The sequence below is a fragment of the Trichomycterus rosablanca genome, chromosome 12 (assembly GCF_030014385.1).
Source record: "Trichomycterus rosablanca isolate fTriRos1 chromosome 12, fTriRos1.hap1, whole genome shotgun sequence".
Taxonomy (NCBI): Eukaryota; Metazoa; Chordata; class Actinopteri; order Siluriformes; family Trichomycteridae; genus Trichomycterus; species Trichomycterus rosablanca.
This window is the reverse complement of record NC_085999.1, coordinates 19,348,843-19,493,021: the sequence shown is the minus strand read 5'-3', so window position 1 is coordinate 19,493,021 and position 144,179 is coordinate 19,348,843. Positions and strand designations below refer to the sequence as shown.

General features: G+C 40.2%; 3 protein-coding genes across 6 annotated transcripts; 2 read left to right on the top strand and 1 right to left on the bottom strand.

The window, feature by feature from the left end:
* The first annotated feature begins 885 nt into the window (after positions 1-885).
* Positions 886-17,168, top strand: gabpa (GA binding protein transcription factor subunit alpha). 2 transcript variants are annotated; one of them, XM_063006479.1, is made up of 10 exons: positions 886-992; positions 3,687-3,780; positions 3,891-4,035; positions 4,135-4,219; positions 5,028-5,255; positions 7,038-7,232; positions 7,413-7,466; positions 9,788-9,916; positions 13,813-14,005; positions 16,073-17,168. In XM_063006479.1, exons 2-10 carry the CDS (start codon positions 3,704-3,706, stop codon positions 16,335-16,337), a joined length of 1,371 nt encoding a protein of 456 aa, XP_062862549.1. In that variant the 5' UTR covers positions 886-992; positions 3,687-3,703; the 3' UTR covers positions 16,338-17,168. The 2 variants fall into 2 exon arrangements, with proteins under 2 accessions (XP_062862549.1, XP_062862550.1); XM_063006480.1 differs by lacking the exon at positions 886-992 and adding an exon at positions 1,307-1,372.
* A 6,051-nt stretch (positions 17,169-23,219) lies between these two features.
* appb (amyloid beta (A4) precursor protein b) lies at positions 23,220-82,868 on the bottom strand. Of its 2 annotated transcripts, XM_063006636.1 has the most exons (17): positions 82,753-82,868; positions 60,264-60,431; positions 54,362-54,491; positions 53,951-54,063; positions 52,542-52,729; positions 51,303-51,583; positions 45,879-46,049; positions 41,403-41,536; positions 41,243-41,317; positions 36,265-36,423; positions 36,018-36,146; positions 35,836-35,935; positions 33,451-33,651; positions 33,191-33,244; positions 31,531-31,622; positions 26,162-26,308; positions 23,220-24,748 (listed from the first exon to the last, which is right to left on the bottom strand). In XM_063006636.1, the coding sequence occupies exons 1-17, from the start codon at positions 82,810-82,812 to the stop codon at positions 24,647-24,649; spliced, it is 2,304 nt and encodes a 767-aa protein (XP_062862706.1). In that variant the 5' UTR covers positions 82,813-82,868; the 3' UTR covers positions 23,220-24,646. The 2 variants fall into 2 exon arrangements, with proteins under 2 accessions (XP_062862706.1, XP_062862707.1); XM_063006637.1 differs by lacking the exon at positions 45,879-46,049.
* Positions 82,869-96,321: 13,453 nt separating this feature from the next.
* si:dkey-192g7.3 (uncharacterized) lies at positions 96,322-111,631 on the top strand. 2 transcript variants are annotated; one of them, XM_063006422.1, is made up of 6 exons: positions 96,322-96,399; positions 100,424-100,464; positions 103,455-103,781; positions 103,878-103,916; positions 105,599-105,720; positions 111,506-111,631. In XM_063006422.1, exons 1-6 carry the CDS (start codon positions 96,386-96,388, stop codon positions 111,548-111,550), a joined length of 588 nt encoding a protein of 195 aa, XP_062862492.1. In that variant the 5' UTR covers positions 96,322-96,385; the 3' UTR covers positions 111,551-111,631. The 2 variants fall into 2 exon arrangements, with proteins under 2 accessions (XP_062862492.1, XP_062862493.1); XM_063006423.1 differs by lacking the exons at positions 105,599-105,720; positions 111,506-111,631 and adding an exon at positions 104,096-105,487.
* The last annotated feature ends 32,548 nt before the right edge of the window (positions 111,632-144,179 follow it).

Here is a 144,179-nt window from a genome sequence, read left to right as displayed (position 1 = left end):
TCACATGAAAATCATCCTCCCCTTAAAGCTTCTTTAAGCGGTCCAAAAAGGTGGAAATCAGATGGTGCTAAATCTGGACTATAAGCTCTCTCTCAGTCTCTCAGACACGACCAATTACTGCTCCTCCCGCCCTCACCGTTTCCAATGAAAATATAACAGTGCGAAAACTTTTTGAAGATCCCTCATAGCATTATAGTTACATTAGTGTTACTGTGGCATGCTTAGCCAATCTTGATAATGTAATCCAGTCCTTACTGTTACTCACTTGGTGCAACCCACATTTCTGTTCTTGGCTGATCATAGCTTGGTACCAGGGCACAGAAACTCTGTTCATACATCCCTAAACATGAATTCTAAATGGACTTTGATAAAGAATTAAGGTGCAATTTTGAAAACATCCAATAAAGTAAAAAGTGTGCCGACAATAGCCTGACAACACCAAACAAGTACAAATCAAATGAATTCATGTAACAGGAATGATTCATTAAAAACAAACAAAATCTGTTTTTGTTGTATTTGGTGGCAACAGGCCAGATGTGTTTTAAAAGCAAGAATATTTATTGTATTACATGTAACATGTATATTATAGTTAGTTATGTGTTGATGCTAGATTTAGTTTTCATTAACAATAATAACCATGGACTTTAAATTACAGCTTATCATTAGGCTCTCAATTGTCTCGTCCAAGAACCCTTGACCTACATGCAAAAAGTAGCGTCCAACAGTACATTTAAATAAAGCCTAAATGTTACAAATGTAAGCTTTGAATGGTTTGTTACATTGTAATTTTGAATTAAAAATATAAACCTTTAACAGTTGTTGGAACACTATACAGAGAGAACGGTGTAGGCCTCCTCCACTTCTCCGCCCCCAGTTCAGCTCTCAACCAAAACTAACATCAACACTGAGTCAAGTTAGCACACACTAAAGCTAGCTGCTTCCAACTCCAGCTAAGTCCTGATAAACTACGACACTTACCTTCTTACTTACAGGTAATATAAATCAACTATCTGCTTTATAAAGGCGCCCGGTTATGTCAAAGGTAACGTTTTAAATGTGTGATAATACGCTGTTTATTTAGACTTGAATTCGTTTTCCCGCTTTTTGACGAAATTTTACTAACGCTCATGCGAGCTAACTAGTTAGCATTCTGAGGAGGCTTGGCTGCGTTAAAAACGGCATATTAGAGTCCTTAATAGTACGCATAATCAACGACGGTATTAGCGGCAGTGTTCTGATTTGGCATACTATTTCATACGGCAGGATGCGATTTAGAACACAGCCATTCGTAATTAAAAAGAAACGAGCTAGCAAATAGCTACTTAGCCTGTTTGCGAAGACACAACGGGCCACGTAGGTTACTTCTTATGAGGTAAAACAAGTTCTATCAAGTTTATCACCTAGCATATTTAAGTGACCAAAATAACCTGGTAATAAGTGTGTTCTACTGTTTGTACAGGACTGAGACAGAAACAGTGTATTCTCGTTGTACGCTAGCTTAGTAACTTAAGGCATGTGTGTATTCGTAGCGTGTCCTTAAAGCTAACAAAGACCAGATCAGGTAACATAATGTAGTAGTTTTAAACCTAAAATGTAATTACCTGGCGTCCACACAGCAATCCCTTTCCCTATATAGCTGATAATCAACCCGACAGCAGTAGTGCTGGTGTGATCAGCCCGCTTTCGGAAGTCTTGACAGCGCTGTGCACTTTTCTCCAGGATTTCCGGCTGCTTTTACATTGCCCTTCTGCTGTTTTGTTTCCGTTTCTTCCATTTCCGTTCTAACTTTCCACTATCAAAAATGTACCGATTGTTTAAAAGTTTGCAAAGTTTTTCAAAGCTATTGCGTTCACATTTTCTAGCGTATATTTTGCAACTCAAAACCACTCCAATATGGCAACTATGTTTGCACCGAACTTTCTCGCGCTTCCTCGTGCATGTGTCTAATCTGGCTTTTCTGAGCGGGTTATAATGCAGACTAACGGCTCTCACTGCTGATCGTGTGTTTATATGTGCAGATCTGTGTGTGTTCTGCTTGGATTATGACATATACACTGGTAATGATGCTGCCAGGCCTAGTCTATAGCTAAGCCTCGGTGTTGCGTTACAGATGGACCGGCTGAGAGACGCGGTAGTGTGTTCTCTCTCTCCCCTCCCTCCATACGGTCATTCATGCCAGTGTATCCAAAACCACTGGCCACAATAATGGTGGAACAGAAAAGGGCCCTCCCTAAACACAGAAATTAAAACACTTTTAGCTGATTAATAATGATAAGTGTGTTTACAATACTTTTGGCCAAATTGGGCTTATACACTATATTGCCAAAAGTATTCACTCACCCATCCAAATAATTGAATTCAGGTGTTCCCATCACGTCCATGGCCACAGGTGTATAAAACCAAACTTCATGTGGCCATCAGATTAGCTCAAGAACAGTGCGTAGCTTCATGGAATGGGTTTTCGATTCATATTTATTTATTTACTTTTTACATTAAGTTTTACGTTGTAAGACATGTATATGTAATTATATTTAAATTATTATATTAAAATAAACTATAAAAACATTTTAAAATTTGTTACATTATTTTTAGTAGGGCTTGGTAATGTGACTTCACAGTGTAGTTGGTCACTAAACCAGTTTTAATGTCTCATTAAGAAAAAATACATGTTCTCTGTGATTTGTGTTTTAAAGTCTCTTTTAAAAGACCATTTTATCTGAGACTTTCACTTCTCTCTGGGTTTGATAGTGGCAGGGGGTATAATGGATATAAAAATGAACTAAAAATAAAATAAATCAGACATACAAACGTAACTGAACTTATAATTTATTTGTATTGCTATAGGGGTGGCACGGTGGCCCGGCGGGGAGCACTGTCGCCTCACAGCAAGAAGGTCCTGGGTTTGATCCCCAGGTGGGGCGGTCCGGGTCCTTTCTGTGTGGAGTTTGCATCCCCTTTAAACCCCCCCCCCCCCTTTAATTGGATAAACGGTTAAGAAAGTGCATGAGTGAGTGTATTACTATAGTATTAGAGCTGGGTGGTTTGTGATTTTATACATTCACAAATACTATTCAGTTATACTGTGATAAAACTCCCCTAAACCATAATAATTCATGCAAAACACTTTATATTACACAGAAATAAATCCAAGAAAATTACAAATAGAGCAAGGTGTGGTTAGCTTTCTGTTTATCCAATACAGTAATAAAATACATGAAACACATTTTTGTTGTCTGTAATTATCATTATTATTATTATTATTATTATTATCATTATTATTTGTTCTGGTTTTCCGATTTAGATTTTCTTACATGGTGTTTTAAAATTTTGTTCTTTTTGATGGATTTTATTGATATATGATTATAATCCTATAGTTTGCTATTGTTTTAGTATATATGTATTTCATTTTATTTATACGAATTACTATTCTACTTTAATTTTACTGAAATTTTACTGAAACCTTTAAAACATTATTTTTTAAGTTTTAGCTTAAATTTGTAATAATTTTTGTTCTATCAACAGATCAATAGTTTTGAAGTTATGCTATTTTAGACACTCAGCTTCTAATGTCTAAGACATCTTTAGTAATTAAAAATAATCATTTTTTTAGGACCACTGATAAACTAAATGTTCTAGTTAAGGTACTTCTAATTCCAACATTTTCTTTGCTGCTCTTTTGTCTTCAGGTGGCTTTACTAGTAGGATGTCAAAAAGTGAGACTGAGGAGATGATTGAGATTGAAATAGATGGACACGAGAAGCAGGAATGCTTAGAAGAAACGTGAGTTATCTTTTTAAAAACATATTTTACTCTGGAATGCAGCAGCTGATGATGCTATTCAGTATTCAGTTTTAGTACTGTATAACCTCAGTTGTGTATGGTCTCTGTAGAATTGAGGAACAGACCATCACAGCAGCTGAACTCATCACTCAGGACATTGATATTAATGAGCCGATTGGCAACTTGAAAAGGTTGTTGGAGCCCCGGCTGCAGATTTCTCTAGATGGATATGATATCTGTCTGCAGGACATACATGTAGGTTTTAAAATTTTTCCTAAAACTCTCATTCTTAATACAGTATGTGAGCATTTATGTGTATGTGAATTAAAATTATCCTTGATTTTTTGTTTGCAGTTACACACTGACCACAGTCTTTTTGACCAGGGTGTTAAAACAGATGGCACCGTTCAGCTCAGTATTCAGATTGTCACAAGACCAGGCATGTGCTTTTATCATTCATTCTACCACAAGTGTTAAAAAAAGAGAAATACATTTTTTAAATAATAATAATAATGTAACCTGCACTTTACCTACACACTGGACTGTTTTTATTATTATTTATCACTTGCACCTGCACTTGACACAAATGTCATACATATATATGTATAGTTATAGTTTTTCACCATTCTTATATAGTTATAGTTACAGTTGTATAGTTATCATTTACACATCTTTTATTATTATTACTGTTTACATATATTATTATAATATATACCTAACTAATCTTTATTATTATTACTGTTACTATTATAATATATACCTAACTAATCTTTATTATTATTACTGTTATTATTATAATACATACCCATTTTTATTCATATGCTTATTGTTATTATTGCTATTATGTATACAGTACTATGTAAATAGATATAATTCCATATATGTGAATAGCTATAGTTATAACTTTATATTCATATTAATTATGTTTACTGATATATGTTTACTGATATTCTCTTTTCTTTCTTTGTGCAATGCTACTATTTGCAGTTCTGGTAGATGCTAACTTCAATTCGTTGCCTGAGCAATGACAATAAAGTTGAATCTATCTATCTATCTATCTATCTATCTATCTATCTATCTATCTATCTATCTATCTATCTATCTATCTATCTATCTATCTATCTATCTATCTATCTATCTATCTATCTATCTATCTATCTATCTATCTATCTATCTATCTATCTATCTATCTATCTATCTATCTATCTATCTATCTATACTTACTGATTGTTTGTGGTTTGTTTTAGGTGAGGAGAAGTTAAACATACTGGAGATAGTGAAGCCAGTAGAGACGGTGGAGGTCGTGATAGATCCTGATGCTGCTGCAGGAGATGAAGCTCACCTTGTGGAGGATGGACAGATGATAGCGGTGGAGCGCGCTGCCATTGCAGATGAGACTTCTGAACAGGTGACTCGATGGGCAGCAGCACTGGAGGGTTACCGCAAAGAGCAAGTTCGACTCAGTATTCCCTATGGTAAGTGCGAGATCACCACAGTTACAGTTCCACAAAAACCTTACAAGAAAATGTGAAATGCAGATAAATACTAAAAGCAGCTGATATTGACATAGTTGGTTATTTCTTAGAACTGATGCTTGCAAAGCATTTATACAAAAAAACAAAAAAACAAGTGAAAGTAACTATCAACATTGTAAGAGCGATCTTCAAAAAGTTTCTGCACTTTTATACTTGCATTGGAAACAGTGAGGGCGGGAGGAGTAGTAATTGGTCGTGTCTTAGAGACTGAGAGAGAGCTTATAGTCCAGATTTAGCGCCATCTAATTTCCACTTTTTTGGACTGCTCAAAGAAGCTGTAAGGGAAAGAAGATTTTCATGTGATGATGATGTGAAAGCAGCGGTGCATCAGTGGCTGCACACTCAACCAAAAACATTTTTTGCTGATGGCATTAAAAGGTTGGTACGACGCTGGAAAAAATGCATCAGAAGTGACTATGTAGAAAAGTGATGTAATTTAAATTGTAGAATGTTCCAGAACAATATACAGTGCAATATACAGTGCATAACCATCCAATGATTTAGGGAATTTGAAAAATGTCAGCCATTCATCTGTGGCACTGGATCATTTTTTTTTTTGTTCAAAAAATGATTTTAAAGTTATTATCAGGCTTCCTAAGTGAAGGTGATGGAGGAGTGGTAAACTTACTCCTGTCTCAACCTCTCTGAAAGTAAGTACAATGGTACCTTGAACCTCAACGTCAATTGGTTCTAGAACTGGTGTTGAGTTTAAAAGGCATTAAGTTTCAAGGTTTTTTTTACCATAAGAATGTATGAGAAACCTATTAATGCGTTCCATGGTCCTCTGGACTTGCATATATTTTAGGTTTATGTTATACACTGAAAATAACACATATATAAAAACACAAATAAAAAGCTGATTCTTACAATTTCTCAGAACTCTGAGCTATAACACAAGTTTAAAAGTAAAACAGGAGGAAAATCCAGCTAAACACAGATACATGTGAATCTTTCAGAGTGAATCTGACGGTTATTCCACACAAATACAGATTCGTCTCATATGCATACTTTAATGACGTATTACTGCACCACTCAAGCCAAGTGCTGAACAAAGTGATTGTTTGAGTTTGAGGGGACAAATTACAGTGGTACCTTGTAATTCAAAATCTTTGAAACTCAATGCCTTTTGTCGAGTTTCAAAGATTTTACAAGGTACCACTATATTTATTAATTTTTTTGTATAAAAATAGGTTTGGATTTTTTTTTTTTGCTTTTTTTTTTTTTTTTTACTTTAATGCAGTTAAAAAAAAATACAGATTATGGATTACTGTTTTTATTTTGCATTTCACATTCTGTCCAAGCTTTTTGGAATTTAGCTTTGTGTTTTGGTTGTGTTAATTGCCATTTCTTTTAATTTAATACCTCTGGACTGTACGCTGTTTTCTGTCATGTTTAGTGTGTTTTTAACCAGAGATATTGTGTAAAACAAACAGCAGAATCTACAAACAAATTAGTTAATTAGTTTAATTCCTAGACAGGAAATAAACAAGCGGGGTATTGTTCTTTAGTTGGACAAAACATCTCTACTACTTTCCTGAGTGGTGGGTTTAACTGACCCTGTGATCTAAAGATGCCATGTGTTATCTGTTAACTTGTCTACTAGAAATATCAAATGGGTCTGGAAATGATTGAATTGGTAAATTATGGAGGTGTTTTCTATCTATAGGTTCAATTTTGTATGGGCAGTGTAATTGTGTAACTGTATTGCTGTGTAACTTGCAGACCCAGTACAGTGGACGGCAGATCAGGTGATCCACTGGGCTGTGTGGGTAATGAAGGAGTTTAACATAGAGGAGATTGAGGTGGGAGGCATCCACATCCCAGGCCGTCAACTGTGCTCCTTCGGACAAGAGGAGTTCCTACAAAGAGTACCTAACGGAGAGATTTTGTGGAGTCATCTGGAGCTGCTGCGCAAATGTAAGTCCCAAACAAAAAGCACTGTGTGCACGTCATAAATGTTTTATAAATACAATACTAAAATTTAAAAAGTAAATCATTTGCTTTCTTTGTTTTCTTTTAAATTTAATGTTAATGTGTACATGCCTTGTATATGTATTTTACATACTGTATATTCTCTTTGTGTTTTACATCATGCAGATGTTCTAGCGAGTCAGGAGCAGGGACAGGAGGCTACAGTAACAATAGACCAGCGTGAGTTTCTTTATTTAGAATTTGACAAATGCTTCACAGATCTTTACACTTAGTTTTGTACGCTTGACTGAAATGTTGATTACTTAAATCTGTTATTGTAATATACTGCTAGGATGAATTACTGTAATTTTACAGACTCAATGTATGACCTCAGTGTATATTTTTGGAATTACCCTTAGTGTTGCAGAGAAAAATAATAATAATTAAATAAACTTGTATGCAAACGCCCCCTTTTGGAGGCTTTATGTTACGTCTTGTAAACCACAGTGGGACCAGATTGTGCAGAGCCGAGAGAGTAAGATGCATTGGGTCACTTGATGCATTTGAAAAACCCTGGTTTAAGTCACATTGTTTGCTTACAGGTGTATAAAATCAAATATATGTAATCAGTTTTATGCTTCTAATCTTCCATGTCTTGAACTAAGACTTGCCTTTGAATTAAATTAATTAAAAGTTGGGAGCCGAAGATTTTTTGTCAGACATGAGTGATCTCACAAATGCTCTTTACATAACAGTACAATTTCCCAAGGAGACACAATGTAAGATTGTGTATGTTAATGCCCTTGCTTTGGGAATGGGATGTCCAAAAAGCTCAGTCAGGTGTCCACATAGTTTAGCAAAACAAATCTGGACTGGTGCTTTATAGTTATTTTTCAGAGCTGCAGGGGGTATCATTTTGGTTTAGCAACTGTAATAAAGTAAAGCAGCATAAAAGCCTTTATTTTTCTGGGAAAGCTTTCCAAAAGGTTTTAAAGTGTGTCTCTGGGAATTTGTACTAAGTATTAAGGTAAAACAGCATTTTTAGCATCGGGTGATTGGGCACTGATGTTAGATGAAAAGTGATCAGTGAGGTTAAGGTCAGGTCTTTGTGCAAGCCACCGAAGATTTGCCACAACAAACCCATCAAACTATGTCTTTACAGTAACTACAGCACAGTCATGCTAAAACATAAAATGGCTTTTCCCAAACTGTTAAAAACATGAATAGTTTTAGCACCACTCAAGATTTAAACTTTGGATCCCAGCAGTAGTGTGCTATCATAATTTAATGCTGTGCCACTCAAGCACCCTTTCATTTGTATATAGCTGGGGGAGGCTTGGTGGGTAGCACTGTCGCCTCACAGCAAGAAGCTCCTGGGTTCAATTACCAGGTGGAGCGCTCCAGGTCCTTTTCTGTGTGAAGTTTGCATGTTCTCCCCATGTCTGCATGGTTTTCCTCCGGCGCTCTGGTTTCCTCCCACAATCCAAAGACATACAAGTGAGGTTAATTGGAGATACAAAATTGTCCATTGTTGTGTTTGACATTAAACTTGTGAACTTATGAATCTTGTGTCATTAATATAACCAAAGTGTGTAAAACATTATGTTAAATCCTAATAAAATAAACAATATAAATAAAAATAAATGTATACACCGATGAGGCATAACATTATGACCACCTTCCTAATATTGTGTTGGTCCCTCTTTTACTGCCAAAACAGCCCTGCAACTGCGATGCACTGTGTATTCTGACACCTTTCTATAAGAACCAGCATTACATTTTTCAGCAGTTTGAGCTACAGTACTTCGCCCAGTACCACACGGGCCAGCCTTCGCTCCCCACGTGCATCAGTGAGCCTTGGCCGCCCATGACCCTGTCGCCTGTTTACCACTGTTCCTTCCTTGGACCACTTTTGATAGATACTGACCACTGCAGACCGGGAACACCCCACAAGAGCTGCAGTTTTGGAGATGCTCTGACCCAGTCGTCTAGCCATCACAATTTGGCCCTTGTCAAACTCACTCAAATTCTTACACTTGCCCCTTTTTCCTTTTTCTAACACATCAACTTTGAGGATAAAATGTTCACTTGCTCTCTAATATATCCCACCCACTATACCGTGCCGTGATGAAGAGATAATTAGTGTTATTCACTTTACCTGTCTGTGGTCATAATGTTATGCCTGGTTGGTGTATATAGTCTGTATTATAAAAGTGTTGATTGCATATCATTGTGGATTCACAAGTATTCAGCATACACATTAAATTCATGCTCATTCATTCATTTATGAATGCATGCATGGTCACTGTTACAGCCCTGTTAACAATGTTAATGTTTATTGTTGCCTCGGACTTATGACCTCAAGCTGAGACAGTGCCTTCGGATACTTTAAACCTGGAACCACATTGTAGGTTATAGCAACAGCAATCCAGTGTCTAGTGATTTGTAATATTCCAGCCAATTACATGTAATGTGTATGTTTAACAATTAGCTCAGAATAGCTTCCTCAGAATATGTTTATCTAACATCCACTTGGATTTAATTTTCATCCTGTTCTCCAGCTGTGCAGATTATTCCTGCTTCTGTTCAACAAGTCACACCTGCAACCATTAAGGTACAGAAGCATAACAAAGTGCCCAGAGCTCCACGCATCTCAGGAGAGGAACGCAGTTCCCCTGGCAACCGTACAGGTACACACACTCATGAGAACCTTTAATGATCAGCACCAGAACTATAATTTTACGTTACATAACTGTGTACAAAATGGGTTTAACAGATATAATCTATTATGGGAAAGTACAAACCGGATTCCAAAAAAGTTGGGACACTAAGCAAATTGTGAATAAAAACTGAATGCAATGATGAGGTGCCAACATCTAATATTTTATTCAGAATAGAACACAAATCACAGATCAAAAGTTTAAACTGAGAGAATGTATCATTTTAAGGGAAAAATATGTTGTTTCAAAATTTCATGGCATCAACAAATCCCAAAAAAGTTGGGACAAGGCCATTTTTACCACTGTGTGGCATCCCCCCTTCTTCTTACAACACTCAACAGACGTCTGGGGACAGAGGAGACCAGTTTCTCAAGTTTAGAAATAGGAATGCTCTCCCATTCATGTCTAATACAGGCCTCTAACTGTTCAATCGTCTTGGGCCTTCTTTGTCACACCTTCCTCTTTATGATGCGCCAAATGTTCTCTATAGGTGAAAGATCTGGACTGCAGGCTGGCCATTTCAGTACCCGGATCCTTCTCCTACGTAGCCATGATGTTGTGATTGCTGCAGAATGTGGTCTGGCATTATCTTGTTGAAAAATGCAGGGTCTTCCCTGAAAGAGATGACGTCTAGATGGGAGCATATGTTGTTCTAGAACCTGAACATAGTTCTCTGCATTAATGGTGCCTTTCCAGACATGCAAGCTGCCCATGCCACAAGCACTCATGCAACCCCATACCATCAGTGATGCAGGCTTCTGAACGGAGCGTTGATAACAACTTGGGTTATCCTTGTCCTCTCTGGTCCGGATGACATGGCGTCCCAGTGTTCCATAAAGAACTTCAAATCGTGACTCATCTGACCACAGAACAGTCTTCCATTTTGCCACACTCCATCTTAAATAACCCCTGGCCCAGTGCAAACGTCTGAGCTTGTGGAGCTTGCTTAGAAATGGCTTCCTCTTTGCACTGTAGAGTTTCAGCTGGCAACGGTGGATGGCACGGTGGATTGTGTTCACTGACAATGCTTTCTGGAAGTATTCCTGAGCCCATTCTGTTATTTCCTTGACAGTGGCATTCCTGTTTGAGGTGCAGTGACGTTTAAGGGCCCGGAGATCACGAGCATCCAGTAGAGTTTTACGGCCTTGACCCTTACGCACAGCGATTGTTCCAGATTCTCTGAATCTTTTGATGATGTTATGCACGGTTGATGATGATAACTTAAAAGTCTTTGCTATTTTACGCTGGGTAACACCATTCTGGTATTGCTGCACTATCTTTTTGCGCAACAATGGTGGAATTGGTGATCCTCTTACCATCTTGGCTTCTGAGAGACACTGACACTCTGAGAAGCTCTTTTTATACCCAATCATGTTGTCAATTGACCTAATTAGTGTTAATTGGTCTTCCAGCTGTTCGTTATATGCTCAATTTCCTTTTTCCAGCCACTTATTGCTACTTGTCCCAACTGTTTTGGGATTTGTTGACACTGTGAAATTTTGAATCAACATATTTTTCCTTTAAAATGTTACATTTACTCAGATTAAACTTTTGATCTGTCATCTATGTTCTATTACGAATTAAATATTGACATTTGCCATCTCCTCATCATTGCATTCAGTTTTTATTCACAATTTGTTTAGTGTCCCAACTTTTTTGGAATCCGCTTTGTATTATAAATATTAGAAGGTGAAAATAGATTTTTAATTAATAGAGGATTAGTTGGATTAACAGAAGCGTTTGGATGCATTTTTGAAAATCCTTCTCTGCTTGTCTCCTTGTAATAAAAACATGTTAGTAAATAGTAAACTAGTTATGTAATAATGTTACCAGTAGTGCTGTACTGTACAGCTGTATTAAAGAAGTAAATGTTTATACGTTTTAATACTTTAACAGTTCTTGGAATCTGGTGAAGAACTTTCTTCTAAAACTAAGATTAAACATTTTGGACTTTATTTCCTCAGTGTCCTTTCTGTGTGCAGTTTGCATGTTCTCCCTGTGTCTGCATGGGTTTTCTTCCGGGAGCTTGGTCGGCACGGTGGCTAAGTGGGTCGCCTCACAGCAAGAAGGTCCTGGGTTCGATCCCCAGGTGGGGCGGTCCGGGTCCTTTCTGTGTGGAGTTTGCATGTTCTCCCCGTGTCTGCGTGGGTTTCCCCCGGGTGCTCCTGTTTCCTCCCACAGTCCAAAGACATGCAAGTGAGGTGAATTGGAGATTCAAAATTGTCCATGACTGTGTTCGATATAATCTTGAGAAGTGATGAACCTTGTGTTACGAGTAACTACCGTGTGTCTGTCATGAATGTAACCAAAGAGTGTAAAACATGACGTTAAAATCCTAATAAACTAACAAACTTCCGGGAGCTTCGGTTTCCTCCCAAAGTCCAAAGGCATGCAGTCAGGTTAATTGTAGATACAAAATTGTCCATGACTGTGTTTGACATTAAAAGACTTGAACTGATGAATCTTGTGTAGCCAGTAACTAGCTGCCCAGTCATAAATGTAATCAAAGTGTGTAAAACATGACGTTAAAATCTTAATACAGTGGTACCCTGAAACTCAACGTCAATTGGTTCTGGGAGTGGCGTTGAGTTTAAAAGGCGTTGAGTTTTAAGGTATTTTTTTCCCATAAGGATGTATGGGAAACCTGTTAATGTGTTCCATGGTCCCGTGAAACTGCATATATTTTAGTCTCATGTAAAATAATGGGGTTGTTTTTGACACTTATACACTGAAAATAACACAAATATAATATAAAAAACACTCAAATACAATTAAAAACGTGAATGCTTAATGTTACTCATTGTACAAAAACGAGCCAGGACTTTCAGTAGTTGAGAGAACTTATGAGCAGTAATAGTTAAGAGAAGTTTAGTGTTTCTACGTCATAATTGTAATACATAAATTTACTAAGCTATTTTTAACAATAAGCATTTTAGACTCTCTCAAAATAAAACAGGAGAGAGCCGCTCAGGTGGTGCAGCGGTAAAGTACGCTAGCGCCAGAGTTGGGGTTTCGAATACATCGTATCGAATCTCAGCTCTGCCTTTCCGACTGGGCAGGGCGGCAGCATGAACAATGATTGGCTGTTGTTCAGGGTTAGAGGGTAAGACAGTCGGATCATAGGTCCTCATAACTGGTGCGACTGCGACCCCTGCTGGCTGACTGATGGTGCCTGCACAGGGCTGAGGAATAACGCTGATGGGGGTGTGGCCCTCCATACACAGTGCCCGTCAAGTGTATGAACTCGACTCGTGCCGGAGTTGATGTCAGTTGAGAGGCGTCCTCAGTCAGCGGTGAAGGGTCGAATCAGTATAGAGGACTCAATAAGGGTGGATTTGACAGTTATTCCACACAAATGCAGATTCATCTCATATTCGCACTTTGATGCCGTCTTACTGCAGTGCTCAAGCCAAGCGCTGAACAAAGCAACTGTTCATTGTTAATTTGAAATTAAATAAATACATTTTTTTTAAACAAAAGGTGAACACGTTGAGTTTAAGGGTACAAATTTCTCGACGAAGGGCGTTGGGTTTCAAAGATTGAGTTTAGGGGACGTTGAGTTACAGGGTACCACTGTAAATAAATAAATAAATATTTTCTCAGTGTTGCATGTTACTGTTTTCTTTTGCATATCACTATGGGTAATACACAGTAAAATCAGAGCAGATAAGCAGAGGAGAATTGTGTAGTAGTTTGCAATATTTTTAAAAATACATTATAAAAAGAAAGTTATTTATTAATGCATTATTAAACATTAATATTTGAATTGATTAAATGACACACATCATTGTTTTACTTCCATGAAAACCAGTAATCTCTCTGTATTTGTTTGTATAATGAATGCTGTATTTGTTGTCACCTCTCAGGTAATAATGGCCAAATCCAGCTGTGGCAGTTCCTGCTGGAGCTGCTGACTGATAAGGATGCACGGGACTGCATCTCGTGGGTCGGAGAGGAGGGCGAGTTCAAACTCAATCAGCCAGAGCTGGTGGCTCAGAAATGGGGTCAGAGGAAAAACAAGCCGACCATGAACTATGAGAAACTTAGCAGAGCCCTCAGGTTTGTTCAGACATTATTATTCTTAATCAGAATTGAAGAAAATAAAGGAGTAAACAAGTCTAGGCTATTCTAGTGAAACTAATTTGCATATATAATTGATGAGAAGGGTTGGCTGCCAAAAACATTAAACGAAACCTTTAATACAAACCTTTGTATTTATACATAATATATAAAGGAAAAGTAACACACTGATATCAGATTGATCAAACTTCAGCACATGATTTATTTGTTTTTTTTTTTAATTAAATGCAAGTAAAGGCAGAAAAATTATTTGTAAATTAGTATTTTATTAAATGTTAATGTTTAATGTTATTGATTTTTGTATATAGAAGATGTAGGATTCAAGAGGAAGCATTCTTTCCACAGGTGGTGCTATCATGCCGTGTAGCAAAAAACTTGCTGGGTGAACATTTTTGGAATTTTTCTAAATGCATGGCTGCAATGTATTCATGGTTTTGATTGTATATAGTCCATAACGTTTATTAAAGTATTCAGAAAATCACATTCATAGGCAAAATGGGCAAAAACAAATTGAATTCATGTGACCCTTCAATCCCCCAGTTGGCAATGCAATAAAACATTCTTTTGTAATGAATATAACCACATAGGCTTATGAATACATTGAAAAATCCTACAGCCACTCAGGTGGCGCAGCGGTAAAACGCGCTAGCACACATTTCGAATACATCTTTCGAATCTCAGCTCTGCCATCCGGCTGGGCTGGGCGGCTACATGAACAACGATTGGCCGAAAGCCGTGTCCAGGGCTCATCATAACTGATGCAGCTACGACCTCTGTTGTCTGCGCAGAGTCTAGGAACACTAGCATTGATCAGGGTGTGGCTCTCCGTACACAAAGCTGATCCGCATATGAACTTGCCTCGTGCAGGTGAAAAGATGCAGTCGATACTGCACACGTGCCGGAGGGGCGTGTGTCAGTTGCGACGCTCCTCAGTCAGCAGTGGAGGGTAGTATCGTGCGTAAGGAACTAATGTGAGGTCATTCGTTGCTAAACTGATGCTGAGGCATAATTGGGCTATGCAACAAGACATTAATTTAAAGCACCAATGGGAAGACCTTAACCAAATAGTTGAAATGGAACAGCCTAATTGGAGTGGCCTAATTAAAGTCCTAACCCTACGAGAGGTGCTGTAGCAGAACCTGAGACTAGCAGTTTATTATCAGAAACTTAGAAATGTACCTGATTTTAAGCAGTTTTGCACGATGAAATGGGCTAAAATGTTGCAGGGCAGTTGGTTAAGGTATCAGACTAGTAATCAAAAGGTCACTGGTTCAAGCCCCACCACTGCCAGGTTGACACTGTTAGGCCCTTGAGCAAGGTCCTTAACTTTCAATTGCTTAGACAGTATAAACTGGCATACTACTGGAGTCACTTTGGATAAAAGCTTCTGCTAAATGCCGGAAATGTAAAGTGTTCCCACTATCAATATGAAAATCTAATACAAGACTGATATTGAGAAGGCAAATACATTTTCACTAGTGTGAAATATGCAGCACAACTTTTCCCACATAATTTATTTCAGAATAGTCTTAATTTTAGGTGGCGCAGCACTAAAATACGCTAGCACACCAGAGCTGACATTTTGAACTCGTGTACATGGACAACGATTGGCTGTTGTTCATACAGGGTGGGAGCCGGATAGGGACCTCGTAACTGATGCAATTACGACCTCTGCTGGCTGATTGATGGTGCCTGCACAGAGTCGAGGAATAATGCCTTGATCAGGGTGTGGCGCTCCGTACACAAAGCTGATCTGCATATGAACTCGCCTCGGGCAGGTGAAAAGATGCAGTCGGCTACTGCACACGTCGGAGGGGGCATGTGTCAGTCTCGCTCTCCTCAATCAGGGCGGGGATCATCATTAGTAGAAAGGAAGCGTAATGCAATTGGGTTACCAGTTTTCAGTAACATGAGCTATTGGAAAATGAGCAGATACTTTCTCACAGTAATAGAGAATTTTGATTCTATCACCCATTCTGTTACTGATGTATCTATTACTGTCCTTATCAGTCCTCACTCTATCTGTCTCCTCTGTCTTTTCTTTAGGTACTACTATGACGGGGACATGATCAGCAAAGTGCAGGGCAAACGCTTCGTCTATAAGTTTGTGTGTGACTTGAGAACTCTGATTGGCTACAGCGCCGCCGAGCTTAACAACCTTGTGACCGAGTGCGAGCAAAAAAAAATGGCACGGGTGCAGCTGCACAGCATCAGCCAACCCGTCAACACGGTCGCTTTGGCAACGGCCGCAGGACAGCCGATCACCACCGTAACGCTGGCCGCTGCTGCCACGTTAGAGAAGGACAGCTGAGAGAGAGAAGCTTGGGAGACTTGAGGGAAATGACAGAACATGAGACTCTGAGCAGGACAAGTGCATTTCTGAGCAGGTGTATGTGTGTGTTTTAGGCGTGTGTACATATGGATGAGTGGTGAGGGACAATATAGGAAGTTTCTCAAATGTGAGTGTGTGTAAGAGAGTCAAATTACTAATGACCATATATTGAAGCCTTTTGAAGTGTATGTTACTCTGTCTGCAGGGTAGCATCGGCTGCATTTCCATTGTATATACTCTATGTTTTTGATAGCCATGAAGGCAGTGTATTTTGATATTTTCCATTTATAAAGGATCTTTTTCTTTTTTTTAATTTTGAGGTTCTGACTCCCTCGGGGTGAGGTACTTTTTATTGTCCACCAGGGGGAAATAAAGAGATCATTTTTGAATGAATGACTGATCACTCTTGTGTGGAAGAATGGACTGTATCACAGAGGGGCAGACAGCATTTGTCTGGTTAGATGTACTTGGTTAGAACCACAGGTTTTTTAAATTATATTTTATGCATTTTCTCCCAATTTAACGTAGTCAATTTGTCTTCCGCTGCTGGGGATTTTGCAGCTGAGGCAATGCCGAGTTTCCAACCGAGGAGTTCAGAATCTCGGTGCTGGTGTGCTAGTGGAATATCCCGCTGTGCCACCTGGGTGCCAGAACTAGAGCATGTTTGCCCAGAGTTTTGCAGTTACATTTAAAAAACAACGTGATTATCTGTGATTGTTTAACCAGCCCTCTTTTTTTATCTATCCCAATTCTATTCAGTGTATAAAATATATATGAGAATTACAATAAAATAAAATAACAATAAAATTACTTGTAGTAGGATGTAAAACTTAATGCAAAGTGAGACAGGGCTATGTGTGTTTGGGTGCACCACTCACAGTCCCTTAAATCAGTGGTTTTCAACCTGTGGGCCTCACTGAGCCTAGAGGGGGGTCCGGTTACATTTAATTAAGAAGAGATACACGTGATGGGATGGGAAAATCATTAGACTATTGGAGTATGGATTATTACTTGTGATGTTGTATAGATCTATTTTAAACTACCTATTGTATATGTTGGGTTTGAGAGTGAAAAACGTATTTGATTTGCTCACCACAAAAGGGCAAAGGTCAACAGAGGTGACACAATTCTGATTTAGTTGTTGATGCAGATCCTGCTGAAAAAGAGCCAGGTGAGGAAGCTCCTACCACCACTTCACCCAAAATAAACCCACTACATCAACAACCAAAATCAGAAAATACCAAGATACAGTGGTGTTCAAAAAAAATAGCAGTGATTTAAGTGAATAAAGCACAAAATCATTATAATAACTTTTATTTCCATAAATGCAAATGCACTGAAAATACTACACTTTTAATTCTAAATCAAAACATTAACAACATTTAGCCAGTTTGTGTTCATCCTTTACAGAAAGTTAAGAAAAATGAATATTAGGCTGTTCAAAAAAATAGCAGTGCCAGCATTTTTCTTTAAAAACTCAAAAAATTTATCTATAAACTGAAAATGTTTGAGGTTTCACTTTACTTTAAATTACTAAACTAATATTTAGTGGCATAACAATCTGGCACCTCTGAACAGGTATTCCAGTCCAGGATGATTAGACTACATTCCACAGTTCTTCTGCTATTTTGGGTTTTGCCTCAAAAAAACACGTTTCAGACGTCAGCCCACAAGTTCTCTATGGGATTGAAGTCAGGGGATTGTGCTGGCCACTCTATTACCTCAATCTTGTTTGTCTGTAACCAAGATGTTTTGGGTCATTGTCATGTTAAAACACCCATTTTAAGGGCATTTCTTCTTCGACATAGGGCAACATGATCTCCTCAAGTATTCTGATATATTTAAACTGATCCATGATCCCTCGTATGTGATAAATAGACATAACACCATGGTATGAAAAACATTTTTTGTACCACCATGCTTTACTGTCTTCACAGTGTACTTTGGCTCGAATTCAGTGCTCGAGGGTCATCTGACATACTGTCTATGGCCACTTGACCCAAAAAGAAAAATTTTGCTTTCACCAGTCCACAAAATGTTGAGCCATTTCTCTTTGGACCAGTCAATGTGATCTTTGGGAAATTTGAACCCATTCAGGACATGTCTTTTTCTTAACAACGGGACTTTGCAAGGAGTTCTTGCTGGTAAATCGGCTTCACTTAATCATCTTCTGTACTCACTGGTAACTTCAGATGTTCCTTGATCTTTCTGGAGGTGATCACTGGCTGAACCTTTGCCATTCTGGCTATTCTTTGATCCATTCAAACAGTAGTTCCACGCTTCCTTCTGCATCTTTCAGGTTTTGGTTGTCACTTTAAGGCATTTGAGATCATTTTAGCTGAGCAGCCTATCATTTACTGCACTTCCCTCTAAAATCAACTTTTTAATCAAAGTACGCTGTTCATCAGAACAATGTCTGGAACAACCCATTTTACCCAGTATTTCAGAAGGAAATGTGCTATGACCAACCTGTGCAACATTTGCCACCCTCCTACCTTAAATAAGGGCCAAAATTGACACCCGTTCTTCTGCGGAATGAATGACTTCACCAATTGAACTCCTCACTGCTATTATTTTGAACAACCACCTTTCAATCAATGCTTCGATTACTCAGAATGAGCGGCATGCATGTCCTAATTGTTGGGTTTGTTTTGTTTTCATTACTCTACTACACTTTCAAGTAAATGTTTTGCTATGTAGAAATAGCATTTCTACTAAAAACTTTGCTTTATCAAGTTAATGGTGTTGGACTGCTATTTTTTTGAACACCACTGTATAATATCTTGAATTAATTGAATTTTCCATGAGTGAAAACAATACCTTTTGTCATCCTTGCTAAAGGCATAAGAATATCATTATAACCCATGTCAAGGGGGGTCCACAAATTTTTTTTTACGTGGGGTGTAAGAAACAATGGTTGAGAACCGCTGCCTTAGATTATGGCAGGCTGTATGGCAGCGCTCTCTCTCTCTACATGAACACGGGATTCGGTAAACATTCAGACACCTTGACTTTTTTTACACACCTTGTGTTGTGGCTTTTTCAAGTATTTAATTACATGTTAATCTACACTTAATCACTCATAATATCCAAGTGAAAGTTTTTTAGAAATGAATTAAATATGAAAAACTTTATTACAATTACAGCTTTAGATCCTTTAGATCCTCTTGGATACATCTGTAAAAGCTTTGCACAACTGGATTTGTAAATTTTTATCCATTCATCATAGCAGATGTTCTCAAACACTATCAGATTGGATGACAAGTGTGTGAGAATTGCCATCTGCAGGTCTTCTCCACAGATGCTCAATGGGTTTTTACGTCTGGGCTTTGGCTAGGGTACTCGAGAACATTCAGACTTGTCCCTAAGCCATTCCAGTGTTGTTGTTTTTTTCTCTCTATTTCCCACTTTCTATTCCCACTTTTTCCCCCCAATTTTCTCCCCTAATCTAGTCGTGTCCAATTACCCTGATTGTGTCCTCTATACTGATTCGACCCTTCACCGCTGACTGAGGACGCCTCTCAACTGACTTACGCCCCCTCCGACACGTACAGTTAGTACAGACTGCATTTTTCACCTGCACGAGACGAGTTCATACACCGACGGGCACTGTGTACGGGGGGCCACACCCCCATCAGCATTATTTCTCAGCCCTGTGCAGGCGCCATCAGTCAGCCAGCAGTGGCCGCAGCTGCACCAGTTATGAGGACCTAAGATCCGACTTTTTATCCCTAACCCTATGAACAACAACCAATCAATGTTCATGCAGCCGCCCAGCCCAGTCTGAAGGCAGAGCTGAGATTTGATTTGATGTATTCGAAACCCCAACTCTGGTGTGCTAGCGTACTTCACCGCTGCGCCACCTGAGCGGCCCTCATTTCAGTGTTGTTTTGACTGTATGCTTTAGGTCCTGGTCATGTTGAAAGGTAGATCAGCCCCAGTCCAAATTTGTGCACTTTAAAGAAGGTATTCTTCAGGAATGTTCCTGTATATGGCTGCATTCATCCCTCCCTCAATTCTGAACAGTCTCCCTGCCACTAAGAATCACCCCCATATAATAATGCTTCTATTATCAAATCTCATCATGGGGATATTAGCTAGTGTGCAGTGCCTATTTTTCATCAGACCCTACTTGCTGTTCTGCTGTCCCAAAACATTGATTTTTGTCTCATCAGTGACTTCCTAGAGTCATTTGCAGGCTGTCACATGCCGATTACTTAGAAAATTCTGTGTTGCCGCTCTTCCTTAAAGACCTGAATAACAGAGTGCTGCACAAAATCTTTGAACCTCTTTTGGAATGACTGTTAAGGTATTTCTTACCTCCCTGACCAAGGCCTTTTTTGGCTAGATGGCCAACTATAGCAATGTTTAAGGTTCATTCACTCTGGTTCTGGAAACACTCAATCGTTGTTTTATATCCTTGCACTGATGTATGCTTTGCCACAGTTTGATCAGAGATCCACAGACCGTACCTTGGACTTTAAGTTTCAGGCCCTTATAGACACATCTCAAGGTTAATTAAGCAAACAGGATGCACCTGACCACAATGTTGTGTTCAGTTATCTTGTTTTGTTTCAGTGAGTCTGTGCACACTGTGGCCTCAGTCACATCAACAGTTTCACTGTCCCCTAAACTCGAAATCTTTAAAAACCCGACGCCCTTTGTCGAGAAATTTGTACCCTTAAACTCGACGTGTGTGCAGCTGCCACTTTGCTTAGTGCTTGGCTTGAGCGGTTCGGTAAAACGTCATCAAAGTGTGAATATGAGACGAATCTGCATTTGTTTGGAATAACCGCCAGATCGACTCTGAAAGCATCCACATGTATCTGTGTTTAGCTGGATTTTCCTCCCGTTTTACTTTTTAAACTTGTGTTATAGCTCGGGGTGCAAATGAAAGAATCTTATCGTTAAAAGAGCTTAATGTGGTTTAATGTACTAAAAAATGAGATAGGAACACAAAATCTCTCTTAATTATTACTGCTCATAAGTTCTCTTCACTAATGAAATTCCTTGCTCGTTGTTTTAGTACAATAAGTCACGTTATGCTTTGTGCACCGGCACACTTCATAGGAAATAACAGCACAGCCAGCACAAAAGCTATTTTGCCGCTTCTCATGTGAATGCGCCTACTGAACTGACAAAGGAATACGGTATTCCAAGATCAAGCATCTCCACGATTAGGAATAAGCAATAAAGTATTATTATCAATTTATTGTATTTTTAATATATTTTTAACTGTTTTTAATTGTATTTCAGTGTTTTTTATATTATATTTGTGATTTTTTTCTGTGTATAAGTGTCAAAAACAATTCCATTATTTTACATTAGCCTAAAATATATGCAGTTTCACGGGGCCATGGAACACATTAACAGGTTTCCCATACATCCTTATGAGAAAAAAAACTCAACGCCTTTTAAACTCGATGCCACTCCCAGAACCAATTAATGTCAAGTTTCAAGTTACCACTGTACTAGTCTATATGGCACCTAAAACTGTATGAACATTGCAAGTGTTTCTTAATCAGTGCAATTTAGTGTTAATATATGTGTGTTAATATTTATATATTTTTTGACATTTAAAAGATGCTTTCACCCAAAGTAACTTACAATTATCACTGAACACAATCTTAATGTAAATTCTGGAATCAATAGTCACCAACAGTTTTTAAATTAATGATAAGCCTAAATAATTGAAATTAATAATGTAATATGTCCCTGGCCTAATCTTTATATATTTATTTATTAATATTTTACAAACTTTGGTTACATTTCATGACAGAAATGGTAGTTACTCGTTACACAAGATTAATCAGTTCACATGTTTTAATGTCAAACACAGTCATGGACAATTTTGTATCTCCAATTCACATCACTTGCATGTCTTTCGACTGTGGGTGGAAACCGGAACTCCTGGAGGAAACCCACGCAGACACGGGGAGAACATGCAAACTCCACACAGAAAGGACCTGGACCGCTCCACCTGGGGATCGAACCTTTTTACACCAACCAACCATAACATTAAAACCACTTTCTTGTTTCTACACTCACTGTTCATTTTATCAGCTCCACTTACCATATAGAAGCACTTTGTAGTTCTACAATTACTGACTGTAGTCCATCTGTTTCTCTGCATGCTTTGTTAGCCCCCTTTCATGCTGTGCTTCAATGGTCAGGACTCTCCCAGGACCACCACAGAGCAGGTATTATCTGGGTGGTGGACTCTTCTCAGCACTGCAGTGACACTGACATGGTGGTGGTGTGTTAGTGTGTGTTGTGCTGGTATGCTCATGAAGTTTTTAAACACCTCACTGTCACTGCTGGACTGAGAAGAGTCCACCAACCAAAAATATATCCAGCCAACAGCGCCCTGTGGGCAGTGTCCTGTGACCACTGATGAAGGTCTAGAAGATGACCAACTCAAAACAGCAGCAATAGATGAGCGATCGTCTCTGACTTTACATCTACAAGGTGGACCAACTAGGTAGGACAGTGGACCCAGTATTTAAAAACTCCAGCAGCGCTGCTCTGTCTGAACCACTCACACCAGCACAACACACACTAACACACCACCACCATGTCATTGTCACTGCAGTCCTGAGAATGACCCACCACCTAAATAATACCTGCTCTGTGGGGGTCCTAACCATTGAGGAACAGCAGGAAAAGAGGGCTAACAAAGCATGTAGCGAAACAGATGGACTACAGTCATTATTTGTTGAACTACAAAGTGCTTCTATATGGTAAGTGGAGCTGATAAAATGGACAATGAGTGTGGTTTTAATTTTATAGCTGATCGGTGTATGTTTACCATATTGTGAACACAAAAACACTTCAAAATAAATTCAGACATGACCACAGAGCTGTATGTACATTCAAAACTTTATTTATGGGATACAGTGTAGAAAGCTTTTCCCCAGTCTAAGCCAATGATTTGGATAGATAGGTACGGGGAAAAATACATTAAAAGAAGAAAACATTGAAAGATGGAAAATCTTTACTTTCTTCACTGCCCCGTACTGACCACAGACACTCTTCTGAGTATCCTTGCATAACCACAACACCTGATTTAAGCTTTAGTCTTATGAAAGGAGAAAATGAGTGGTGTGTCCTTGCTTGGAAATTCCTAATGTGTGCGGTACATGTTTTGTTGCTTGTAGCATGAATGAATGAACTGTCTGGAAAGTTTACAGGACCGTAAATGTGACTCTGTTTAGAGTCTGAATAGAGAGTCTGTTGTATGTTTGTGCAGGTTAGAATTAGTTAGGGTGCCAGAGGTTTCTGGAACTTTCTAATGATCAAGTGCTTGTTTGGAAAGATACAGATAAGCAGGAATGTCAAAGTCGGATTTTAAAGCTATGAATCTTTGATATTTACTCTTGCTAACTCCTGAGGTGGAATAAAAACTGGAAAGATTCCTTAAAAACAAAACAAACAATGCATAGGATGATGACACATGGGCTAATATTATACTTCATTATCATATTACATACAGCTTGTCCAGCCCCATGCAGCCTTTTGTGTATGTGTGCGTGTTGTAGCATAGTTAAGAAAAGCACTGACTTCATTTAAAGTATGTCTGTGTAACAACAAAGCTTCGAACAGATTCAGAATCTGCTATTCCTTAAAATTACATGATCACAAGAAAACACTAAAATGTACAATCCCGCTAAAATTTCTACGTGAGAGAGGTCGCGCCCGGCGTGGGGATCCGAGACCGTCTCTGTCATAATCGGCATGCACTAAATAGATACAGCTATTTTATGCCTTATTTCAATACATTACACACATAATAAAAAACCAAACAATATTTATCTTCTTAATGTTATTTATATATGTATTTATATTTTTAAAATCTCATTTTAAATATTTTTCTGAAAAAAAAACTAGACTTGCAGGGTTCTGAGAAGAAGAGCGCAAATGATTATTCTTCTTTTGCCATCTTTGTGTTCGAGTCCTTAGGACTAGAGCCAGTAATGCTGCTGTCTGAACATCCAGAAACGACAAGGGAAAGGACACAGAGGAGTGACGGGGATGAGACATCAAGCGCAGGACAGAAAGAAGCACAACAAACAGATGAATGGGTGAGACAAGAGAACACAGACAGACAGCTAGATGAGATAAAACGATGTCACCTTTTTGTGCAAACAAACTGAGCATTGTTTGAAATGATTGGGTGATTACACTTCATCTCCATGGGTTCAGCACTAGTGTGGATGAAGATTAGTGTGAGTTCACTGTCCTGATGTATTGGAATGATGGAGGAAGGGGTGGGACGATAATGAAGCCTTTTAGTTCTGCATCTGCTCAAAGAACTTGTAGGTGGGGTTCTCGTAGCCGTTTTGCTGCATCTTGGTAAGATGGCGTTCCTCTGGAGTCACTGCAGCATCGACCTGAACACAAAAGCTCAGCGGTGAAATCAGAACTTAAGTCTGCTCACCCCTTTCACCTTCCCCACGTTTTATTACGTATTCTATTGAGTTCCTTTTTTGCCTCAAACATCTACACACAATCACCAATAATTACGAAGTAAAAACAGGGTTTAGAAAATATGCATTTTTATTTTACTGACAAAAATGGTTTATTTAGGGGTTACATATCTGTACACACCCTTAGCCTAATACTTGGTTGATGCACCTTTGGCAGCAATTACAGCTTCAAGGCGTCTTGGGAAAGAAGCGACCAGCTTGGCACACTTGTTTCTGGACATTTTTGCCCATTCCTCTTGGCATATCCTTGCAAGCTCCGTCAGGTTGGATGGGAAGCGTCGGTTCACAGCCATTTTCAGCTCCATCCACAGATGTTCGATTGGATTCAGGTCTGGACTCTGGCTGGGCCACTCAAGGACATTCACAGACTTTCTCTGAAGCCACTCCTTTGTTCTCATGGCTGTGTGCTTCAGGTCGTTGTCATGTTGGAAGGTGAACCTTCACCCCAGTCTGAGGTCCAGAGCGCTCTGGAGCAGGTTTTCTTAAAGGATCTCGGTGTACTTAGCTGCATTCATCTTTCCCTCAATCAGGCCTAGTCGCCCCGGTCCCGCTGCTGAAAAACATCCTCACATCATGATGCTGCCACCGCTATGCTTCACTGTAGGGATGGCACTAGCCAGGTGATGAGTGATTCCTAGTTTCCTCCAGATGTGACGCTTGGTTTCATCAGACCAGAGAATCTTGTTTCTCATGGTTTGAGAGTCCTCTAGGTGCCTTTTGGCAAACTCTAATGTCATGTGCCTTTTACTAGGGAGTGGCTTCCGTCTGGCCACTCTACCATAGGGGCGTAATTTGTGAAGTGCTGCCTGAATGGTTGATCTTCTGATAGGTTCTCTCATCTCCACAAGGATACACTGAAGCTCTGTCAGAGTGACCCTCAGGTTCCTGTTCACCTCCCTTCCCCAATCGCTCAGTTTGGCCAGACGGCCAGGTCTAGGAAGATTTTTGGTGGTTCCAAACTTTTTCCGTTTATGAATGATGGTGGCCAATGTGCTCTTTGAGACCTGTAAAGCTGCAGCAATTTTTCTGTACCCTTCTCCAGATCTATGCCTTGACACAATCCTGTTTTTACATTTAGAGAATTGTACATTTAGATTTTTCGTAAATTAGCACAAATGTCTAAAAACCTGCTTTCACTTTGTCATTATGGGCAAAGTGAACATAAATGAACTCAATCTATTATAGAATGAGTCTGTAATGTAATAAAACATGAAGAAGGTGAAAGGGGTGTGCAGACTTTCCGGCTTGACTGCATTTCAAATTTTATTGTTTTTTTAGGACATGCAAAGCTGGAATAAATATCTTTAATGCACATACCTCTACAACTCCATGGTGGATGGAAGAGTACTGCTTCTTCCTCAGCATTACAAGAGTGATGACAATTATGGTAGCTATGACGATCCCGCCCACCATCAGGCCGATGATGGCTCCCTTATTGGAACCGACGTCCTCAGCAAAGAACACCTGTATAGATATGATGCCCAAAAATTAACCACCAATACATTGGACTGTAATGTGTAGTTTTTAAGTTGAGCTGAGATCCCTGTTACACTAACATGGTAATTCACTAGGTAAAGGCTGAATGCAATTCCTGAATTCCCTTTTTTGAGGGGGGCTTTTACTGGGTTTGATGCACTGCCACCTTTAAAGCAACAAGAGGAAAGACCATAGGACAAAAAATGAAAATTTGTGGTCAAGCAAACCCAAAAAAGTCCAATACAGCACAAATTACTCAGAATACAGTAGAAGGTGCAATTTTGACATCAGACTCATGTTATTAAATACACTATATTGCCAAAAGTATTCACTCATCCATCCAAATTATTGAATTTAGGTGTTCCAATGACTTCCATGGCTACAGGTGTATGAAACCAAGCACCTGGGCATGCAGACTGCTTCTACAAACATTTGTAAAAGTATGGGTCGCTCTCAGGAGCTCAGTGAATTCCAGCGTGGTACCGTGATAGGATGCCACCTGTGCAACAAGTCCAGTCGTGAAATTTCCTCACTACTAAATATTCCACAGTCGACTGTCAGTGGTATTATAACAAAGTGGAAGCGATTGGGAACGACAGCAACTCAGCCACCAAGTGGTAGCCACGTAAGATGACAGAGCGGGGTCAGCGGATGCTGAAGCGCATAGTGTGCAGAGGTCGCCAACTTTCTGCAGCGTTAATCGCTACAGACCTCAAGAACAGTGCGTAAAGAGATTCATGGAATGGGTTTCCATGGCCGAGCAGCTGCATCAAGGCCTTACATCACCTAGCGCAATGCAAAGCGGATGCAGTGGTGTAAAGCACGCCGCCACTGGACTCTAGATCAGTGGAGACGTGTTCTCTGGAGTGACGAATTACGCTTCTCCGTCTGGCAATCTGATGGACGAGTCTGAGTTTGGAGGTTGCCAGGAGAACGGTACTTGTCTGACTGTATTGTGTAAAGTGTAAAGTTTGGTGGAGGGGGGATTATGGTGTGGGGTTGTTTTTCAGGAGTTGGACTCGGCCCATAGTTCCAGTGAAAGGAACTCTTAATGCTTCAGCATATCAAGAGATTTTGGACAATTTCATGCTCCCAACTTTGTGGGAACAGTTTGGGGATGGCCCCTTCCTGTTCCAACATGACTGCGCACCAGTGCACAAAGCAAGCTCCATAAAGACATGGATGAGTGAGTTTGGTGTGGAAGAACTTGACTGGCCTGCACAGAGTCCTGATCTCAACCCGATAGAACACCTTTGGGATGAATTAGAGTGGAGACTGCGAGCCAGGCCTTCTCGTCCAACATCAGTGTCTGACCTCACAAATGCGCTTCTGGAAGAATAGTCAAAAATTCCCATAAACACACTCCTAAACCTTGTGGAAAGCCTTCCCGGAAGAGTTGGAGCTGTTACAGCTGCAAATGGTGGGCCGACATCATATTAAAACCCTATGGATTAAGAATGAGATGTCACTCAAGTTCATATGCGTGTGAAGGCAGACGAGAAAATACTTTTGGCAGTTTCTTTTTTGTAATGTTTCTTTAATTCCACTCAGTTACATGTTCTGTTTATCTTAAATGTATGTGTAACTGTCAGTTTCAAGGCAAATTTGTGCAAGTTATGAAAGGGAACATTGTTTCCACTGGCTACAAACTCTGGCAGTAAAAACGTAGGCACTTATTTAAAGAAAAATGCCTTTATGTACATGTTCACACTGTGTACTTCCTTTTTTATGCTGGCTAGCCAAAAAGCTGACAGCCTGACATGCACTGCCAGCTCATTCATTACGTCAGTGCGCTCTCTGTCACGGAACTGAAATTATGTTTGTTTGTTGAAGAGGTTGAATCAGAGAAATATGGCAGCTTTTAGTGAATGTTTTGTATATCGTCTATTTTTAAAGAATTTACATAGTCACCTTTCGATGCATTTTTCGCAGCGTCATACCAACATTTTAATGCCATCAGCAAAAAATGTTTTAGGTTGATTGTGCAGCCACTGATGCACCGCTGCTTTCCCATCATCATCACATGAAAATCTTCTTCCCCTTAAAGCTTCTTTAAGAGGTCCAAAAAAGGTGGAAATCTGATGGCGCTAAATCTGGACTATAAGCTTCCTCTCAGTCTCTCAGACACGACAAATTACTGCTCCTCCCTCCCTCACCGTTTCCAACCAAAATATAAAAGTGTGGAAACGTTTTAAAGATCCCTAGTATTAAAATACAATGCAAAAAAAAATAAAAAATAAAATAAAATAAAAAATTATATATATATATATATATATATATATATATATATACTGTATATATACATATATATATATATATATATATATATATATATATATATATATATATATATATATATTTACAGTGGGGGAAATAAGTATTTGATCCCCTGCTGATTTTGTAAGTTTACCCCCTTACAAAGACTTGAACAGTCTATAATTTTTATGGAAGGTTTATTTTAACAGAGAGAGACAGAATATCAACAAAAAATCCAGAAAAAAAACATTAAATAAAAGTTATAAATTAATTTGTATTTAATTAAGGGAAATAAGTATTTGATCCCCTACCAACCAGCAGGAATTCTGACCCCCACAGACCGGTTATGTGCCCATGAGGCACACAAATTAGTCCTGTCCCTGTATAAAAGACTCCTGTCACAGAATCAGTTTCTTCCGTTCAAATCTCTCGACCACCATGGGCAAGACCAAAGAGCTATCAAAGGACGTCAGGGACAATATTGTAGACCTGCACAAGGCTGGAATGGGCTACAAGACCATCAGCAAGAAGCTTGGTGAGAAAGAGACCACTGTTGGTGCAATAATTCGAAAATGGAAGAAATACAAGATCACAGTCAATCACCCTCGCTCTGGAGCTCCATGCAAGATCTCACCTCGTGGGGTAAGAATGATTCTGAGAAAGGTGAGGTCAGTCCAGAATTACACGGGAGGAGCTTGTCAATGATCTTAAGGGAGCTGGGAGCACAGTCACCAAGAAAACCATTAGTAATGGATTGAGATCCTGCAGTGCCCGCAAAGTCCCTTTGCTCAAGAAGGCTCATGTACAGGTCCGTCTGAAGTTTGCCAATGAACACCTGAATGATTCAGAGAAAGCTTGGGAGAATGTGATATGGTCAGATGAGACCAAAATTGAGCTCTTTGGCATCAACTCCACTCACCGTGTTTGGAGGCAGAGAAATGCCCGGTGGGGATGGTGTTCTTGGGGTCATATCCAGCATTTCTCTGCTCCCAGCTCCCTTGAGATCATTGACAAGCTCCTCCCGTGTAATTCTGGACTGACCTCACCTTTCTCAGAATCATTCTTACCCCACCAGGTGAGATCTTGCATGGAGCTCCAGAGCGAGGGTGATTGACCTGTGATCTTGTATTTCTTCCATTTTCGAATTATCGCACCAACAGTGGTCTCTTTCTCACCAAGCTTCTTGCTGATGGTCTTGTAGCCCATTCCAGCCTTGTGCAGGTCTACAATCTTGTCCCTGATGTCCTTTGATAGCTCTTTGGTCTTGCCCATGGTGGTCGAGAGATTTGAACGGAAGAAACTGATTCTGTGACAGGAGTCTATTATACAGGGACAGGACTAATTTGTGTGCCTCATGGGCACATAACCGGTCTGTGGGGGTCAGAATTCTTGCTGGTTGGTAGGGGATCAAATACTTATTTCCCTTAATTAAATACAAATTAATTTATAACTTTTATTTAATGTTTTTTTTCCTGGATTTTTTGTTGATATTCTGTCTCTCACTGTTAAAATAAACTGTTCAATAGACTGTTCAAGTCTTTGTAAGGGGGTAAACTTACAAAATCAGCAGGGGATCAAATACTTATTTCCCCCACTGTATATATATATATATATACAGTATATATATACAGTATATATATATATACAACAAGTATAGCTGTTACAGATTAACAAAATCAAATGTAATTTACATTGAAATTGCCAAAAAAAAAAAGAATAAATAAACAATGTACTCAAAACAAATTATAAACTAAAAGGTCACAAAAAAACCTAAGTTTCCATTTCCTTCAGAAATTGATGCATGTCTTTAACATCTTGGAAGTTAAAGCAAAATGGATCTAGAATCTCATCTCTGTTCTCCTCTTGCAGAGCCTCAGCTGCTTTATCTTTAGCCATACAATTAAAATGAAAGTTAAACTTATTAAAATGAAACTTTTATAAGTTTAAAATTAAAATGTAACTTCTTTTTCTTAAAGGCTTATACACCATCAGCCATAACATTAAAACCACTTCCTTGTTTCTACACTCATTGTCCATTTTATCAGCTCCACTTACCATATAGAAGCACTTTGTAGTTGTACTGTAGTCCATCTGTTTCTTTGCATGCTTTGTTAGCCCCATTTCATGCTGTTCTTCAATGGTCAGGACTTTCAGGATGAGTGAATAAGACACAGCAATGCTGATGGAGTTTTTAAACACCTCACTGTCCCTGCTGGACTGAGAATAGTCCACCAACCAAAAATATATCCAGCCAACAGCGCCCCGTGGGCAGCGTCCTGTGACCACTGATGAAGGGCTAGAAGATGACCAAGTCAAACAGCAGCAATAGATGAGCGATCATCTCTGACTTTACATCTACAAGGTGGACCAATAGAGTGTCTAAGAGAGTGGACAGAGAGTGGACACGGTATTTAAAAACTCCAGCAGCGCTGCTGTGTCTGATCCACTCATACCAGCACAACACACACTAACACACCACCACCATGTCAGTGTCACTGCAGTGCTGAGAATGATCCACCACCTAAATAATACCTGCTCTGTAGTGGTCCTGTGGGGGTCCTGACCATTGAAGAACAGGGTGAAATCAGGCTAAAACAGTATGTAGAGAAATAGATGGACTACAGTCAGTAATTGTAGAACTACAAAGTGCTTCTATATGGTAAGTGGAGCTGATAAAATGGACAGTGAGTGTAGAAACAAGGAGGTGGTTTTAATGTTATGGCTGCATGGAAAATACATTAAATGGGTGTGTTAAATGATGATACTGTTTAAAGATTCCTCTCGTGTTGCCGGAATGTTTTTGCCATTGTGGCAGAGAGTGTGTGTGCACGTGACGCCACTGAGGCTGAGAGTGCATCTGGCTTATGAGTGCATGTCACATGACCTGACGTCACAGAGGCTGAGAGTGCATCTGGCTTGTGAGTGCATTGTTTCTGTGTGCAGTGTCTTCATACCAGCCTCTGGTGATGTACTTCATATCCAGCACTATGCTGCTCTTCAGTGTCCATGCGTACCTCCGGCATCTCGTCTAGCTTCATACCAGATACTACACACAAAACACAGAAAAATCTAATAATTCTTGCCATATGAATAAAGCCCTATTTCACGGACCTCATTTATAAAAAATCACAGATTCAACAAATTCAAAATAAATTAAATTATAAACTAAATGGAAGTAGCCACTCAGGTGGAGCAGCGGTAAAACACACGCTGTTCACCAGAGCTGAGATCTCAAATACATTTTATCGAATCCCGGCTCTGCCTGCCGGCTGAGGCTGAGCGGCCACATGAACAACGATTGGCCTGTTGTTCAGATAGGGGCGGGATTAAGCCGGATGGGGGCTCTCTCTCAAACAAGTGCGATTACGACCTCTGCTGGCTGGTTGGTGGCACCTGCACGGAGATGGGAAAGGAGTGCGGTAGAGGGTGTGGCTCTCCGTACACGGCGCTGTACTGCACTGCGCTCGTCAAGTGTAGGTGGTAAGATGTTAGATTGCTGTGCACGTGTCGGAGGGGGCGTGGAACAGCCTCGTCCTCCCCAATCAGGAGCAGGGACCAGCATTAGTGAGAGGATTATTGACGGGCAGAAATTGGATGCGCTAAAAGTGGGAGAAAAAGGGGTAAAATAAAAAAACTTAAAAAAAAATAATAATAAATGGAAGCTATAATACACAGCACAGCCTACCATAATAGTTGAAAATACTCATCCATGTTTTGACATGCCCCTCTCTGCGTCCACAGAATTGGTTGGGAGTTTTCAGAACTCAGGTAACCAAGAAGTGTTTTTAGCTGCTTTAGACTTCAACATCTTGGACATTTTGACTAAGCTATTGCTAACTGAATTGCCGTAGGATTGCTAGTGTAACACATTTTCTGTGGTGTGGTGCTGACAATATTTGATGTATGTGTTTATGTATTAAGTGCAATTTGTCCCTTTGAGGATTCCATTATCAATGAAAAAGTGTGCTTCTCTACACATATGATCATCTCTGTGTAGTCTGTGCTGCGCCTTAAAAGAACAAGCCAGTAAAGTATTATGCTCCTGATAGTTTGTTTATGTACAGTTTATTTCCTACTTTATAAACTCAGCAAACTTTATAGATGCTCGGTTACACTAGGACCACCTCGTAGTGCAAATTAACCAGTAAATGCAAGGCACTTGAATGCTATGTGAATGAAAAACGTTAAATCGCTTTTGATAAATTTTGATCTTCACAGCAAATTGCGTCCGTAACGTGATTTTCATGGCCATGAATTAGGTAGGGCCTTACATATTTATTTATTTATTAGGATTTTAATGTCATGCTTTACACATTTTGGTTACATTCATGACAGAACAGGTAATTACTGGTTACACAAGATTCATCAGTTCAAGTCTTTAATGTTAAACACAGTCATGGACAATTTTGTATCTCCAATTCACCTCACTTGCACGTCTTTGGACTGTTGGAGGACAATTTTTCCCATTCAGTTTCAACCAAAAATAACAAATATTGCTGTAATAATGGCTGAGTAATGGCAGGACAAATGCAATGGGAAGTGAAGTGAGATATTTGTGTAGTGTCCAGTAAATCAGTAATGTGTATCCATGGCAGCAGTAAAACTGACACTCACCAGGGCGTGTGGGAAGTCCCCTGTCTGGAGCTGGACGTGCATCTACGGGTTCAACTAAAAAAAAGCAAAAATAAATATAAAAGCTGATTAATACAATTAGATTAGTGACGGCTGTAAATATTTGCAGGCACTTTTAAAATTTTGCTGCTGTGAACTGCTCTGCTGGCTTTAATTATGTATGTATGTAAGTGTTTAAGTCCTTGCTATGGAAATAAAACCGACGTCAACATTTCTGTCTGTGTGTGGGTGTGTGGGTGTACCGTGGTTGTCAGTGTTTGCCTGGTTGAAGCTCTCTGGGTGGATGAAGCCCAGGCCATCCTGCTCCAAGGGCAGGTCCACAGAGGGGGTGCTGTCAGGTAGATCAGGCATCAGAGCATCATTACCGTAACTCACTCTCATATCAGCCTGAAGGGAGGCGAGCTGCTGGGTAGCTTCACCCTGCACACACTGCATCAGCACCGCTAACAAGACACATGCACAGTAAAATTAATGTGTGATAACAGTGATAAAAATAGTTTGTGTTTACACCATCTCTCTTTTGCAAAAGACCAAATTTTTGCTTTTAAGGAAAAGAAAAAGTGACAAAAGCAAAACTAGCGCTTAGCATTTGTTTAGCAGTGAGTCATTGTAGAAGCAGCGATACTGTTAAGTGAAACTACAATGAACATACAATCTTTTTAACTTCATACAAGCTGCGTATTTATCACATTAATCCTGTTTGTATTATGTTTTTGTTATTTAATGTGTTATTTGTTAGGTTATTTTTCAGGTTTGGGAATGCTCAATGGTTATTTATTTTTACCAATGTAAATTTATAGTGGATGGTAAATTACGCTAGCCTACTGCTGAGAGTATTGGCCGAGGCCCCACAATGAATTAATATCCTGTCCAATGAGTGTTGCTGCTCATTGATTTAGGGAATACAGAACCCACCAACGGCACGGTGGCTCAGTGGGTAGCACTGTCGCCTCACAGCAAGAAGGTCCTGGGTTCGATCCCTGGGTCGAAAGCCGGGTCCTTTCTGTGTGGAGTTTGCATGTACTCCCCGTGTCTGCGTGGGTTTCCTCAGGGAGCTCCGGTTTTCTCCCACAGTCCAAAAACATGCAGTCAGGGCAACTGGAGACACTGAATTGCTATAGGTGAATGGGTGTGTGTGTGTGTATGTGTGTCTGCCCTGCGATGGACTGGCGCTCCGTCCAGGGTGTTACTGTGTGCCTTGCACCCATTGAAAAGCTGGGAATGGCTCCAGCACCCCCCGCGACCCTGATTGGATAAGCGGTTAAGAAATTGAGTGAGTAAAGACCCACCAAAACCCCAACCAGGATAAAGCACTGGTAAAACATAAGAATGAAAGAATGAAGGAATACATTAATAGTAATTGCTTATTCGCTTTTACTTCATTTTAGTCAATACATTTTTTTGTAGGAATGCTCTACTTTTAGGTAGCAAAACTACCTGCAGTAGTAATTTTATGTAATAGTAATAACAGAAGCTATTACTACTAGTAGCAATATTATTAGTAATATTAATAGTTGTAATAGAAACAGAGGTTATAGAAGTAGTAGCAGCAATAATAATATTATAACTATAACTATCCTTTCCACAGAAACACTCTCCACTGCAGGATAGTTTTTGATAAAAGTAGTAGTTTTCTTATCGTACAGTAAATTATTATTAGCAGTGGAACCGTTTATATTAGTAGTGTTGGCATTGTTATAAGCAACAGCAGTTGCAGAAACACAAGTAGTAGAATTGTAAGTAATAGAAGTATTGATATTAACAGTAGTAGCAGTAGTGGTGCCAGTATATTCATGACAGGATCAGTAATGACTGGTTACACAAGATTTATCCGTTCCAGCCTTTAATGTTAAACACAGTCATGGACAATTTTGTATCTCCAATTCATCTCACTTGCATATCTTTGGACTCTTTCTGTGGGTCGACAGTGCTACCCACTGAGCCACCATGCCGCCCCAAGCATACAAAGTGTTCCTCTTTCTCCTGTGCCCTGTCTTCTCCCTATCATTTCAACTAGTCTACAGTGAGTTTCCACCTATGCGCTAGGTTGTGGTTGCCAGTCGTGTATCCCCACTATAATGTATCCCACTAGAATACCATTGCCTCTGGTACCCTTATTTATCTTGCACCACTGTAAACCAGGGCTGTCCCTGGTTTTCATTTCTCCCCATTGTTCAAAATTGAGCTCTGCAAAATAAAAGCCAATTGTAGACAGACACCCTGAGTGTATGCGTAAAACATCTGGTCTTATTGTCCCAAACAGCACATCCTACAGTACAGAGATGCCCTTAATGCAGCTCACTTTACCTATTATTCTGCCATTACAAATAACAAAAAACTGTTAAAACAGGAACACATTGCAGGACAGTTTTTTTAATATAAAAGTAGTAGTTTCCTTATCGTATAGTAAATAATTAATTTGTATTAGTAGTGTTGGCATTGTTTTAGCAACTGCAGTTGCAGAATCACTAGTAATAGAATTGTAAGTAATAGAAGTATTGGTGCCAGTAACAGCATTTCTACAGTATCAGTTGTTATAGTAGCATTAGTAGTAGCAGTGTTTAATATTAGTAGTATAAGCAGTAGTTGTTAGTATAGTTGTGAACACTTGTGAACACAGCACTCACCCACTTGGTCCTGAATTTCATTGGCTACCTGTGGGACCTTGTAGAGGTAGGCTACACTCTCATTCAGGCGTTCCTCAATCACACGCAGGTGAGTCAGCACCTACAACACACAGATTAGCAAGTCACTTTCTACTGCAGTGCTCACAGCTCTGCTGTGTAAGTGCAGACAGAGATAAAGTTACCTGAGGGCGGATCTGGGCTGCTTTCTTGGGGTCAACCATGCGTACATGCTCGAAATGTTTAAGCGTATGCTGCCTGTCCTTCTGCTCAGCACGCACGTACTTCTTAAAGAGGTTAAACACCTGACGAGGCTGTATGAAAAAAAAACACAACGGTATGTTACCGTTGCTTTGATGTGTTGCTCAGAAGCTGTTCAGCATTGTGTGATTTTACTCTGTATGCATTTCTGTGTAGGAGCTGTGTGTATACCCGGGGTTCGTCAGCCTGTAGTGCGTTCAGGAAGCTGTCCAGTGCCATGCGACGGCGCTCATTAAGCAGCGCCTCCACACGAGCGATGTGAGTCTCCACCAGCTGTTGCCTCTCGTTGGCGGCCTCCTGTTCTAATGCCTCCACCTTCTCCTGAAAATGCTGCTCAATAACACATAAATACTCAGTCAGTCTCTCACAATGTTTTCACTAAGCTAATTGTGTTTTCTTTCTATCATTTACAGAACCTGAGGCTGATGAGGCTCAATTCTCCTCCCAATCTAGTCGTATCCAATTACCCGATTGCATTAAGCTTCCTCTATACTGATGTTGATCTCCACCCTGGTTGAAAACAGCTGAGACTAACACACACACCCTCCGACACGTGCAGTAGCCGACTGCATCTTTTCACATGCACGAGGCAAGTTAATATGTGGATCGGCTTTGTGTATGGAGAGACACACCCTGATCAACGCATTATCCCTTGACTCTGTGCAGGCGCCATCAATCAGCCAGCAGAGGTCATAATTGCATCAGTTATAAGGTCCCGTCCGGCTCCCACCCTGTATGAACAACAGCCAATTGTTGTTTATGTAAGCAGCCAACCCAGCCATATGGCAGAGCTGAGTTTTGAACCTACGAGTTTGAAATGTCAGCTCTGGTGTGCTAGTGTGTTTTACCGCTGTGCCACCTGAGCGCCAGATGACTTATATTTCTTATCATACATAATTTGATGGGTACCAGGATTTAAGAACTTAAAATTGTATGAAAAAGTATTTTGCCCTACACTATATGCCCAAAATGTGGGCACCTGACCATAAGCTTGTCCAATAAATGTGGCTGAAACTCTAAAACCATAACTAAATGTTAGGCGGTCTATTAAACCAGTGTAACATCCTCTATTGTTGCCATTCCCATTGCGTTGATCCATGTTTTCAACACCTTTAATGACCAATGTCTGTGATTTGTCCATTTGTTAATTGTCTCCACCCATTCCCATCACCTTCTAATAAATTTGTGTACATGTACCTCATGTTTGTCTTTTGTCCATGGCTGAGTATTGCTGTCTTCTCAAGCATATAAAGCATTTAATTCGTCTTACTGATTTAAGTGTCTTGTTCTTTGTTCCTGTGCCCTGTTTCTGTGTTCCAGTGGTTATTGCTCTTCTGGTTTTGACCTTAAGCCTGTTTACTGGACTTCCGATTATAAATATATCTACAATAACCCTGTCTGTTTACTGACAACCATTATGAACATGGTTTAAAATCTGGGCAATGCCCTAATAAACATGTCCTTTCTCTTCTGTCCACCAGACGTCACAACTAGCTTATCTCAAACTCAAATCCCAGCCCAATAAATGTCCCCTTCAGTTTTTTATCCAAAGCCACTTCCCTAAATGTGCTTTGCAGGCTATTTGTGTCATTTGTTTTTTCTCCACTTAGAGAGACAGGGGAGTCACATGGTCACAGAGATTTTCCTTACACCATTAGATATACACCGATCAGCCATAACATTAAAACCACCTCCTTGTTTCTACACTCACTGTCCATTTTATCAGCTCCACTTACCATATAGAAGCACTTTGTAGTTCTACAATTACTGACTGCAGTCCATCTGTTTCTCTACATATCTTTTTAACCTGCTTTCACCCTGTTTTTTAATGGTCAGGACCCCCACAGGACCACTACAGAGCAGGTATTATTTAGGTGGTGGATCATTCTCAGCACTGCAGTGACACTGACATGGTGGTGGTGTGTTAGCGTGTGTTGTGCTGGTATGAGTGGATCTGACACAGCAGCGCTGCTGGAGTTTTTAAATACCGTGTCCACTCACTGTCCACTCTATTAGACACTGATACCTAGTTGGTCCACCTTGTAGATGTAAAGTCAGAGACGATCGCTCATCTATTGCTGCTGTTTGAGTTGGTCATCTTCTAGACATTCATCAAATGTCACAGGATGCTGCCTACGGGACACTGTTGGCTGAATATTTTTGGTTGGTGGACTATTCTCAGTCCAGCAGTGACAGTGAGGTGTTTAAAAACTCCAGCAGCACTGCTGTGTCTTATCCACTCATACCAGCACAAAACACACTAACACACCACCACCATGTCAGTGTCACTGCAGTGCTGAGAATGATCCACCACCTAAATAATACCTGCTCTGTAGTGGTCCTGGGAGAGTCCTGACCGTTGAAGAACAGCATGAAAGGGGGCTAACAAAGCATGCAGAGAAACAGATGGACTACAGTCAGTAATTGTAGAACTACAAAGTGCTTCTATATGGTAAGTGGAGCTGATAAAATGGACAGTGAGTGTAGAAACAAGGAAGTGGTTTTAATGTTATGGCTGATCGGTGTAAGCATGTGCACCAATTTGCCAAATAAATATTGACTGATCATTTTAATACTCAATCTTTGGTTGCATTATTAAGATATTTGATTACATTATTCTTTAATTGGAATGTATAATGCTTGGCTCACACAACAGAAAAATTAGGCATATTTGAGGTTGATCTGTAACAAGTGTGTTAAAGTTATTATTTTGTGTATGGTAGACAGACGCCTTGAACGTTTGTGTAAGAAATCTGGTCTTACTATCCACTTAATTCTAAACAAACAGCACATCCTTAAGTACAGAGATGCACCTAATGCAGCTCACTCCACCTATTATTCTGCCATTATAAATAATAGCAACTCAAGGCCCAAAGCGCTTTTTATAACATTAAATAAACTCCCTCACAACCCTCATCAGCCACTCCAGGTACTTCTGATCAGTCTCAAGCCTTAATAAACCTCTTTCAGAATAATGTGTCTTAAATAGACGAATGATTCCCCACAGCCCCCCCCCCCCCCTTCTTTTGCCCAAGTACCTCACGACTACAAGTATCAAGATGACTAATCATCTGTTTTTTTAAATAATTAGTAAGTCTACTTCTACCTACTGTCAGCTTAACCTTGCCCCAACTAGTCTTCTAAAATCTCTCATTTCACATTATATATACCATTTAATAAACGCTTGTTTTTCTTCCAGCTCTGCCCCGACTGCCCTCAAAATAACTGCAGTCACACCTATTCTAAAGAAACCTGGCCTTGATGCAACATGTCCCGCCAATTACAGGCTAATTTCAAACCTTCCACTTTCTTTAGCCAAAGTAATGGAAAATGTAGTAGTTTTTCTCTTAAAAAATAATCCCTATGAGCCGTTTAAGTCAGGTTTCCGTTCTCAGCGTAACACTATTAAGAGTTGCAAATGATCTGCTTCCCACAAATAATGGCTCAATCAACATTCCTCCTCTGCTTGATCTCAGTGCAGCTTTTCAAATAGTAAATGATAAAATACTTCTCTCCTGTTTCTCCTTTGTATGGATTTTAGGTACAGCCTTTGCTTGGTTTTGCTAATATCTTGCATACAGACAGCAGTTTGTTAAATATGGTAAACATAAATCATTCAATGTCCCTCAAGGATCCATTCTTGGTCCTTTTCTTTTTATTATTTACTTGCTACTCCTAGGCCAAATCACCTGAAGCCATATATTTCAGTACTAAATATACATCCAACTTTACACCACCTGGTCCTGGTAGCCTGCGTACATTAACTAAAATCCTGGATGAGTAACAACTTTCTAAAATTAAACACTGACAAAACTGAACTTCAGTTAGTCGAGTCTAAGAGCATAATTAATACATAATTAATAACATATTGATGATGTTTTAAGAAAGCCTTCATCCTCTGCAAAAAACCTTGTAGTGCTGTTTAATTCTGCAGTCACCTATAAGTCTCACATTAACTCACTAACCAAATCTGCATTGTTTTATCTTCATAACACTACCAGATTACGGCCACTAATCACTACCAGTGATGCCAAAACATTGGTTTAATGGCTTTACATTCTCTCATATTATTTATTGTAATTCTCTTTATTCTGGTCTACCGGCTAAAACAATCAATACGCATCAGTACACTCAAAAATCTGCCCACATCATCCCTATTCTAAACTGCCTGCAAAGGCTTTTGGTAATGTAGCATATAAAATAAAATAAAAAGCCCTTTGTGGTCTGGCCCTGGCAAATCTTGGGGAGCTCCTGTATCTCTACATACATCGCTCACTTAGGTGCTCTGGTGGCAGGTTTCTCACTATTCCTCATACTAGACTCTCTTTAATAGAAGACGGATCTTCTAGTGCTACAGCCCCTAAGCTCTGGAACTCCTCGCCCTGATCTCCTCATGACTGTACATCTGGGTCCTTTTTTAAGTCTCTCTTGATTTTAAATCAGTACTTCTGTTCTTCTTCTGTCATATAGTTTTTTTTCCCTTCCTCTTCTAAAGCGGCCTTGACATTGTGAAATATGCTAAATAAATAAAAAATATTATTTTAAAGGTTTATTTAACAGTAATATATCTTTTCTTATTATATTTAAGCAATTACGGCTTAAGGATCTTGCTGAAACACGTGTGGTAGGTAATGATCCTCCAGGCCACCCAAGGAAAATGGGGGTCCTTGCTAAGTCTGGTTCCTCTCAAGGTTTCTTCCTGTATTTTAAGGGATTTTCCTTGCCAATGTCACCCTCAGCCTGCTTAACAGGGGTTTTTGGTCTGTTGGTCCTGGAGTCTGTAAAGTTGCTTTGAGACAATGTCTATTGTAAAAAGCGCTACACAAATAAAATTGACTTGACTTGAATGAAACCTCAACTTTCCAATCAGTAGTCCAGTATATTACCACAAACTCACAACTCCCTATCGGTGCATCATGACACACTGAGGTTGTTATGGTGTTATGGTGTTTTTATTATTATTATTATTATTATTATTAATAATAATAATATTAATATTATTACTATTATCATTATTTGTATGCAATAGATACTACAGATTGACATGTAGGCCTACATGGATGATATCTGTATTTGCTAGTCATATTGAAAATGACCAGATTTGAAGAAAACTGAAAAATGCAGCACAGTTAAAGTAATCAAAACTCACCTGAATGACAGCTTTTTTATCAGCACGGGGAAGACTCTTGACCTGTCGCTCTGCTTCCTCCCACTCCCTCATCACCTACAAGACAATTTCACTCAACAATAAAAACACCATTTTTCTATGACCATTATATCACCCCTTATGTTGTTCTATAACAGCTCACCTGAGACATCCTTTCCCTGTGTTTGGCCTCCAGACGCTCTTTAGCTTTTTGGAAGTGTGCATGCTCATTCATGTCACCCGGAGCCTCTAGGTAGCGACCCACAGCATCTGGGGGACTTGGAGCCATAGTGGGCACTGAGGAGGGGGTAAGTAATGGGGGAAAAAAGAACACAGCACAATATGTAATGAAACATATTCAAGATTTATAGATTTAAATTTAACACAATATACCACATTTGTTTTCAAACAGCCAATTAAAGAAAAACTCCAGCATTTTAACATCAGATCTTTAACACACCAGCAGAAAATTACCACAGACAAGAATCTGTAATAGTTCCAATACTCACTTACTTATAATTAGTCAATAAAACTTTTGACCTGTATTTATTAAAAACAGTACCAAGATAAATGGTTTGCTGTATTAACTTTACTGTGTTTTGTAAATATACACATTTTTTAAACTAATGTCTGTTTAGTTAGGACGAGTGCAATTTAAGACCAGGAATGTTAAAAATTTTGTAGAAAACCTCTTAAACAGGTGATGCAGTGGTGGGACAGTTTTGGCTCAGTGGTTAAGGTACTGGAACACTAATCACAAGGCTGTCGGTTCAAGTCCAAACACCAGCAAGTTGATCCTGTTAGGCACCTGAGCAAGTCAATTTGGATAAAAGTGTTTGCTAAATGCTGTAAATGTAATGATGTTTAGGTAGAAAAATGTCAATCCAGTATGTAATTAAATGTAAATAAAGGCTTGCCACATTTTATTTTAACAGCAGTTTCCAAATACAAGAACTACTAGAAAAGAGCCACTACATTTGACTCTTCAGGCACTACATAAAAAACTGGAAAGCCTCTGTGATAGATATCACCAAGACTCAGACATCCTGTAACAACTGTTTGTAAATAAATGCTGTTTCTGTCTGCATCCACAAATGTAAGTTGATGCTGCACTATGTGACAGTACAGAACAACAGAAATTATAACTGACCTCTGGTGGCAGGTTCCTCACTATTCCTCATACTAGACTCTCCTCAATGGGACACAGATCTTTTAGTGCTACAGCTCATAAGCTTTAGAACTCCTTGCCCCAATATCTGCTTACTACTTACTTATCCTAACCCTAACCTTCTTTTTAACTGTGTAGGCTTTACTTATGCTTTTGCAATTACTTAAACCAATTTTTAAATGGCACATTTTAAAAGTTTAATGTTATTTATCATAAAAAATAGTTCATAGGAATGTGTTAAAACAACAAATTTTAGTGACTGCATGGATGCTGGTACACTTACACTACAGCACCTAGAAGCATTTTAGTCATATAACAAGACTGCCTAGTTTTTTCAGTGCATTATAGAGCAGTGTGAAGGTGTTCTGTATGTTAAATTTACTTAGAGTTTATTTGCATTTGGATTCGTGTTTGGAAGACGCTTTTATCTAAACTGACACACAAATAAGACAGGGTAGGACAGTGGAAGCCTATAGGTTAGAGCTTTGGGCTATCAACTGAAAGGTTGAGAGTTCGAATCCCAGCTCTGCCATGCAGCCAATGTTGGGCCCTTAAGCAAGGCCCTTATCTCTCTCAGCTCCAGGAGCACCATACAATGGCTGACCCTGCGCTCCGACCCTTCCAAACAAGCTGGGATATGCAAAGAAAGAATGTTGTTGTACTGTACACCTGTATATGTGGCAAATAAAGGCATTCTACAATTCAAGCAACTAAGGCTTAGGGATCTAGGGTTAGGGATCTTAAAACCTCAACTTTCCAATCAGTAGTCCAGTATATTACCATAAACTTATGACTCCCCATCATTGCATAATGAGACATTCAAAATGCAAAAGTCTGAGCAGCTGGCTTTGGGCATATATTTTTGGGCAACTGCTTTGATAAATTTCTTAGTCACAAAACTTCATATTAAAAAACCCCCAATAAAGCTACATTTTAGAGAAATAGGACAGAGGATCTTGCAAAGGAATTATGAGACAATAAATCCAATCATATTATTGTACAATTTTATTGTATAATATTAGAAAGTTGAAAATAGCCCTGGTAAAGCTGATATCATGTTTGTCCTAATCTCAAACTACAGTTTGTACAGTAATTAAATTCACAGAAGAAACTTATTAGGATTATATAAACTGGGTTACTGTTTTCAGTACAGAATAAATATTAAAATTCATGTCTATGATAATTGTTAAAAAGCTGGAGTATGTTTGGCTACTTAATATCAACAAAAAAAGGTTGTCTAATGCCAGAGCTTTAAAAATCATTATTTTTCCTCAAACCACTAATGAAAACCACTCCCTTATACAGGGGTTGGACAATGAAACTGAAACACCTGGTTTTAGACCACAATAATTTATAATGGTGTAGGGCCTCCTTTTGCGGCCAATACAGCGTCAATTCGTCTTGGAAATGACATATACAAGTCCTGCACAGTGGTCAGAGGGAATTTAAGCCATTCTTCTTGCAGGATAGTGGCCAGGTCACTACGTGATGCTGGTGGAGGAAAACGTTTCCTGACTCGCTTCTCCAAAACACCCCAAAGTGTCTCAATAATATTTAGATCTGGTGACTGTGCAGGCCATGGGAGATGTTCAACTTCACTTTCATGTTCATCAAACCAATCTTTCACCAGTCTTGCTGTGTGTATTGGTGCATTGTCATCCTGATACACGGCACCGCCTTCAGGATACAATGTTTGAACCATTGGATGCACATGGTCCTCCAGAATGGTTCGGTAGTCCTTGGCAGTGACACGCCCATCTAGCACAAGTATTGGGCCAAGGGAATGCCATGATATGGCAGCCCAAACCATCACTGATCCACCCCCATGCTTCACTCTGGGCATGCAACAGTCTGGGTGGTACGCTTCTTTGGGGCTTCTCCACACCGTAACTCTCCCGGATATGGGGAAAACAGTAAAGGTGGACTCATCAGAGAACAATACATGTTTCACATTGTCCACAGCCCAAGATTTGCGCTCCTTGCACCATTGAAACCGACGTTTGGCATTGGCACGAGTGACCAAAGGTTTGGCTATAGCAGCCCGGCCGTGTATATTGACCCTGTGGAGCTCCCGACGGACAGTTCTGGTGGAAACAGGAGAGTTGAGGTGCACATTTAATTCTGCCGTGATTTGGGCAGCCGTGGTTTTATGTTTTTTGGATACAATCCAGGTTAGCACCCGAACATCCCTTTCAGGCAGCTTCCTCTTGCATCCACAGTTAATCCTGTTGGATGTGGTTTGTCCTTCTTGGTCATGGCCAATCGTTGTTCATGTGGCCGGCAGGCAGAGGCGAGATATGATACAATGTATTCGAGATCTCAGCTCTGGTGAACAGCGTGTGTTTTTACCGCTGTGCCACCTGAGCGGCAATTATAACCTTTAGTTTGAATTATTTTTGTTTATGTATGATTTGTGTAAGTCGAATTCATTTACATGATCCTCCTGCCACCCAAGGAGGATGGGGGAGTCTGGTTCCTTTCAAGGCTTCTACCTGTAATTTTAAGGGAGTTTTTTTCTTTGCCACTGTCACCCTTGGCTTGCTCAATAGGGGTTTTTGGTCTGTCGGTCCTGGATTCTGTAAAGTTGCTTTGGGACGATGTCTACTGTAAAAAGCGCTATACAAATACATTTGACTTGACTTGAAAAAAGCCTGAGAAAACTGGACAGTGATTTTTCCTGATTTTTTATGGCTTGTCATTGATGGTGTTGTGAAAAAATAATGCCTTTTTTAAAGCTCTGGCATTGCCATTTTAATTTCAAAATATCTATAAGCAGTTTTTAGAAGACAATAGAAGTAAAAAGACAGTGTAATGCATCAGATGCACTATTGTTAGTAAAATAAGCTAAACATATGCAGGATAGGTCAGTGTCAGTGCTTATCTGAGAGTACTGATGTGATGAGTCAGCATGTGTGTGGTTAGTGTAAGTGTGTAAGTGTTGGTGTGAATGCTGGTGTGAGAGAGTGAGCATCCCACAATGCCCAGTTTTGTGCTTAATCGTGCGGAAACCACAGAGGTGCGGGTCACAGCCACGGACTGGTTTGACCAGCTAGTCTTAGCCCTATCATAGAGGCAAACTATGCAAGGAAAACACATATACTGCTATACAGAGCACATTCAATTTTCAGCAGGTTAGAAGAAGAAGTACCCAGTTTTACTGTGAGAACAGAGACGCCATGTTAATGCTCAGAAAAATCCAATACTGCTATTATTAGTAATATAAATCAGTGTCAAAGGACATTCAGACAGCAAAAGGGCCACATACTGTTTCTATAGAGAGATTTAGATTCTAAAGTTCAAGACAGTGTCTTTAAAAGTGCACCTATCTGTAATTCATGCACACTAATTCAGCCGGCCATCTCAGCACAGTGCAGCAAAGAGACAGGGGAAAAAAATATAGCGCTAGTTGTTGGTAGAACACATTCTCCCTCCTGGACAGGACAGACAGTCCTGAAGACTGTGTGCACTTACGCACGCTGCTGCTGCACACAGCCAGGCAGTACTCCTCTGACTCAAAGTTATTGCGATTGCCCCCACAGCCCCCAAAGATGAAGGGGGCACAGCGACCAGTCTTGGCTACAAAGTACCACCGGGTCAGTCTGGCACGACAATGGCCTTTTCGTGGCGGAGCCCAGCACACAGCTGACAGGAAAAGACGCTTAGCATCACACACAATAAGTCAACACAATGATATGATAAAATGTAGATGTTTTGACAGGAATTAAAACTGTTTTGTGACTATCACATACTTAGTAGTTCAATCAATATAATATCATCATTCTTTAATTAACCTAATTAAAGAACTAATAGATTTTTTTATTAACTGAAGTGTAATGTAAAGTAAGCAACAACTGGCTCTTTAGCACAGACAGCAGTTGTTATTATTTTTATGCATTTTACCCCACTTTTTCTCCCAATTTAGCGTAGCGAATCTGCTCCTGGGGACCCCGGCGGCATCGAAGGAGGGTGTACTCTCTCAGACGTGTGTGCAGTCATTTCTTTTTCACCCATATTTTGGTGGATTTGCATGTGAGGTCGGCTTTGTGTACGGAGAGCCACGCCCCAATCTCTGCACTCATCCACTGTCTGTACAGGTGCCCAAGGTTCTTACACAGCACTGATAAACCCACCGCTTAGTCCGGACACCCTGGGATAACCAAACCCCTTAGAACTGGCGCCCTGGCGTTGATAACCCAACCCCTAAGTTCAATCGTTTGTATATATATACAGTGTATCACAAAAGTAAGTACACCCCTCACATTTCTGCAAATATTTCATTATATCTTTTCATGGGACAACACTATAGACATGAAACTTGGATATAACTTAGAGTAGTCAGTGTACAGCTTATATAGCAGTGTAGATTTACTGTCTTCTGAAAATAACTCAACACACAGCCATTAATGTCTAAATAGCTGGCAACATAAGTGAGTACACCCCACAGTGAACATGTCCAAATTGTGCCCAAATGTGTCGTTGTCCCTCCCTGGTGTCATGTGTCAAGGTCCCAGGTGTAAATGGGGAGCAGGGCTGTTAAATTTGGTGTTTTGGGTACAATTCTCTCATACTGGCCACTGGATATTCAACATGGCACCTCATGGCAAAGAACTCTCTGAGGATGTGAGAAATAGAATTGTTGCTCTCCACAAAGATGGCCTGGGCTATAAGAAGATTGCTAACACCCTGAAACTGAGCTACAGCATGGTGGCCAAGGTCATACAGCGGTTTTCCAGGACAGGTTCCACTCGGAACAGGCTTCGCCAGGGTCGACCAAAGAAGTTGAGTCCACGTGTTCGGTGTCATATCCAGAGGTTGGCTTTAAAAAATAGACACATGAGTGCTGCCAGCATTGCTGCAGAGGATGAAGACGTGGGAGGTCAGCCTGTCAGTGCTCAGACCATACGCCGCACACTGCATCAACTCGGTCTGCATGGTCGTCATCCCAGAAGGAAGCTGACGCACAAGAAAGCCCGCAAACAGTTTGCTGAAGACAAGCAGTCCAAGAACATGGATTACTGGAATGCCCTGTGGTCTGACGAGACCAAGAGAAACTTGTTTGGCTCAGATGGTGTCCAGCATGTGTGGCGGCGCCCTGGTGAGAAGTACCAAGACAACTGTATCTTGCCTACAGTCGAGCATGGTGGTGGTAGCATCATGGTCTTGGGCTGCATGAGTGTTGCTGGCACTGGGGAGCTGCAGTTCATTGAGGGAAACATGAATTCCAACATGTACTGTGACATTCTGAAACAGAGCATGATCCCCTCCCTTCGAAAACTGGGCCTCATGGCAGTTTTCCAACAGGATAACGACCCCAAACACAACCTCCAAGATGACAACTGCCTTGCTGAGGAAGCTGAAGGTAAAGGTGATGGACTAAACCCAATTGAGCACCTGTGGCGCATCCTCAAGTGGAAGGTGGAGGAGTTCAAGGTGTCTAACATCCACCAGCTCCGTGATGTCATCATGGAGGAGTGGAAGAGGATTCCAGTAGCAACCTGTGCAGCTCTGGTGAATTCCATGCCCAGGAGGGTTAAGGCAGTGCTGGATAATAATGGTGGTCACACAAAATATTGACACTTTGGGCACAATTTGGACATGTTCACTGTGGGGTGTACTCACTTATGTTGCAGCTATTTAGACATTAATGGCTGTGTGTTGAGTTATTTTCAGAAGACAGTAAATCTACACTGCTATACAAGCTGTACACTGACTACTCTAAGTTATATCCAAGTTTCATGTCTATAGTGTTGTCCCATGAAAAGATATAATGAAATATTTGCGGAAATGTGAGGGGTGTACTTACTTTTGTGATACACTGTATATATATATATATATATATATATATATATATATATATATATATATTATTATTATTTTATTTTATTTTTTTTAATGCATTTTCTCCCCAATTTCTCCCTTTTAGTGTGTCCAATTGCCCGACTGCGTAATGCTTCCTCTCCACCAATGCCGATCCCCACTCTGATTGAGGAGAACGAATCTAACCCATGCCCCCTCCGACACGTAGGCAGCAGCCGTATGCATTTTGTCACCTACACTTTGACGAGTGCAATGCGGATCAGCACTGTGTACGGAGAGACACACCCTGACAGCACTCTTTTCCCGTCTCTGTGCAATCAATCAGCCAGCAGAGGTCATAATTGCATTAGTTATGAGAGAGACCCTACCTGGCTTTTAATATCCCACCCCTATCTGAACAACAGGCCAATCGTTGTTCATGCGGCTTCTCAGCCCAGTCGGCAGGCAGAGCTGATACGATCAGATTTGATAAGATGTATTCGAGATCCCAGCTCTGGTGTTCAGCGTGTGTTTTACCGCTGCGCCACCTGAGCGGCCAGTTCGATCTTTTGCACCCAGCAGACTGGAAGCTAATTTTGTCTGCTACAGGCATTAGCCAATTGTGCCTGCTAAAGGGTGCCCAGCCGATCAGTAGCAGAGCCGAGATTCGAACCCGGGAGCTCAGAATCTCGGTGCTGGTGTGCTAGTGGATTATCACGCTGCGCCATCTGAGCGCCTTTACCATACATTTACTGTTTGGTATTTCAATATTTAAGAAGACAGTTACTTTTCTATGATCAATTATGCTTGGATCCCCGATGTAAAGAGTCTTATGCACAATTTTATGCTTTGTTCATTTCAGGGTTAACATATCCTTTACAGGGGACTCATTTTCTGTCTAATTTTCATGCATAATGACCCTTTTTGCTCAAAGAATAAAACATGTAGTACAAATGTTATAGCTCATTTAATATTATTGGATGTATTCTTCCAATATGGTTAATTTATCAAATAAATAGAAATTGTGTACAAAGAAGTACAGAACAATGTCTTATGTAAGGCTTCAAGTGTTTTTTTGTAATTTTTTATTTAATTCTTCCCTCTTTTTTTTGCCCCAATTTTCTCCCCTAATCTAGTCGTGTCCAATTACCCTGAATGCGTCCTCTATACTGATTCGACCCTTCACCACTGAGGACGCCTCTCAACTGACATACGCCCCCTCCGGTACGCACAGTCAGTACAGACTGCATTTTTCACCTGCACGAGTCGAGTATACACACCGACGGGCACTGTGTACGGAGGGCCACACCCCCATCAGCATTATTCCTCAGCCCTGTGCAGGCGCTATCACTCAGCCAGCAGGGGCCGCAGTTGCACCAGTTTTGAGTTTATGATTCGACTTTTTACCCCAACCCTATAAACAACAGCCAATCATTGTTCATGCAGCCGCCCAGCCCAGTCGGAAGGCAGAGTTGAGATTTGATATGATGTATTCGAAACCCCAACTCCGCTGCGCCACCTGAGCGGCAGGCTTCAAGTGTTAACTTATTTTATTTGGAAAATTAAGAAAACATAGAAATTGATTAATGGTGTCTAAGGTTTTACATAACACCCACTTTCTGTACCCACTCTCTTGTAGCCATGAATGGATAGATGATTATTTGCTCCCCTAACTAAAGAACCACTAGGTATTTAATTAGCAGCGTTTAGTGTTGTCTTACATTCTACAAAAATAACAAGGAAAAATAGTTAATTATAATCTGTTAACTGTCTCTTGACAGTCTATGTTGTCCTAGTTTTTTTACTCATTGGGATTCAGGTGGAAAGTGGAAGGTTGATTTTGGCACCACCAGTGTTTTAACAATCGCAGACACCAGCCAAGAAATGTTAACGAGAAATGAAAAACTCAAGACTGTTGTAGTAATCAGAGACCATAAATTAATGGTCTCATAATATTTAAATGACTCCTGATGTGAGCAACCAACAACACAACAGTAAAACACATCAGGCTGTTACTGTTTTGGTTTTTATAAACATGGTAATTTTGTGAGACTTGCTTTGAAATCTGAGATTGGACACTGGAAATGTCTTTGCAAAGGGACTTTTTAGAAAACCTGCCACTGTTTAAGGGCAGATGAGGTGAAACAAAAACAAAACAATGTCTCTATGTTTATATTTTGACAAAGCAGGACTACAATTATGGTGAGTCCAAAGGTTACTATGGTATTAAGGTATTTTAACTTTTTACATCCAGTATGAGATGTCATTGTTCTACACATATTCTGAAAAATCTCATTTTCCGTAGACAGGTAGCTAGTAGTTCTTACTCACAAGCAACTTGGATAATTAACAAATCATTAATGTCACCATAGTAGCCAAAATAAATTAATAGTATTATTTCAGAAACGAAAGGGATAATGACATATCTCAATAATGGGTGAGGGGGCCTTTTCTTTTAGGCTATGTCCAGAACATGGCCGCCATCTTGAAAGCCTCCATATTGGATCAAGTTTTTCCAATGGGAAGGTGGTCATGTAGCATATCAAAGAAGACCAGAATTTTCTCAGAAATCAAATTCTTGGGTTCATAACAATTGGATCCAGCGCCTTCAGCTCTGTGTTCAGCACCAGGGACAACACATTGAACACGTCAAATAGCTGTGCATCACAGAGAACGTTCCCGGTTGTTGTTGCAACTTTCTGTGTTGATAACTTTTGAATCACAATCGATTTCTAAGAAAATTCTGGTCCTCTTTGATATGCTACATGACCACCTTCCCATTGGAAAAACTTGCCCTTGATCCAATATGGAGGCTTTCAAGATGGCGGCCATGTTCCGGACATAGCCTAAAAGATAGGCCCCCTCACCCATTACTTGTTGGGGTATTCAGATATGTCATTTTCCCTTTCGTTTCTGAATTAACAGAGTGTCCTGTGACTTTTGACTCACACTGTATTATTATTTTTTTTAATAACACCTGTATTTGGACAAAACACTGTCTTCTCTGCCATTTTGATAGGCACATCAGTTTTACTATGCTGGTTTAGTGTAAGCGTATGTTCTTCCTTGTGTGCACATGTATGTGTGTGTGCATCCTACCTCTTACAACCTCTTCGATAGATTCAGTGGTTGTAGTAGTAGTGGTGGTCATTGCCACATTTGAAGACTGTTCACTGGTATCATGTTCAGTCATATCATCTTCATTCTCATCATCTTCTTCATCATCCTCCACACCATCACCATCCTCATCATTCTCCCAGGCCTCTTCATCTTCATCATTCCCGGTGTCCTCATCATCACCATCATCATCATCATCATCATCATCATCCACAGTGACAGCTTCCATACTCTGCTGTTCTGAGGGGTTTTGTTTAGGCATGCTGGGAGTGAAAAAAGAGAAGCATGTTCACACACTGGGTAAAACCTCTGAGGGGAACCCCCCTGCCAAATTTAGATTAAGAAAAATGCTCAAGTATTTGGTTTAGATGATATGTTTGTATGATGAAGTGGTATACACCAATCAGGCATAACATTAAAACCACCTCCTGGTTTCTACACACTTTGTAGTTCTACAATTACTGACTGTAGTCCATCTGTTTCTCTACATACTGTTTTAGCCTGCTTTCACCCTGTTCTTCAATGGTCAGGACCCCCACAGGACCACCACAGAGCAGGTATTATTTAGGTGTATTATTCTCAGCACTGCAGTGACACTGACATGGTGGTGGTGTGTTAGTGTGTGTTGTGCTGGTTTGAGTGGATCAGACACAGCAGCGCTGCTGGAGTTTTTAAATACCGTGTCCACTCTATTAGACACTCCTACCTAGTTGGTCCACTTTGTAGATGTAAAGTCAGAGACGATCGCTCATCTATTGCTGCTGTTTGAGTTGGTCTTTGGACCTTCATCAGTGATCACAGGACGCTGCCCACGGGGCGCTGTTGGCTGGATATTTTTGGTTGGTGGACTATTCTCAGTCCAGCAGTGACAGTGAGGTGTTTAAAAACTCCAGCAGCGCTGCTGTGTCTGATCCACTCATACCAGCACAACACACACCAACACACCACCACCATGTCAGTGTCACTGCAGTGCTGAGAATTATCCACCACCCAAATAATACCTACTCTGAAGTGGTCCTGTATGGGTCCTGACCATTGAAGAACAGGGTGAAAGCAGGCTAAAAAAGTATGTAGAGAAACAGATGGACTACAGTCAATAATTGTAGAACTACAAAGTGCTCCTATATGGTAAGTGGAGCTGATAAAATGGACAGTGAGTGTAGAAACAAGGAGGTGGTCATAATGTTATGCCTGATCGGTATATTATCCAAGCTCTCTGACCTGTCAGTGTACTCATTCTCAGCACCTCCCCACCACACATCTGAATTGGCCTCCTCCTGCTCCTCAGCGTCAGAGTCTCTCTGCTCTTCCAGTGGACAGCACACAAACTCTACACCACGGAAACGATCGATACCACAAGGCAACAGCATCCCGAAGTCATGCAGGTTCATGGACCGATCACCACAGGACTACAGAGGGAAAGAAAAAATCGAGATGTTACAAGAAAGGGAGGCAGTCGATATGTTACTGTAAGCAATACAAAGCAATATAAAGTAAAAGTCCTGTTTTATATGATGTTACCCCTACTTCATTTAGTAAAAAAGAATAAAGAAATGCACTTAGTTAATGATTTTGACTTAATCCTCTGCTTAATCATTTGATGTTTTCATAAAGCACTGGCTCTAGCACTAAGCTAAAATTATATATATTTACATTTAATATATATATTTTTTTATTTTTTTAAACACTGCTGTGATGAGAGACAGAGCTTTATTCCATCAAGCAGTCTGCACTTGGCTAGTGCTTAAATCATGGGTGTTTACCGAGGGTCACATCTGCATTATGGTGGCCCTCAAAGTGCCGATTAAGACGTATCCTGCTGTGACTGCAGTCTGCCTTTTAAGTCTTGGACAATTTGTTGTTTTTCTTGGAGGCTAAATTCTGTGTTATATTTATCTGTGTTATACTGTATATTTATGTATATCTACATTTATAATGTACTCCTTTACCACAGACATGGCCTCATAACACAAGAGACGTACCGTTTTTTCTTCTTGAAGCACAAACTTGTATTCACTTTCCCATCTTTAATTTAATTCCCTTCCTTCTGCTTCAATTTTCTCTTCTTGTACATTTTGGGATTATTTGTAAATATTTCTCAACATCACTTGTTGGAAAATTGTCTCAGAAACACTGCCATCTAGTGGCGGGATGCGGTCACTTTGCGGGTCACAAAATTGGCATGCATTGTGGGAGATGCAGTTTATGTATGATTTTACAGTGTATTTTAAGACAATCATACGTCTTTTAAGTTCTTGTGGGCCACATAAAATTATGTGGTGAGCCGGATTTGGTCTGCGGGCTTTGAGTTTGACACGTGGCTTAAAGCATTTGGCTATAACACATTTTATATCCATTATTTAGTTTTATTACCCAAACATATATTTTGATTTTAAAAACAAGAATAAATAGCCTTACTAATCAACATGTCAGTTGTGAATCAACTAGTTGACTGGTCTGAAAATCCTTAGTTCATAAATTAGTGTAATATGCAGTCTGTTGACAATGTAAAATGGAAGCAAAAGACACTAATGTTTATATTATTTGAATTCTAATGACAGGGTTTTTTATTGTTCTCATTTTTAGGTATATGTGTAATGTGAATGTTTAGTATGCATTTTTGTGTATACCTCTTTGGCCACAGTGTGCCAGTGAAGATGGCTCTCACACATATCCATTCGCTCCTGGTGAAGGAATTTACACTTATCGGGAACCAGGAGAGCATCGCTTACAAACTCACCAACTGGCAAACATAAATACATTGCAAAAATTATTTAAAGCTGTTACTCAGTGCAAACAGATTTCTCTGCTATCAGTGTGTGGAAAAAAGCAAATGTCATCATGAGAACATTCTGTCACAGGCAGTTTGGTTTTTCAGGCAGCTGACAGATGGTGTGCCTGGGCGATAAAAGCACTTAAGTCCATCGGCTGTAAGGGCATTGCTTCAATATCCCTGATACCCTGTTAAAACTTGAAGAGTACTGGGTTGCTTTAATGAGAACATCACGTTGATGAAACAGTAAATACACATGTGCACTCACCCAGGCAGCGGTAAGGAACAACGATGTGTGCATGGCTGCGGCATTGTCGTCTGCCCTTCTTGCACCAGTTCTGAATGCTGACCGGCTGGTTGGCCTCCACTACATTAGTGATCTGCAGATCAGGGTACACCTGTAGAAGTACAGAAAGTTCATTGGAAGTGAGGTAAAGAGTGAAAACTCACTCTGTTACACATAGCCATAAAATCAATGCCAGAAATTTATATATATATTAACTAGCAATGCAAATGATGCTGGTTTTTTTTAACTGACGAATATAAATGACTACTGGGGCACGGTTGTTGCAAAAAAGCAAACAGTGGAGCGACATTACTACCGGGCCGAAAATACTTCCGTTTAATTGATATACCAATGTTATACCAATAACACCGAAGCAAGCTGGAAGCGTAGATATATAAAGTCGTCCACTTTGTACAACTTGATCACACGTCTGTTGTAGAAATCAGTGGAGTCATACCTCAGTATAAAAGAGTATAACTCTGCACTTCATCAGTGGTGACTGGGAGACTGCAAACGTTTTATTTGTTAAAGGGAGAGTTAACGGTAATTGTATAATACTCTAATATAATTTACTACTAATAAACATTGTATATATTGCACTTGTTTCACACCTACTGATTCCATCATATATTGTGTCATTTTGTGGGGCCAAGCAAACCTTATAGTACTAGTTAGTCGTTTTTTTTACAAAAAAGAATATACAAATAAACAATATTACACACAGATCCACAAGTGCAGAGTTTAACATGCAGTTTAATTCCATAATGACCAAACTGGATTTTCTGTTTGTAATTTTAACCCGCAATATTAACCTGACGGTGGGTAAGTGTTTTTTTACTCTGTACTCTGTAGTAGTAGCTGTAAAATAAATGTAATCAAACGTCAGCTGTTGGTTTGTTAGGTATTCGTCTTCTTTCGGTTGCTCAAGCATTTAGGTGTTGCCACTGTGGATCTGGTCTGCACACCGGACTTGGCACAGTTCTTATGCCATATGCCCTTCCTGGCGCATCACTCTTCTTTTAATCCAGGCTTAAGAGTGGCACTGAGTGTCTTACAAGTGCACCTCGCAATGCATTCACTGTTTCAGCCATCCCTCTCATTAACCATTGATGTTCGTGCAGACGCTGACCGGCCGATATCACCAATTAGATTCGAACCCTGGATTTCTGTGGTAGTTTGTTAGCGTACTTTACCTTTGCACCACCTGACTGAAAAGCAATGACCAATCTGTAATCGATATGGATCAATTATGTTTGTACAGCTCTATTAACCATGCCCCAAATTCGGTAGAGCATTGCACAGCATTGTGGCACAGATACTGCACTGCTTGTACTGAAATGCAATAATTGTACTGCGTTTTGTTTTGGCACATTCACAGCACCACACAGTGAAATATGGTAGAGCTGCGAGTTGATTGCATTACAAGCTGATTTGTATTCTATTCTGACACAAATTCTTATGTTTTATGTTATGATTATGTTTCAGCTGGCAACAAGTTATTTAACCCTAACTGATGCAGTGAGTAGCTTCTCATTTGTTAAACAACCATGTCGAAAGACACATCCTGTGGTCATGGAAAAGATGTTAATCTGTTTCAGAAGGGTCAAATTATTGGCATGCATCAAGCAGAGAAAACATCTAAGGAGATTGCTGAAACTAAGGGAAGGGAACTCAAGGGATTGGGACTAAACAGCTGTGTAGCCTTAAGAAAACCGCTTGTCAGTGAGGCTAACCGGCAAAAATGGCTTCAATTTGCTAGGGAGCATAAAGAGTGGACTCTGGAGCAATGGAATAGGGCCATGTGGTCTGATGAGTCCAGATTCACCCTGTTCCAGAGTGATGGGGGCATCAGGGTAAGAAGAGAGGCAGCTGAAGTGATGCACCCATCATGCCTAGTGCCTACCATACAAGCCTGTGGGGGCCAGTGCTATGATCTGGGGTTGCTGCAGTTGGTCAGGTCTAGATTCAGCAACGTTATGTGCCCAAAGAATAAAGTCAGCTGACTACCTGAATATACTGAACGACCTGGTTATTCCATCAATGGATTTTTTCTTCCCTGATGGCACGGGCATATTCCAAGATGACAATGCCAGGATTCATCTGGCTCAAAATGTGAAAGAGTGGTTCAGGGAGCATGAGACATCATTTTCACACATGGATTGGCCACCACAGAGTCCAGACCTGAACCCCATTGAGAATCTTTGGGATGTGCTGGAGAGGACTTTGCGCAGTGGTCCAAATCTCCCATCATCAATACAAGATCTTGGGGAAAAATTAATGCAACTCTGGACAGAAATAAATGCGTGTCGTAATCAAAGCTAAAGGCGGTCCAACGAAATAATAGAGTGTGTGACCTTTTTTTTGGCCAGGCAGTGTACATGTATTGTTTTTCTGTTAAATCGTCAAACGACATTAAATCAATGCAACAGACCTTTTACTTTTTGCTTTACACATTTTCTGCATGTCAGTCTGATTTAAACACAGTGTCGTCTGCACCTCATTTAACTTTTTTCAGTGTAATGATTGCATTTCAACGAGACACGCATGTTTAAAGCACAGCAAGGTGGAATGCAATAAAGCTGTGCCTCAAACCTACAGTTTAAATGCAAATCGCTGTTTGTTATTTTCAGTAAAGAGGTCAAGCAAAATGAAAACAATGTAATAGAGGTTTTGCTTTCATTTTGGCACATATTCTGCATGTTACTATGGAAGAGCAATGATGTGTGTGTTGTAGGGATTGCATTTCAAATTGGCACTAATCCAGCTCAATACATTTTCCTAATTTAGTCACAATTTCCATAGTGAAAACAACCACTGCCTGTTTTCCAACTGCAGCTCAGTTCTCTGAAACAGTCCTCATTCAACACATGTCCTTACCAGTGACAGATCCCACAACTTTGCTTTTTTACCAACCTTACAGTAGAAGAAAGCTACAAAACTGCAAGGATTTACCAAAAAGTAAGGCTTTGACGCTTAATCAGAATGTTAAGGGATAATTTTTTTGGATTGTTGTGCTCCTCAAACCCTTTCTGAACCATTTTTGCTTTGTGGCAGGGCGCATTATCCTGCTGAAAGTGGCCACAGCCATCAGAGAATACCATTTCCATGAAAGGTTGTACATGGTCTGCAACAATGCTTAGGTAGGTGGTACGTGTCAAAGTAACATCCACATGGATGGAAGGACCCAAGGTTTCCCAGCAGAACATTGCCCAAAGCGTCACACCGCCTCCGCTGACTTGCCTTCTTCCCATAGTGCATCATGGTGCCATGTGTTCCCCAGGTAAGCGACACACACGCACCCGGCCATCCACGTGATAAAAAAAAAAAACGTGATTTATCAGACCAGGCCACCTTCTTCCATTGCTCCGTGGTCTAGTTCCGATGTTCATGTGCCCATTGTTGATGCTTTTGACGGTGGATAGGGGTCAGCATGGGCACCCTGACTGGTCTGCGTCTATGCAGCCCCATACACAACAAACTGTGATGCACTGTGTATTCTGACACCTTTCTATCAGAACCAGCATTAACTTCTTCAGCAATTTGAACTACAGTAGCTCATCTGCTGGATAGGACCACACGGGCCAGCCTTCGCTTCCCATGTGCATCAATGAGTCTTGGCCGCTCATGACCCTGTCACCGGATTACCACTTTTCCCAATTTGGACCACTTTTGATAGATACTGACCACTGCAGACCAGAAATACCCCACAAGAGCTGCAGTTTTGGTGATGCTCTGACCCAGTCGTCTAGCCATCACAATTTGGTCCTTGTCAAACTCGCTCAAATTCTTACACTTGCTCATTTTTCCTGCTTCTAACACATCAATTTTGAGGATAAAATGTTCACTTGCTGCCTAATATATCCCACCCACTAACAGGTGCCATGATGAAGAGATAATCAGTGTTATTCACTTCACCTGTCAGTGGTCATAATGTTATGCCTCGTCAGTGTAAACCTACATTTAGTTTCACTGCAAGTGAAAGAAAGTGGTTGGGCTATGTAGGGATTTTTGTTTGCAGCAGGACCAAGAACACTGGTGCTTTGCATGGATAACAAGGTATTTCTTTGTTTAATTATTACAGTGTTGTACTATGTATAAATTAGGGTTGGGCGGTATGACGATATTACCGTATACCGCGGTATTTAAAAATGGTGACGGTATTCAAAAATGGTGACGGTATTTTTTAAAATGTGAAGCACCAAATTTCTGCTTCAGGTTTACCTTGAAAACTGAGACTTTAGGACATGCGCGCATCCACAGAAAGGGAGGGGTGGGAGGGGTAGGTGGTTGGAGCTCGCTGATTGGCTGTGGGGTGCTCACTGGTGATAACACAGAGAGACGAGTGAAGAGCCACACTGGCTAGCGTTAGCTGTGAGCTAACAAGCAGAAACTGAATAACGGCTCGTCTTTTAATTTTTCAAAATCAACATTTTTTATCAGTTCAACCGGAAATTAACACAAGCGAGTGCATGCGTGGACATGTACTTATTTACTAAATATATCTTCAGTGTAAATCGAGCACAAGTGTTGAGAAAAAGGAGCAAACAGTAATAATAACGTTACGCCCAATCCGCTGTTCTGACTCTTGTCTGCCATAGATTTTCCTGCCTATGTAAGAACTATTTTTTCCTAAATAAAAGCGCTATATTAAGAAAAAAGAATGTCTCACCTGTCGTGTAATTTGAATTATAAAATATATAGTCTGGCCCTTTAACAATGTTAAGCGCACTATAGGGCGTAGGGAGCGAGTGTGTAGGGAGGAGTTCGGATTTGTACCGTTTCTGTGCTCGAGTTGTTTTGCACTGAGCTTGTGTGACATGTAAAGTAGCGTTCTCGTTAACCACTCAAATGTTTGGACTTTGAATTATTTTAACATTATTTTACATCACCGTCATTGCAACATGAACATTTACATTCATATTTTTTGTTACGGTATAGAATTTAATTCTGGATTACAGGCATAACTAATCGTACACGTTCATACACTTTTAAGAAATATCTGTAACTATAAACTAAGCAGTTAACTTTTGAAATATATTGAAGTGTGTAGCCTGCTATTATTCTGTTTTGTGTGGGCAGAGAGAGATTACAATGCCAAAATGTTATGTGTTAATGTTTGTGTTAAAGTGTAATTGATACACATGCATTTATACTTATGCGTATTTATTATAGATCAGACAAGATAAGCAATGTTTGACGTTCAGATTGTTAAATCTTTTTATAATAAAACATTGAAATATTGTAATTACACTCAAGTGTGTACACTGTAAAGTTTGTCCGCGACACCCCCCCCCCCACCCGCGGTAATACCGTATACCGCGGTATTTCCTGAAGACGGTATGACGGTATGAAAATCGGCAATATCTCCCAACCCTAGTATAAATGTCTTGTAAAATAACAGTAAATATTAAGAACGCTTGAAGTATTACGATAATTGAATATGAATGACTAAAAATGAATGACTTGTCCTATGAACTGCTCTAGTCAGGAGCAAATCCAATAAAGGTTTTAATAGGATAATATCTGACACATCTTCAGTTTTGAAGAATATTTAAATGCCAAAATACATATGTAATGATTCAGTGTAATGATGCATTTCGACAAGACACGCATGTTTGAAGCACAGCACGGTGGAAAGCAATAAATCTGTGATAAAGCTACAATAATTGAATATGAATGACTACAAATGAATAACTTGCACTATAAACAGCTCTAGTCAGAAGCAAATTCAATAAAGGTTTTAACAGAATAATATCTGACACATCTTCAGGTTTGAAGACTTTTTATAAGACACATTTTTAAGACACATCTTATATACACATCGTTTTAATTACTTACTCTTACATATGAACCCTTTCTGCCCCTATATCTCTTTCCCCCTTACCTCCTGACAGTACTGAAGAATTCCCTCCTTGGTGCCAATGCAGCTCTTGGTGCCAGTAGGATCGGACTCCCACTTGCCCGTCTGGACGTTGATGTGCATGTTGAGTTTGCCGCAGAACATGGCCACCTGAGGCTCAGCCAACAGTCCCATTGAGTCGTCTGATGGCACCTGCCACCAAAACAGAGACAAGAATGTGCTGTTAAATGTATTAAATACATAAATGCATAAATTTAACAAACTGTCAGTATTCTTGGGGCTTATGCTTGATGCCATTACAGTAGGTCATGTTTTAGTGTCATATTGTATATCTATTGTCATATAGATTATATTCTAGCGTCAGGTCACTTATAGGCACCACAAAAAACAGGGCAAGAAACCAAACCCATACAAGAGTCATTATCAGAGACAAGTTTTATGAGAAAAACAGTGACAATGTTTAAGGAGCCAAACGTTCATTTTTTTCCATTCCTGTCACAGGCTACATAACCTGTCACACTACATAAAACATAGTGTTTATTCATTTATTTATTTTTTAAACATTTTCTTTATGCATTTTTTCCCCTTTTTAGTGCGTCCAATTGCCCCATTGCATCATGCTTCCTCTCCACCAATGCCGATCTCTGCTCTGATTGAGGACCCTAAGAGCACTCTTTTCTCATCTCTGTGCAGGCGCCATCAATCAGCCAGCAGAGGTCGTAATTGCACCAGTGATGAGAGAGAGACCCTATCCGGCTTATTCCCGCCCATATGAACAACAGGCCAATCGTTGTTCATGTGGCCGCTTATCCTCAGCCGGCAGGCAGAACTGAGATTCGATACGATGTATTCGAGATCCCAGCTCTGGTTCCAGCGTGTGTTTTTACCGCTGTGCCACCTGAGCGACCTAAACATAGTGTTTATTAAATTTTAATCTTCATACTTATAGCCAAGTCATGTTAGTAACTGTCAAATACTGACAGTAAGAACCTTTAGTGAAAATGTTCACCCCTTAATTTAAAATGACTCCAGGGTGAACTATGTGTGACAGGTGTTTAAATCTTTAATATTGCATGATATTACTTATTTCTACTTCCAATGACATGATTTAATACTGTCCATGCTTCCATGCAATGTTCAAAAAATGTAAACCGTTATTAAAACTATCAAAGAGGTGCAGGAACCGACAACACAGAATTTCTATGGTATTCCTTCATTTTATTTATTGGGATTTTAATGTCATGTTTTACACACTTTAGTAGGGCAGTGATAGCTCAGTGGTTAAGGTACTGGACTAATATTCAGAAGGTTGCTGGTTCAAGCCCCACCACTGCTAAGTTGCCACTGTTGGGCCCCTGAGCAAGGCCCTTAACCCTCAACTGCTCAAAATCATGTTCATGTCATAATTGTAAGTCGCTCTGGATAAAAATGCAGAAAATGTAAATGTTAATGTAAAATGTTACATTCATGACAGAACAAGTAGTCACTCGTTACACAAGATTCATCAGTTCACAAGTTTGTCAAACGCAGTCATGGACAATTTTGTATCTCCAATTCACCTCACTTGCATGTCTTTGCATTGTGGGAGGAAACCGCAGCTCCCGGAGAAAACCCACACAGACACGGGGAGAACATGCAAACTCCACATAGAAAGGACCCGGGCCGCTCCACATGGGGATCGAGCCCAGAATCTTTTTGCTGTGAGGTGACAGTGCTACCCAGTGAGCCACCGTGCCGCCCAGTATATCAGTACTGCAACTTATATAAAAAATACCTTTTAACACATTCTAGCAATAAATAAATCGATATGTGTGCCATGGTAGGTAAGTGTTACCATTTCCTCTTAAACAATACCGCTACTGAATCCTAGATGCTACTTGGTGAAAAAAAATGTTGCAAAATTATGCAGCACAGTTCTGACTAGCGGTTGTAAGCTGCAGTTATAACAGGTATAGATTAATGTGTGTTGTTAATAAAGTATTTATGTAACAATACTGCCTCTATGCCCTATGCATATTTGCTTGCTGCTCCTGCACTGAAGAGTGATGCAACAGGTAGGCATTCAACAGAACTGTAACCAGTTAAACCATTACAAAATATATTGTGCAGATATATTGTGTCATCTTCTACAACTTGTTTTTGTTATAATTAGATCTTTCTTTATGTCACAGAACAACACTGAAATATCAGGGATTCTAATTTAATTCATGCCTTTGATATGATCTTTTTGGCATCCAAATAAATGTGTTTGGGTGATGCCCCATGGCCCATGATTAACTTGCACCCTGAGTGTATTCCTCCCTTATGTCCAGTCCGCTCCAGACTCACAACCCTGACTAGTATAAAACATACACTGATCAGCCATAACATTAAAATCACCTCCTTGTTTCTATACTTACTGTTCATTTTATCATCTCCACTTACCATATAGAAGCACTTTGTAGTTCTACAATTACTGACTGTAGTCCATCTGTTTCTCAACATATTATATATTTTTAACCTGCTTTCACCCTGTTCTTCAATGGTCAGGGGACAGGACCACTACAGAGTAGGTATTATTTGGGTGTTGGATCATTCTCAGCTTGGTATGAGTGGATCAGACACAGCAGTGCTGCTGGAGTTTTTAAATACTGTGTCCACTCACTGTCCACTCTATTAGACACTCCTACCTAGTTGGTCCACCTTGTTAGTTAGAGACGATCGCTCATCTATTGCTGCTGTTTGAGTTTGTCATCTTCTAGACCTTCATCAGTGGTCACAGGACGCTGCCTACAGGGCACTGTTGGCTGGATATATTTTTGGTTGGTGGACTATTCTCAGTCCAGCAGTGACAGTGAGGTGTTTAAAAACTCCATCAGCGCTGCTGTGTCTTATCCACTCATACTAGCACAACACACACTAACACACCACCACCATGTCAGTGTCACTGCAGTGCTGAGAATGATCCACCACCCAAATAATACCTGCTCTGTAGTGGACCTGGGAGAGTCCTGACCATTGAAGAACAGGGTGAAAGGGGGCTAACAAAGCATGCAGAGAAACAGATGGACTACAGTCCATAAAATGGACAGTGAGTGTAGAAACAAGGTGGTTTTAATGTTATGGCTGATCAGTGTATACTAAATCTAATGACTAAATAAATGTAATTTTGATTTAAACAGAAAGTATGAACGCTGGTGATGATAACCTGTTTAAAGCTACACTATATAGCCAAGAATATGACGACATGTGACTATAAGATTGTTGTACATATCATCTGTATTACCATTATATTAGGGTTCCTCTTTGTAGCTATGACAATCTTTGTTCTTCTGGAAAGGCTTTTAACAGGATTCACAAGTCACTGAAGTGAATTATTGCTCATTCAGACAAAACAGAATTTGTAAGGTCAGGCACTGATGCTGGGTGAGGATCAATGGTTTGAATTAATGCTCTAATTTATCCCAAATGTGTTTACCTGGGCCATTAGAGTGTGTTTGTGGACAAGGGCAAATTCATGCGTGTGTGCTGAAAGGACCTAACAGTTGCCAAGCAGCTGCCACAATAATAAAGGCATATCATCTATTTTATATAACTGATTTTATACATCTGTTAGCAATGTGTGTCTAACGCCTGAACTAAATAATTAGGATGGGTGTCCACAATGTTTTGGTCATATAGTGTGAGTGCCTGGTCAATAACTAGCTATATATTGATAACTACCTAATTTATTAACATACACCCATCAGGCATAACATATTGTGTTGGTCCCTCTTTTGCTGCTTCATACACAACAAACTGTGATGAACTGTGTATTCTGACACCTTTCTATCAGAACCAGTATTAACTTCTTCAGCAATTTGAGCTACAGTAGCTCGTCTGTTAGATTGAACCACATGGGCCAGCCTTCGCACCCCACGTGCATCAATGAGCCTTGGCCGCCCATGACCCTGTCACCGGTTTACCACTGTTCTTTCCTTGGACCACTTTTGATAGATACTGACCACTGCAGACCGGGGAACACCCCACAAGAGCTGCAGTTTTGGAGATGCTCTGACCTAGTTGTCTAGCCATCACAATTTGGCCCTTGTCTAACTCTCTCAAATTCTTACGCTTGCCCTTTTTTCTGCTTCTAACACATTAACTTTGAGGATAAATGTTCACTTGCTGCCTAATATATCCCACCCACTAACAGGTGCTGTAATGAAGAGATAATCAGTGTTATTCACTTCACCTGTCAGTGGTCATAATGTTATGCCTTGTCGGTGTATATAGTCCACTAGGTGGTATATTAGTCCACTAGGTAGTAACATTCCATGCTCTTACACTCTGTACTCTAAAAGTAGACTTTTCCCAAAACAAGTACAACTAAGATGTTTCATTATCTTATCAATGTCCTCCAAAAGAGAATTCCCATTATGTTAGCCAAAATATATACTAGCTGTTTTCACATTGTGTAAAAAGGTGTAAACTGCCAGAGAAAGTGTTCAGAATGGTGGCATTTATTCCATGTTCAAATATTTATAAGCCTTTAAATTAAAAAAAATTTTTGTTCCATGAACAAGAATTTATTAACAGGGTGTGTTTATTAACACTTATTAACACTGCTAAAATGCTAACAATCTATTTACATTGTTTATTGTAGTCATATTATGTACATTTTATATGACTTTTTTTTGTAAATTGTATCCAATTACCCGATGGCATTATGCTTCCTCTCTATCAATGCTGATCTACACCCTGGTTGAGGTAAACGAGACTGACACACTCCCCCTCTGACACGTGTGAAGTAGTCGACTGCATCTTTTCACCTGCACGAGGTGAGTTCATATGCAGATCAGCTTTGTGTATGGAGAGCCACACCCTGATCAATGCATTATCCCTCGTCTCTGTGCAGGCGGCATCAATCAGCCAGCAGAGGTTGTAATTGCATCAGTTATAAGGTCCCACCCTGTATGAACAACAGCCAATCGTTGTTCATGTACCTGCCCAGCCCAGCTGGATGGCAGAGCTGAATTTCAAACCAACGAGTTTGAAATGTCAGCTCTGGTGTGCTAGCATGTTCTACCGCTGTGCCACCTGTGCAGCTTATTATGTAGAATTTTGATCAACATTTCTATTACACCAGAATAAGCCTTGTATTTTTTCTCAAGGCTCCTTTAGACATTGAATATACCATTCCTGATGCATACAATACAGCATCACAAAATATTATTGGTTGCTGTTTGGGCAAGTTTTACAAGTGGACGATCAGTACAACAAATAATACTACTAACTTTAGGATTCAGGCGTATTCAACATTGTACTGGTCTCATATAATGTGCACATGAACAAAATAAGGCAATAGCATAGAACACCACAATACAGCAAAAAAGGCCACACAAGGTGGCGCAGCGAGATATTCCGCTTGCACACCAGCACCGAGTTTCTGAACTCCTCGGTTCGAAACTCGACGTTGCCACCGGTCGGCTGGGCTCCATCTAGCGAGCATAATTGGCAGTGCTAATTGGCCACCGTATCTGCAGGGTGGGGGCCGGACTATGTGTGGGTGGGTGGGTCTTCATACGCTGTGTAAGGACCCTGATTGGCGGAAAAGATGCCTGTACACAGTCGGAAGAGGGGTGTATAGCTACGTGCTCTCCTCGGATGCAATCTGGTATCTTTCAGCAGCGGAAGACAAAATTGAGTGTGCTAAATGGGGAGGAAAATGGGGAGAAAATGCATTTAAAAAAAGAAGGCCACACAAGCGGAAGGAAGATGCAACATGGAGCTAATTTTTACAACTTGGATTAAAATGATTAACAATACAACACAGTATAAAGCCATGCAAAAACCAGTAGATCATAGAGAGACAGAATAGATCAATAATATGAGGTAACAAAGTAAACGAGAGAGCAAGAGATAATGTGAGGGGAAAAAGAGAAAGAGAGGGAGGGAGAGCAATGTTTCTTTTTCTATTGTGTCTATGCCCTGCCCAGTGCCCCCAGCCTTATCTGTTATAACAAACCTTTTATAGTTGGTGCAAACATAGCCCACATACACCCACTGAAACAGATTTACAGGCTGAAGGATTCACGAGACCGTTGATTTGTTTTGAGTAACAAAAGAAAGAGCTTCTGTTTGTGCTCTGGGACAAGTCTCTGGCAGCATAAAAATACAAAAATAAAAGTCAATGCAAATTATAGACTATCATTACCAGTGAGCCACACAGTCTAGAGTTGAGCTTAGTTTAACTAGCACAGTTTCCTGCATGACAATAAAAACAAACTGCCTGCTGCATGGGGCATGGCACGTAAACAACCGTTTCAGTAAAAACAGTGGGAATACTGTAAAGCATTTACCACTTTGTAATGTTGCCATTCCTTTTCATCACACTTAAAAGACGTTTTGGCACCGAGGATACCAAGTGATTTAATGTTTCAGCTTTTCTTTTGTCCCATTCTTCCTGCAAACACATCTTAAGATGTGCAACAGTACAGGGTCATCGCTGTTGCATCTTTCGTTTCAAAATTCTCCACACATTTTCTGCATTTGGGACAGGTCAGTACTGCAGACAGGCCAGTCCAGTACCCGTACCCTCTTCTTCTGCAGCCATGCCTTTGTAATGTGTGCAGCATGTGGTTTTGCATTGACTTGTTGAAAAATGCATGGACGTCTCTGGAAAAGATGATGTCTTAAAGGCAGCATATGTTGCTCTAAGATCTCAATGTACTTTACTGCATTAATGCTGCCATCAAAGAAAGGTAAATGATCTTTGCCAAGGGCACTGACACAGCCCCATACCATGACAGACCCTGGCTTTTGGACTTGTTGCTGATAACAGTCTGGATGGTCCTTTTCATCTTTGGTCTGGAGCACACGGTGTTCATTTTTTCCAAAAAAGACCTGGAATGCTGATTCATCTGACCACAATACACATTTCCACTGTGTGATGGTCCATTCTAGATGCCTCCAAGCCCAGAGAAGTCGACGCCGCTTCTGGACATGGTTAACATAACCAACCTTCCTTTTTGCACAATAAAGTTGTAAGTGGCATTTGCGCATGTAACTCTGTATTGTAGTGCTTGACAAAGGTTTGGCAAAGTAATCCCTCACCCATGTGGTTATTTCAGCTATTGTTGAGTGGTGGTTCTTGATGCAGTGACGTCTGAGGGATCAAAGATCACGGGCGTTCAGCTTAAGCTTGCGCCCTTGGCCTTTACTCTCTGAAATTCCTCCCGATTCCTTGAATGGTTTAATGATATCATGCACTGTAGAGGGAGAAATATGCAAATCCCTTCCAATCTTTCTTTGAGGTACATTGTTTTTATTTGAAATCCTCTGATCATCTTTGCTCATCAAAGACTCAGCCTTTCCTGGACGCTGCTTTTGTACAAAACCATGATTACAATCACCTGTTGACATCACCTGTTTGGAATCACATCATTTTGTTTTTTTACCTCATTACTAGCCCTAAACTGCCCCTGTCCCAACTTTTTTTGGAATGTGCAGGCCTGAAATGCAGGAATGGATGTTTATGTCTGCAATCAAATAAAAGTCAAAGTAAATGTAAGGAACACTGCATTTTTATTTTATTTGCATTTGCATACTGCCCCAACTTTATCTGATTTGGGTTGTAAAATAAAACTGAACAGTAACTTTGCCTATATATATATTCCTCCACTGATATGAATAGCTTAACTTTCACTTAGGCACTATATAGTAAAATCATAAACATTGTTATTACAGACTGTTTAGAGCACATATGCTACATGTGACAGTGTAAAACTTAACATGGTAGCTGTACTACAGCCACTTACTCAACCATAAGTGACATTGATAACCTTTTCTAATTATAAACCAGAATAGCCAGCCATGCACATAACATCTAGGCATAGGGGGTCCAATGGGGATCCATTATGGTAAATAAATCAGGTACAGTTAGATGACAAAGTGAACAAAACAGATGGGCTACAGTCAGTAACTGCATTTCCACAAAGTTCTGTATAGTAGGTGTAGCTTATAAAATTATCAATAAATGCAGGTCAGGGATGTCAACATATAACTGGTTTACCGACAACTGACAAAGCTATAGTTTGATTAATGCTGTCAGTGAAAAATGTCGTTTCCAATAGCTGATGCTACACTCCAGTTGAGAGCAGGACTACAGTCTGCACAAAGACAAAGCACCAACTGGAAACACACCCAAACCACCCTCCAGTTTCAAATGCACCATTATTTTCTTGTTTTACCACCGCTTTTCCTGCTCGGTTTACCCAAAATCACTAGGCACATTGCAGTAACACACCCTGGACAGGACGCTGACCCCTATCCATCACTCACTCAGACACAGCCAATCATGTCTGAATGTAGACACTAGAACGACCAATAGCACTGCTAGAAATTTTAACTCTAGATCTCAGCAGCAGTGGGCTAGCATAATTTACCAACTGAAATAGTAAACAAGGAAACTATTATTATTAAAATTAGAAACAGAAGATGTTTTGGATAAGAATGATGTGTGACTGCATGCCAAACTCTGCACATGCAAATCTATATGTAACTTTATATATGTAATTTCTATATGTAACTTTTTTTTTACGAGATCTTGCATCATTTTCCAATTTAAAGGTAAAACTGTGTTTATCTTACAACCCCAAATCAGAAAAAGTTGGGACAGAATGGAAAATGCAAATGAAAAAAAAAAGCAGTGTTCCTTACATTTAGTTTGACTTTTATTGGATTGCAGACAGTATGAGCCTGAGATATTTCATGTTTTTTCTGCTCAACTTCATTTCATTTATTAATAAACATCCATTAATAAACAGCTGTTTATTACTTTAGCCATTATCACATCACTGATGAGATCCAGGATCAAATCTCAGTGGTGCTATTGCCCAGGCGTGTTTGGTTATACATGAGAGGTGGGGTGGCCAAGGCCCTGTGATGAACTGCTCCTGTGTCCAGAATTTTCCTGCCCTGCGTCGAATGTTTCAAGTTGGAAACTGCTGGCTGCGACCGTGACCTTGTGTAGACCTTGTGTAAAATCTACATTCTGAATGATGAACTGGTTCTGCTAACAGTGTTAATGCTTATCTTGTTCTACATTACTGCCACATTCAATATGTTTTTTTTTTATAGAGCATGACAACTTAATGATGTTGTATGCAGTTACTGGTTGCTCTTGACTAAACATGTTCAGTATTTGATTTAAAAAAAATTGGCCAATTTTGCATCCCCAGTACTAGATGGATGTAGCTTATAATGTGTTCAGTGAGTGTGTGTAACTGCAGGTAGGGCCTTCAGGTATGTAATAATCCATAAAGCCATTACCCAAAGTCAATCCTAATTACATTCATAACACAAGCCAAGGATACAGAATGGTGGGTGGTTTTAAATTGCTCTAACCTACACCACTTAAAAATGAACTAATCTATTTAGAGTTAGAGTGAGACTGCTTTTGATTGCACGTAGGTCTGCAGTGGCACCAGTGCTGCATTGCAAAGTGCCTTACGCTTAAAATAATAATAAAGACCAAGTAAAATAGTCCAAAACCAAATCTTAGGTTTCAGACTAACACTTAATAACATTTAATAACATTTTGGGTGGCTCAGAGGTCTATTACGCTATCCCACCACCGCTAAGATCCGGGTTTGAATATCAGTGGTGCTATCGACTGGCAGTGCGTCTACACAGACATGATTGGCTATGTCTGGTGGTGGTGTGTGTGGTGCGCGGTTGAAGCCTTGTGGTTAATTGCCATCCTGTCCTGGGTACCACACCCACTAAAACCCTGAGCAGAATTAAGGAGCAGTAGATGAAATATAAAAATGATCGTAATAAAACCTCTCAGGGCTCCGAGTTGCATCTAATTCTGTTGACAATCTGGTACTGACATCATAGTAACAAGTTAATTCGCTGCAAGCTTCTATTGTTAGGTTATATAAACTTTGCAGGTGTGTCAGTGCAAGTCTTTTATGTGTCTTTTGCATTAATGCAAACGTCTAGATTTGTCATTTAGCAAAGCAAACATTAATAGATTAAAATACAGAAATACACTCAAAACTACCCCAACTGTAATCTGCATTTACTACCAATTGTGTCTTGGTAATGACGCTCATTAAACCCGGGCATAAAGAACTGGATTGAGACAATATAAGGATAAGGATTTATTTGAAATGTCACACCAAAAGTCTCATCCATAACATCTAATTTGTCTGAGAAACATTAAAAACAAAACATATCAATATTTTATGCATATACATGCACCTAAGCAACTATTTTTTTATGTATTTTCTCCCATTTTCCTCCCAATTTCGTTATGCTTTCCCTCTACTGGTGCTGACCCCCACCCTGATTGAGGAGAGCGAACTGACACACGTTCCCCTCTGATACCTGATCAGCATTATTCCTCTATTCTATGCAGACGCCCTCAACCAGCCAGCAGAGGTCATAATTGCATCAGTTATGAGATCCCTATCCATCTTCCTAACCCTGTATGAACAACAGCCAAACGTTGTTCATGTAGCCGCCCAGCCCAGACGGATGGCTAAGCTGAGATTTATTCGAAATCCCAGCACTGGTGTGCTAGCGTATTTTACAACTGCGCCACCTGAGCGGCAACAGTGCAACCATGATTTTTCAGACAAGCACGTACCTTTATCTTTAAGAGAACCTAATAAAGAAAAATACATAACATGACAAAGGTTTATGGAATATGGACATTATTATCTTAAATATTTGCCGGAATTCTCTTGGAATGCCTTTGAAAACATGACTTTGGCACATTGTTCTAGTGTCTGTTGTAGTGTCTGATACATTTTATGGTATATTTTGTGACAATGCTGTAATAAAGAACTCAACCGTCAATTCATTATGTAGTGCAAAATTAGGTTGTAAAGAGTCAACTGAACATCTAGTGTGACATTTGATTGAACCACTTTTGGCAGCCTGTACAACCAACAGTCTTTTGGAAATTTTAGGCCAGCCCTTTTTACAATCTTTTTACTCACTCTGTAAGCAGGTTAGATGGGGAATGTAATGTGCAGAAATGTTGAGGTCTTGACACAGATGTTTGATAAGGTTAGGACAAAAACTCTGATTGGACCACTTCAGTCTCAGATCAGACAGATCAAGTTATTTATTACAGCATCATGATGGTTTTTAATGCAAAGCTTTTTTAGATCTCAAAGGTCATGTACATTCAACAGTGGTTTCCGACTTTGCCCTACACTAACAGAGATCTCTTCAGATTCCCTGAATCTTTTCACGATATTATGAACAGTAGAGACTTGTAAAATTAATTGCATTTTAAACTAACTGGCAATTTTTTCCTGACGTTTGGCACAAAGTGGTGAGCCACAACCCATCATTGCTTGTAAAGACTGCTTCTTTTGGTGGATTCTCCTTTTATACCCAATTATGATTCCCTCATCTGTAACCAATTCACCTGCTTATTGTGGAATGCTGTAATTTATTTATTCCATGAACTTTTCACTCTTATTTTGCAGGCATCAAATTCTATGTGTGTGAAAACATTGCACATCTTTTTCGTTCTACTTTTGTCAATTAAATAAAGGTTCAACAAAAAACTTTCTGCATCTTTGTTGGAGAATCTTCTAAGTGATGTCTTGCACATTCAACGCACAGTAAGGGCTTTTATATATGTAAAATATTGAATACTGTATCCAAGGGCATCTATAGACATTGCCCTTAATCACAGCCATTGACTTCTCCTACTCAAAATGCAATTTGATCTTAGAGTAGGCATTATAATGAGTGCCTTTACAGCTAAGCAGTGTTACTCAACTTCTTCATAAGTGTGATTGACGTTCCATATCTACTCAACGTAGATAGATAGATAGATAGATAGATAGATAGATAGATAGATAGATAGATAGATAGATAGATAGATAGATAGATAACTTTATGAATCCCATAGGGAAAGTCAGTTATTACAGCAGCTCCAGGTACATTAAAGCAAAAAGTATTAAAGTACAAAGAATTAAAGTACACAAGTAATGTTGTACACACTATGTAATTGTATGTAATACATAGAATAAAAAATTTAGTATGTCATATAAAAGTATCCTAGCATTAAATATTTTAGATGAGATATGTAATATGTGATATACTAAGCTGTAATAATGTTAAATAATAACAGATATGTAGTACAGTCTTTATAAACAGAGTGCTAGAACATGCTCCATGAGTCTGCCCTGATAGTAGTTTAGTGTTCGATGATGTCCCTAGCTAGTGAAGCGTTATACAGCGTGATCGCTGCTGGTATAAACAATCTCCTGTACCGTTCCTTGTTACAGCGGAGTTGGATGAGTCTGTTGCTGAAAGTGCTCCGCTGTCTGACTAACAGGTCAGGAAGGGGGTGTGATGGGTTGTCAAATACAACTTGTGGATGTTTAGTCCCTTTGAGATTGTCTTGTATAATTCTCTAAAATGTTTACTTCTCTGTGAATTCATCAATGATGGGCTTTTTACTTTGTTAAGAAATGGAGAACAGTTGATCCACACATTTTAAAACAGTTGTTGGTTAAACGTTGCATGAGATCAAAGGCCTTAAATCAACACCTAAAATATCCCTAAATGTCACAAATTGTAAAACAATTAAGGATTTATGCATGTTTAGTACCTGCAGTAAATACCTACTGAAGTAATGACAACTACAAACTTGTGTAAAAAGGTGTGTAGCCTAGGTTGGCTTTAGTAATTAAAAAATTTATCATCATTATCATGTTTTCCCAGCAACCAAATTATCAAAGGAATCTAGCCAACTAGCAAGGGAGGCAAGGGAGTGAAGACTGTAGTTAAGTGTAGGACCCCAATATAACATTGACTTAACACCTGATAAGCCTAAATCCAACATAAAACTAATAAATGTATTTTATTCATAGAATAAACTAGTTACTTTACATTTCTAGAGGCGGCACATCTCCGTCCACCCTGGTTCCTATGTCCTGAGCTAAAATACTTTTTAAGTACATTGTGTTTCATAGTCCATTGTATGGCTGGGCGGTATGACAGTACATTCGGTATACCATTTTTGATTCCTCATACCGTATGGATTTTTCAAATACCGCTGTACCGTAGCATAGTTAATACAACAGCTGTAGGCTTCAATAGGTAACAAATCATATAATATTGTTAGCTGCTAAAAGCGCTATTAAGCGCCGTGCAGATTAAGTACAGCTCGGTAACGTTAGCTGGTAGCATTAGAATAATAGTGTTAACAAATGAGAGAGGTTTCCTCAATATGGTGAAAAAATGAAACAAAAACAGATGGAGTATGAAGAGAGGGAGACCAAAGATGCACCAGAAGAACCTGCCAAAGAAAAGAGCTGTGTCGGCAGTTTCAAGCAGACTAAAACACTATATACTGCATGGTTTGTCAGCCACGGCTGCTGCAAAAAAGTATACGGTAGAGCGTCATTATGAACGTAGTAACAATTCACATATGCAAGGACACGATTCCTCTATAGACAGTCGAGAAAAAAGCGTTCAGAGCAATGACAAAAACACTGGATTCGGGGCAAAAATACTTCAGGTTGTCACGTGGGAAGAAAGGACGCAAATGCAGAAGTAAATAAAAATAATAATATTTTATTTAATTATAAGGACAACAGAAAGATAAACAGCAAACGAAAAACAGAACACAAAAAACCCGATCGGAAACTCCGACGGAGCTGCTGGCGCAACTAAATGAAAAATAAACAAAGTGAAACCAAAACAGAAGGAAGCGGGACGCGAACCCCGGTCAGCCGCGTGGCAGCCGGGAGCGTTACCACCGCACTGTAGTGGTGCTGGAAAACGGGAGCGCGAGAACCTCTAATACGCTTAGGAGCGAAGGGAGAGGAGGGGAACTCCGAGGAGCGCTAGACCCAACACCGCGACTAACAATCGCAGTGACCGGTCGGCGCGCCCTGGATCGCGGAGCTGACACACCAATCTGAAACCAGAAAGAAACAAATAAACAAAGTTAGGCAGTTCTAGACTGCGGATTCGAACCGGGGTCTTTAGCACGGCAACCGCTTGCTCAGCGGAGTCGCCACCCAGCGGTTGGAGAATCCAATGTTCAGAATAACTGAAGCCACTGATGCCAGGATACTCTCAGCGCTTTAACACAGCGCTGAGTGAAACCGCTAACGCTAACTGCTAGCGCAAAATGAACTGCAGTTCGAGGACTGCACCGCGTCGCACCACACTATATCTACGAGACCAACAGAACATACCAGTTACCTCAAACCTTGCGGTTTTACTTACCCGAATGGCATACGCCACCAGGGCTACCAGCTAAGGCTACGAACGTGTGGACGACTGCCACCACGGACCGGAAAACAAACAAAGGTGCGACACCCGCTGCTGTGTGGAGCTGGCTTAAGTAGTCAGCCCCACGGCTGCGGGTGATCAGCACTAATTAGGAGGCCTGGTATAAGAGGCCTTTGTTCTCTGAGCTCTGTAATGTCTGCTTCGCTGGGAACCCGGGGCACGTTCACCAGCTACCACAGACCTCGTTATAGAACCCCCTCCTCTAGGGACAGCTCCTGAGGTCCCAAGACCCGCAGCTCGGTTGCGCCGGAACTCGCGGATCAGTTCAGGGTCCAGGATCTGGCGAGCCGGTACCCATGAACGTTCCTCAGGGCCGTAACCTTCCCAATCCACCAAGTATTGGGTGCTACCCTGAACCTTCCTGCTGTCAAGCAACCGGCGGACGGTGAAGGCAGGGGCACCCTGGATGATACGAGGGGCGGGAGGTTGGGGAGGGGGTAAAACTCCCCCGCACATAAATGGTCGGAGATGGGAGACATGAAAGGTTGGATGCACTTTCATACGGGGAGGAAGCTCCAACCTATACGTCACCGGATTAATCCGCTTTACCACCTTGAACGGACCAATGTACTTGGGTGCCAACTTATGTGGGGCACCTCGAACGGGGAGATCCCTCGTTGACACAAGTACTCGTTGGCCTGGCCGGAAGGTAAGAGCCGGCTGCCGCCTGCGGTCAGCTTTGCGCTTCACAGAGCGCTGGGTGGCCACAAGTGCCTGCCTAGCTTTGCGCCAGGCGGCGCGGCAGCGGCGGACATGAAGCTGTACAGACGGGACCGCTACCTGCTGCTCCTGCTCAGGAAAGAGCGGCGGAGGGTACCCGAACTGAGCCTCAAACGGTGACATTCCAATCGCCGAATGATGCAGGGTGTTGTGAGCAAACTCTGCCCATATCAACTTATCCGACCACGTGGTCGGATTCCCTGCCGTCAGGCACCTGAGCATCTTGCTCAGATCCTGGATCAGCCTCTCCGACTGCCCATTCGACTCCGGGTGGTAGCCGGAGGATAAGCTGGCCGTGGCGCCAAGAAGTTGGCAAAAGGCCCGCCAGCACTGGCTTACAAACTGTGGACCCCGATCAGACACAATGTCTGATGGGACCCCATGTGCTCTCACCACATGATTCAGGATGATTTGCGCAGTACCCATGGCGGATGGTAGCTTGGGCAGTGGGATAAAAAGGCAAGATTTGGTAAACCGGTCGACAATTACCAATACCGCCGTGAACCCTCTGGATTTTGGCAAGCCTGTCACAAAGTCCAGAGAAATGTGGGACCACGGTCTAGCAGGTATTGGCAACGGATGAAGGAGGCCCCGCGGGCGCTCTCTGGGTGTCTTGTTCAGAGCACACACAGAGCAAGCACGGACAAAGTCACGTACCTGGTTCTCCATCCCCGGTCACCAAAATCTTCGGCGCAGCAAGACCAGGGACTTAGTCACACCTGGGTGCGCCGAAAATGGGGAAGCATGGGCCCATTCAAAAACCTGACGCCGTACGGATGAAGGTACGTACAGTCTGTCAGGAGGTCCCCCACCGGGGTCGGGTTCAGCCCGGTGGGCATCCCGAATGACCTTCGATATGCCCCATGTGACTGGGGCCGCTATCAGGGTCGAGGGGATCACGGGATCAGGTCCGGTCTCCGGCCTGGTCGGTTCCCACTGTCTAGACAGAGCGTCCGGTTTGACGTTTCTGGACCCCGGTCTATAAGACAGTGTAAAATTGAACCTTCCAAAAAATAAGGACCACCGGGCCTGACGGGAGTTCATCCTCTTGACTTGCTGGATGAATGACAGATTTTTGTGATCCGTCCAGACAAGAAAAGGATGATTGGCCCCCTCGAGCCAGTGTCGCCACTCCTCTAACGCCAACTTAATGGCCAAGAGTTCCCTGTCTCCAACCGGGTAGTTCCGCTCGGCTGGAGTCAGGCGGTGCGAGAAGAAGGCACATGGATGCAGCTTCTTCTCTGGCCCCACTCTTTGGGACAAAACTGCCCCAGCTCCGACCTCGGAGGCATCCACTTCGACAACGAAGGGTTCCTCTGGGTCGGGCAACTGTAAAACGGGAGCAGTTGTCAAGAGTGTTTTTAGCTCGTCAAAAGCTTGTTGGGCCTGCACCGTCCATCGGAACGGACCTTTTCCTGTAAGGTCCGTTAACGGAGAGGCGACTGAGCTAAAGTTCTTAATGAAACGCCGAAAAAAGTTTGCAAAGCCCAAAAACCTTTGCAGTTGGCGTAAAGAACTTGGAGTTGGCCACTTCTCCACAGCTGATACCTTAGCCGAGTCCATGCGCAGGGTGCCCTCGGCCACTACAAACCCCAGGAACGAAACCGTGGGGGAGTGAAAGACTGACTTCTCCAGTTTGACAAACAAATGGTTGTCAAGCAAAAGCTGGAGAACTCGTCGGACATGCCCTATATGCTCGTCGATGGACCGACTAAAGATAAGAATATCGTCTAAGTAAACATAGACGAATTTACCAAGAGTCTCCCGCAAGACCTCATTGATAAATCTCTGGAAGACTGCGGGGGCATTCATTAACCCAAATGGCATCACCCGGTATTCATAGTGGCCAGTGGGCGTAATGAACGCAGTCTTCCACTCATCCCCCTGCCTGATCCGGATCAAATTGTACGCGCTGCGAAGATCGAGCTTGGAAAAAACAGAAGCTCGCTGAAGGGCTTCGAAAGCCGTGGCCATCAGCGGCAGCGGGTACCGATCCTTGATCGTAACGGCGTTCAGACCGCGATAATCGATACAGGGGCGCAGGGTGCCGTCCTTTTTGTTCACAAAAAAGAACCCTGCCCCAGCTGGGGAGGAGGAAGGACGGATGAACCCCTGTTTAAGTGCCTCACGCACATACTCCTCCATAGCCACCTTCTCTGGACCGGAGAGCGAAAAAAGGCGCCCCCTAGGAGGAGTAGTGCCGGACAAAAGATTGATGGCGCAATCGAACGGTCTGTGGGGGGGCAAGTCCTGCGCCCGGGACTTGCTAAAAACTTCCCGTAAGTCATGGTACACAGGGGGAACAGCTGCCAAATCCGGCACCTCCATCTTCGGTTCCGTCGGAGCAGAACCCGTGCCACCTTGCAGCAAACACGAGTCGCGACACCGCGTTCCCCAGATGAAGATTGATCCGGTGGCCCAGTCGATCTGAGGGTTGTGTCTTTGCAGCCACGAATACCCCAAAACCACCTGGAGGTGAGGAACGTGAGTTACAAGAAAGGTAATCCGTTCCTCGTGGTTTTGCAGACGCAACGTGAGAGGTCTTGTCCGTTGGGTTATCGGGCTGCCCGCTACAGGTCGGCCATCCACCGCATGGACCGACACTGGTGATGCTAGCGGTTGGACCTCAATCCCCAGCCTGTGTACCAGATCGCTGTCAATGAAATTCTCCACCGCACCTGAATCGACACAAACCTGAAGGTTTGTGTTCCCGAGGCCCCAGGACAACCGGGCCTGCAAAAGCAGACCTTGGGCAGGGATGGTAGGTCGGCTCACTCCCGAGTCCCTGACTCGAGAGCGGCCTAGATGTTTTCCGGCCGCCGAGGTCGGGAGAACGAACCCGATGCCGAACGGGCATTGGCACGGGCTGAGCCCAACTGCATGGGTTCGGGATCCAGGGCCGGTGGAGGAGACTTAGGGGGCGCCAGCAAGCGGGTAAACGGGGGGCAGGTACCCCGCTCCCGGTTTCGCTGGCGAAGACGGGTATCGATGGCTGTGGCCAGCGTATAGGAGGCCTTAAGGGTCGTTGGACAGTCCCTGGTGGCCAGCTCATCCTTTATCTTCTCCGATAAGCCACGATGAAAGATGGCGGTGAGAGAGCCCTCATCCCACCCACACTCCGCCGCTAGTGTCCTAAATTCGATTACGTAATCTACGACTGGCCGATTACCTTGGGTTAGCTCAAGTAAGCGTGGGCCTGCCTCACGACCCCCCGAGGGGTGGAAGAAGGTCTCCTTTAAGGCCTCCTTAAAGGCGCTTTCGGATGAGCATTCCGGAGCGTTCTGCTCCCAGAGGGCGGTAGCCCATTCCAAGGCTCGGCCAGTCAATAGAGAAACGATATAGGCAACCCTCGACCGCTCTGTGGGGTAGCGGGAGGGCTGCAACTCGAAGGCTAGCGCGCACTGGAGGAGGAAGCCACGGCACCTCTTGGCCTCTCCCGAATATCTTTCAGGAGGAGGAATGGGGGTGTCGCGGCTTCCACATCCTCCCGAATGGGGTGGGGGGTGTGGGCCGGCTCCTAAAGCTGGAGACTGCTGGCTAAGCGCAGCTACCTGCTGCGCCAATTGGCTAATGGCCACCTCGTGCCTGCCTAACGCCACACCCTGGTGGCGTAATACGTCGATAGGGGGTGGCGTTTCTGCTGCGTCCATGGTTGGTCGCACCTTTCTGTCACGTGGGAAGAAAGGACGCAAATGCAGAAGTAAATAAAAATAATAATATTTTATTTAATTATAAGGACAACAGAAAGATAAACAGCAAACGAAAAACAGAACACAAAAAACCCGATCGGAAACTCCGACGGAGCTGCTGGCGCAACTAAATGAAAAATAAACAAAGTGAAACCAAAACAGAAGGAAGCGGGACGCGAACCCCGGTCAGCCGCGTGGCAGCCGGGAGCGTTACCACCGCACTGTAGTGGTGCTGGAAAACGGGAGCGCGAGAACCTCTAATACGCTTAGGAGCGAAGGGAGAGGAGGGGAACTCCGAGGAGCGCTAGACCCAACACCGCGACTAACAATCGCAGTGACCGGTCGGCGCGCCCTGGATCGCGGAGCTGACACACCAATCTGAAACCAGAAAGAAACAAATAAACAAAGTTAGGCAGTTCTAGACTGCGGATTCGAACCGGGGTCTTTAGCACGGCAACCGCTTGCTCAGCGGAGTCGCCACCCAGCGGTTGGAGAATCCAATGTTCAGAATAACTGAAGCCACTGATGCCAGGATACTCTCAGCGCTTTAACACAGCGCTGAGTGAAACCGCTAACGCTAACTGCTAGCGCAAAATGAACTGCAGTTCGAGGACTGCACCGCGTCGCACCACACTATATCTACGAGACCAACAGAACATACCAGTTACCTCAAACCTTGCGGTTTTACTTACCCGAATGGCATACGCCACCAGGGCTACCAGCTAAGGCTACGAACGTGTGGACGACTGCCACCACGGACCGGAAAACAAACAAAGGTGCGACACCCGCTGCTGTGTGGAGCTGGCTTAAGTAGTCAGCCCCACGGCTGCGGGTGATCAGCACTAATTAGGAGGCCTGGTATAAGAGGCCTTTGTTCTCTGAGCTCTGTAATGTCTGCTTCGCTGGGAACCCGGGGCACGTTCACCAGCTACCACAGACCTCGTTATACAGGTCAGTTGCTATTTCAACAATATACCAACAAATCTGATGCAAGCTGCAAACGGAGATATTTAAAGTTGTCCACTTTTTTACAACAGACCTGTGGTCAAGTTGTCCAGTGAAGTTTGCAAACTAAAAGTAATTGTACAACACCTAAATATTAAATAAACAATAAAAACTGTATTTATTGCAACTGTTTCACGTATACTGATTCCATCATACACCGATCAGCCATAACATTAAAACCACCTCCTTGTTTCTACACTCACTGTTTATTTCATCAGCTCCACTTACCATATAGAAGCACTTTGTAGTTCTACAATTACTGACTGTAGTCCATCTCTTACTCTGCATGCTTTGTTAGCCCCCTTTTATGCTGTTCTTCAATGGTCAGGACTCTTACAGGACCACTACAGAGCAGGTATTATTTGGGTGGTGGATCATTCTCAGCTCTGCAGTGACACTGACATGGTGGTGGTGTGTTAGTGTGTGTTGTGCTGGTATGAGTGAATAAGACACAGCAGCGCTGCTAGAGTTTTAAACACCTCACTGTGAGTGATCCACTCATACCAGCACAACACACACTAACACACCACCACCATGTCATTTTCACTGCAGTGCTGAGAATCATCCACTACCTAAATAATACCTGCTCTGTGGTGGTCCTGGGAGTCCTGACCATTGAAGAACAGGGTGAAAGCAGGTTAAAAAAGTATGCAAAGAAACAGATGGACTACAGTCAGTAATTGTAGAACTACAAAGTGCTTCTATATGGTAAGTGGAGCTGATGAAATGGGCAGTGTGTAGAAACAAGGAGGTGGTTTTAATGTTATGGCTGATCAGTGTATATTGTGTCATTTTATGTGGCCAAGCAAACCTTATAGTACTGTACTGAAAACCTTCATTATATGCATGGTAAAATTCAAACTGTTTATATTCTATGTACTTTAGGGTTGCCAATCGGCCTGTAAAATATGGAATCGTTCCTTATTTGAAAACTAAATGTTGCGCCCCGTTTGAACAAGCGCTCTGTTCCGTATTTGTATCAATGGGAGAGAAATGCTGCAGATTAGACTGAGACAGGGCGATATGTATAAAACAGAAGGAAATTGCTGCTACCGTGGGAATTAGAAAGAGTTTGGTTATTATTTTAAGTAGTTTTTACTTTTAGTCTTAGTAACGCCGTGTGTGAGCAGACATATAAGCATAACAACCTGCTTATTACTCCGCTTTTTGAGTAGCGCAGTTTTCCGCCCTAGGTTCGAATCCAGCTTAGGGTGAAACTTAAGTAACACAAGCAGGGCCGGCACTATGGGGGCGCTGGGGTGGGCAACATTTTCTCACTGCCCCCCAAAGCAACCCAGTCCAGAACCGGGGCTGCATGTCAATGTGAAGATGGATAATGTAAAAATGTTGTTACATGATGTTCTTTATGCATGTTGTTTTGCCTGAAATATGGTTCTGATTTATTATTATAAAGAATGAAAATAATAAATGTTAAACAGCCTAAATAAAACATTTTGATAATGCTCCTATGATGGTGTAAGTCCCGTTATATTTTTTATAGGTGCAACCCTAACCCCCTACCAACCGCTCTCGCTCAGGTAAACACCCGCCATCCCACCCCCCACCCTATGCCTTCAGCCAACCCAGGGTGTTCCTTATTTCCAGTTCTGAAAGTTGGCAACCCTAATGAACTTATGACAGTGGAATAAGCCACAGAAATGTAAAAAAAAAAAAAAAAAAAAAAAAACAGTAATAAAAACCGTCTGTTTAAAAAATAAACCGTCAAAAAGTTAAAAAAAATATATCGTGATACAAATTTTCAGTCATACCGCGCAGCCCTAGTCCATTGTAAGGTGATAAAGACAGTCTATTTCGCATTAAAAAACAAACACCGAATTGCATGTGTGCTCATCGTATTTTGCCCCAGAAGGCATCAATTAATCTCATATCAGTTAAAAAAACTCAAACGCTTTATTGTGTCTCAGTAAAACAGTGCTGTTCCAACTGAATGAGCTAAGCGATACGATGCTGCCCTGTCGGGTTGTGAAACGCCGCAGTTCTCCATCGCCATCTTGCTTCTGTCAAACAGCATCTCTTTCAACCAACACCATAATCAGCGCGATTACACTGCGGTTATTTACAACACAACTGAATAACACACACTGTAAATTATACAGCCTGTATTATGTAAAAGAACTAATGCATACACAGAATATGTTTTAATGCTGAATTGTTTGGTTATCTTTTATTCACAGCATTGATATCTGACTGGCGTAAAATCTTATCTTTTTTAATTGTTGTTTTGCGTTAGACTTCCACAGCTGTGTTTATTTACTTATACTAAATTAACCTGTGTTTAAATCATCCACCTGCAATGAACGTCACCCTGACTTCAGCATTATTCCATATAAATGCGTAAATGCTCCAAAGACTGCAATTCTCTAGCATGTCTACTGATATTGTCTTAAATGTGGCACGCAATACATAGATAACAGATATTAGTCTATTTGTAAATCACTAAACAAATGCCACATTAGTCAGATAATCTGATTCAGTCGTGTCATGATTGCTTTCTGACGTTTGGCACAAAGTGTCACCCAGGTACCCTTCACACACATTAACGTTACCACACATGCAGCTATGCATGAAACCAAGCAAACACACATCTATGCTTCATTCAATCCAATACACGCAGATATGAACTAGGACTTATTATACTTATTATGCACTAGTAACCAGGCTGTGGACTGTATGTGTTAGCTGTGAACATCTCACACCCGGGCCTACGTATCTTATCGTCTGTGCCGCTTTCCGTGCCAGCAGGGAGAATAGCTCTCCCATTACAATCCATGTTTTCTTACCTCGGCAGCGAGAGACAAAGTCGCCGCCATCACCAGCAGAAATACAGTCCTTTGGTGCATGTTGTTCTCCTCGTAACAGTAGTATAACCCGCTTTGATGAACGCACTGATCGGATTTTCTCTTTGTAACGTAGACGCGTAGGGAGAAGGTACCAGATGCAAAGCTGCGCCAGCCAGCGCCAAGTCACGTGACTCAACCTAGAATGACTGGATTGGGAGGAAGAGGGGGGGTCAGATAAAATGGGCGGTCAGCTTTAAAAATGTCTGGTGGACAGGTTTATCTCAGTTTTATCACAAACCACATAAGAAAGCAGTTCAAAGCTGCTATGTGCATAGTTTCTGAAGTACCTTGTCCTTAGTGTAAATATACAACCCCAAATCAGAAAAAGTTGGGACAGTATGGAAAATGCACATAATAAAAAAACACAGAGTTTCGTACATTTACTTTTAGTTTTATTTGATTGCAGACAGGATGAACCTGAGATATTTCATGTATTAATAAACGTCAATTCCTGCATTTCAGGTCTGCACCACATTCCAAAAAAAGTTGGGACAGTAAAGCATTTACCACTTTGTCATGTTGCCATTCCTTTTCACCACACTTAAAAGACGTTTTGGCACCGAGGATACCAAGTGATTTAGTGTTTCAGCTTTTATTTTGTCTCATTCTTCCAAAATTCTCCACACATTCTCTATTGGGGACAGGTCAGGACTGCAGGCAGGCCAGTCCAGTACCTGTACCATCTTCTTCCGCAGCCATGCCTTTGTAATGTGTGCAGCATGTGGTTTTACATCGTCTTGTTAAAAAATGCATGGACGTGCCTGGAAAAGATAACGTCTTGAAGGCAGCATATGTTGCTCTAAGATCTCAATGTACTTTACTGCATTGATGCTGTCATCACAGAAGTGTAAATGACCTTTGCCAAAGGCACTGACACAGTCCCATACCATGACAGACCCTGGCTTTTGGACTTGTTGCTGATAACACTCTGAATGGTCCTTTTTGTCTTTGGTCCGGAGCACACTGCGTCCATTTTTTTTCAAAAAAGACCTGGAATGCTGATTCATCTGACCGCAATACATGTTTCCACTGTGTGATGGTCCATCCTAGATGCCTCAGAGCCCAGAGAAGTCGACGCAGCTTCTGGACATGGTTAACATAAGGCTTCTTTTTTGCACAGTAAAGTTTTAAGTGGTATTTGTGCATGTAACTCTGTATTGTAGTGCTTGACAAAGGTTTGCCAAAGTAATCCCTCACCCATGTGGTTATATCAGCTATTGCTGAGTGGTGGTTTTGATGCAGTGCCGTCTGAGGGATCGAAGATCACGGGCGTTCAGCTTAAGCTTGCGCCCTTGGCCTTTACTCTCTGAAATTCCTCATGATACCTTGAATCGTTTAATGATATTATGCACTGTAGAGGGAGAAATATGCAAATCTTTTTCAATCTTTCTTTGAGGTACATTGTTTTTAAACATTTAATCATTTTCTCACACATTTGTTGACAAACTGGAGATCCTCTGATCATCTTTGCTTATCAAAGACTCGCTTGTACCAAACCATGATTACAATCACCTGTTGACATCACCTGTTTAAAATCGCATCATTATTTAGTTTTTTCACCTCATTACTAGCCATAAATTGCCCCCATCCCAACTTTTGTTTTTGGAATGTGTTGCAGGCCTTATGCAGGAATGGAGGTTTATTAACAAATGAAATGAAGTTGAGCAAGTAAATGTAAGGAACACTGCATTTTTATTTTATTTGCATTTTCCATACTGTCCAAACTTTTTCTGATTTGGGGTTGCACTTAAATGTCCTTAAACTGAAATAATGACTTGTATGTCTTTGCATTCTTCGTGTCTGGATGCTTTCTGGAACTGTTTCTACTCATATTTGTTTGACCAAAATAATTAAGTTTAGTTTTTTTCATAACTTCATAATCTTTTATAAGTGGGTTTGCTGAAATTATGCTGAAATACAATGCAGGTGAAACTACATATAGCAACTTGGATCATTAAATTGTTAGTGTAAAAAGATTCAAATAAAAAATTCTATATTTTAATAATATTTATTTATTTATTAGGATTTTAACTTCATGTTTTACACATGTTGGTTACATTCATGACAGATACGGTAGGTATTATTCATTAGTTCACAACCTTAATATCACAGTCTTGGACAATTTTGTATCTCCAGTTCACCTTGCTTGCAGGTCTTTGGACTGTGGGAGGAAACCGGAGCTCCTGGAGGAAACCCACGCAGACACAGGAAGAACATGCAAACTCCACACAGAAAGGACCCAGACCACTAAACCTGGGAATCGAACCCAGGACCTTCTTGCTGTGAGGCGACAGTGCTACCCAGTGACATCCCAATTAAATTTTCTTGCTTATTTACTAAGCAAAAAAAAGGTAACACATCTCTAGCACACTTCAAAGGAATAAGGCCTTGAATATTCTGGAGTGGCCTTCTTAGTCTTCAGATAAACAGTCTTTGGTAGAATTTGAATAAATCAATTGCAGCACAAAAGCCATCAAACAATAATGAGCTGGAAGCTTTTGCATGAGAATTATGTGTGGAAATTTTACAGTCTGAGGGGTCAGAAGCTTGTTAGCACTTACCGAAATTGCTTAATACAGGTTAATAAAGCAAAATTCTTCTTCTTGTACAGTGGGGCCAAAAAGTATTTAGTCAGCCACTGATTGTGCAGGTTCTCCTAATTAGAAAGATGAGAGAGGTTTGTAACTTTCATCATAGGTACACTTCAACTATGAGAGACAAAATGAGGGAAAAAAATCCAGGAAATCACATTGTAGGATTTTTAAAGAATTTATTTGTAAATTATGGTGGAAAATAAGTATTTGGTCAATAACAAACAAGCAAGATTTCTGGCTCTCACAGACCTGTAACTTCTTCTTTAAGAAGCTCTTCTGTCCTCCACTCGTTACCTGTATTAATGGCACCTGTTTGACAGCCTCAAACAGTCAGACTCCAAACTCAACCATGGCCAAGACCAAAGAGCTGTCGAAGGACACCAGGAAGAAAATTGTAGACCTGCACCAGGCTGGGAAGAGTGAATCTACAATAGGCAAGCAGGTTGGTGTGAATAAATCAACTGTGGGAGCAATTGTAAGAAAATGGAAGACATACAAGACCATTGATAATCTCCCTCAATCCCGTGGGGTGAAAATGATCATGAGAACGGTGAGCAAAAATCCCAGAACTACATGGAGGGACCTGATGAATGACCTGTAGAGAGCTGGGACCAAAGTACAAAGGCTACCATCAGTAACACACTACGCCGAGAGGGACTCAAATCCTGCAGTGCCAGGTGTGTCCCCCTGCTTAAGCCAGTACATGTCCAGGCCCGTCTGAAGTTTGCCAGAGAGCATATGGATGATCCAGAAGAGGATTGGGAGAATATCATGTGGTCAGATGAAACCAAAATGGAACTTTTTGGTAAAAACTCAACTCGTCGTGTTTGGAGGAAGAAGAATGCTGAGTTACACCATACCTACTGTGAAGCATGGGGGTGAAAACATCATGCTTTGGGGCTGTTTTTCTGCAAAGGGGACAGGACGACTGATCCGTGTTAAGGGAAGAATGAACGGGGCCATGTATTGTGAGATTTTAAGCCAAAACCTCCTTCCATCAGTGAGAGCATTGAAGATGGAACGTGGCTGGGTCTTCCAGCATGACAATAATCCCAAATACACTGCTCGGGCAACGAAGGAGTGGCTCCGTAAAAAGCATTTCAAGGTCCTGGAGTGGCCTAGCCAGTCTCCAGACCACAACCCCATAGAAAATTTGTGGAGTCCGTGTTGCCCAGCGACAGCCCCAAAACATCACTGCTGTAGAGGAGATCTGCATGGAGGAATGGGCCAAAATACCAGCTACAGTGTGTGCAAACCTTGTGAAGACTTACAGGAAACGTTTGACCTCTGTCATTGCCAACAAAGGTTATGTTACAAAGTATTGAGTTGAACTTTTGTTATTGACCAAATACTTATTTTCCACCATAATTTACAAATAAATTCTTAAAAAATCCTACAATGTGATTTCCTAGATTTTTTTTTTCTCATTTTGTCTCTCATAGTTGAAGTGTACCTATGATGAAAATTACAGACCTCTCTCATCTTTCTAAGTAGGAGCACTTGCACAATCAGTGGCTGACTAAATACTTTTTGACCCCACTGTATATTTTCATTAGTTTTATCACCATATTACTCTTGCAGGTGAGCAGGGTTGAATATTTCTGATTGCAACTATGACGTATATTTTTAACCAAGCACATTTTTGAAAACCCACAGCAACCACCAGTTTTTTAGTAAACATAGTACTTCCAATCTTTCAACAATAGAAAAAGAACAATGGTAATTTTTCAAAAGACTAGCCTAGATTTTAATTACAAGTGTATGTAAACACTTACATATAAACAACCTTCTGAGCATGTAAGGATTTAGAGACCACTCTGGCAAAATTATTTTCTCAGAAACAACTCACTTAAAGGTGTATCATACAGTATAACTTTTTATTAAAACTTAATCTTTTTAGGTTGGTTAAAACACTCCAAACCCAAATGTCTGAGTTGCCAATTTATGCATTTACTGCTTGTTTTAATGTAAACAGTACAGTATTTTGAGGAAACCCATGTGAAAACCAAAAGAACATGTACAACTCCTCAAGGACACTGAATGGAGGTAACAATCAGACTTATAGGACCTATGTTTACATTTATAGCATTTTTATTCAAAGCGACTTACAATTCTGACTGAATAAAATGCAAGAACATTAGGGTTAAGCGCCTTGCGCAGGTAACCAATAGTGTGGGTGTTTGAACCAGTGACCTTCAGATCACTAGTTTAGTACCTTAGCCATTTAGCTACCACAGTTCATGAGCTACCACTGCCCATGTTGCTGTGTGGCACACACTTTACCAGCTGTACCATAGTACTGCCCACTCTAAAACATTTTATTTACATTTAGGTATTTCATCTAGGCTTTGATCCAAAGCAACTTACAGTTACATTAGTGACAACAAACAATTCAAGCAATTAAGGAATAAGGGCCTTGCTTACAAGCCGAACAGTGGCAGCTTTTCAGTAAAAGGGTTTAAAATTAAAAGTTGCATCATATTAAATTAAATTTGCATACATAAAATCAAGGGGAAAAAAAGATGAGTAGAAAAAAACTTGGGAACTGACTGACTGAAGTCAGTATTTTATTAAAGTAGTTGAGCATCCCTGTATACCCAATTTAAGATGCTAAATGGGAAAAAAGAAACATGGGCAGGCTCATACATTACACAGTAAGGTGAAGCAACAACATATATTTTCTTTTTTTTTTTATAAACAATGCTCATGTATAGAAGCAAAATAAAGTTTATGTTTGTGGTTGCAGACATTTGATAGCCAACCAGTACAATACACTGGCTAAGAATGAGCATAATTAACTGCAGAATATAATCATAAACAACAGTGATCAGTGTATATGGACATTAAATATATTTCTTCATTGTCTGTTTTACCATTCATTGTCTGCTTTTTTATCTGATTTGTTTTGCAAAAAGCAGGAAACACCCCAGACAGGTCGCCAGTCCATCACAGGGCAGACACACACACACACACACTTAGGGCAATATTTGTAGCTTAATTGGCCTGACTGCACGTCTTTGGACTTGTGGGAGGAAACCGAAGCACCTGGAAGAAAATAATAATAATAATAAGTTATACTTATATAGCGCCTTTCACAAACCCAAGGTCGCTTTACATTCAGGATAACAAAACACACAGAAAATAAACAGAAAATAAACAAATCACACAAAATTGAACAGAAAATAAAACAATCACACAGAAGTAGCAGAAGATGAAGTGAGAAAAGAAAAGGTGAGTCCTCAGGAGAGTTTTAAATTCAGAGAGAGAGGAAGTGGAACGTAAAGAGGAAGGAAGAGAGTTCCAGAGTGAGTGGGCAGCAACACTAAAGGAACGACCACCCATGGTACTGAGCCTGTGCCTAGGAACAACCAGGAGACCAGCATCTGATGACCTTAAATTCCTAGATGGAGTGTGGAACCTGAGAAGAACACAGAGAGCACATGAAAACCAACAATAACACAGAGAGAACATGCAAACTCCACACAGAAAAGACCTTGTCCACCTGGCTAGGGAATCAAACTCGGGACCAACTTGTTATGAAGCAACAATGCTACCCCTGTGCCACCATGTTGCCAATTGATATGATTTATTGAGTTTAATAATTTCATTACAAAACATCCATAAAGTGACAGCAAGAAATAAAAAAAAATATTCAGTGAGGACTAAACCTAAGCAATCTTATAGTTTTGGGGTAAATATGGTCTTATTCTCCCCTTTTTCTCCCGACTTTTTAGCGCATCCAATTGCCCGATTGCGTCATGCTTCCTCTCCACTAATGCCTCCCGCTCGGATTTGAGGAGAATGAAGCTAACCCCTCCAACACATGGGCAGCAGCTGTACGCATTTTGTCACCTACACTAGGCGAGTGCATATATGCGAATCAGCCTTGTGTACGGTGAGACACACCCTAATCCGCACTCTTTCCCCGCCTCTGTGCAAGCGCCATCAGCCAGCAGTGGTCGTAGTGCATCAGTTACAAGGAGTCTCTATCCGGCTTAATACCCCACCCCTATATAAACAACAGGCCAGTTGTTGTTCATTTGGCTGCTCAGCCCAGCCGGATGGTGGAGCTGAGATTCGATACAATGTATACCACTGAGCCACCTGAGCAGCCTTGTATAATTAATTTTTGTAATTATTCATTATTATCATTTTGTTATCAGTGAGGTGCTTACATAACAAGCATTTATGCCTATTTTATTTACTGACTTCGTTACATCCAAGGGGTAGTAAGACTAGCCAGTATATCTTGTGTTTGTTTCTGAATGGGGAAAAGGAACCAGAGTACCCTGAGAAAACTCACATTGACATACCAAACTCTTTATAGACAGTGATTCGGAGACAACGTTTAATGCTACCAGGACTTACCAGGACTGTTATTATCTGTTAAACAAAATCAATACTGGTATGACAATAATAATCAGAATGTAATACCTATTAACATTGGTCAGCAAGGCCCCATGTATTTTTGCTCAGGACACCACATTCTGTATACTTCAGTCTTTTCCTTACCAGGGAACATTGTAATAATATGAGGTGATTACCTAGTATGAGACTGGTGCTTTTATTACATTTGACACGTTGTCAGCCAGAAAGTTCCCCCAAAAAACCCTAGAAAAGAAAGCTGCGTTAAAATGATCAGACTAGTAGCTCCATCGTGTGGCAAGTACTGTATGTACACTCGATGCAGAAATGCAAAACTACATTTTTTCAATTTTGTAAACAGTTTATTTTTCGATGAACAATGCAGTGTAAAACATTTTAACGACCCTGTTACTGCTGTTAGTAGGTAGAAGGATTATCTAGATATGGAGAAAACCCATACGGACAATGAGAGAACCCAACTGACCTTTGCTGCATTGTGGCACCCACGCTAACTTTTGTGCCACTATGCTATTATTATTATTATTATTAGGGAACTAAGCACCAAATACCCTGGAACCCTTTTGTTTTGTTAGTCTTTTTCTGCCCACTTAAATTTTGAACTAGCTATGAACTAGCCTTCTGTTACGAAATTTAAAAGGCACATGCCATAGTAGGTTTAAAGGCTATGGCATAGGTGCTTAAACACGCAAGCTATACCATGCAATTTGGCATAGTGCTACTGTGTCATATCCATCTACAGATTGTATGCTCATGACAACTCATCTGAAAAAAAAACATGATTGTACACTGATGCAGTTACACTCTGCCTACTGTATGTATCCCTGAGAGCTTGTTATTTGTCAATAACAGTCACTTTGTACCATTCTCCTTCCTGCTACTGCTTAAGGTTTAAAAAGAAAAATGTCATCTAGAACCCATTAATGGACCGTGCAGGTTAATAATTATTCCAAAAATGTGATGAAATCAACCCATCTGGGAGAAGCTTCTAATGTTTTTTGGTTAATAACTCAGCCATACTTAGTCTCAAATTCGAGATGCATGAACAAAAAAAAAAGCCCTCATTGAGCTACTAGTGCTTGGACCTCAGTAATCTTTTAGCTATATTTGTTATAATAATAATAACAATGATACTATTTATTTATTCTCCTGATCAGAGTAGTTTTCTGATGCAGTATATATAGATATAAAGACAAAAACACTACCATCAGACGAATGTCAATATGAAATGTACTGTAGTATTGCACATTCTAGCATTCATACTTCCTCACACTAATGTACCTTCTAGACATTGTTATTCTTATTATTAGTATTAATAATAAAATTCCTTCTGTCTATAGTTTGGCATGTCTCCCTACCTTGAGTCTAGGTCAGGGGTGCCCAATACGTCGATCGCAATCGACCAGTCGATTGCACAGTAAACGCTGGTAGATCGCGCCTCATTCATTCCAAACAGTCCAACGTGATTGACATGAAATGTGGCCACTGTTTTTTTAATTTGCGGTTTGTCACCATAGCTGTGCCTCAGCCCGCCTAAAGCACTGCTATTCTAGAAAGTCTTCATTCATCAGTAGCCAGTTTGTACCACTTTTCCTTTTGTAACCTACACTGGGGCGGCACAGTGGCTTATTGGGTAGCACTGTCACCTCACAGCAAGAAGGTCCTGGGTTCGATCCCCAGGCGGGGTGGTCCGGGTCTTTTCTGTGTGGAGTTTGCATGTTCTCCCCATGTCTGCGTGGGTTTCCTCCCGGAGCTCAGGTTTCCTCCCACAATCCAAAAACATGCACACAGGTTAATATTCAGATCTCATGTTACATACAGAAATTTCAACCCTCCGATCTGACATTCATATGAAGACATGGGCCTCTTGCAGGCTAAGGAAAAATATCCGAACATAAGAAAATGTGCCACATATTTGACAGCATTTTTGGATTAACCTACCTGTGTGAATCAGCCTTTTCCCACATGAAAATAAATAAGTCTTAATATCGGTCCACCCTTACCCTTATACCGATGAGCATCAGTATGAATGAATGTTGCATTCATTTAGTTTGCAGCGTCACACAGATGATTGTCAATGAAACGCTTGATTGGCTTTCTAAAAAGTTAGTGTTTTACTTCACAACCGGGAAAAGTTTGGAGGTTTTTAATTATAAGCACATTTACAAAATAACGGATTATATTCCTAATGGGACACGGTTATACATTTAATAGAATCTGGAACAACATAAGCTAAGGTAAGCTGTATTATGAATTTTTTGCTGTCTTTGAGATTTTGGCCGCTGTGCCGTAATTTGCAATGGAAACAAAACGTATCAGATTAAGCTTTTAACTGGTACCTGGGAAAGTAAAACGACAAAATAGTAGCTAATCCCTTGTTGTTTTTATCTGAACTTACATATTATTTGTATATTTCTACGCTACATTTCCAATATATGTTTTGTGTATATTATATTGACTCATATATACTGTATACAGTGTATCACAAAAGTGAGTACACCCCTCACATTTCTGCAAATATTTTATTATATCTTTTCATGGGACGACACTATAGACATGAAACTTGGATATAACTTAGAGTAGTCAGTGTACAACTTGTATAGCAGTGTAGATTTACTGTCTTCTGAAAATAACTCAACACACAGCCATTAATGTCTAAATGGCTGGCAACATAAGTGAGTACACCCCACAGTGAACATGTCCAAATTGTGCCTAAAGTGTCAATATTTTGTGTGACCACCATTATTATCACTGCCTTAACCCTCCTGGGCATGGAATTCACCAGAGCTGCACAGGTTGCTACTGGAATCCTCTTCCACTCCTCCATGATGACATCACGGAGCTGGTGGATGTTAGACACCTTAAACTCCTCCACCTTCCACTTGAGGATGCGCCACAGGTGCTCAATTCTGTTTAGTCCATCACCTTTACCTTCAGCTTCCTCAGCAAGGCAGTTGTCATCTTGGAGGTTGTGTTTGGGGTCATTATCCTGTTGGAAAACTGCAATGAGGCCCAGTTTTCGAAGGGAGGGGATCATGCTCTGTTTCAGAATGTCACAGTACATGTTGGAATTCATGTTTCCCTCAATGAACTGCAGCTCCCCAGTGCCAGCAACACTCATGCAGCCCAAGACCATGATGCTACCACCACCATGCTTGACTGTAGGCAAGATACAGTTGTCTTGGTACTTCTCACCAGGGTGCCGCCACACATGCTGGACACCATCTGAGCCAAACAAGTTTATCTTGGTCTCGTCAGACCACAGGGCATTCCAGTAATCCATGTTCTTGGACTGCTTGTCTTCAGCAAACTGTTTGCTGGCTTTCTTGTGCGTCAGCTTCCTTCTGGGATGACGACCATGCAGACCGAGTTGATGCAGTGTGCGGCGTATGGTCTGAGCACTGACAGGCTGACCTCCCACGTCTTCAACCTCTGTAGCAATGCTGGCAGCACTCATGTGTCTATTTTTTAAAGCCAACCTCTGGATATGACGCCGAACACGTGGACTCAACTTCTTTGGTCGACCCTGGCGAAGCCTGTTCCGAGTGGAACCTGTCCTGGAAAACCGCTGTATGACCTTGGCCACCATGCTGTAGCTCAGTTTCAGGGTGTTAGCAATCTTCTTATAGCCCAGGCCATCTTTGTGGAGAGCAACAATTCTATTTCTCACATCCTCAGAGAGTTCTTTGCCATGAGGTGCCATGTTGAATATCCAGTGGCCAGTATGAGAGAATTGTACCCAAAACACCAAATTTAACAGCCCTGCTCCCCATTTACACCTGGGACCTTGACACATGACACCAGGGAGGGACAACGACACATTTGGGCACAATTTGGACATGTTCACTGTGGGGTGTACTCACTTATGTTTCCAGCTATTTAGACATTAATGGCTGTGTGTTGAGTTATTTTCAGAAGACAGTAAATCTACACTGCTATACAAGCTGTACACTGACTACTCTAAGTTATATCCAAGTTTCATGTCTATAGTGTTGTCCCATGAAAAGATATAATGAAATATTTGCAGAAATGTGAGGGGTGTACTCACTTTCGTGATACACTGTATATACTGTATATATATATATATATATATTTTTTTTGTCTATATTATATTGACTTTTATACTTTCTTCTTTCCACAGGTCATCACCATACTTAAGAAGGACTATGCCCACATTCCTCTACTTTAATAATCGCACATGGACTTCAACAAATATGCTGCACATCACACGTGCCTTCCACATTCTTTCGTACGCACATTTGCACCTTTTTACTTGAAATATCTATTGCACAATTTTTTTATACTTGAAGTCCGGCAGTGTACTTTTTTATTCTATGTTTATATATAGTACAATTTTCTATTATTTAATTAGATGTTTATATGTTGACACCAAAATAAATTCCTTGTACACCTGGTACTTGTGTACTTGCGACTCGTGACTTGACTCGGACTTTACCCTAAAGACTTGTGACTTGACCCGGACTCTAGCCTAAAGACTCGTGACTCGACTCGGACTCTAGCCTAAAGACTTGTGACTTGACTTGGACTCTAGCCTAAAGACTCATGACTAACTCGGACTCTAGCCTAAAGACTCGTGACTCGACTCGGACTCTAGCCTAAAGACTTGTGACTTGACTCGGACTCTAGCCTAAAGATTTGTGATTTGACTTGGACTCTAGTCTAAAGACTTGTGACTTGACTCGGACTCTAGCCTAAAGACTCGTGACATGACTCGGACTCTAGCCTAAAGACTCGTGACTTGACTCGGACTCGTGTTTTGTGACTTGTAAACATCTCTTGGTCAGACTAATCAGTATTCCAGATCCAGTCCAAAAGCCAGGGTCTAGCCTAAAGACTTGTGACTTGACTCTGACTCTAGCCTAAAGACTTGTGACTTGACTCTGACTCTAGCCTGAAGACTCGTGACTCGACTCGGACTCTAGCCTAAAGACTTGTGACTTGACTCGGACTCTAGCCTAAAGACTCGTGACTTGACTCGGACTCTAGCCTAAAGACTCGTGACTTGACTCGGACTCTAGTCTAAAGACTCGTGACTTGACTTGGACTTTGGCCTAAAGACTTGTGTTTTGACTCTGACTCTAGCCTAAAGACTCGTGACTCGACTCGTGACTCTAGCCTAAAGACTCGTGACTCGACTCAGACTCTAGCCTAAAGACTCGTGACTTGACTCGGACTCTAGCCTAAAGACTCGTGACTCGACTCAGACTCTAGCCTAAAGACTCATGACTTGACTCGGACTCGTGTTTTGTGACTTGTAAACATCTCTGGGTCAGACTAATCAGTACTCCAGATCCAGTCCAAAAGCCAGGGTCTAGCCTAAAGACTTGTGACTTGACTCGGACTCTAGCCTAAAGACTCGTGACTTGGACTCTAGCCTAAAGACTCATGACTAACTCGGACTCTAGCCTAAAGACTCGTGACTCGACTTGGACTCTAGCCTAAAGACTCGTGACTCGACTCGGACTCTAGCCTAAAGACTTGTGACTTGACTCCGACTCTAGCCTAAAGATTCGTGACTCGACTCGGACTCTAGCCTAAAGATTTGTGACTTGGACTCTAGCCTAAAGACTCATGACTAACTCGGACTCTAGCCTAAAGACTCGTGACCTGACTCTGACTCTAGCCTAAAGACTCGTGACTTGACTCGGACTCTAGCCTAAAGACTCGTGACTCGACTCAGACTCTAGCCTAAAGACTCATGACTTGACTCGGACTCGTGTTTTGTGACTTGTAAACATCTCTGGGTCAGACTAATCAGTATTCCAGATGCAGTCCAAAAGCCAGGGTCTAGCCTAAAGACTTGTGACTTGACTCAGACTCTAGCCTAAAGACTTGTGACTCGACTCGGACTCTAACCTAAAGACTCGTGACTCGACTCGGACTCTAGCCTAAAGACTCGTGACTCGAATCGGACTCTAGCCTAAAGACTCGTGACTCGACTCTGACTCTAGCCTAAAGACTCGTGACTCGAATCGGACTCGAGCCTAAAGACTCGTGACTCGACTCGGACTCTAGCCTAAAGACTCATGACTCGACTCGGACTCTAGCCTAAAGACTCGTGACTCGAATCGGACTCTAGCCTAAAGACTCGTGACTCGACTCTGACTCTAGCCTAAAGACTCGTGACTCGAATCGGACTCTAGCCTAAAGACTCGTGACTCGACTCTGACTCTAGCCTAAAGACTCGTGACTCGAATCGGACTCGAGCCTAAAGACTCGTGACTCGACTCGGACTCTAGCCTAAAGACTCATGACTCGACTCGGACCAAGATAAAACGATTACAATAATACAATAATAAAAACAAATAAATATATGGGTTTGGCTATGACAATTATGACTCAAGGGGGTAAGTGGAATTAATGCTCGATCTTCATAACGTTTTGGAAGCGAAAAGAAATATTTTGATGGTGACTGGGTTGCCGTTTTTACCTCAGTAAGCGCAGATATTGAATAACACACACACACACACACAGAGAGGGAGAGGGAAAGCGTGGGTGAAAGCGCGTGAGTGAAAGCACATGAATACAAAGCCACAGTTCGTCGTCTACTTTCACTGCTGTGTTGAGCCGCTATCATGATGCCTTCAAGGTATTTAACTTTTCATATTCTCAATTTATACTAACGTGCTTATGTATTTACATTTCACCATGCTGTTATAACATGCGCGTTGAAGTGAAAGTGATTACGCGTTTCAGACGTTTCGAAATGAAAGAATCAGAACTGACTGAACCAAAAACAAACTCATGTATGTACTGATCGAAAAGGGATTATTTACAAGTGTTATCGAAACATTGTAATACAGCAAGCTTAATGTATCGGTCAGAAGAAAATAAGGAAGTGTACAAATTCCTCAATGGAGTCGTAGTGCGAGGTCTGAAGTAGGTCAGTGTTGCTGTTACCAGCTCATGTCCAGGGGTCTAGGGACTCGTCTTTCCTGTTGAACACATGCCACTTTTATGTATATATATATTATATTTCCTTGTTTCTACACTTACTGTCCATTTTATCAGCTCCACTTACCATATAGAAGCACTTTGTAGTTCTACAATTACTGACTGTAGTCCATCTGTTTCTCTACATACTTTTTTAACCTGCTCTCACCCTGTTCTTCAATAGTCAGGACCCCCACAGGACCACTACAGAGCAGGTATTATTTAAGTGGTGGATGATTCTCAGCACTGCAGTGACAATGACATGGTGGTGGTGTGTTAGTGTGTGTTGTGCTGGTATGAGTGGATCAGACACAGCAGCGCTGCTGAAGTTTTTAAATACCGTGTCCACTCACTGTCCACTCTATTAGACACTCCTACCTAGTTGGTCCACCTTGTAAATGTAAAGTCAGAGACGATTGCTCATCTATTGCTGCTCTTTGAGTTGGTCATCTTCTAGACCTTCATCAGTGGTCACAGGATGCTGCCTATGGGCCGCTGTTGGCTGGATATTTTTTTGGTTGGTGGACTTTTCTCAGTCCAGCAGTGACAGTGAGGTGTTTAAAAACTCTAGCAGCGCTGCTGTGTCTGATCCACTCATACTGAGAATGATCCACCACCCAAATAATACCTACTCTGTAGTGGTCCTGTGGGGGTTCTGACCATTGAAGAACAGGGTGAAAGGGGGCTAACAAAGCATGCAGAGAAACAGATGGACTACAGTCAGTAATTGTAGAACTACAAAGTGCTCCTATATCGTAAATGAAGCCGATAAAATGGACAATGTGTGTAGAAACAAGGAGGTGGTTTTAATGTTATGGCTGATTGGTATATATATATATATATATATATATATATATATATATATATATATATATATATATATAAATTGCAATTAAAGAACCAAATTAATCGTGATTAATCGACTGCAAAAGTAACTAAGCAAAATCTGAATAGTTATGCACATTTATATTGCAAGAAAATGTTTACCAATAAAAAAATACAGTTATGATAAAATTACTAAATCTAAATTATTTTTAGAAAGTCAGTAAATGTCTATATAGAGTTGTTAACAGTTACCCATCTTTCGGCCAGTTATTTAAAATGACAAGTCTGTTCACATTATCTGGCAAAAGTGAGGATCTTTTCCTGTTCGTAACTTTGCCACTGGAAACAGGCGCTCAGGGTACTACAATGAACCATTTCTTCAACAAGTATAACGTCATGTCGACCCACATGGTTAACTATGTTAAAGCGTCTACAGTATATTGCGATCCATTTAACACCAGTGTTTGTAATGTTTCCACGACGTGTACACTCCATGGGCTTTCCATCCAAATTCCTCTGAAATAAAGTTGTCTGAGCTCATCTTGCCTGTATGTATTCGTGTGCGCAGACGCCTGATGAGACAAAAGGTGTGCTTTGACCAAAGATGATATTAAAGTGTCAATTAATAACTGTAATTTTGTCTAGTGGTTATGTCTCACGCATTTTGAAAACAAAAATTATTATTTACAATACCCTATATTTCGCAGTATGTAGCAGCGGCAGCTAGTCATTTGAAACTCACGACCGCAAACTGGAAAAAGACCCGTGTTATTGCTATACAGTATAAACACAATGTAGCTATGTTAAAGCAGCGCAAATTACCACAGTGACGTTTGTTTAAAGTGGCACAAACAAAGCCCAATAAAAATTAAATTTTTTTAATCGCGATTAAAATTTTAACACGCTAATCGCATTAATTAATCCAATTAATGACAGCCCTAATATATATATAGTCAATAGTCTCAGGACACTCTTTTATTTCAGAAACGAAAGGGAAAATGACATATCTCAATACCCCAGCAAGTAATGGGTGAGGGGGCCTATCTTTTAGGCTATGTCCAGAACATGACCGCCATCTTGAAAGCCTCCATATTGGATCAAGGGCAAGTTTTTCCTATGGGAAGATGGTCATGTAGCATATCAAAGAGGACCAGAATTTTCTCAGAAATCAATTGCCGTCAAATAGCTGTGCATCACAGGGAACATTCCCGGTTGTTGTTGCAACTTTCTGTGTTGATAACTTTTGAACCACAAGAGATATTGCAAATCTGATTGCGGCAATCGATTTCTGAGAAAATTCTGGTCTTCTGGCATCTGTCCTCCTCTACACTTGCGCCTCTCAACCTTGTTTTCTCTTATACCCCCTTAAAAAATTTCTCGTACCCCCTTCACATGATATTATTCTTATGCTTTCAGCAAGGATGACATAAGGAATTGTGTTCTTGCTCATGGGAAATTTGTGAATCCATGATAAAGGTATATACAGTGGTACCTTGTAACTCAATGTACCCTAAACTCAAAATCTTTGAAACTCCCTTTGTCAAGAAATTTGTACCCTTAAACTCAACGTGTTCAGTTTGTTTTAAAAAAAAATATTTATTTAATTTTAAATATACAATAAACAGTCGCTTTGTTCAGTGCTCGACTTGAGCGGTGCAGTAATACATCATTAAAGTGAGACGAAACTGCATTTGTATGGAATAAACCTTAGATTCACTCCCATACATCCTTTGGGAAAAAATACCTTGAAACTTAGTGCCTTTTAAACTCAACGCCAGTCCCAGATGTTGAGTTTCAAGGTACCACAGTATCTTGGTATTTTGTGATTTTGGTTGATGTAGTGGGTTTACTTCTGGTGAGCTTGTCGTAGGAGATTCCCCACCTTGGTCCACTTCAGCAGGATCTGCATCAACAACTGTATTGGAATTTTTCATAGTCACCGTTCGTAATCCATTGAACTTTTGTGGTCGGCAAATTAAATATGTGTCCATTCTCAAAGACCTGATGTAGATTATAGGTAGTATAAAATAGATAGATGTGACATTACAAGATAGTTTTCCTATGCCAATAGTCTATTAATTTCCCTGTCCCATCAATTAGAATTCTTTTTATACTCTTTTTACTCTCAATTAAATGCAACAGGACCCCCATCTAGGCTCACTGGGGCCTCCTAGGGGCATTGCCCCCCGGTTGAGAACCACTGCTCTACACCAATAATCTGTACAAATGAATTGAAACAAAAAAAAAACCTACAAGTTATACTTGTTGAAGTACCTTTTGATTTTATGACAGCGTAAGTAGGAGTCTATCAGCATAGCACATCTTGACTTGGCAAAAGCGCTCCAATCATGTCAGATTGTGAGGGCATCTCTTGTGCAGAGCCCTCTTCAGGTCACCCCACAGATTTTTTACTGGATTCAGGGATGGGCTTTAGCTGGGTCATTCCAAAACTTTGATCTTTTTCTGGTGAAGCCATTCTTTTGTTGATGTGGAAGTAGGCTTTGGTTTGTTTTCCCCCTATTTCCAGCTGTAGAAAAACAGCCCCAAAGCATGATGCTGCCACCATCATGCTTCACTATAGGTATGGTGTACTTTTGGTGACACAGTGTAGTTTTTGTTTCAAACATACCCTTTGGAATTGTGGCCTTAAGTTCAACCTTGATTTTATTTTCCCTTTTCATTCAATCTAGCCAAATCTCGTTTATATCTTCCTCCATTCCCCTGCCCTGGCAGAGAAGGGCTGTACCTAGCACATGCTCCGAAATGTGTGTGGTGCCAACCGCTTTACCTGTAAACTTAATCTTTGCATCTTACCAAATGTAACACCAAAACTTACAGCTTCTTTTTTTTTACAGGCTTGTTATCACAGTGTTGGTGTTATCTTTGTCATTCATGGGTAAGTATGCTGTATAAAAAGCTTCAGACACAGCTAGTTTCACCCCACCCCAAACAACGATTTCTTTACATGTGTTTTGTGGACTCTAGTCTAGTCTTGTCTTAAGATTGAGCACATAATAGATAATTCAGACCCTCACCTCACTAATACATACAAGCATTTTTCTAACTATTGCCACACATTTGGAGGCAATATGATTTATTGCCAAAAAAACTCAGAACTCAATATTTAGGACAGGCTTCTACACGTTTCTAACTACAGTGGGGCCAAAAAGTATTTAGTCAGCCACTGATTGTGCAAGTTTTCCTACTTAGAAAGATGAGAGAGGTCTGTAATTTTCATCATAGGTACACTTCAACTATGAGAGACAAAATGAGAAAAAAAAATCCAGGAAATCACATTGTAGGATTTTTAAAGAATTTATTTGTAAATTATGGTGGAAAATAAGTATTTGGTCAATAACAAAAGTTCAACTCAATACTTTGTAACATAACCTTTGTTGGCAATGACAGAGGTCAAACGTTTCCTGTAAGTCTTCACCAGGTTTGCACACACTGTAGCTGGTATTTTGGCCCATTCCTCCATGCAGATCTCCTCTAGAGCAGCCTTTCTCAACCGGGGTGCCGTCAAAAATATTCTGATAGTGATGGGTCGTTCGCAAACGATCCGATTCTATTGAACAGCTCTTTAAAATGAACCGAGTCGCGCTTCTGGGAGCCGCTACATATATGTTTATTTCTGCGCAGTTCGGCTGTAATTCACCCAGTCCGCTTCCATCAGTACAGGGAATTAATCAGTCATAATAACAGCTGTTTATTGTCGAAATTCTAATCTGAAAACGGAGAGCGGAGAGCGAGCGAGCGAGCGAGACACACACACACACACACACACAGAGCGCGAGAGAGAGACACTCAAACTCAAAAGAAGCTTTATTGGCATGACAAATAAAGACATTCATACTTTCAAAGCAAGTTACAGAGAAATAATAAAAATAACAATAAGAAAGAACAAATATATACAAAACAGTTACATGTGCAAAAAATATATAATAGAATAAAATAGCGACCCTAATCAGTAGAAAGTGTTTATTATAGACAAATGTAGAAGTGAATTCTCACAAAATCACAAACATCATGTATAACTATTATTTCTAACACTATTATCTTCACTAATATCTTTAAATTGATGATAGTTAATTTGTGCTTTAATAACACATTCAGAAGAAATACATATATCTTTTATGTAGCAATATAATAATTACAGTCAAAATGTATAAATTAAATAATTACAACCCCAAATCAGAAGAAGTTGGGACAGTATGGAAAATGCAAATAAAATAAAAATGCAGAGTTTCTTGCATTTACTTTGACTTCTATTTGATTGCAGACATTTTGAACTCAAGATATTTCATGTTTTGTCTGCTCAACTTCATTTCATTTGTTAATATACCTCCATTCCTGCATTTCAGGCCTGCAACACATTCCAAAAAAAGTTGGGACGGGGCAATTTAGGGCTAGTAATGAAGTGAAAAAACTAAAGAATTATGTGATTTCAAACAGGTGATGTCAACAGGTGATTGTAATCATGGTTTGGTACAAAAGCAGCATCCATATTTCTCCTTAAGCTAAATGCCCGTAATCTTTGATCCCTCAGATGGCACTACATCAAGAACCGCCACTCAACAATAGCTGATATAACCACATGGGTGAGGGATTACTGTGGCAAATCTTTGTCAAGCACTTCAATACGAGTTACATGCACAAATACCACTTAAAACTTAACTGTGCAAAAAAGAAGCCTTATGTTAACATCCAGAAGCGACTTCTCCGGGCTTGGAGGCATCTAGGATGGACCATCACACAGTGGAAACGTGTATTGTGGTCAGATAAATCAGCATTCCAGGTCTTTTTTTTTTTTTTTAATGGACGCTGTGTGCTCCGGACCATCCAGACTGTTATCAGCAACAAGTGCAAAAGCCAGGGTCTGTCATGGTATGGGGCTGTGTCAGTGCCCTTGGCAAAGGTCATTTACACTTCTGTGATGGCAGCATTAATGCAGAAAAGTACATTAAGATCTTAGAGCAACATATGCTGCCTTCAAGACGTTATCTTTTCCAGGGACGTCCATGCATTTTTCAACAAGACAATGCAAAACCACATACTGCACACATTACAAAGGCATGGCTGCGGAAGAAGAGGGTATGGGTACTGGACTGGCCTGCCTGCAGTCCTGACCTGTCCCCAATAGAGAATGTGTGGAGAATTTTGAAATGAAAAAATGTGACAACGACAACGCCGTACTGTTGCACAACGTAAGACGTGTTTGCAGGAAGAATGGGACAAAATAAAACCTGAAACACTAAATCACTTGGTATCCTCGGTGCCAAAACGTCTTTTAAGTGTGATGAAAAGGAATGGCAACATTACAAAGTGGTAAATGCTTTACTGTCCCAACCTTTTTTTGGAATGTGTTACAGGCCTGTTGCAGGAATGGTTTGTTTAATAATAAATGAAATGAAGTTGAGTAGATAAAACATGAAATATTTCAGGTTCATCCTGTTTGCAATGAAATAAAAGTCAAAGTAAATGTAAGAAACTCTGTTTTTTTTATTATTTGCATTTTCCATACTATCCCAACTTTTTCTGATTTGGGGTTGTAAAAGGGGTGTACCAATACCTTTGTCCAGAAAGTGTATTCAGTGTATTCAGTCCTACTAAATACATTTACTATTACAAACAGTTGTAGAATATTAAAAAAACAGTATTAATGTAAAGAGCTAGACAGATTACACTAACAGACTACTTGTCAAATGATGACATTAGAAGGCTGAACAAAGAAGTAAACGTATCCTAACATCTTAATATATTAACATCTTTCTCAGGCTGTTAAGATATGTTGTTTTTTTAACAGTTAATGATTAAGTTCTTCTGAGCCGTATTTAAAATGCAGTTTGTATGTGTATTCAATCTAGCCATTTCTTACCTTTTCAGACATTTATGCTGCAGAAAACATCCAGAAAATAAATGTCACTGTTGGAGAAAATGTGCTCCTTCCATGCCCTTGCCCTAAAAACACTGATCAAGTGGTATGGCAAATTGATGACGATATTGTGAATATGTACAGTGAGAAGAATAATTCTGAAAAAGTTCACGAATTCTACATTAATAGAACCCAACTCTTCACCAAGTCTGAGAAAGAAAACTGCTCACTGCTTCTCCTTAATGCATCTTCGTTGGATATGAAGAATTTTACATGTAATTTGTTCAGTCCATTTCTTTCAACATCTACAGTTGAGCTGAACGTGGTTTCACATGAAAGTAAGTTTTTAAATTTGATTTAAATATCAATTTAATAAACACATTAATAAAGCAGTGGTAGATGCTAAAATTATAAACCATATATAATCTTTTTAGAACCGGATTCAGGCTCATTTATTGCTCCGTCTCCTACACGTGAGTATAATGTTTGTAATAATTGTCTTTTGTATATCCATTAATAAAACATACAGTGATACCTTGTAACTCAACATCCCCTAAAATTTTTGTCGAGAAAATTGTACCCCTAAACCCAACATTTTCTTTCAATGTGTTCAGTTTGTTTTTGTTTTTTTTCCCTTTTTCTCACACATTAGCGCATCCAATTTCTGCCCGTCAATCTTCCTCTCACTAATGCTGGTCCCTGCTCCTGATTGGGGAGGACGAGGCTGCTCCACGCCCCCTCCGACACATGCACAGCAATCGAACATCTTATCACCTACACTTGACTGGCGCAGTGCAGTACAGCGCTGTGTACGGAGAGCCACACCCTCTACCGCACTCCTTTCCCATCTCCATGCAGGCGCCACCAACCAGCCAGCAGAGGTCGTAATCACACTAGTCTGAGAGAGAGTACCCATCCGGCTTAATCCCACCCCTATCTGAACAACAGGCCAATCTTTGTTCATGTGGCCGCTCAGCCTCAGCCGGCAGGCAGAGCCGGGATTCGATACGATGTATTCGAGATCTCAGTTCTGGTGAACAGCGTGTGCTTTTACCGCTGCGCCACCTGAGCAGCCAGTTTGTTTTTAATAATTAATGTATTTAATTTCAAATGAACAATGAACAGTCACTTTGTTTAGTGCTCGGCTTGAGCGGTGCGGTAAAACGTCATCATTAGGGACGTACCCACGATGCGATATGATTCACGATACTGGGTTCACAATACGATTTGTCCCACAAATTTTTTTAAACAAAATTTAATTAAAGACAAATTATGAAAGTTTCTTTTAATTATTTCTCTTAAAAAAAAAAAAAAAAAAATACTGTATTTGTGCTTATCTTTTATTTATCTAAATAATAAATGCCCTTTTATTTCTGAGGTAGGTACAAACTATCCCAAATAATGCTTATTGTGTGAAAAAAACTGAAATGATTTTTTAAAACAAATCCCACATTATATAAATAAATGAAAAAATACAAATAAAGAAAGTATATTAACATAAATAAATTTGGCAGGAAAATCCCCTACCTGGTTAGTGCCGTCAACCAGGCGAGGTGAATAGCGCCAGTGCCCTCTGCTGTTTAAAGTGAATATTGATTCATCTTAAATGAATAACCGGTTCAAATCGTGGCACATGTGCACCGTCTTCTGGTGAACCGTTACATCCCTAGTCATCAAAGTGCACATATGAGACGACACTGCATTTGTATGGAATACCCATCAGATTCACTCTGAAAGCTCCACATGTATCTGTGTTTAGCTGTATTTTCCTCACTGTTTCACTTTTAAATTTTAAGAATCAGCTTTTTTATTTCAGTGTGTTTAGATTGTGTTTTTTTTTTTCAGTGTATAAGTGTCAAAAACAACCCCATTATTTTAAGCCTAAAATATAAGCATTTCCACGGGACCATGGAACACATTAACAGGTTTCCCATACATCCTTACTGGAAAAAATACCTTGAAACTCAACGCCTTTTAAACTCAACGCCACGCCATTATTTTTTAAAATATTTTAAGGTTTCTTAGTAAAAGTCATTGAATGTACACAGATAATAAACAATATTCCAAATATTTGTATTTGTAACTGGGGTCATATTTATTCATTTATCTTTACTATACTCTTTTCTTTAAACATGCCAATAATTCTTGTTTATAGCGGAGGTACCAAAACCATCGCAGAGGAGTGTTGCAGTTGGAGCTTCTTTATTACTGGTACTGGGAATCGTGATTGGAGTGACCATTGCTCTTTTTAGAAAACATTGCTGTCCACCACAAAGGGTAAACAATTATTTATTATAATATAGATAGCATTTTATGACTTTGAAGTGGCTTAGTGGGACATGCACTCACCCTGGAAAACTGGGAGCTTGTTGACCACATTGTCTGGGTAGAAAGAAAAACTCAGTCTCTCCTGCAAATTGGATGGATCAGCCAATCCTGGGCATTTTGTTAGCTTATGAAATTGACAGTGTTGACTTGTTGAATTGCCAGCGACATTGAATGAGCTACAGCTTGTAAGGACACAGTTTGCTGGCTGCATGTCTCTTGAAGGAATTATGTGCTAGCTGTGTCATGGACTGCAAAATAGGGTAATAGACTTTTTCAAAAGCAATATACACTAAATATACACTGATCAGCCATAACATTAAAACCACCTCCTTGTTTCTACACTCACTGTCCATTTTGTCAGCTCCACTTACCATATAGAAGCACTTTGTAGTTCTACAATTGTAGTACATCTGTTTCGCTACATACTTTTTTAACCTGCTGTCACCCTGTTCTTCAATGGTCAGGATTCCCACAGGACCACTACAGAGTAGGTATTATTTGGGTGGTGGATGATTCTCAGCACTGCAGTGACACTGACATGGTGGTGGTGTGTTAGTGTGTGTTGTGCTGGTATGAGTGGATCAGACACAGCAGCGCTGCTGGAGTTTTTAAATACCGTGTCCACTCTCTGTCCACTCTATTAGACACTACTACCTAGTTGGTCCACCTTGTAGATGTAAAGTCAGAGACGATCGCTCATCCATTGCTGCAGTTTGAGTTGGTCATCTTCTAGACCTTCATCAGCGGTCACAGGATGCTGCCCTTTGGGGCGCTGTTGGCTGAATATTTTTGGTTGGTGGACTATTCTCAGTCAGTCCAGCAGTAACAGTGAGGTGTTTAAAAACTTCAGTAGGGCTGCTGTGTTTTATCCACTCATACCAGCACAACACACACTAACACACCACCACCATGTCAGTGTCATTGCAGAGCTGAGAATCATCCACCACCCAAATAATACCTACTCTGTAGTGGTCCTGTGGGGGTCCTGACCATTGAAGAACAGCATGAAAGGGGGATAACGAAGCATGCAGAGAAACAGATAGACTACAGTCAGTAATTGTAGAACTACAAAGTGCTTCTATATGGTAAGTGGAGCTGATAAAATAGACAGTAAGTGTAGAAACAAGGAGGTGGTTTTAATGTTATGACTGATCAGTGTAATTATTGGTGATTGTGTGTAGATGTTTGAGGCAAAAAATGAACTCAATCTATTATAGAAAAGTGTTTTACCATTTACAGGACATAGTTGTAATGGGGAGGATTGCACCTTGTCATTGAGGTGCCAGGTGTAGCCCCACACCTGCAATAATTAAAAATGAAGCTCATTTGCAGGATGCTTAGCCAAGGTTAAATCATTCTCTGGCTAAAAACCCACACAAAAAGGTAATGGGAAAACATAAAGTGTTTGCCAATAGCACAGAACAGACACAACAGATCAGAAATGTAAACTGGTAGTCACAATATAGCAAGCAACTCTGAGATCCTGCAACAACACAGTTCTCTGAAAAAGAGTAATGATAGGACACTAAGAAGAAACCGGGCATAGCAATTAACAAGCAGCACCCCACCTCACCAGCTGGCACGGCTCTAATCCAACGTGGGTCCACATGTGACGTCTGTTCTGATAAAAGGCTGCAAAACACTGGGTGATTTCCCAACAAAAAATAAAATTGTGCTGGCCTCACTATTGGCCGTTTGGACACCTTTACGGACAATTATTGGCTTGCCTGGGGGTGGGAGGGCTGGAGGGATTTCTCATAACTGTTGCAAACAATCATGAGGAATAATAGAGATTGGTGTGTGACTCTTCATGTACAATACAGATCTCCATATGAACCTGCCTTGTGCAGGTGAAAAAAGAAGCGGTCAGCCAGACTGCACACTGGGGGGCACTACCCAGAGATGTGTTTATGGTGTGTTGCAGCTGTGGTGAAATCCAAGAAGCTGGAACATGTGGCACAACAGCAAACTTGCTTGGCCATGGGAGAGAGCCCAGACTTTTCTTCTCAGAAATTTCATTAGGACAACAAAGAAAACCCTTGTGCTACTGCAAAAGACTTGGCTAGGTGTTGGCTAGGAGTTCTAGTAAATGCTATTATACATTCAAGCCGGAATGTCTGCACACCCCTTTCACGTTCTCCACGTTTTATTACATTACAGACTCATTCTAATATAGATTGAGTTCATTTTTTGCCTCAAACATCTACACACAATCACCAATAATTACGAGTGAAAACAGGTTTAGAAAATATGCATGTTTTATTTTACTGTAAAAAATGGTTTATTTACATTCTCAGCCTTATACTTGGTTGATGCACCTTTGGCAGCAATTACAGCTTCAGGGCATCTTGGAAAAGAAGCTGCAAGCTTGGCACACTTGTTTCTGGACATTTTTGCCCATTCCTCTTGGCATATCCTTGCAAGCTCCGTCAGGTTGGATGGGGAGCGTCGGTACACAGCCATTTTCAGCTCCTTCCACAGATGTTTGATTGGATTCAGGTCTGGGCTCTTGAGAGGCCCATCTCAAGGACATTCACAGACTTTCTCCGAAGCCACTCCTTTGTTCTCATGGCTGTGTGCTTCGGGTCGTTGTCATGTTGGAAGGTGAACCTTCGCCCCAGTCTAAAGTCCAGAGCGCTCTGGAGCAGGTTTTCTTCAAGAATCTCAGTGTACTTGGCTGCATTTATCTTTCCCTCAATCAGGCCTAGTCGCCCCGGTCCTGCTGCTGAAAAACATCCTCACATCATGATGCTGCCACCGCCATGATTCACTGTAGGGATGGCATTAGCCAGGTGATGAGCGGTGTCTGGTCGTTTGGCTTGGTATTCAGGCCAAAAAGTTCAATTTAGGTTTCATTAGACCAGAGAATTTTGTTACTCATGGTTTGAGAATCCTCTAGGTGCCTTTTGGCAAACTCCAAGCAGGCTTTCATGTGGCTTTTGTTATGCCTTCTATAAAGGCATGATTTGTGGAGTGCTGCCTGGATGGTTGATCTTCTGATAGGTTCTCCCATCTCCACAGGGATACGCTGGAGCTTTGTCAGAGTGACCCTCGGGTTCCTGCTCACCTCCCTGGCCAAGGCCCTTCTACCGCGATCGCTCAGTTTGGCCGGGTAGACAGGTCTAGGAAGATTTTTGGTGGTTCCAAACTTCTTCCAATCACAAAGGATGGTGGCCACTGTGCTATTTGGGACCTGTAAAGCTACAGCAATTTTTTGTACCCTTCTCCAGATCTATGCCTTGACACAATCTGTTTTTGAGTTTGCTCTGATATGCAGGACCTTATTTAGGCAGGTGTTGGCAATGCCCAGTCATGTCCAATCAATTGAATTTGCCACAGGTGGACTCCAATTAAATTGCAGAAACATGTCAAGCAGTATCAGTGAAAAAAAATGCACCTTAGCTCATTTTTGGGTGTCAAATCAAAGGGTGTGCGCACTTGTGTACATATGATACGTTACATTTTTATTTTTAATAAATTAGCACAAATCTCTCTCTCTCTCTCTCTCTCTCTCTCTCTCTCTCTCTCTCTCTCTATATATATATATATATATATAATCAATCATATATCAATTATATATCAATTGGATCAATCAAAGAAATCAGTCCTGGGATATTTTGGAGTGTCGTCTCAGTGTCCAGATTTACATCCTATATAAAATTACTGGTGGTATTTAAAGAAAGCAGTTGCATCACAAAAGCCAACAAACTGCAATGAGATAGAAGCTTTTGCATCAGAAGAATGGCCAAAGATTCCACAAGAGTGGTGTCATAAGCTTGTTAGCACTTTCAAAAAATGCTTATTACAGGTCATCAAGGCCAAAAGTATGCTGAACCAAGTACTGACGCTGGGGTTTTTATTAATAGAGCACATTGTCAACTAAATTTTTTTAAACAATGTCTACAACAACAGAAGACTTATTGGGCTCAAGGTTATGAAAATAATGTATGTTGTGTCTTTCTGCCAAAGAAAATAAATACCATACAGATTATAAGTGTGCAGTTTAAAAGCCAGGATCTTTCAGGGCACCCAGGTGGCGCAGCGGGATATTCCACTACCACACCAGTACCGAGATTCTGAACTCCTCAGTTCGAAACTCGGTTTTGCCTTCGGGCGGCTGGGCACCATCTAGCGGGCATAATTGGCAGTGCCTGCAGCAGGCACGGTTCTGCTAGGGCGGGATGACTGGACTATGTGGGTGGGGTCTTCAAACGCTGTGTAAGGACCCAGATTGGCAGATAGAGAGGCGCCTATGCAGAGTGCATAGGTGAAAAAGGGTTCCACAAAGGGCTGCGCGCGGGTCGGAGGAGGCGTGAGCAGCAATATACCCACCTTGACTGCAAATCAGAGATCCCCCAGCAGTGGAAGACAAATTGACCAAACTAAATTGGGAGAGAATTCATAAAAAAGCCAGGATCTTTTAATGGTATGGAAGTACGTATATTGGTGTTCATGGCATTGCTTTGTGAGAGCACCATTAACACTAAACGTTATTTACAGACTTCAGAACAACTTAGACTGACTAGACTATATAGACAATAAAAATGTCTATTTTCAGGCATGCCCATACAAAATGCCACGCTAAGTCACATTCAACATGGGCTTTGTAATTATAGATTCCAGGCCTGTCTTTAGTTCATTTGTTCTGCATTATGAAGGGCCAAATTTAACCTGTTTTGTTGCATATTTGAAGAATTACATACCTTGCAAAAGTCCTTTGAACACTGGATCAGTTGGTATCTTTAGCCCCCAAACAATAGATAATTCGCAAGGATATTTAATGGTAAACATGACCATGTCCCATTGTATTAGTAATTTGTTGTAGGCATCAAACATGAAATATTTACAAAAAAAATCATGAGGTAAAACATGAAATATCTTGTTGTTATAATGTTTGCAATGTATTACAGCTTTTAAATAAATCAACAACTAACTACAACTCCAAATCAGAAAAAGATGGGACAGTATGGTAAATACTAAATAAATGAATAAATAAATAAATAAATTAATTAATTAAAACAGCTGTGTTTCTTACATTTACTTTGACTTAATTTCATTGCAGTCAGTATGAACCCAAGATATTTAATCTTTCGACTGGTCAACTTCATTTTAACAGGCCTGCAGTACATTTTAACAATAGTTATGATGAAAGCAATGTAACCTAGTAGTGAGGTAAAAAAAATAGTAATGTGATTTCAAACAGGGGATGTCAACAGGTGATTGTAATCATGATTTAGTACAAAAGTAGTATGCATTACAAAGGCATGGCTGCAGAAAAATAGTGTACGGGTACTGGACTGACCTGCCTGCAGTACTGACCTGTCCCCTTTAAGGAAATGTGTGGTGAAATGAAAAATGTGAAAATGACAACCTCGTACTGTTGCACACAAGATAGAATGGGAAAATAACACTTGAAAAACTTCATTGCTTGGTATCCTCGGTGCCAAAACAAATTTGAAGTGTTATGAAAAGGAGTGTTAACATTACAAAGTGGTAAATGCTTTACAGTTACAGTGTTACAGGCCTGAAAAACAGGAATGGATGTATATTGACAAAGTCAAAAGTTTTTCTGATTTTTGTTGTAAATATTTTATTAATTTTAATTAGTGCAACTACTATTGTAGAAAACACATTTTTAGACAGTGGCAGTAAACTTAATACTGCTTGTTGCTAGAGTTAATATTGGTAAAAATGAAAAAGTGTTCATTGTTAATTCAGATTCTTAATGTTACAGGTGGTGAGGCAAGAAGCACAAAAACAGCCCATGATTCCTGTGTGAAAGGAGAAGTGGCTCAGTAATTTTGGCTCACAAATGGCTGAGTCATTAGTTTCAGCATTAAATGAATCACTGTGAAATCAGCTTGGTGTGCATCTGATGGCTAGCAGAACTGATTGTGGGCATTACAAGTGTGTATATATTTTCAAATCAGATTTTGTGAAACAATATATTTGGTTTGATTGTTTGACATTTTGCACTATTTTATATTTCATCTGTGTTTAAATGTACAGTGTATCACAAAAGTGAGTACACCCCTCACATTTCTGCAGATATTTAAGTATATCTTTTCATGAGACAACACTGACAAAATGACACTTTGACACAATGAAAAGTAGTCTGTGTGCAGCTTATATAACAGTGTAAATTTATTCTTCCCTCAAAATAACTCAATATACAGCCATTAATGTCTAAACCACCGGCAACAAAAGTGAGTACACCCCTTAGTGAAAGTTCCTGAAGTGTCAATATTTTGTGTGGCCACCATTATTTCCCAGAACTGCCTTAACTCTCCTGGGCATGGAGTTTACCAGAGCTTCACAGGTTGCCACTGGAATGCTTTTCCACTCCTCCATGACGACATCACGGAGCTGGCGGATATTCGAGACTTTGCACTCCTCCACCTTCCGCTTGAGGATGCCCCAAAGATGTTCTATTGGGTTTAGGTCTGGAGACATGCTTGGCCAGTCCATCACCTTTACCCTCAGCCTCTTCAGTAAAGCAGTGGTCGTCTTAGAGGTGTGTTTGGGGTCATTATCATGCTGGAACACTGCCCTGCGACCCAGTTTCCGGAGGGAGGGGATCATGCTCTGCTCAGTATTTCACAGTACATATTGGAGTTCATGTGTCCCTCAATGAAATGTAACTCCCCAACACCTGCTGCACTCATGCAGCCCCAGACCATGGCATTCCCACCACCATGCTTGACTGTAGGCATGACACACTTATCTTTGTACTCCTCACCTGATTGCCGCCACACATGCTTGAGACCATCTGAACCAAACAAATTAATCTTGGTCTCATCAGACCATAGGACATGGTTCCAGTAATCCATGTACTTTGTTGACATGTCTTCAGCAAACTGTTTGCGGGCTTTCTTGTGTAGAGACTTCAGAAGAGGCTTCCTTCTGGGGTGACAGCCATGCAGACCAATTTGATGTAGTGTGCGGCGTATGGTCTGAGCACTGACAGGCTGACCCCCCACCTTTTCAATCTCTGCAGCAATGCTGACAGCACTCCTGCGCCTATCTTTCAAAGACAGCAGTTGGATGTGACGCTGAGCACGTGCACTCAGCTTCTTTGGACGACCAACGCGAGGTCTGTTCTGAGTGGACCCTGCTCTTTTAAAACGCTGGATGATCTTGGCCACTGTGCTGCAGCTCAGTTTCAGGGTGTTGGCAATCTTCTTGTAGCCTTGGCCATCTTCATGTAGCGCAACAATTCGTCTTTTAAGATCCTCAGAGAGTTCTTTGCCATGAGGTGCCATGTTGGAACATTCAGTGACCAGTATGAGAGAGTGTGAGAGCTGTACTACTAAATTGAACACACCTGCTCCCTATGCACACCTGAGACCTAGTAACACTAACAAATCACATGACATTTTGGAGGGAAAATGACAAGCAGTGCTCAATTTGGACATTTAGGGGTGTAGTCTCTTAGGGGTGTACTCACTTTTGTTGCCGGTGGTTTAGACATTAATGGCTGTATATTGAGTTATTTTGAGGGAAGAATAAATTTACACTGTTATATAAGCTGCACACAGACTACTTTTCATTGTGTCAAAGTGTCATTTTGTCAGTGTTGTCCCATGAAAAGATATACTTAAATATCTGCAGAAATGTGAGGGGTGTACTCACTTTTGTGATACACTGTACACATATGTATTTGCCAAACCACAGAAAGAAATATGTGTCAGTTTGCTGCAGTGCTCTGTTCGGGAAAATTGCTGTAAAAATGTTTTTTTAAAGTTTTGTGCAAGGTTTTACATCTGCATGTATTTACAAAAACTAATTTAAAGGCAGAATATAATTCAGTCATAGAGCTGTATGATAGTAATTGAAGGGCTGCAAAAAGTTTTTTTTTTTGACAAGGAACAAATGCAAAACAAAACAGAAGAGACACAACATAACATGATAACTGTAACATACATAACATAATTGTTAATTGTACTCAGAGGTGCTTGCACCCTTGGCCTTTATGCACTTAATATCATTTAATGATATTAATATGCACTGCAGAGGGAGAAATATGCAAATCCCTTCCAATCTTTCTTTGAGGTACATTGTTTTTAAACATTTCAATCATTTTCTCACACATTTGTTGACAAACTGGAGATCATCTGATCATCTTTGCTCATCAAAGACTCAGCCTTTCCTGGATGCTGCTTTTGTATCAAACCATGATTACAATCACCTGTTGACAATGCATGTGCATAAGAACTAAGGCTTGTGAGCTAATTGATGTAGCAAATACTGTTAAAATGTTTGCATAATTCAGTTGTGTCTCTGTGAAGACTGGTGAAGGGCCATATCATTTTATGTAGTCTCTGTAGTTCTTGAGATGGGTCCTCATAAATTTTCCGCTTGCCCCACAGGCTGGGTTGGCAATGACTAATTATGTGAATATTTTGGGTCATTGTCATGTTTAAGGATCCAGCATTTCCAGCTTTAGTCTCCTACCAGAGGTAGCCAAATATAAATTTTAATCTGCAGTCCATAAAGCCATGTATAAATGTAATCCAGATGGGATACTTTTTTTCTGTTTAACCATAACTTTTTTTTTTTACCCCAAACCTTGCTTGAGAGTTTGTTCACACAGAACATTCTACAGTAGTGTGTAAATTATACATTATCTTTTATAATCTTTTAATTGGGAGAAAATCCGGTTTTACTGTGTGAAGGGACACGATTAAAAGTGCAAGTAAGCAAATTTTATTTTATTTCAGTTACTTTTTATTCATATAAGGGCAAAGACAATATAAAGAAAGTAACATTAAATAAAAATATACTCGCACTACAATTATGAACTAAATGCCTGTTTGTACTGCGGTTTATATCTGAATCAAAGGTCACTTGTACTTAGTCAGTTTATCTGTTTGTTATTAAATATGTAATTTGGCAAAGTGTTCAAGTACATGCCCTTCAAGCAGACATGCCCTTCAAGCAGAGCTGGGTAAAGGGCTTTACTTTTGCTCTTACAACCCATACCTGAGCTTGTTTTCTTCTGAGGTGTGTGTGTGTGTGTATGTGCGTGTTTATTTTAGTATTCTCTGTGGGATCATTACAAATAAAAAAGACTATTGTAAAGTTAATGTATATATAATGTGGAGCTAATAAACTTTTTCTATACTTTTTATACATATGTTCTCTGCATATTTCTTTTTTTCTAGTTTACTGATAGGTGATAGTTATAGCAATGGAGTCTCTTAGTTCTGGAATAATTTAAATCAGGGTGGCACAGTGGCTCATTGGGTAGCACTGTTGCCTTACAACAACAAGGTCCTGAGTTCAGTTTTCATGTGGAGTGATCTGGGTCCTTTCTGTGTGGGGTTAGGCTTAGGGTTGCATGTTCCATGTTCACCCAGTGTCTGTGTGGGTTTCCTCCGGGAGCTCTGGTTTCCTGCCGAAGACATGCAGTCAGGTTAATTGGAGATACAATTAACAACAAAAAGATGTGTGTTTGCCCAGTGATGGACTGGCAACCTGTCCGGGGTGTTTCCTAACTTGCCCAGTGAATTGCTACCAGAATAAAGTGGTGGTAAAATAGACAGTGAATAAATAAATGACTAATTCAAATGTTACCTTACTTGATCTATTTTATTTCGAAATCACATAAAAAATCCACACCCGCTTCAGTCTGTCATTAAAGACTACAGTTTAAATGACCTTTACTGACATGGCTTGTTTTTCAGGAAATAAAAGCACAGGTTCCTCATCATGGTTGATTACACTGGACATATTCCAAGTACACCAAAGGTAAATGAGGAACTATAAATTATAGTGTTGACAGTTTAAAATGAATGAATAATGAAAGACAGTGCCAAAAAACAGCAAACCTTAAATGCTTCAGTATTTGGTTTATTTGTAGCCATTTACAGTACATTTTCCATTACATTTACATTTCATTTTTCAAATGTCCACTTTTACTTTGTGGCAAAGGGGAGGCTAGGTTTTGATTAAACCCACAGGAAAAAAGCTGGTTAAGTGTTTGTAATACTAAAGTAATTTATCAAAATGCAGTAGTAGCAAAACAATTGAGACGGATATTTTCCAAACACCACGTTTCAGTTGCTTTCAAACCCCAAAACACGCTACGACAGAAATTAGTTCCCCCCCAAGGACCGGGTCCCTCGACACAAACAGAGTAATGTAGGGTATGCTGTTAGGTGCCAGAAAAATTGCACATTGGGGAAACTAAACAGCCACTGGTGAAACGGATGGCCCAACATAGAAGATCGACCTCTTCTGGCCAGGGCTGTTTACACTCACCTGCAAGCCAGCAGCCACTCATTTTATGATAAAGATGTGCAGATCCCTGACAAGGAGGAACGCTGGTTTGAACGATGAGTCAAAGAGGCCATCTATGTGAAGAGGGAACGACCATCTCTGAACCGAGAGGGGGCCTGAGAGCATATCTCTCACCATCTTACAACGCCGTAATAGGAGCTATACCCAAATCATATGTGAAAGGCACACATGGCCATTGTAATTAATGGTCATTGTGATTTGCATATGGACATGATCACCAGTTCCATTGCATATAAGATTAGGTACCACCAGCTCAGACTAAAGAAGTCACTTGGATGAGTGACGAAACGTGGATTTCAACTTCAACTTTGTGGATTTGTATACCTGGATTATTAAGCATGCATCAAGAGACTTTAACTGGTAATGCACCCGATGCACCTTTCATGCCAACTTGCCAAAGAAAACACGTGTTTCACCAAGAATTGATATGTTATTTTAGTTTTTTTTCAAATTTTTTTGTTTTCATTTGTCATGTGAAGCTGTGTAAAAGTTTGCATTCCTTTATGTATTTAACAGCATGAAATTGAGTGAGTTTAAACATGACACACATGAAACCTTATTTAGATGAAATACTGAAACGCTAATTTATTATTTATTTTATGGTGTCCCATTTTAAGCTTTTCATTTGACCTACTTTTGGATTTTATATATATATATATATATATATATATATATATATATATATATATATATATATATATATATATATATTGTTTATCCATTTTCTTCACTATTTCTCCCTTTTAGCACGTCCAATTGCCAGATTGCATCATGCTTCCTCTCCATAAATGCCGATCCCCGCTCTGATTGAGAAGAACAAAGCTGACCCATGTCTCCTCCGACAGGTGGGCAGCATGCCGTATGCATCTTGTCATCTACACTTTGACGAGTGCAGTGCAGCTCAGCACTGAGTATGGAGAGACACATCCTGATCAGCGCACTCTTTTCCCATCTTTGTGCAGGCACCATCAATCAGCCAGCACAGGTCGTAATTGCATTAGTTATGAGAGAGACCCTATCTGGCTCAATCCCACCCCTATCTGAACAACAGGCCAATCGTTCTTCATGTGGCTGCTCAGCCCAGCCGGTAGGCAGAGCTGAGACTCGATACGATGTATTCAAGATCCTAGCTCTGGTTCCAGCGTGTGTTTTTACCGCTGCGCCACCTGAGCTGCCTACTTTTGGATTTTGATAAACAAATTTTTCTAAATATAATTTTTTTCTTTAGTAACTGGTTTAACAAGGCAGCAGGTGTAGCTCCATACCTCTGAGAACGGGGAAGATTAACACAATATGCTGGATGCTTAACCAAAGCAGAACAATACTGTTGCTAATAAATCTCAAACAAAAAATAAAACTACAAAATAAAAGGTGTACAAACAGCAATTAATGAAAGAAACAGAGGGATCAACCCAAAGTGGAGAGGCAATAAAACAGATAAACAAACACATTAGTGGATTAAGGGGTATCACACGCCACACACTCGCCCAGGAAAGAGAAGCTCGCCCCATAGGGTCATAAGTCAGGTATGCTATGCCCAACATATATCGAAAAACTCAATGAGGTGTGGGGTGGTCACACCCAGACACACCCAGGCAACACACACCCAGTTAAAACTATTTATCACAACACTAGGTACATGGTCCAATGGTATGTTATCACTCATGTTTTCACAAAAGAGAGATAAAACAAAGAAGAGCAGGGCAGCATTTAACAAGTAGTAGAGCAATCACTTTATTACTGATGGAGCCTGCTTCCAGTGCGGATTCCTTTGTAGGGCATGGGTCAAAAGAATGTGGTCACGCCACTTCTGGATATTGTGTATTTATAATTTTATGGTTGTTTTTCTGTGTTTTCTTATCTGGTAAAATAATAAACACTAAAGGTACAAGAAAAGTGGTCTTTGGATCAGAATTTTTACCAATTTTGTTTTCATTTCACATTTTGCCCATGATTTTTATGCGACCCAGAGGCAACACAAACAATACATCTTTCTCTGTACAATCTGGTCCCACTGTGATTTACAAGATCACACCGCTATGTCCTTCCCTGCACGTTAAGGTCATCTGATGCTGGTCTCCTGGTTGCTCCTAGGTTTAGGTTGACCACCTTGGGTGGTAGATTTAGTGTTGCTGTGTTTCAATCTCTTCTTAAACATCTTGTTTACTCAGCACTTTCACTCGTCTTCTTTTGTTTCTGTTTGATCTTGTTTGTGATTATGATTCCTATGTAAAGCGTCCTTGGGTACTATGAAAGGCGCTATGTAAGTTGAATGTATTATTATTATAAACTGATGTAACATTCTTTATTTACTTATTTTTATCTGTGACCCATTTTTTTGGCTTGAAAAATCCTGTTTTGGATTACCAATCAGCAACAAGCGAAAGTAGTACTTCTTTTTTTGAGTGTAAATAATTTAAAAAAGAGTTGGAGGCAGCTGGTATCTCAGAAAACACTAAAAGGGAGTAAGAGCAGATGAAGAATTAAAAGGGCATTTGTTTTGGGAATACTCGACCCATAGCAGAAACTTACTCCACTCATTTTGTCCTTTTTACTTTTCCATTCTATTCAAGGTCATGACCTGAGGTCAAACTGAATAATTCCCAGCCACTCCATGAGGGCTCTCCAGATTTGGGAGGTGAACTGTAGGCCACAATCTGATACTATATCCTCTTGAAGGCCATATCTATAAAAGAGAAGCGAGAAACTAGGAAAACTTAAATGTGGACCAGACAACAACTTTCCAGGGCCTTTCGGGGGGTGCTCCAGTGTTTGAGCAGGGAGTAATTGAGAAATCTTAGAATGGGAACAAACAGGGCAGGATGCGTTTACATTCGGCCAACAACAGTGCTCTGACAGGAGTTTGCAGGTCTTACTGACTCCAGGATTGTCTGTGGTAATGAGCTTTCATTTTGTGGTAATGACATAGGCTGGTGGATGTACACCCTTTTATCAGGTCTGAAGTCACCTGCTGCTTCCTGGAGACTCTGTCTGGAGAACTGGGTCAGGTGTGTGAAAGGTGGATGAGGCATCTGGCTTGCTATCTTATAATGCAGGCCAGAAAGAATGGTAAAGAAAAGAGCCCATCTGATTTGGTAAAAAATGGCCATGAGACCTTCTTGATGTACTTGAGATCCTTGAGGTCTGTATATACCACAAATGGATGGTGAGCCCCTTCCAGACACTGATGTCACTTCTTAAGCGCCATATGACTTTTATGGGTTTCCAGTTTATACAACATAATTTATCAAGGTGGAGGCAGTGTCTTAGAGAATTGAAATGACGATTTTCAGGGTTTCCTTTCCTTTGAGATAGAATACCCCCCTAAGTAAAGAACTCATCACACCCCGTTCTGTACCACTCAACCTCCAAGCCGCTAGTCTCGCTTGCCTTGGTCCTCCACCCCTAACTCAAGGAAGACACGCATCAAGTCTCTTTTCTGTACTTAAACCCAAGTGGTGGAATGAACTTCTATTGTCTGTCCGAACATCTGAGTCTCTCACTGCCTTTAAAAGGCGATTAAAAACTTTACTAAGCACTTAAGCTGAGACCTAACATGTGGTTACTAACACTCATCTATTTCTTATTTATTTGTGAATGTAAATGTAAACAAATATTTAAAATATTTAAAATAAAAATGCACAAAGTGTGCAAAAAGTCAAGTGGTGTGAATACCTTCGTAATCCCTGATAGGAACTGTCACCTAGTCATGTTGACATTTGTGCCAAAACTGTAGGCTATAATTAAAGGCTTTCATGTAAAATGTGATCAACAACAACCTTTGTTTAGGTGAAAATAAATGCCATGGACAGAACTTTTTGCCATGTGGAAAACTGCACACTGTAGACTCGTTATATCAACTATTCACCATGAAAAACACACTTCAATCTAATAGACAACAAAAAACCAAAAACATGGTATTTTGCATTTGCCTACCTTTCTTAATATCATGCTATGGTGAATCATTAACTAAGATGAGTTTATTTACTTAAGTATCTTCTCTTTGACATTCTAAAATACCTCAGGTAAATTAGGGCAATTCTGTACATTAGGAAATCTGGAAAACCTAAAATCAAGTGAGTAACAGTTAACAGTAGCCAGTATTATTACTAAACTGTAACATGTTATATGCAGGAATCATGAAACTCTGAATTTATGCTTCAAAATTATTATTATTTCTTTATTAGGGTTTTTTCTTTTTTTTGCATTTTTCCCAGTTTTTCTCCAAATCTACTCGTATCAAATTACCCGATTGCATTACATTTCCTCTCTACTGATGCTGATCTCCACTGCTGATTGAGGAGAGCGAGACTGTCACACATCCCTTCCGATATGTGTGGACTGCATCTTTTCACCAGCACAAGGCGAGTTCATATGCAGATCAGCTTTGTGTATGAAGAGCCACACCCTGATCAACACAATCAGCCAGCAGAGGTCATAATTGCATCAGTTATGGGGTCCCTATCTGGCTTCCCACCCTGTATGAACAACAAGCCAATCGTTTTTCATGTAGCCGCCCAGCCTGCTGGATGGCAGACGAGTTAGAAATGTCAGTTCTGGTGTGCTAGCATGTGTTTTATCGCTGCGCCACCTGAGCGGCCCTTTAATATTGTTTTAAATGTTAAACATTAAGAATTACTGTTCAAAGTCCAAAAGCATGATTTGCTTGTTTTTGGACAAACTTACATGCATTTTTTTCCCTTTTCTCCCAATCTTTAGCATGTCCAGTTTTTACCCAATTGCATTATGCTTCCTCTCTACTGGTGCTGACCCCCGCCCCGAGTGAGGAGAGCGAACAGACACCCCCCCCCATCTGACGTGTGCAGTAGCTTACTGCATCTTTTCACCTGCACGAGGCGAGTTCATATGCTGATCAGCTTTTGTGTACAGAGATACACACCCTGATCAGCATTATTCCTCAACTCAGTTATGAGGTCCCTATCCGGCTCCCTACCCTGTCTGAACAACAAGCCAATCGTTGTTCGTATAGTTGGATGGCAGAGCTGAGTTTTGAACCGACAATTTCGAAATGTCAGCTCTGGTGTGTTAGCGTGTTTTACCGCTGCACCACCTGAACGGCTCAAGGTATTCATGTTTTAAAAGTGAGTTGCCCAGATTCAGTTTAAACAGGAACTGCCAATAATAATGTTTGACAAATCATCTCAGAGTATTGTATCAATCGTATTATTCCTTATTTAATGCATTCGCATTTAAAAAATGTAGGCACATGGGCAATGCAAACTTTTTCAACTGGCAAACATGTGTATAGCTAAGAGATGATACTCTTAGGTCATGACTGGGTATAAAAGGTGCATTAATGTGTTTATGAGCAAGAATGGGTTGAGGTTTGACATATTGCAAAGAACTGTATAAGTGAATAGTCCAACAGTTTAACTACAATGTTTTTCAAAGCAGGTTTGCAAAGAATATACGGATCTCACCAGTAGCTCTCTAGAACATTCTTTAAAGATTTAAAGAACCCAGAGAAAAAACGTATGAAGGGAAAAGTCAAGAACAAGTATTGAAAAGCTGTTACAATGATCCATACAGGTTTCTGGACTTAATATAACTGCATGGGCTTGGGAAGTCTTTGTTAAACCTTTATTACAAATACACACATGCAATTTATAACTCTACACTAAGCAGAGCAGAAGCCTTTGTTTTACTAACATCATCTGATTTACAATTACAAATGTCCTTATTAGAATCTCAAAACATTTGTAAAAGTAATGGTACACAGTGGTAAACATGTCCCAGCTTCCTTTGGGAAAGGGTTACAGCCATCAAATTTAGAAAACAGAGTTGAAACAAGAAATACACTATATGGCCAAAAGTATTTGGATACCTGACCACAAATAGTATTAAAATAGAGTGAACTCTGCATGATCGTCTTAGCTGAAACAACACCTTCTGAGTGTTAAGAATTAAGTCTGTGTGAATTTGTGTATTTAGATAAAAGAACATTTGTACAGCTGGGCACTGATGTTGGTAAAAAAAGTCTCAATTTATTTTCCACTTAATTCCAAAGCTCTTCAGTGTGGATTAGGACAGGGCTCTGTGCAGGCCTCTTTTTACCAAAGCTTTTCTTCCTGTCATATACACAGATCAGCCATAACATTAAAACGACCTCCTTGTTTCTACACTCACTGTCCATTTTATCAGCTCCACTTACCATATAAAAGCACTTTGTAGTTCTACAATTACTGACTGTAGTTCATCTGTTTCTCTGTATGCTTTTTAACCTCCTCTTACTCTGTTCTTCAATGGTCAGGACCCCCACAGGACCACTACAGAGAGGTATCATTTGGGTGGTGGATCATTCTCAGCTCTGCAGTGACACTGACATGGTGGTGGTATGTTAGTGTGTGTTGTGCTGGTATGAGTGCATCAGACACAGCAGCACTGCTGGAGTTTTTAAACACCTCACTGTCACTGCTGAACTGAGAATAGTCCACCAACCAAAAATATCCAGCCAACAGCACCCCATTGGCAGCGTCCTGTGACCACTGATGAATGTCTAGAAAACAACCAACTCAAACAGCAGCAATAGATGAGCGATCGTCTCTGACTTTACATCTACAAGGTGGACCAACTTGGTAGGAGTGTCTAATAGAGTGGACAGTAAGTGGACATGGTATTTAAAAACTCCAGCAGCGCTGCTGTGTCTGATCCACTCATACCAGCACAACACTCACTAGCACACCACCACCATGTCAGTGTCACTGCAGTGCTGAGAATGATCCACCACCTAAATAATACCTGCTCTGTGGTGGTCCTGACCATTGAAGAACAGCATTAAAGGGGGCTAACAAAGCATGCAAAGAAACAGATGGACTACAGTCAGTAATTGTAGATCTACAAAATGCTTCTATATGGTAAATGAAGCCGATAAAATGGACAGTGAGAGTAGAAACAAGGAGGTGGTTTTAATGTTGTGGCTGATCAGTGTGTATATTTGTGGGCGCGAGCGGAGGCACTACTCACACTTATAAGCCCCAATATCTGACAATGCCACCCTCAATTAAGGGAGGAGGGCAACCTATAAATTAAGAAATATATACATCAAAGAACTGTTAAAGATCAACATCAACTGTGATGGCTTGTGATATCTCAATACTTTCATGGAATGTGAAGGGTCTGGGGCATCCGATCAAATGAGGGCGGGTATTTTCGCACCTTAAATCACTAAAGGCGGATATCATTCTTTTGCAGGAGACACACATTTCACCCAATTATCAATCCAAATTAAGAACTAACTGGATAGGTCAAGTGTACCAGGCCCCTTTTACCTCTAAAGCAAGAGGTGTGGCGATTCTTTTTAGGAAGAATATCCCATTTCGATTGGAAACAACGAAGGTCGACACTAATGGCAGATTTATTATGATCTCAGGATGCCTTAATCATGTCCCAGTGACTCTGATTAATATTTACGTGCCAAATCTCGACGACCCCATTTTTTTCCGTAAAGTATTCGACTTAATTCCAGATACACATGCAAATGTGATTTTGGGTGGCGATTTCAATTGCTGCCTGGATCCGTATGTTGACAGACTTTCGACTAAGCCCCCTCCTGATTCGTCAGCTGTACAAGTATTAAATAATCTGCTAAAAACCAGGAAAATGGTAGACATATGGAGATTACAGCATAGAGAGTACTCTTACTATTCGAGTGTTCACAAATCTTACACTCGAATTGATAATTTCTTAATCTCAGCTGAGCTCATCTCTAAAGTCGTTAACACAAAGTATCACAATATACTGATCTCTGACCATAGCCTGGTAACACTTGACCTTTCCAACATCCTTCCCAAACAAAAATATAGTTGCCGTTTCAACCCTAGTTTAGTCAAAGATGAAAAATTTTTAGACTATGCGAACACAAAGCTAGACGAATTCATATCCTTCAATGACACGGGGGAGGTATCCGATTCAACCTTGTGGGAAACGATGAAAGCGGTTATGCGCGGACATATTCTAGCATATGAAGCATCAAAGAAACGGGAACTAAACAATAGGCTAAAACAGATAGAAAACTCTCTCACAGCACTCGAACGATCTTATAGATCTTCACTTTCACAGACAGAGTACAATAAAATACTTCAGCTAAAATATGAATACAACACCATTCTGAGCACAAGGGTCGAATCTTTGTTGCTTAAGCTGAAGCTGAAACATTTTGAATTGGGGGATAAACCTGAACGGGTTTTAGCTAGACAACTGAAAGGAGCTGCGGCTAAGCAGACAATTTATAAGATTAACTCAAGCTCTGGTAGTCTTATTACAGACCCTAAAGGAATAAACAACCGCTTCCGAGAGTTTTATTTGGATCTTTATTCCTCAAAATACCCAGATTCAGATAGCGATCTCAATCATTTTTTTGATGGTTTAGATTTGCCACATCTCCCTGACTCAGCGAAACAGGATCTTGAATTGCCATTTACTGAAGCTGATATCCACAAGGCTATTCAGTCTTTCCCAGTGGGCAAGGCTGCAGGCCCAGATGGGTTCGGTTGCGAGTTTTACAAGGCTTTTTCGCCAAAATTAACACCTTTGATTCTTAGAATGTTCAATGACTCCTGCAGAAGTGGTAAACTCCCTAACTCTTTGTACGAGGCTAATGTGTGTCTCATATTAAAAAAAGATAAGGATGCCACAGACCCGGCCTATAATAGGCCTATTTCCTTGTTAAATTATGACCAAAAGATTTTTTCTAAAATTTTGGCTCTCCGGTTGGCTAAACATATCTCCAGTATTGTGCATCCTGATCAAACAGGATTCATACCAAATAGATTTTTGCTCTCCAACGTACGCCTACTTCTAAATGTGCTATATGCAGATCATGATGAAAGACATTCCGCTGCAATTGTTGCTCTCGACGAGTTAGTTCTTGCCTATAGGCAGGAATTTAGATGCCTCTTTTGTGGGTTCGCTACCATTTAAATTAACGGGGGATTATTTCACTTACCTTGGGCTTAGGATTCCTAAGAACCCCAAACTACTATATGAGCTGAATTTTCTGGGTGCACTACACAAGCTCAAAGAGTCCATAGAAAAATGGAAGTTATTGCCTATATCCATGATAGGACGTATTAATGCCATCAGGATGGTGACACTCCCAAAATTCTTATATCTTTTTCAGAGTCTTCCCATTTACCTCCCGACCATTTTCTTTAAGAAACTGGATTCAATAATTTTATCAATTGTTTGGGCGTATAAAATATCACGCATCTCAAAAGTCCACCTGCAAAAATCATCCAAGGTTGGAGGCCTGGGACTACCCCAATTTAAATATTACTATTGGGCAGCAAACATTAGATCTCTTACTTTTTGGAAAGACATTTCCCAATGGCCGGAGAGTGTTGAGCCTCGAGAGATTCCTCGCTGGGTAGACGTGGAAAAGTGGTCCGTAACTAAATCTTCACTTTCAGCCTTGCTCTACTGCAAGCTGAGACCGGGCGACCCCTTGTTGCAGACAAATGTTGTAATTAGAAACTCGATTAAAATTTTAAATCAAATAAAAACATACTGTAAGGTTCCTTCAGTGTCAATTTATAGCCCTATTCTATACAATCATACATTTTTGCCTTCACAGATGGACGAAGTCTTTAGTATTTGGGCTAATAAAGGTCTCTGTTCAGTGACAGATTTGTATATTGATACAATTTTTGCCTCGTTTGCTCCACTAAAAGACCAATTTGACCTCTCAAACACTCATTTTTACCGCTATTTACAGATTAGAAGGTATGTACAAGAAAATTTTCCAAATTACTCCTTGAAGCCTACCCCCCACCCAGTTTTTGAATTCCTTTACAAAACCTCCCCTTTCGCTAATCGCATGCTGGCCAACTTTGTAACACTACTGTCTTCAACCCCTGACACTAATAAACATAGGGAAGATTGGATTAAAGAAATAGGAGGGTCTCTGTCTGAGCAAGACTGGGAGGAAAGCTTGTCCAGAATCTCACGTTGCTCTATTAATTCTAAATACAGGCTAATACAATTCAAGGTGCTTCACAGGCTGTACTTCACTAAAACTAGATTAAACAAAATATATCCATCAGTCTCCTCGATCTGTGACAAATGTAAAATTGCAGAGGGCACTTTGGCTCACTTATTCTGGTTTTGTCCCATGCTACACAGCTTCTGGACTAGCATATTTTCTTTGCTGTCAAGGGTGCTCGGTGAACGTATCTATCCTAATCTTGCGTTGGCACTTTTTGGATATAATGATTCTATAAATGCTTTTTCACAACTACAGCAACAGTTCTTGATGACGAGTATGGTGGCAGCTAAGAAGACTATACTTCTTTGCTGGAAGTCTCCCCAATCCCCTTCTTTTGGAAGGTGGCTGTCTGAGATGTCAGTGGTTGCTCAGCTGGAGAGATTGAGGTGTTCTAGCGCAGCCGCACGTGGGTGTGCTGAGTTATTATGGAACACATTTATGGATGAGTTAGGAAGACCATAGGGAATTATTTGTTTACTATTATTTATTTATTTATTTTTTATTATTATTATTATTATTTTTTATTATTATTATTATTATTTTTTTATTGTTTAAATATGTATTTATTTTTCTTTTTCTCTAACTGTATTTAGTTTGATCATCTGTTTTGTATTTGTGTGTAGGGGTTGATGTTCTGTTTGTTCATGTTGTTCTTCATGAAAACTTAAATAAAATACAAAAAAAAAAGAAGAAAAAAAAAAAAAAAAGATCAACATCAACTATTATTTTCCCCATGAGGTCTGTTCAAATAAATTAACATCAGATGGCAGATGTACCACAGGATCACACTTTATAAAAAAATCTAAACAATGAATAAAACTCAGCTGTAATCAGATACAGTCGTTAACATGTTTAAATGACTAACACAAATGAATCTTAAGCATTTAAGGAATGCCCATTTTAATTTTAAAACAAAACACTTCACCTTAAGTGACAGCAAAAGAAAGAAACAATGAGCTTCACGACAAAATAAAAATTATATAAACACACAAACACACAATCCACAACCCATACACAAAACTCACTTCTGTATACCAATGGGCTTTAACCATATCAGCAAGAGAAATAGCAGATTGCAGTATTAAAGATGTTATTATTCTATAATTCTAGTTTAAAAAACAAAACAAAGTTAAAACTATAAAACTATTATCTAATCCCAAATGGTGATAGCAGGCCAAAGAAAAACGCAAGAAAGGGCAATACAAACAACTGAGATACAAATACCAAAACTAAAGCAAAACAATAAAACAACCAGCAATAAACAAAGCAAGAAAAAAATAAACACTCAGCAGTGGCTAGTGCTTAGCTACCAAGACTCCTGTTTAGTTAATTGCCCTTTAACAGTAGCAGCTATTCAACACCTGGATACCCTCCCAGCATCCCAGGAGCACAACAAACTGTAATGAAGATTTAAGCTCTGGTTGTTGTCATCTAACAACAGTAAGAAGGGTTCAAGTGAGCCCCCTCAGATTTAGCTGAAAACATCCAAGTCATCCAAGGCCTTTACTGGCCCCCCCACTAGCTCAAATTCAGGCTTCAGGTGCCTTGAGGGCAGAAATACGGGCTTAGGCAACCACAGACTTTGTTCCACTCCCAAGCAGGGAAGCAAGTCTCCCAATGGAAAGACGCATTTTCCCAGCACACGCCACGAGTTACAAACCCAAGTGAGCTACAGGTGCACTTAATAAAGAAGCAGCGAAACAGCATTGGACCGTGAGAGCTGCCATGCCGCTGGGTCCTACTTCCCCATAGTTCACACACCGCTGCCCAAATAATTTTTGGGTCATTCCTACAATTCGGTGCCTTTTGTGTCCCCAGCACTGATCATTGTATTTATTAAATAAATTTTAAACAATACAATTTCTAAACATCTTACTGAAATAAGTAACACTTTCAAATACTAAACACAAAGTTTTCTACCCCACCAAAATAAAAAAATTGTATATATACTGTTTTTATCTCTTAGATACCAGAGGTTTTCCCATGTCCCCAGTGCTGTACATTCTGATTTAGTGATGAATATATTGGTATATATAGGTTTAATCATTAAAATATCTCAGTTCAATACTGTTTAAAAGCTTTGCTTAAGTTCCCCTAAACCTTGGATTTTTGTTGTTATTGCTGATTATAAGGGTTTTTCACACGTCCCTTAAGTTGCTGTCCACTCTGTTACTTCTTACTACTGTCTCTTAAAATGAAGAGCTGTTTTGCATACTGACATCATTTCCTGGAGCTCACATGATCTTTTTGGAGGGAAAACAGCTGTGGAAGGTGAGTGGCTAACTCCTCATTTTAATGTTGTTTTTTCCACATTTTATCCTAAAATTCTTATATGGTCAACCATAACATGTCCACCCCGTTATGGGATATATGAGACAAAGCAATATGATTTAATAATCAAAAATAATCATACTAAAAAGCAGAGAATTCTTTGTCTGAATTCACTTTTATGCTAGCATGGTTTTGCTCACTCGCTAGCTAATGGCTAATTTTATGTCAGAATTTCCACCCTGTTATGGTCCACCCTGTTACAACCTAATGCGTAACAGGGTGGATGTCACAGTGTATATGAGGTGCATGTGTAATTGAGCTTGACCAATATCAGTTTGGAAAAGTATAACATGTCCTTTTTATTATAAAACATAAAAAACAAATTAAAACAGTGTTTCATTTTCAAAAAGTTTTAAGGTCCAGAAGGCACCCAATCCCAGGAATGACCCTTTTGCCCCTACCCATTACATATAGTCCGTGCTTTGTGTACAAGGGCACAGTCATGCTGGAACACAATGAGTTTTAAAGCACTTATTACATCTGTTAGCAATTTTTGTAATTGAAACACATAAATTCAATAATTAGAAGGCATGTCCCAATACTTTTTTTTCATATTATGTATCCCATCCTTGTACTGTTTTTAAATGAAGACAGTATACCGGTTGAGTCAAAATTATGTTAACACTTGAATGGCAGAAACCATTTATTCACAAAACATACTTAAGTATGTATAAAATGATTTACAGGACAGTCTCAACCTGTTCATGTTCAACACACAAAAACCAGCGAGCAACAGTACCATTTAAAGCCCGGACACACATTTCCCGATGAATAGATCCATTAGTGTAATATAATTTTGACTCATCTGGGTAATGCTTTTGGTTTTTATTGACATTTTTCCTACTGTCCCAACTTTTTTTAGAATTGGGTTAGTCATAATAATAATTTCAAAATTTTAACCAAGGGCAGCTTATTTTGGTAGGGAATGCTTGCTTGAAGACATATCACATCAGTTTTTTTTTTCACATTGAACAATGCATCTTTTGTATCTGAGGTGTTGATTTCAGTTATGCTAAACGTTTCCAAGGAAGTCTTGTGTTACTTTTTAATAGTGCTTACATAACTGTCTGGTAACACGATGTGCCTGGGGCTGGTGATCAAGTACTTAAAAATGAATTGTGTTATGTACATATGCCAATTAATATTTATTTTGGATTTGGTGGTGGTTGTGGTGTCATATACTTTGCAATGCAGAAGGACAAGTACAAATGTTCATGTGATTTTTAGTCCAAAAAGGGAAGCGACTAAAATGAAAAAAAAAAAAAAAGAACGCTTACTAGTAAAATTTGATTTATAGAAGGATTGTTCAAGTGAATAGTTCTGTTCTGCATAGGTCCTGCCAGTTCACAAGCATAATAAAACTGTGAAGTATGTAGCACTCTCCAGATGTGCTATCAGAAATTTTTGGCAACCTGCAATTTTTTGGCATTTTTTATTTTATTTTTGGATTTTATTTTAGGATTTTATTTTTATATTTTATTTTAGGATTGTATTTTTATATTTTATTTTAGGATTGTATTTTTATATTTTTATATTTTATTTTAGGATTGTATTTTTATATTTTATTTTAGGATTGTATTTTTATATTTTTATATTTTATTTTAGGATTGTATTTTTATATTTTTATATTTCATTTTAGGATTGTATTTTTATATTTTTATATTTTATTTTAGGATTGTATTTTTAGATTTTTAGATTTTATTTTAGGATTGTACTTTTAGATTTTTTTTTATCGTCAACAATAAGAGAGCAATTAAAGCTGTTTGTGCGCTGATGTGCAGTGATAAAGCAAGTAGAAAAAATAAATTAATCTCAGTGTATTGATTTGTTCTGTAGTGAGTTGGAGGTAAATAAAAAATTTTTGCAGTGCATTGTTGGTATTACAGTTTGGCGTGGACAATTAGATCACAAATACTGTAAAGCTTGTGTGTGTGTGCCGAAGTATTCTGATCTAAACTATATTATGCCCCTATCCCACGTTTTTACACTCCTCCCCTGGGTTTCCCCTTACTCCGTATCTTGCGTTCTCATTAGCTGTATTTAGACATAGCACTCGCTGCCACTCGCAACCTGCTCACAACACCTTTCACACTTCAGGATTTTGACTCGCCGACTGGTCCAGATATTTAACATGCTAGATATTTTTCTTTGACACTGCGAGGGATTAAGTCATTGAACATTTCACACCTAACGATCGAAGGCCAAGTTTCGAGCCCCGAGTGAATGCTGAGTTGCTTCCGAGCTGCCACATCTAGCGGCAAACAATCGGTGAGCAAAAATACACGTTTCCACTGTGTGATGGTCCATCCTGGATGCCTCCGAGCCCAGAGAAGTCGATGCTGCTTCTGGACATGGTTAACATAAGGCTGCACAGTAAAGTAGCATTTGTGCATGTAACTGTATTGTAGTGCTTGACAAAGGTTTGCCAAAGTAATCCCTCACCTATGTGGTTATATCAGCTATTGTTGAGTGGTGGTTCTTGATGCAGTGCCATCTGAGGGATTGAAGATCACGAGCGTTCAGCTTAAACTTGCACCCTTGGCCTTTAGGCACTGAAATTTTTCCCGATTCCTTGAATGGTTTAATGATATTATGCACTGTAGAGGGAGAAATATGCAAATTCCTTCCAATCTTACTTTGAGGTACATTGTTTTGAAACATTTCAATAATTTTCTCACACACTTGTTGACAAACTGGAGATCCTCTGATCATCTTTGCTCATCAGAGACTCAGCCTTTCCTGGATGCTGCTTTTGTACCAAACCATGATTACAATCACCTGTTGACATCACCTGTTTGGAATCACATCATTATTTAGTTTTTTCACCTCACTATTAGCCTTAAATTGCCCCAGTCCCAACTTTTTTTGGAATGTGTTGCAGGCCTGAAATGCAGGAATGGAGGTTTATTAATAAATGAAATGAAGTTGAGCAGATAAAACATGTAATATCTTGGGTTCAAACTGTCTGCAATCAAATAAAAGTCAAAGTAAATGTAAGGAACACTGCATTTTTATTTTATTATCATTTTCTATACTGTCCCAACTTTTTTCTGATTTGGGGTTGTATCACAAACCTGTGATAAGATTCAGATAAATACATAAAGTCACACATGCCCACATAAATCAGATTAAAGGTCAGCATTAAGTACGCCTTTGGATAAGATCTAGAAAAAACTACGTCTGTAATTGGCAGTTTTATTCTGCTTTTGTGCTTTTCACTTCCCTCTCACAGGCCACAGACCCACATGATTGCTAGTTCGTGCTTTAGAATGCTTGAATGATTTTCTCAATGCTTTAGCTCAGAACTCCACGGAAAGTGAAAATGGAAATGAAGCGAAGGGATTATCAATAGCTTTACTTTTGAATTATTATTTTCGGGCAGCACGGTGGCGCAGTGCGTAGTGCTGTTACCTAACAGCAAGAAGAGCCTGGGTTTGATTCCACGGCTGGGCAGCCAGGGTCATTTCTGTGTGGAGCTAGCATGTTCTTCCTGTGTCTGTGTGGCAGGCACGTGCACAGATAGACCCCTAGTGGTGCTCAAGCACCTGCCCTTTTGCCCTGGATGAGAAAAGTGCCCTTTTTGCTGGAGCCCAATTTTTTTCTACATTCATCAATATTTAAAAATAAAAATTACCCTCTCTGTCATCAATTCCCCCCAAAAGTGTTTAACTGTTTTACAAATTAGACAAGTTCACTAGTTTTGCTTCATTTAAAATCTTACCCATTTTGATGTGAAAGCCTGAAGAAAAAAAAAGCATGAGCACAAATATTTTGCAGGAGAATATCAAGTAGCTCCCACAGTAAAGTGTTGAAAATAGATACAAACATACAATATTTTATAATTACAGCATCCTGGCCAAAACACTGTGTAGGAAAAGTCACTAAACTTTTTTTAGTCAAGGAGTTATTTTCATGCAAGCATTTATACTTACATTTTTAGCAGACACTTTTATCCAAAGCGACTTACACAATGAGCGGAGCATGATGAGCAATTGAGAGTTAAGGGCCTTGCTCAGGGACCCAACAGTGGCAACTTGGTGGTGGTGGGGCTTGAACCGGCAACCTTCTGTTTACTAGTCCAGTACCTTAAACACTGAGCTATCACTGGCCTATACTTCAACAGTTGAGGTTTACAAATGAGGAATAATTTTGCTAGGTAATTAACATTACAAACTAATATATGTAGAAGGCTAAATATAATGCTCTATGATATAGAACAACATACAAAAAAATGATGAATAAATAGGAAAATGTTATTTAGCTGTTTATTTGATTTTATTGGCATAGTAATAGGCCTGTTGTTAACATTAACTACCCAAAGTGGGTTTCTGATTTGAAATCAAAGGTAGGTCTTAAGTTCAGCTATTTTTGATGATTATTTAATATATTGTTTGGTTATTAAAAAGTATGGCACAATATGGCCTTGTTTTTGCCTGTTTTTCATTTATTTATGCAATTTGATCATTTTAGTTATTTGATTAGATGTGTACTGATTGTGTTAACAAAAATAAATATATAAGTTAAATATCCTACTGTTTTTTTTTTAAATTTTATTAATAATTTTGGCGATAGGTGCCCTTTTTTTTTGGCTTGAGCACCTGCCCCCAAAAATGTCTGTGCACGTGCCTGCTGTGTGGGTTTCCTCCGGGTGGTTCGGTTTCCTCCCACAAATCCAAAGAGGTGTGAGTGTGTGAACGTGTGACCAGAATACAGCGGTGGTAAAACAGACAATAAATGAATAAATGAATTATTATTTTTGGAGTGAGTCACGTTATATCATGTGTCACATGTCTTTCTGCATTGCCGTTGGCAGAGAAGGCGCAGATGATTGATTAGTCAATCTCTCTTGATAGAAATGTGCCTCCTAAGAATTTATAAGCTTTAGGTGAAAGTGTCCCTTCTTTGCCAGCTCCTTTGTTGGCACACTTGCATTTCTCTGAAGTCGTGATACTGGGCCACTCAGTATTGTTCGGTCTTCCACTGGTGTGCGATGCCAGCATTCTTTAGTTTTCTGGGAACTCATCCTGGTGACGTGGCACATTGGACCTCACAATGTAATTTCTCTAGAGATAAAGAGCACTGTCGCCTCACAGCAAGAAGGTCCTGGGTTCGATCCCCAGGTGGGGCGGTCCGGGTCCTTTCTGTGTGGAGTTTGCATGTTCTCCCTGTGTCTGCGTGGGTTTACTCCGGGTGCTCCGGTTTGCTCCCACAGTCCAAAGACATGCAGTCAGGTGAATTGAAGATACAAAATTGTCCATGACTGTGTTTGATATTAAACTTGTGAACTGATGAATCTTGTGTAATGAGTAACTACAGTTCCTGTCATGAATGTAACCAAAGTGTAAAGCATGATGTTAAAATCCTAATAAACAAACAAACTAGAGGTGAAGTGATGTCCCTTTCCAGACCGGATGCACCCGTAAATTGAGTTATGTGTGGGGAGCACCAGTTGGTGGGGTGGGGGCTCTGCTCATGCATGATTGAACAGGCATGTTCTGAAAGTTCCCTATCTTTCTTTTTTCTATAAGCTGGCTTGTTGCAGATGGCTGGAGCAGCCTGTCATATTGTGACATCCAGTCCTCAGTTCTGTGCTATCCCTGTTCTACATACATTCTGCGATGCAGGCTACAGATGTTTTTGTGTCTTTAATTTGTTACTTTGTTTCTATTAATTTGGCCACCTTTTTATTTGCAATTGCGCTCTTTTTTGTTAGTATTGTTCTACCCTGATAAAACATTTGATCTTGCATCTATTTCCATTCTTGCAGGTATGTGGATTAACCTTGGATTTCAGAAGCGAGGTGCATCCAGTCCTGTTACATAGGGTGACCATATTTTGGTTTCTAAAACAGAGGACGCCTGGTTCGGGGAAGGAAGGGGGGGACGGGGGGGGGGGGGGGGGGGGTATTTCCTGTCGTTGGTGACACCATGGCAATGTGTATGGGGTAGAGGTTAAAATGATTGACAAATTCAGTCAATAACCATCCAGCTGTGTTACTGAACTTTAATAAATGTACAGCTGCTCTTTAACAAGGGCCTTTATGGTCAGATAATCTTATTCCTTCACATTCAGCGTTAAGCCCTAAACAATAATAACAAATTAAAAAACAGTTGTCACCTATAAATAAAAATCCCTTTATTTTTTTAGTTTTTTTGATGTATTGTACAATCGTATCAGCCGACTTATTAGGAGTTTTTTTTACTTTAATTTGATTCACTTTAATTACTCCCATTAGTAGAAACCCAGCAGTAAGATGTGTCTTCTAGTGCTTGCTAAGCAATTTCCACAGAATGCAGTGCCATCACAGTGTTGACAAGAGCCTCTGTGTTAGTATGTGCACGTGAAAATCAGACTTATTTTAACAAAACAGATGCACTCCTAAAAAGACCTAAAAACAAACCAATGCAAACCAATGCAAAAACATACACACAGAATAGCGAGTGCAGACTAGAAAAGCCGAATCCCGGACATTTTTGGTGATTTAATAATAGGTCTCAAATTTTTTAGGTCTCAAAAAGAGGACATGTCCGGGAAAAAGAGGACATATGGTCACCCTATGTTACACATATACTAGATTTCAGTAAAAAAAAAAGAGTTTTAATAACATGTATTATTTATTTTCAGTAATTGCTTGGTCATGGTCCTTTTTGTACTGTTCTAATACACACAGCCAGTCCATCAGAGAGCATTGCATAGTCAAAAGCATAGTAAAAAATTGCATTGTAAAAGCCATATATTAACAAGATTCCAAAATTCTGTGAAACTTGTGAACACTTGGACTCTGGTCTGACAAGTTTACCTTTTAAATTATTTTTGGAAAATGTGAGCATTGTATTATCCATGCCAAAAAGGAAACAGACCATCCAGATTGTCACCAATGCAAAGTTCAAAAGCAGCATCGGTCATGATATGGGGTTATATTAGTGCTAAAAGTGTGGGCACCCTATTTGGAGTACATATGCATTTTGGAGCAACAGATGTTCTAAACAATGTCTGTTTCATGCATGTCCTTGCTTGCTTTATTAAGACAATTCCAAGCCATATTTTAATCTGTTACATCAGAATGGCTTCATTGAGAGAGAGTGCTATCCTGTTTCTATCCACTTTTTCCATTGAATGTTTTTGTGTCTGGGTGGCATGGTGGCTTAGTGGGTAGCACTGTTGCCTCACAGCAAGAAGATCCTGGATTTGATTCCCAAGTAGGAACGGCCCAGGTCCTTTCTGTGTGGAGTTTGCATATTCTCCCCATGTCTGTTTGGGTTTCTTCTGGGCGCTCTAATTTCCATACATGCAGTCAGGTTAACTGGAGATACTAAAATTACCCTAGGCAACCTGTCAGGGGTGTTTTTCGCCCAATGAAATGGACCAACCCAACCCTGAATAGGTTCAAACTGTGGTAAAATAGATAGTGATTGAATGTTTTGGTTTTTTTTTTTACTCTGTTCATGTGTAGCTTTAGCAGTAGCAGTACTGTTCCACCTTGGTTAAGCTTCCTGCAAACTGGGTTTATTTATTATTTATTTATTCTTGCAGGTGTCACTTGGTGCCTAAGTGGCGAGGCGTGATCCGCTACTGAGTTGATGTTGCTATACAAATACCTCTTCTGTAATTGTAAAGAATCCAGCAGACTTCATGTACCACTGAAATATAACAATAAATGAAGATTCATATCATAAAAAGCCATTTTAGACACACATTTCTGACATTAAAGAAACCATGAAAAATGCAGTCTGTTTTTCAAAATCTGATTGCAGATAAGATTGTTGTTAGCTGCTTTGCCACTTTAGCATAGGCATATTGGTCTTTATTTTAGTTTCTTATGCCAAGTTCACACTACATGACTTTCAAGTTGTTCAGATTGCTGTACAGTTCACAATACACAACTGGATCTCTTGCACTTGGGAGTCTTTTCAGTCGTTGTTTATTTCACACTACACGACTGATCGGGGATAGAGGGTTTCACACTACACGATCTACCATCTTAAGGTATCGCAGGCAAGTCTATTCAGTCTTTCAGACTACGTTTTGTCACAAAAACACACGCAAGAAGTGACGAGGGGTTTAATGATACCATGTCCGAAAATGCATGTCAACAATAAGGGAGCGATCAAAGTTATTTGTGCGCTGATGTGCAGAGAAAAATCAAGGAGAATAAATAAATGAATCAGAGTGGATTGGGCTAGGCAACCAGCAGGGATTTTCCGTTCTGTAGTGAGTTGGAGGTTAATAAATATTTTTTGCAATGCAGCATTGGTATTATGGTTTGTCGAGATCAGTAAGGTCAGAAATACTGTAAAACATGTATGTGACGATGTATTCTGATAGAAACTATATTATGCTCCTCCCCCGGGTTTCCCCTCACCCCGCATCTTGCGTTCTCATTGGCTGTAGTTCGACACGGCACTCCTTGCCAGTCGCCCGACTGATCCAGATATTTAGCATGCTAGATATTTTTCTCGAGTCTGCGAGTGCTCAGTGAGCCACTTGGATTGAGTCGTTGAACAGTTCACACATAGCGATCGAGAGTTTTGATCCCCGAGCGAACTCTGAGTCGGCGAGCGAAAATCAGGTCAAAAATCATGTAGTGTGAACTAGGCATTACTACATTATATGGCCAAAAGCTTTTGGACATTCAACAAAACAATAAAACATGTGCATTGATATCCTTTGCTGCTCTAACTATCCTGATTTCTCCATAAATTATTTCAACTAGTTTAAAAGATGCAGAATTATCTTTTATTTTGCTGCAAGAGCATTATTGATGTGTAAAATCATCCTATATTGTCAGGGCTCTGTGAAGGCCTTTTACACCAACCACTGTGTGTTTTTCCACACCAAACTTGGCAAACTATTTTTTTTATAGATCTTGCTTTGTCCATTGCATGGGAGCACTGTTATACTGAAACAGGAGAAGGTTGTAATGTAAATACATTATTTGCCCAAAAAAAAACCCACCCATGAAGGGCTTAAAACAGACCATTGTTCCTATTGTACTAATCCACCAAAAATGTAAACTTGGCGCTATGAATTTGGGCGTACTCCTGTTATTGCACAAAGCAAAGGCGCAATATCATAATTGATCCCTTCGTATAAGTCCAACATGGATCTTATTGGCTTATAGAAAGTCCATAAAATTCCTGATGAAAATTTCACATGCAGACCACATTAAAAGGCAGTTTGAAATTTAATAAGAGTGCTGAAAAACACCAGACAGATTATTTGTTTTCACTATACAGTCACAGTTAGTAAAGTATCTGTACTTTACTTTTTTTTTTAGTTTTTTACATTTCCTTTTACTTTTACTCTTTTACTTTTAATCAACTTCAATTCCAAAATAAAATGTACACTTTTACTCCAATACATTTGCTCTATGCAAATTTGTTACTACAAAATAAAACAGCAAGAAATTGCTAAATGATGTAAGATGTGTGACAGACTGCAAGCAAGCAATTGTATCTGTGATCTGTGCAAGTTATTTTGATTTCCACCCAACTCCAGGCATGTCAAATGCCAGCAGCAACATGGTGGTGACAGACAGGAACACCTGTGGCCATAATTACAAGAAATGTTTTCATATGTCGGAGTGAAAGTTTCTTCGAATTGGATGACTTGTTTATTTTATGTTCATTCAAAGATATGAAAATACCGACATTTCAGAACTCCCCTCCAACCTCAATAAACACATTCATGTATGTTAAGAATGATTAACAAAGTAAAGCCACAGCATGTAGTTTTTTATTTCTAATAATTAGCATTAAGGTTTTTCAGATATCTAGCTAACATTTTCATTACAAATATAACATTCCACTAAATCTTGTTGGAAATGATTCAGTGCAAAACTCTTAAAGACGTCCATAGTTTTCTCACATGCTGACAAATATTTCTTTAGGTAACTGCTGTAAAACATATGCACTATTTTAAAGGTACAATCATGTTTAACAAAAGGCCTAATACTGTGAACCTTAGTGATAGCTTACTGAACTGTGTGTGTGTGTGCATGCATGCTTAACTAGCACCTTACTAAGATTGTCAGAAATGAGGAAATATTGTCACTATTAATACTTGATAAACTGGTAGGTTGTGGGTGCCGTAGAGAAAGAAAGAGGTTTCTCTTCCTAAAAGCCATGAACCAGTCATGGCTGGCCATGCAGTTTTCATTCCAGGTTTCAGGATAAATACACTTATAATGCACGGACAGCTGAAAAGCAAATTAACAAACATGAAAAACAGATAAAGAAATAAGAGACTAAATTAAAATCTTCTGTTTAGGTTTTTATTTTCCTTCACTCACTCTGTCTTCCTCTCCCTATAGTTCCTTTACTTTTATGTACAGGCTACATGGGCCTACACTGCAGTTTTACTAGAGCTAAGAAAAGACCATCCTGGGTGTCCAGTACCTTGCCAAGTGTCTCTCTCTCTTTTTAAAAAAAATGGAGAAGGGTTGCGTCGCAAATGGCAAAGTCTTTTGCCACAGACCTGGCTGCCTGCCTTCATCCTTAACTATAGTTGCTGCTCACGTCAGTACAGATAGAGGGTTCTCGTGGAATAGCTACTGGAAAAATGCAGAACAGAAAAAATGTAAGCTACATTGTGGCCTAGTTTGATTTTTAAAAACTACTTAAATGATAAGGGGAGATACCTGACTATTGAAAGGTATTCTATATTAATCCTTAACATTCACAATTAATACTATAATTAATGTTATGGCATTCCTTTACATTAATATTGTGATAAGAGACAGTTGCAAGAGCATGTTTCTACACTGACAGCAATGAGAAAACTTGCTATGTTAGCTTGACACAATAGCTGTGATACATGATAGTTATGTCTGTTAGAAGCTAAAACAATACAGATAAAAATAATAGTACTTTACAATGTTTCACACAAACAGTTGGGAAAGTATGACAGTTTTACCTTGAAATGTGTTTCTTGCAGAAGGAATAGTCACATGTGGCTGCTTTCTTTCTGGAATAATGAGTGGCTAACTGAGCATGTGGATTATGGATATTAGTATAGCTCATTCCTGATTGGAAGAATTGCAACTTCCCTTTGTTGCAACCGTCCCCACTCTCCCCTATCTATGACAACCCAAATCAGAAAAAAGTTGATGAAAATGCAAATAAAAAGACAGTGTTTCTTACATTTACATTGACTCTAATTCCAGTGCAGATATAAACCCAAGATATTTCATGTTTTGTCTGGTCAACTGTTTCAACTGCTAATATACTGTACATATACATGCATTTCAGGCCTACAACACATTCCAAAAAAGTTAGGACAAGGCAATTTAGGGCTATGAGAAAAAATGAAATAATTATGTAATTGTAATCATGATATGGCACAATATATATTTGTTCTATAAATTCTTATGTTGTGAAAACCTCATTTTTCTGGAGGTGAAGGGGAGGCTCCATTGTTAAGGTGCTTTACAGGCTTAAATTTCTGGTAAGAGAGTTGTACTTTCAGGTATATTATCCATCACTGCTTGTTGCTTGGCTTACATCACATGTCAGGCAGACCAGCTCTTTTAGGGCAGAAACTGGATCTACTGTTTTTTTTGGAAAGATGATTTTGTATGTCATTGCCACAATGAAATATGTTTTTTGTACTCATGTCAATATTTGTTATATTCATTTTAAACATGACACTGCTTGAATGAGGACATTATTGATGTAAAAAAATGTTTCTTACTTTTGGCACTGTAATGAAGGTCTACAGGTAAAAGTGCTACTAGAGTTGTGCCAACAGATGTGTTTCATGCTGTTTCGAGTTCTGAATTAACACGTACATCCATTGTAGAACACGTTATGGAACACTTTTTTAACACAAATTTCAGTGCGGGTTTTTAGTTATAAATGTGACATTTTACAATGCTTAATGCCACAGAGCCAAACACACTGGGGAGGCTGCCTTACTTTGTGCCAGCGAGATCTCAGAGTAGGATGATGATGAGCATGAAGTTAAAGCTTCACACAGAAGTCAGAGTAAACCCTTGACCTGGCTGAGTATAGGTAAGGTGCACCTGACGCTTTGCAGTGATAAATATGAGACATGCTAATGTTGCTCTCGTTCTGGCATGCCATAACGTGTTCACACGTATGATGTTGGTGGAAAGTGTGAGAGATAAAGGAAAAACGTTAATCATGCCAAATCATGCTGAAAAAATTTGCATGTGCAATGACTCAGTTTTAATTACAGATAGACAATTATGATGATCTGTATTACACATAAGTCTAATCAGGGTTGGTTGCACATCAGCATGGGTCCGGTGAATCAGAATTTGCTACTGTTGTAGATGTAATAAATATAAAGTAAGCAAGTACAATGCTTTAATCATACATTTTGTTTATTGACACGATAGTCAAGAAAGGGAACAGAGTAAACAATATTCAACTGTTTCAACCTTTTTAAGTCGTGGCCACGATCTCATTCCCACTCCTTACTAAGTCGTGGCCACACGTTATTAACTCGTTCTCATGCGTTATTAAGGCATGGGAACACGTTAAAGTAAGTCGTGGCCACGAGTTATTAAGGTGTGGGGAACGCGTTAATTAAGTCGTGGCCACGTGTTATTATCTCGTTCCCACGTGTTAATAATGCATGGCCACGACTTAATAAGGCTTAAATTTTTTAAATTTTTTTAGGGGATGTCACCTTAGGGGCTCCATACTTTTTAAGTCGTGGCCACGATCTCATTCCCACTCCTTACTAAGTCCAGGCCACGCGTTATTATCTCGTTCCCACGCATTAATAATGTGTGGCCACGACTTAATAAGGCGTGGGAACGCGTTAATAAGGCGTGGCCACACGTTATTTTTTTTTTAGGGGATGTCATCTTAGGGCAGGGGTGGGCAAACTTTTTGGCTCAAGGGCCACACTGGGTTTTAAAAATTGACAGACGGGCCGGGTGGGTGCGGGGGGTAGGGTGGGGGGATTTGGAACTAACATAAATTCACATTTAAACCTTTATTTTCGTGATTAAAGGATGAATTTTTGAATATAAATGAAACGACAGACTTCTTTTATGTGCACATTTACACATGCGTGAATGTGATTTTTTTAAATGCATTTTTTATTATTTTTATCTTTGTTTCTATCTTGGTGTTTCGCCGTCTAAACAAAACCAATTCAGCCTTTAACCAAAGCAGCACTTTCAACATAAGTTAATGGTTTATGTGTAACATTTTAAACCAGTCAAGTGGTTTGATCATGCTGGGGTGATAGTAGGGTTGCCAACCGTCCCGTAAAATACAGAATCGTTCCTTGTTTGGAAACTAAACGTGGTGTTCCATATTGAACTGATACTGGACGCGCTTTGTTCCGTATTTTTTATCAATGGGAGAGAAATGCAGCAGATTAGACTGAGACAGGGTGATATTTATGAAACAGAAGGAAACTGCTGCTACCGTGGGAATTAGTTTGGTTATTATTTTAAGTAGTGTTCACTTTTAGTCTCAGTAATGCCGTGTGTGCGCAGGTTATATCAGCATAACCTGTTCATTGCACCACTGTTTGAGTAGCGCAGTGGGCCGAGCGCGTCGCTCATGTTTTTCCGCCCTAGGTTCGAATCCGACTTAGGACCAAACTAAAGTAACGCAGGCAGGGCCGACGCTATATGGATTATGTAAAAATGTTGTTGCACTGTTGTTACATGATTACATGATGTTTTTTATGGATGTTGTTTTGCCTAAAACATGGTTCTGGTTCATTATTATAAAGAATAAAAATAATAAATGTTAAACAGCCGAATCAATGTTCCTATGACGGTGTGGTATAGTTTTGTATAGGTCCAACCCTAACCGCCTGGCGTGCGCCATCTAGTGGAATCAATTGAAACACTAGTTTCAATTTCCTGCAAGTAGTGCAGGAAAAAGATGAAATTAATGCGGTTTTAGGACAGTTTTGTAAATACTCAGCGGGCCGGATTAAACAGCCTAACGGGCCGTATGTGGCCCGCGGGCCGTAGTTTGCCCACCACTGTCTTAGGGGCTCCGTAATTTAAGCATAAACCTATGGGCGTTTTTTTTATTTTATTTTGTAGGACAAATAATGTCCAATAGGTGGCAATAGTGTATCAGGGTTGGTGTGCTACTGATCAAGGTACTGGAGACAGAGATGTGAAACCATGTATAGTGTACACCGATTAGGCATAACATTATATCCCACCCACTAACAACTAACACTAACTGTCTTTTTACCGCTGCGCCACCTGAGCGGCTTGTAAATGTGTTATTATTAAACATTATTATTAAACATTGTTAAAAAATATAGTAACATTTAAGAAATTGTAATATTAATGTTATTTAAATCTTGTTTTTTTAGACCATGATCTGTGCAACTCCCACAGAGATGTGTAAGTTAACCACTTATTTGTTCCTTCTTTCCTCATACACCATTAGCCAAAACTTTAAGACCTTCCACCTAATGACATGCCAAGACATGGACTTCACAAGACATCTGAAGGAGCTCTGTGGTATCTGGTACCAGATCATTACCAGCAGGGCCTTCAATTACTGTACGCTGCAAGGTGGATCACTCTAGAGTGCATTCTGGTGCCATCTCTTCTGCAGGTAAACGATGCACACATGCCTGGCATTTACATCTTAAAGAAAACAGGATTCGTCTGACTTCCGTTGCCCATGTAGTACTTTCAACCATGGACCGAGGTTAGCATAGGCAATTTGATTGGCCCACAACTATGCATCCCCATGCACCAAAGGGTTTGATGCACTTTGTTGTGACACAATGACATCATCAGGTGGTACGTGTCAAAGTAACATCCACATGGATGGCAGTACCCAAGTTCTCCCAGCAGAACATTGCCCAAAGCATCACACCGCCTCCACTGGCTTGTCCTCTTTCCATAGTGCATCCCTGACCATCCACATGATGTAAAATAATATGTGATTCATCAGACCAGGCCACCTTCTTCCATTGCTCCGTGGTCCAGTTCCGATGCTCACGTGCCCATTGTTGGCGCTTTTGGCGGTGGACAGAGGTCAGCATGGGCACCCTGACTGGTCTGCAGCCCCATATGCAACAAACTGTGATGCACTGTGTATTCTGACACCTTTCTATCAGAACCAGCATTAACTTTTTCAGCAATTTGAGCTACAGTAGCTCGTCTGTTGCCAGCCTTCGCTTCCCATGTGCATCAATGAGCCTTGGCCGCCCATGACCCTGTCGCCGGTTTACCACTGTTCCTTCCTTGAACCACTTTTGATAGATACTGACCACTGCACACCCCACAAGAGCTGCAGTTTTGAAGATGCTCTGACCCAGTCATCTAGCCATCACAATTTGGCCCTTGTCAAACTCGCTCCAATCCTTATGCTTGTTCATTTTTCCTGCTTTTAACACATCAACTTTAAGGATAAAATGATCACTTGCTGCCTAATATATCCCATCCAGTGGTCATAATGTTATATTGTATAATAATACCTATTACTCAGTATAAATTGCTGTGGTCATGTTGAGCAGTACAGTTTTTAGTTAGCAATACATGACTATACATGATTAACTATACGAAATGTGCATGAGAAGCCTTACTGAGGCTTGCAATATAAAAGGCTTTTGTAAACATTAACATCACAATTCCATGACTATTTTTTTTGTAAGATTGCAGCTTGTTCTTGTCCAACCCACACATATTAAAGCTTTATAGGTTATGATCTATATATAGAGTTCTCCATAAAATGTCACTTAAAGGAACTGTTGCATTTATAATAAGTAAGCTTATTAATATTTTAATTGTCACCAAGTTTCTTCTAGA

What these genes read in the sequence shown, in the direction of transcription:
- gabpa (XM_063006479.1), top strand. Translation starts at nt 3,704, where the DNA reads ATGTCAAAAAGTGAGACTGAGGAGATGATTGAGATTGAAATAGATGGA. An exon ending in TCTGTCTGCAGGACATACAT is followed by an intron (nt 4,036 to 4,134) that starts GTAGGTTTTAAA and finishes TTTTGTTTGCAG; the next exon opens with TTACACACTGACCACAGTCT. An exon ending in TTCCCCTGGCAACCGTACAG is followed by an intron (nt 9,917 to 13,812) that starts GTACACACACTC and finishes GTCACCTCTCAG; the next exon opens with GTAATAATGGCCAAATCCAG.
- appb (XM_063006636.1), bottom strand. Translation starts at nt 82,812, where the DNA reads ATGCACCAAAGGACTGTATTTCTGCTGGTGATGGCGGCGACTTTGTCT. An exon ending in GGCACACTGTGGCCAAAGAG is followed by an intron (nt 52,730 to 53,950) that starts GTATACACAAAA and finishes TTCCCTCTGTAG; the next exon opens with TCCTGTGGTGATCGGTCCAT. An exon ending in AAGTACATCACCAGAGGCTG is followed by an intron (nt 26,309 to 31,530) that starts GTATGAAGACAC and finishes ATATCTATACAG; the next exon opens with GTGTTCTTTGCTGAGGACGT.
- si:dkey-192g7.3 (XM_063006422.1), top strand. An exon ending in GTTATCTTTGTCATTCATGG is followed by an intron (nt 100,465 to 103,454) that starts GTAAGTATGCTG and finishes TTACCTTTTCAG; the next exon opens with ACATTTATGCTGCAGAAAAC. An exon ending in TATTGCTCCGTCTCCTACAC is followed by an intron (nt 103,917 to 105,598) that starts GTGAGTATAATG and finishes TCTTGTTTATAG; the next exon opens with CGGAGGTACCAAAACCATCG.